The 122,380-nt window shown below is 45.3% G+C and overlaps 4 protein-coding genes across 7 annotated transcripts; 1 reads left to right on the top strand and 3 right to left on the bottom strand.

Moving 5' to 3' along the window:
- Window positions 1-28,729: 28,729 nt before the first annotated feature.
- On the bottom strand, window positions 28,730-31,362 carry LOC136580574 (rho-related GTP-binding protein RhoU-like). The gene is made up of 3 exons (XM_066581229.1): window positions 30,987-31,362; window positions 30,390-30,448; window positions 28,730-30,017 (listed from the first exon to the last, which is right to left on the bottom strand). The coding sequence occupies exons 1-3, from the start codon at window positions 31,204-31,206 to the stop codon at window positions 29,565-29,567; spliced, it is 732 nt and encodes a 243-aa protein (XP_066437326.1). The 5' UTR covers window positions 31,207-31,362; the 3' UTR covers window positions 28,730-29,564.
- A 13,041-nt stretch (window positions 31,363-44,403) lies between these two features.
- Window positions 44,404-76,139, bottom strand: MIA (MIA SH3 domain containing). 3 transcript variants are annotated; one of them, XM_066581227.1, is made up of 5 exons: window positions 76,087-76,139; window positions 57,099-57,193; window positions 54,048-54,181; window positions 53,862-53,972; window positions 44,404-44,597 (listed from the first exon to the last, which is right to left on the bottom strand). In XM_066581227.1, the coding sequence occupies exons 2-5, from the start codon at window positions 57,130-57,132 to the stop codon at window positions 44,574-44,576; spliced, it is 303 nt and encodes a 100-aa protein (XP_066437324.1). In that variant the 5' UTR covers window positions 57,133-57,193; window positions 76,087-76,139; the 3' UTR covers window positions 44,404-44,573. The 3 variants fall into 3 exon arrangements, with proteins under 3 accessions (XP_066437324.1, XP_066437325.1, XP_066437322.1); XM_066581228.1 differs by lacking the exon at window positions 76,087-76,139 and having other exon boundaries at window positions 57,099-57,549; XM_066581225.1 differs by lacking the exons at window positions 57,099-57,193; window positions 76,087-76,139 and adding an exon at window positions 56,737-56,879.
- Window positions 76,140-76,222: 83 nt separating this feature from the next.
- On the bottom strand, window positions 76,223-84,916 carry SNRPA (small nuclear ribonucleoprotein polypeptide A). 2 transcript variants are annotated; one of them, XM_066581224.1, is made up of 7 exons: window positions 84,831-84,916; window positions 81,326-81,409; window positions 80,065-80,237; window positions 79,626-79,799; window positions 79,359-79,538; window positions 77,503-77,591; window positions 76,223-76,630 (listed from the first exon to the last, which is right to left on the bottom strand). In XM_066581224.1, the coding sequence occupies exons 2-7, from the start codon at window positions 81,396-81,398 to the stop codon at window positions 76,471-76,473; spliced, it is 849 nt and encodes a 282-aa protein (XP_066437321.1). In that variant the 5' UTR covers window positions 81,399-81,409; window positions 84,831-84,916; the 3' UTR covers window positions 76,223-76,470. The 2 variants fall into 2 exon arrangements, with proteins under 2 accessions (XP_066437321.1, XP_066437320.1); XM_066581223.1 differs by having other exon boundaries at window positions 84,783-84,888.
- A 28-nt stretch (window positions 84,917-84,944) lies between these two features.
- On the top strand, window positions 84,945-117,515 carry ACTMAP (actin maturation protease). Its single transcript, XM_066581230.1, has 7 exons — window positions 84,945-85,005; window positions 91,417-91,626; window positions 94,828-94,896; window positions 99,897-100,021; window positions 101,722-101,851; window positions 113,645-113,715; window positions 117,130-117,515. Exons 2-7 carry the CDS (start codon window positions 91,433-91,435, stop codon window positions 117,435-117,437), a joined length of 897 nt encoding a protein of 298 aa, XP_066437327.1. The 5' UTR covers window positions 84,945-85,005; window positions 91,417-91,432; the 3' UTR covers window positions 117,438-117,515.
- The last annotated feature ends 4,865 nt before the right edge of the window (window positions 117,516-122,380 follow it).

The following is a 122,380-nucleotide window of genomic DNA, read 5'->3' as shown; positions in this document are numbered from 1 at the left end:
AATCATAGCACTTTCAGGCAATATGTATTGCTTGATGTGAAGGTTTTATTAACATATTTGAACAAAAGTGGTAGTAAAGCTATAGGCAAAGAACAGCAATTGTATATACAGCACTTTTGACAATGCAACACTTTACAGTACTGTGCAAAAGTTTCAGGTAGGTGTGGAAATAAACACTGCAAAGTAAGAACACTTTTGAAAATAGAAGTGTTAATAGTTTATTTTTGTCAATTAATAACATGCAAAGTGAATGAACAAAAGAGAAATCTAAATCCCATCAATATTTGGTGTGACCGTCCTTTGTCTTCAAAACAGCATCAGTTCTACTTACACTTCTACAAAGTCAGGGATATTATAGGATTATAGACAGATGTATGATTAACCAATTATACCAAACAGGTAATAACGATCATTATTTTCATATGTTGGTTGAAACACAGTCATTAACTGAAACAGAAACAGCTGTGTAGGAGGGTTACAAGAGGGTGACGGGCAGCCAAACTTTGCTACAAAGGTAAGGTTGTGGAAGACAGTTTCATGTCACAAGGTAGTTATCCTGTATCAGCAAGGTTTGTCCCAGGCAAAGATTTGAAAGCAGAATGGGATTTCAAGATGTGCTGTTCAAGATCTTTTAAAGACACACAAGGAAACAGTGGTTGATCAAGGAAACTTAGTACATCAGATGAAAGATACATCATGCTTACTTCCCTTTTAAATCCAGCAGTGCCATCAGCCCACAACTGGCAGGAACCAGTGGGACCCAGGTACACCCATCTACTGTCAGAGAAGTCTGGCCAGAAGTGGTCTTCATGGAGGAATTGCAGCAAAAAAGCTATACCTTTGACATAGAAACAAAGTCAAGCAACTCAACTATTGACAAACCCATAGGAACCGGAGTGCAGAAAAATGACAGCAGGTGCTCCAGACTGATGAATCAAAATGTGAAGTATTTGGTAAGAGGTCACAGTCTGTTCACTAAAGGGCTGGAGCACAGTACAATAATGAGTGTCTGCAGACAGCAGTGAAGCACAGTGGAGAGCGGTACAATAATGACTGTCTGCAGGCAGCAGTGAAGCACGGTGGAGAGCAGTACAATAATGAGTGTCTGCAGGCAGCAGTGAAGCACGGTGGAGAGCAGTACAATAATCAGTGTCTGCAGGCAGCAGTGAAGCACAGTGAAGAGCAGTACAATAATCAGTGTCTGCAGGCAGCAGTAAAGCACGGTGGAGAGCAGTACAATAATGAGTGTCTGCAGGCAGCAGTGAAGCACGGTGGAGAGCTGTACAATAATGAGTGTCTGCAGGCAGCAGTGAAGCATGGTGGAGAGCAGTACAATAATGAGTGTCTGCAGGCAGCAGTGAAGCACAGTGAAGAGCAGTACAATAATGAGTGTCTGCAGGCAGCAGTGAAGCATGATGGAGAGCAGTACAATAATGAGTATCTGCAGGCAGCAGTAAAGCATGGTGGAGAGAGGTACAATAATAAGTGTCTGCAGGCAGCAGTGAAGCATAGTGGAGAGCGATACAATAATGAGTGTCTGCAGGTAGCAGTGAATCATGGTGGAGGTTCCTTGCAAATTTGGGGCTGCATTACAGCAAATGGAGTTGAGGATTTGGTCAGGATAAATAGTGTCCTCAATGCTGAGGCACACAGACAGATACTTATCCATCATGCAATACTATCAGGGAGGCATCTGATTGGCTACAATTAATCCCAAACATCCAGCCAATGTTATTAAGAACAATCTTCAGTGTAAAGAAGTACAGGGAGTCCTGGAAGTGATGATTTGTCCCCACAGAGCCCTGATCTCAACATCATCCAGTCTGTCTGGGATTACATGAAGAGACAAAAGGATTTGAGGAAGTCTGCATTCACAGAAGATCTGTGGTTAGTTCTTCAAGATGTTTTGATCTTCACTGCTGAGTTACTTCAGAAACTGTGTGTAAGTATACCTAGAAGAATTGTTGCTGTTTTAAAGACAAAGGGTGGTCACACCAAATATTGATGTGTTAGATTTCTCTTTTGTTCATTCATTTTGTATTTTGTTAATTGACAAAAATAAACTATTTACACTTATTACGAACATTTCAGCATTTTTTTCACACCTGTCTAAAAGTTTTTCAGAGTTCTGTAAGGCCGGTCTCACACGACCGAGCTTGAATTGCGCGGACGATACATGATATTCCAAATCCATTCAAACAATAGAACATTAGCATGTCCATTTACATGAATGGACAGCGATTACAATTTCCGCTTGCGGAAATAAAATTGCAGCATCTTCTATTTTAGTGCAGATTCCCCAGGGATGGCTTCCAATAAAGTCAATGGAAACCATGTGACCAGCGGACCACCAAAATTGACTTTGTAGATAGGTCTTGAATATCCGCATCATTGCCTAGCAACAGCGTGGGGGAAAAAAAGATTTTAAAAAAAATTTGTACTCCGCATGTACCGATGGCGGTTCGCTGCAACCATTCACAATACAGATGAAGATGAAAGTAGGCAGGTGCACAGGTTCACCGGCCGCGGTCAGGGTCGGATTCCACTGCGGGCTACTGCATGCGGAATCCGACTCGGTCATGTGCAGCTGGCCTAAGTCAGGTATTTTGATTTCACTCAACCTTACTCAAGTTGTCACAATGGGGCTGCAGAGTTGAAGGTGCTGTAGAAGCCGCTTGTAGTCTTTTTGACTAGAGGGCTTAGAGACATTGGGAACACTAGTTAATATATATATATATTCCTTTCTCTCTGTACCTGTTCTGTATACTGCACTGTGATCGCAGTATAACACTAATGCACTTCTGTTCTGTGTACACAGCTCTTGTACAAACTTTCTCTGCTTCTGCCACCCATTCCACTCCATACCCCACCTCCGTGTTTCTCACATGCACAATGCTTATGAAAATGTTTGTTTATATGAGCCGCTTTCCATCAGTATCTTGTACCCATTACATCGACGCATGGTTCTGTTTATACAGGGCGTCTCTGTATAGCCTGCTTTGTGATCATACAAACAGCCGCACACTCCATCACGTGCCCCTCGCTTCTCGTCACCTTTTCACCCTTCTATAATAATCCAAGAAATCAAAGCTCTGCATTTAGCAGCTTCCTTTATTCTGAATGTACCTTTCTCGGACCACCCAGAATTGTCCTTCCGGGCAGGTATATTTAGTAGCACATTGTCTAACTGCACCCAGCTGGATTAAGGTGCCTAGCTGACATGTGCACCAACTTCGCAGGGATGACAAGCCCTTCACATGACTTGGACCAAGCGCACTCTATACTGCAATATTACATGAAGCAAACCAGTTTCTTCAAGTTGGCTTCTGTCCAATGTACACACAATAAATCCTCAGCCTATCGATGACCTCCCCAACTCAGAGTGCAGAGAAAAGCTAAGGACAATCACATCCCCAGCCAGCTACCAATTGTTGAACGGAAACCAGAGCAGTATAGATGAGGTCTTTATAGAAAATGGGCAACTTAATATCTGTCCCGCTTGTGTTACTCATCAATCATTCTTAAACTGGTCATACAAAATAAACTGGTTTTACTGAAAATAGCTGTCAGCTGGATGCAATCTTTTGGTCAAAAGACATCTTCCCTGATTCTTTACAGGGGTAGGATAAGTGGCAAATGAGTGCATGTGGTGCTGTTTATGTCATGGAGAAAGACTGGTTAAAATCCCACCTCCACTATCCTACCAAAAGTATTTGGACACCCCTTTTAGTAGAATGGATTATGTCCTATTAGCATTCATGTGTCCTGAACCATGCTACATGAGATACAGACCCTTGGAGGTGTCAGCCATACTTTGTGTCAGGAACAGCACGCTATTTGCTATATGGGCTGTGCCGCTGCACACAAGCCATCCATCATGAAGAGCAATGTATCAGCCCTTCTACAATGGTGCAAGGAGTGTTGTCATTGGACAGTTGAGCAATAGAAGAATGTTCTATGGAGTGGCAAATCACACTACTCCATTTTCAAATTAGATGGATATACATGGATGCGGAGGAATCTTTTTTGTGCCAACAGTTAGGTACGGTGGAGGTTCCATTATGGTCTGGGGATGTTTTATGTGGCATGGTCTCAGTCCATTGAACCATAAACATGGAGATGTACCTTGATATTCTAGATAATTATGTGCTGCCAACAGTGTGGTAATACCCTGGGAATGGTCAGCAATACTTCGAACAATACCACATACCTTGTCACAAGTTGAATGCTGTTTTACGTTGGTTTGAGGATATGGATTCCATGATTAGACAGGCTGCACAGAGTCCCGACCTGAACCTACTGAACATCTTTGGGATGAACTTGAAATATGAACAGCGTCCATCTACTTTGAGAGAACTCGCCAGATGTTTGCAGGATGAATGGCGAGAAACACCAGATGAAGTGTATCTGATGGCATTAGAGCCAAAGGAGCCCCACTAAGTATTAACATATGTAAGGAAAAACAAATTTTGATTCTTGCTCAGGTGTCCAATTAATTTTGGTAGGATAGTGTATCTGAACATATGGACACATTGGAGTAGTCAGACTGTTCCCACAAAGGATAAGCTTTTCAACCGAAATTAGATTTGTTGGGATAGAAGGGCTTCTTCGACAGATATATAATGTGCATAGTCAACTTTAGTTTCTTGAAACAAATATCTGCTTTTATCAGGTCACCTAGCTACTGTGACTATTTTTGGTTTAGTGACTACTTGTGATCACATAATAGGAATGAACAATAGCAGGAACATGCATAAAGGGGAACGTGTCCCATAGCAAAAATGGAGCATTCATCTGGTGTTAGTTAACATCACTTCATACCTCGCCAGCCTGGACCAGAGGAATTCACGCTTCTTTGCCCCAATCTCCTATTCATGATCACTGGGTTGATTCACCTCACATTATACGTCCTACACGGGTTCTCACCACCAATTAAAATAATTAATGTAGTCAACCAGTGCTGGATGCCCTATCTCCCAACCGATACCCCAAAGCAGCCACTTGGACTGCCTCTATGGCATGTATGACTTTCGTCAACAGATATGATTGATGACCAAAAGAACACTTTCCTACAAGTAGCTGCTGGGAAACCAACTTTACAGCTGCAGATGAGATCAAAGAAGAGATAAACCCTCCAGATGATGAGTAGCAATTCTTACTGTTTGAAGATTTGAAAGTTCGTGAATTAATGAAAGTTAGAATGTAGTCATAGACTCTGATGGTCTCAAGATGCCTCATATACATTGTAAACAGCACTAATAAATAACTCCATCCATAGGGAATGTTGGGAATGCTCACATATAAAGTAGGGAGGAAGTAAAGCATCAACTGTGGGTATAGTTTAGAGCAGCTGTACAAAGTGGTCAACAGAACATTCATATTTTTCAGAAGTTAAATGGCACCTGGCAGCAGAACAGACGTTTTTTAGGGCAAAAACCCCGGTGTATGCGCAACTACACTCGCTGCAATGGAGCGTAGTTGCGCATGAATTCTAGCCATTATCAACTTTATTGCCCACAGGACCTAGATCACTCTCAGTCTGCCCCTATTGGGTGCATTACATACAGTGTGTAAAAGTTTTAGGCAGGAGTGAAAAAATGCTGCAAAGTAAGAATGCTTTTAAAAATAGAAGTGATAATATTTTTTTGGTAACTTAAGAACATGCAAAGTGGATGAACAAAAGAGAAATCTAAGTTAATATTTGGCGCACCACCCTTTAGCTTCAAAACAACATCAATTCTTCTAGGTACACTTGCACAGTTTTTGAAAGAACTTGGCAGAGAGGGTTTTTTTTTTTCAAACATCTTGTAGAACTAAGCACAGATCATCTGTAGATTTAGCTTGCTCAAATCCTTCTGTCTCCATGTAATCCCAGACAGACTGGATGATGATGAGATTAGGGCTCTGTGGGACCATATCATCACTTCCAGGACTCCATGTTCTTCTTTAAGCTAAAGATAGTTATTAGTGACGTTGGCTGTATATTGGGGTTGTTGGCAGAGGTGTAACTTGAAGCTTCTGGGCCCCAATGCAAAATTTGTAACAGGGCCCCCAACTTTAATGCTTTATTTATAATACTGGGCTCCTTATATGGAGAAGAAAGGCCTTATGGGCCCCCTAAGGCTCCTGGGCCCGGGTGCAACCGCATTCTCTGCATCCCCTATAGTTATGCCCCTGGTTGTTGGGCTGCTGCAGAATACATTTAGAGACAGATACCTTCTATTTTGGAAAAACATTCTTACTTTGCAGCAAGTTTTTCCACACCTGCCAACAACTTTTAAATAGTACTGCAGTTTCCTTAAAATGCCATTCTGGGACAAAAAATGGTGTAAATATTTTAGCATATATAGAAGCTCATCACTGCTCTGTGATCCCTTCTTGGACATGAAATGGGCAACCTTGTCAAAGGAAGCCTTATTAAATTGAATATACAGAAATCACATACAAGATGTAGTTATACTTGGCTTTAAAAGGTTAAACATATTGGCAAGTATTATATGCTTTCTTGGTTATAGTCTGTGGAACAAAGGGTAAAAAAATATATGCTTAGTGCTTTACATCATAGAAAAAGGTCTCGCGGGTATTATCATAGAAGAATTGTGTCCAAGTGCTGGAGAGGACCTTGTACTCTTCACATTACATATGAGTCACACAGGAGGTTGTTGTTGGATCCTGCCCACGTGAACAATGATGAAGTAGGAAAGTTCCGTGACTATGACACAGTTCACCTGATGTTTGCTTTCTAAGTGTGCTTAGATCAGAACAACTATTGTATTCATCCCTCAGATCCGGTCACCCCCCAGACATGGAAAAGAAGTAAAGGTTCATTTACATGCATAGATGATTGCTCAAAAGTCATCAGAAACTGACAGTAAAGGGCTAATCAGCCCATTAGAAGAAAACTAGCTTCATTTGCATGTATTTAGAGAACAGCGGGTGGCCTGTTCTCTAAATACATCACTATTGTTTTGCTGCAGCGCATCAGCTGAAACAATGTTATCAGCAATTATCACTCAAAAGATGGCTTTTTAGCGAATTTTGAGCGATAATTGTTGCGTATTAAAGGGCCTTAGCAGACACATCTTGTATATCTTTCTATACAACTGCTCAATCCTTGATGCTTCTGAGCCCCAAAATGTGCAAAATTGCTTCCCATCATCCATGTGCCGCGTATAATACTGGTGTTTTCTTTTTTTTTAATAAAAAATAAACTTTAATTAACCAGAACATCAGTCATATTATTTTGCTCCATAGGAGGGCCCTTGTATTTAAATGTTACATAATAACATACTGTTTTGTCCTCTTATAGCTAGCAACAGTCCATAAATGTTCACGTAATCTGGCATAATCGGCCAATGCATATATATCGCTTCTAAAACTCCCTTCCTTTGCAGCAGCAAGGCACACGATGATATGGGCCTCTATTCATTACACCTGTTATCAGCCTCACACGAATGCAGCACAATATGTTACACAAAGCCACACGCTCGACCCTTTTCACGTCTTTTTTACCATGGTCTCCCCTTCCTTTGGAACACATATACTACATGGCTGTCAGTGCTTCATCATTGTGTCACATATGACTCTTGATATGCAGTGCTGCTATCTACATCATGTTCCTTGCTGCACCATTACAACCATATTAAACATAACATATAACATCTTACACATTTAACATTGCATTATAGACGTTTAACATTACATCATCCTATCATTTAACTGCGCAAGTCCTTGCATTAAACTATGGCACCTTAACTCAACTCCACTAACTAGTGTCAAGTCCTTCCCATAAAGGTCCATGTCCCCAACACTGGCCACGGATTTACACAATAAAGTCCTGGGGAAATTATCACATTTCCTGCATCTGTTTCGACGAGCATCGGCCTCTGCTGGTCTGGTTATTCTTTGAACCAGATGCCTTGGTGTTCGGCAATAGCTGGCAGGAAGCCTCCCTCTGCTCCCATGTGCTGTGGGGTCCTTCTCACCAGTTAGCTGACTGGTCCTCCATTCAGCTGTCTCTTCAGCCCCCGGGTCTTCAGGGCCCTTTTAGTCTCTGGCAGTCTCAGTCCTAGCATCACTCCAGCATGGGAAAACTGTCTTCTGCACTGTCCCCTAGGCATGCTCTCCGCCACTATAACTGAAGACCTCTCTTTGCTATGTCCTTCTAGCCAATTTTAATAGTGCAGTCTGTAACTTAAATCTAGATGTAGTTATCTGGATCAGGGTTAGAGTCCCTTTGTTGTAACTGATGCTGATTGGTAGCATGGTCAGGGAAGCCAGCGGTCGGTACACGGAAAGGGAAATTTTCTTTAGAGGGAGCAGATATATGGAAGAGCTGGTTTAAAGGCAGAGGGCTCAATAAACATGCAAGAAGGAAGGGACAGAACCAGGTTTATATGGGGTATGCAATCGGTGCAGGGTGGAGCTAATCAGGAGCTGGGTTGCAGAAGCAATGAACTGGGCAATGTTAAGCAGGGGAGCTATCCAGCAGGCTGAACAGCTCACTAGGGAGAGACACTGTCTGGTGCATGGGAGTTCCGAGGTTTGAACCCTGACATAAAGCTTGACAACTGGCTGGGAGCACAATAATCAAGCAAGAGAGGTAAGTACAGGGCCAGGCTTAAATAGGAAGTCCAATTAGGAACAGGGTGGAGCTAATTAGGAACTGTGTTGCAGGAATAAGGAACTGGGACACAATTCAGCAGGGAAGATGTCCAACAGGCTTGATAACTCAACAGGTAGAGCTGCCTGTAACACAAGAGCTCCCTGGATTTGAGCCCATTCTGTCAGGGCTCAAACCCAGGAGTGGTTAAAAGGGAAGATTTAGCATGGGCAGGATCCGATGGAGCAGTTCAGCCCCTGATAAGCAAGAGGGGGGCAGGGCACTGCTCACCCCTCTTGCAGCTAAGTGTTAATACTGGTGTTTTCTATGACATAGAGGAATCTTTGGGCCCCTACTGGTGTAAAGAGGTAGAAAACGCCTCCTTATATCTTACAGCAGTACATTTTATTTGCGTCTCGACATGCGATTTACAGGTGCAAATGGGTAAAACAACATTGTGAGGCAGAGGTACATGTAGGCCGTGTTAAGGACGGCTGGAATTTTACAGTAGGACTGCCATACTGGCAGGCAAATGTATTAAGAAAAGGCATTAAAGGGGTATTCCAGAGACTGGATGTTTTTTCCAAGTTTTTACCCATCCACTACTTGAGTGAAAACTGATTTTGGGTTTTGGGTATCCGACTACTGGGAACCCCACCGATGCTGAGAGCAGTCATCCTACTCACTTTTGGGTGGCTTCTCTCACCCGCAATGACGCCATTCAATGGGCAGCTGGCCACGTATGTGCGACCACCGCTCCATTCATTTCAATGTAGCTGATGGAAATAGGTAAGCATTCTGTACTTGGCTTTCTTCCAGCAGTCCCCTTAAAAATGAACCAATACACAACCACCGCTCTATTCAATCTTCTCTTCACTGAGGGGACTACAGTGAGGAGGATGAGGAAAACAAGACCCATGTTCCCAGGATTGATGGGAGCCCTAGCGGTTGGACCTCCACCAATCTATCAGTTTTCACCCATCCAGTGGCTGGATAAAGGCTTAAAATAATGCTCCTGTCTCCAGAATACCCTTTTAAGATGCTAGGTCATGCTGCCCCCCATGTTTCAAGGGTGATATATATAGGTCTTGTCCTTGCATAGGCACAGCAGTGGAGAGACAGAAAGGCACAGAGCATACTGCAGGTAGTCCAAAGACATTATGGGATACGCCCTGGGGAGTGTCAGTCCATGAGGACAGAGCTGTGTCCAGTTCTAGCCGGAGAAATAACGCCTGGAGAATAAGTGAGCCATACGGTGACAGAGTTGGGAATTGAGCTAAGGGTGCTAGGCAGAGGCCCAAATGAATCCAGTAGCCGAAAGTGTCACAGCCATTTGTAATATGCAGCACTGGCAATTAGAGGCTGCATTATTGAGTTTTTGTGCAGTTTTTCAAAAATAAAAGAATGTTCCAGCATGGACTCTAAGTGGTCACACTTCCCAAATGTGACAACCTGAGCACCGGACAGGGATCTGCCAGATCACATTACATTAGCAACAGAGCTTAGGTGCAAGGATGCAACTGCTACCTCTGTACCCCCTAGAGCTGTGCACCAGACTATGCTTGTCCATGTATATGGTCTAGCTTAGAATGAGTGGGGCTTGGTCAACATGTTGCCCATTGCGCTATCATGGAGTGGTGTAGGAGGATGACACTGGGGCATATGCTTCTATTTAACATGTTCCTATCACAAAGTGCACATGCTAAAGAGGTCTCCTTGTGACTGCTATTAGAATGGTGTGGCCCCATTTCTCACTTAAAATTAAAAGTGGTCTGCCCGTAAAGTTAAAAGGTAATTTGGAAACAGAATATGGGGCAGCAGTGACTTTTATTAAGGAACCCACGAATGCCACGAACAGTAAGCTGTAACTGAATGTTTGCACACTCCTGCTACTCCATACTGCATACCGACAAGAGATATGATACCAAGCCCACAACATGGATTACTTCCATGAGAATTGCTAACCAGCCTCAACACTCCGGGGGTTTCCCAATGGAAGGTAAAATCTCCAGTGAAAACCCCATATGGTCCCAGGCTGAGTCTTGGGAACCTCTACCCTTTGCTCCAGCTTCTCTACACACATTAGACTAAAATTGACGATAATGGAGGATTTCATCTAAAAGATCGATCGTCAAGTGAAATGTAACAACAAATGATCATTTCAGCGGACTGATCACAGACGTGAAAAGAAAATTTTAATCCGCTAGTTGGACAAAAGATCTTTTGTCTATTATCGGGTGTCATTTAACTGATATCACCAGTCAGAAGGACTGTGACGGTCAATATGGATTAAAATGTGTACGGCTACATCTGTGTAATGATCACTCACTAGATAATCGTTTGTTCAACAGTTGTTCAACCATCAACCTACTTTTATTTAAGCGCTGCGGAATATGTTGGCGCTATATAAATAAAGATCTTCTTCTATATGGCCACCTTTAGGCAGTGTTCTCCACAAGCATAGCAGTGTTAGCAAACAATGTTCAACTGGCCCCTTGGTAAAATCACCCTTCAGTCCTATTGTGAGTAGACAGTGTGAAGGCAAAATGGTGTATCGTGGGGAAACATAGGATCAATAGGTAAAAATTCAACTTGTTGGATCATTGTTTCTCATGATGGTAGATGCCCCAATGCAACCAGACAGTCCCCATAAACATTAACTTGGCAGATCACTTTGACAAGGTGACCATACAACATGAGCACTCCACCACAAATGGATCAGATGTACCGGCATGGTTTTCTATCGTGCGAGCATTATAAGCCACCAGCAAACCACTTACCTTTTGCTATAGAGCCTCCTCTATACATCTCTGGTTGCATGGAAGTACCTAGTTCATTCTTTGGGCTGGTATAGGCACATTGCCCTCCTTAGTCACATATGTGTTGTGACCCTCAGGGGAAACCTATAAGCTATATATAGCAGGGCTCCTCAATTATAGCATTATATGCTGACACAGCTTCCTAAAGCCCCTCCAGCACATGGTCTATTCGAGAGGGTCCTCAGTGCTTTGTTTGCTCAGTTCCCTGTGTCTGCAGGATGTTATTGTGATGGGGGCATGACCAAGGAAACTAGCAGAGACCCTCACCGCCCCCTGGAGGGGTCATTTACAGACCCTCTTTTGATAAGCACTGATGTTTCTTGCACTCTTGCCCTGCTTAGGTCAATGTAATGTGACAAGTCACGTTAACTCCTCTTGATGACCAGATCACACACAGGTTCCCGTAATAATAGCCATATCATGAGATTTGTGGAACTTCCTGCATTGGTCAATGGAAAGAGCAGCCGGTCATTAAACAGTAAACAGAATTGAATGATCTCATCTCATTGCCACATTCGCAGTTCTCAATATATTTCACAACTCCGCTCTCCCTGCAGATCCCAAGAGTTCTGTTCCTCTTAGTCTAATGTATTTCCATGGCTCAGACCGGTTCCTATTGAGTTAATGTGTTACCAGTGCAAAGAGGACTTAGTCATTTATTCTTCGTAGCTAATTTCTTGGGAATTCAACCTGCTTGGACAATAGGGCAAAGATATTCTGAGCCCCATTCGAGCATTAGGGCAGTGCCTGATGGCTAGAGGGTGTCACTGCCCTTAGGTCAGATAAAGCAGGGCCTGAAAAGAAAAGCAATGCGGTGCATAGTAAGGAGCCCAGGTCACTCTCAGTCCACCCTTGGCCCCAGAGAGAATAGCGATTGACATAAGGGAATTGATTTTCCTTTTTGGACTTTGCGTTTCCTTTGCTGGCTCAGTCGGTTTACGTCCCTCTATAGGCAAGAGGTCACGGGAAGAGGACGTTTGAACCTGACATCAAGGGAGATTATAGAGAGAACAGGTCAATGATATGGAGATGAACCCCTAAGTTTAAAAACAACATCAACTTCCTTTCTCCGTATTACAGACTGGTGAACAGGTATGGATCCGAGTTGTTGCCTCCATTGAAAACTATGTAGAGAATGAATATATTATCGGACAGTCTGCTTTTCCAAAAATGTAATAAACGAGAATGCTGAAAAAGTGCACCTCAGCTGAGGTCTGAAGTTGGGAAAAAATGAAGATCCAACAGGATCGATATTTCCGCACTAAGCCTACGTTCACAAAGACATTCCGCAGCAAATCCAAGGTGCAAAATACGCTGCTATAATTGACATGCAAATCCGCACCGCCGGTTGATTTCTGCACAGATTTGGTGTAATTATTTCCACAGCATATGGGTGGGATTCAAAAACTCTCATCCCCTTTGCTGCTACTAAAAATGCTGCTGAATTTCTGTGGGGAAAGTTGAGACAGAAAATTCGTGCCAAATCTGCCTCGTGCGAACATGACTTTATTAGGCCATCTTCATACACAGCGTAAATGATGCAGTGCTGTGGAAATTTCGCAGCATTTACAGTACAAGGTATGTGGAGGAGATTTTCAAAATCTTCTGCACATCAATGGGAAAATTTTTGCAATAAATCCACAGCATCTTTGAAAAATGCTGCAGAGTCTAAATCTGCAGAAAGCCTCCACCTCCATAGAAGTAACAGCCACATTTGGTTCAAATGACTGAGAAAAAATCAGAATGCAGACATCTTTTTTGCAACACTTAATGTAATTTCTTTAAACAAGCAGTCTTGTGCAGAAAACAGATGTCTAAATAATCTCCCTTTTTGCCGAGGGACAATTTAGTAGCTATTAAAGGACAGGACTTAAAAAAGTTTTCCAGGACTGGAAAAAAATTTCCCAGGCTCAGAATTTCTCCAGTGGCTCTCTGTCCAACGAGGCGGCAGCCACAGTGCAAGCTGCTCAGAAACTGGAAGAAGCAGACTGGCAGTCACATGCTGTTCATTATGCATGTGACCTCTTAGCCATTCACAGGCTTCAATGATGATTCTTCCATTTTGGCATGGGGAGTTTTCTTCTATGTCCTTTAAAGTAGTTTTTCAATTCTCAACTGTTGGGTCTTTTCACAAATCAGACCAATCATTGGCTGGGAGGCAGCTTGCTGCAGCAAGAACCTTTTCCCAATACTCTGCATTAAAGGTGTTTTCCAGCACTTACCTATTGATAACGTAAGGTGCACCATCCTAGATCCCAGCTGATCAGCCGATTGGAGGAGGTCCTGAACAGCGGACCTTGCCTATAATCCATTGACCTATCCTGAGGATAGTTTAATAGTTGAAAACTGGAAAACCCCTTTAATGCAAACAGAGATTTAGGAGAAGGTTACTGCTGCAGCAAGCTGCCTCCTAGCCAGAGATTAGATTGATCTGTGAGAAGACCCATTTTCAAATATCCTTTTAAATAATTTTCAGATCTTAAAACTTGACTATGCTCTGGAGGTCAATATTCTCAGTAGGAACCGTGTAATGCTATATATTTCTTCTACAAAGGCGCTATAAGGATACTCTTGATGTCAGGCTCCCCCATGGATTCAATATAATTCATGGAAATCCTAGTGGCAGGACACCTTGTGATCGACTAAAGGCCTATTTAGATGGGACGAATCTCGGGCAAACGATGCCTGATACTCGTCCCCGCACATACTCGTTTTGGTGCTGCTGCACGGGAGCTAGTATCGCTAGCTCACAGCTGGGGGGCTGGAGGAGATTTCTCTCCTCGCGCTCCCCCGACCCTCTCCAACAACTTAACATAGCGGCTGTTCAGTACTTTTATGCTGCATAACTAATGGATGATGAGCTGATTGCTCAGTGTAAATAGCAGCCGTTCAGTACTGAGTGGGCGCTATGTTTTGTCAATGGAAAGGGGCGGGGAGAGCGAGGAGAGAAATCTCCTGCAGTCTCCCTGCCCCCCTACTGGCCACTCTGTAAGCGAGCAAGCGATACTAGCTCCCGTGCAACTGCAATGCAGGGGCGAGTTTCAGACATCGTTAGCCCGACATTCGTTACGTCTAAATGGGCCTTTACTTTCTGGGGTCCTATCAAACAAGAAATTGTCCGAAGAGGAGATGCTCTTTAAATCTAATATTTTGAATGGAGCTATCATTAAAGACTTCTAATATATAATGCTTCACCACCTTAGTAGTATATTAGTATAAGCCGTATAGTGCGTGCAGTCTCTGTGGGGACGTGACCCAAAATCACTGTAACTACATGTTGTCTCTATGGGAATACAACCCCACATCACCGTAACTGGTTATGACGTAAGGACATGCAGAGAGATTTTTTTTTGCTGACGTCGGCGGCACTTATAGCATTCCGTGTGTCCATCTGGATGATTGATGATAATCCGTATATTCGTTCAGAGCGGCTGGACTGTGTTCAAACTTGTCATAGCACCAGCTCAGAGAAATGCTATGTTTATACAGCGTACAGTTGTTTCTCACCTTCACATCTCTTTAAGTCATTGGGCATTACTGTTAGCACTATACTTATCTGTCAGGCCGTATACATGCAGATGTCTTACTTAAGGCCCTTGTACATGGAACAATTATTGTCCAAAACATTGTTCAAATGGGTGAAAGTGAACGATAATTGTTCGGTCTAAATGCGAGCCAACGACCAAGCGACAAAAATTAGTCATTCACTTCTCGTTCGTCGTTCAGTTTCTGCAGGCTCGTTCACTTATCATTTGGTCTAAACTGGAAGTCTATAACAAATCTCTAAGGGCCCTTTTACACGGGCAGAACATTTGCCTGTGCAGCAAGCACTGATTGGCAAGGAGCGTATCTGTCAGCACTTGTGCTTTATATTATTACTAATGACACTACAGATGATCAGCTGTTTGGGGATGAATGATCGTTAATACCGTCCCCGGGGAAATGTGCAGCCAACCAACAGGAGTTCTCATGCTTGTATAAATGAGTTGACCAGCCAACAAAAGGGACATCGTACATAAGCTGATCATTGGAACATTTACACTGCCCGATAATCGTGAAAATAAACTTTTGGACGAACATCATTTCCTGATCTTTGGTTGCTGTAATGGCTCATTTACACGCAAAGACAATCTTTCAAACGATTGAAAGTGTGACAGTCTAGTAATCGTTTTGCATAAAGTACAAATGGGCACTAATGTCCATTAGCAGTTTATTACCTTCATTTACATGTAAATGAGCCTCCAGCCGCGGTTTGCAAATCCCAGCATGTGGTCTGGATTTTGCACTCAGCTGCATTGCAGGCTGTCAGCTGACTACAATGTAATCAGCTGCTCCCGTGGAGAACACAGCATAGGCTCCCTGCTATTTCTCTCTGGCTGAATGATGGATTTTAAGCTCGCCTAAAAGTCATCATTCAGCCGAAGAGTGAAAGATGGAAGTGTTTACATACAATGATTATCGCTCAAAAGCTATTGTTTAAACAAATTTTGAATGATAATCGTTGTGTGTAAATGGAGTTAAAGAGGCCCTTGAGCATGCCAGCATTCATCTAGAACAGTGATGGCGAACCTTTAAGAGACCGAGTGCCCAAACTGCAACCCAAAATCCTCTTATTTATAGCAAAGTGCCAACATGTCAGGAGGCGGGGCTTATCACGACATGATTTTACCTCCATCGTTATAAAAAGGACAGGGCTGTTTCAAAATAGACAGAGTGCAGATTTTGACTGCTTTTTGGATGCAGAAATTGCCACAGAAATTTCTGCGGAGGACATTCTGCAGTATTTCCACCACGTGTAAATATACCCCAGTAGTAATGTGGCCCCCGCAGGGGCGGCCCCAGTGGTAATAGCGACTCCCCACGGCAGCCCCAGCGTTAATAGTGACCCCCACAGCGGCCCCAGTGGTAATAATGTCCCCCAAACTGCAGCCCCAGCGGTAATAGTGACAATAGTGACACTTCCCCCGACGGCCCAAGCGGTAATAGTGACCTCTCTGGCAGCCCCAGTGGTAATAGTGACCCCCCCCCACAGTGCCACCCAGTGGTAATAGTGACCCCCCCCCCACAGCGGCCCCAGTAGTAATAGTGACCCCCCCCACAGTGGCCCCAGTAGTAATAGTGACCCCCCCACAGTGGCCCCAGTAGTAATAGTGACCCCCCACAGTAGCCCCAGTAGTAAAAGTGACCCCCCCACAGTGGCTCCAGTAGTAATAGTGACCCCCACAGTGGCCCCAGTAGTAATAGTGACCCCCCCCACAGTGGCCCCAGTAGTAATAGTGACCCCCCCACAGTAGCCCCAGTAGTGAACGTGACCCCCCACAGTGGCTCCAGTAGTAATAGTGACCCCCACAGTGGCCCCAGTAGTAATAGTGACCCCCACAGTGGCCCTAGTAGTAATAGTGACCCCCCACAGTGGCCCCAGTAGTAATAGTGACCCCCACAGTGGCCACAGTGGTAATAGAGACCCTCCACAGTGGCCCCAGTGGTAATAATGTCCCCCACACGGCAGCCCCAGTGGTAATAGTGACACTAGTGACACTTCCCCCGGCGGCCCAAGCGGTAATAGTGACCCCCCTGGCAGCCCCAGTGGTAATAGTGGCCCCCCCCCCACAGTGCCACCCAGTGGTAATAGTGACCCCCCCACAGTGGCCCCAGTAGTAATGGTGACCCCCCCCCACAGTGGCCCCAGTAGTAATAGTGACCCCCCCACAGTGGCCCCAGTAGTAATAGTGACCCCCACAGTAGCCCCAGTAGTAAAAGTGACCCCCCCCCCCACAGTGGCTCCAGTAGTAATAGTGACCCCCAAGTGGCCCCAGTAGTAATAGTGACCCCCCCCCCACAGTGGCCTCAGTAGTAATAGTGACCCCCCCACAGTAGCCCCAGTAGTAAAAGTGACCCCCCCCCACAGTGGCTCCAGTAGTAATAGTGACCCCCACAGTGGCCTCAGTAGTAATAGTGACCCCCACAGTGGCCCCAGTAGTAATAGTGACCCCCCACAGTGGCCCCAGTAGTAATAGTGACCCCCCACAGTGGCCTCAGTAGTAATAGTGCCCCCCACAGTGGCCCCAGTAGTAATAGTGACCCCCCCCCACAGTGGCCTCAGTAGTAATAGTGACCCCCCACAGTAGCCCCAGTAGTAAAAGTGACCCCCCCACAGTGGCCTCAGTAGTAATAGTGACCCCACAGTGGCCCTAGTAGTAATAGTGACCCCCACAGTGGCCCTAGTAGTAGTAGTGACCCCCACAGTGGCCCCAGTAGTAATAGTGACCCCCCCCCCCACAGTGGCCCCAGTAGTAATAGTGACCCCCCACAGTAGCCCCAGTAGTAAAAGTGACCCCCCCACAGTGGCTCCAGTAGTAATAGTGACCCCCACAGTGGCCTCAGTAGTAATAGTGACCCCCACAGTGGCCCTAGTAGTAATAGTGACCCCCCACAGTGGCCCCAGTAGTAATAGTGACCCCCACAGTGGCCACAGTGGTAATAGAGACCCTCCACAGTGGCCCCAGTAGTAATAGTGACCCCCACAGTGGCCCCAGTAGTAATAGTGACCCCCCACAGTGGCCCCAGTAGTAATAGTGACCCCCCCCACAGTGGCCTCAGTAGTAATAGTGCCCCCCACAGTGGCCCTAGTAGTAATAGTGACCCCCACAGTGGCCCTAGTAATAATGCTATCATTACTGGGGCCGATATTGGGGACACTATTACTAATAGTATCCCCTATATTAGCCCCAGTAGTAATAGCGCCCTCCCCCCGAGACCCATATACTTACCCCCTCCTCCTCTGCTCGGCGCTGCTGCTGGCGCAGATCCCGGGTGCTCACTGTGATGTCAGTTTGTGCTGCCTGACGCCTCCTCCCCTACTCTCGCAGAACCAAGTAGGAGACGTCAGGGGAGGGGGGAGGAGGATCCCAGCTGCACACTGACGTCACAGTGTGCACCGGGATCAGCGCCGCTAGCAGCGCAGCTGAGTGAATACCGGCAGGGGAGCCGCGGCCCCTGCCGGTATTCACTAACCAGGTGAGCGGCCGACGGCGGCGTGAGCCAGCAGGGAGGGCTCTGCGTGCCAGCTCTGGCACGCGTGCAATAGGTTTGCTACCACTGATCTAGAAGGTCCTTTGTTTTCTGTTGTCCAGTAACAGAAAACTATGAGCAAAGTCAGAGTTGTACCCACTTTTATTCTGGCAATCAGCGCAGGTTCAAGATTTTACCAATGTGGTTTTCTCTTCTTACATCTATCTGAGGGCTTATTCAGACGACCATATTTATGTCAGTATTTCAGAAAGTAAAAAAGTCGCACATAAAATGCTTCATCCAATTTATCATTATCTGATAAAGCAACTTTTCACAATAGTTCATCACAATCACTAAAAGTGCTTTTAGACGGAATGTGTATAGTTAAAAATATTCTGCAAACGAGTGAAGATGAGCGACAAATCGTTCGGTCTAAACATGAGGCAATGACTGAATGACGAACGAGAATTGTTCGCTTTTCGTTCGTCGTTCATTTTATGCTGGCATAAAAATCATCGTTGGCTCGTTCACTTGTCGTTCGGTTTAACCAGCGCTCATTCAGTTCCTCTCATTTGTTTATACGGGGAGTGAATGATTCTCATTTGAATGAGCCAATGATGCATGGCAGAGCCTCGTGTGGTGCAGAGTGTAAGCTCTCGCCTACAACCTGAATTCGCATGATTCAATCCCTGCATGATTCAGGTAGCTGGCTCAAGGTTGACTCAGCCTTCCATCCTTCCAAGGTCAGTAAAATGAGAACCCAGCTTGGTGGGGGGTAATAATTACCTGAAAGTGCTGCGGAATAGTTGGCGCTATACAAATAACAAGATTTATTTATCTGCCGGTCTAAACAGGCTGCACGAGTGTGAAAGAGTTAGTGGTGATGTCACTCGCTCGTTCAAACAAGAATCGGCACGTCTAAAAGGAACCTTACTCATTAATGTCCTGGAGGTTGGGATCTGGGGTGTTCTTTAACCCCCTAGTGATTATGGCCTGTTTTGGCCATGAGGACACATTGATTCTTTTGGGATTTTCATCTCCACTTTTCAAAAGCCATGGCTTTTTCATACTTCCCTGGACATACGCGGGCTTGTTTTTTGCCTGACGAGCTGTAGTTCTTATTGATACCATTTTCTGGGTACATATAATGTATTGTATAACTTTTATTACATTTTTTGCAGGGCAGAGAGAAAAAATGCCTCAATTGTGCCATTGTTTTTTTACAGCGTTAGGGTGGATTCAGATGACCGTATATCGACTCGGTTTTCACGCCGAGCCGATATACGGTGTCCTTGTCTACGGGGGGGAGGATGGAAGAGCCAGGAGCAGGAACTGAGCTCCTGCCCCCTCTCCGCCCCTTGCCACTATTTGCAATAGGGGTGCGAGATGGGGGCGGAGCTAAGTCCTAGCACTTAGCTCCGCCCCTGTCCCGCCCCTCCCATTGCAAATAGTGGCGAGGGGCAGGGAAGGGGCGGGAGCTCAGTTCCTGCTCCTGGCTCTTCCATCCTCCTCCCCCCTGCAGACAAGGACACCGTATATCGGCTCGGCGTGAAAACCGAGCCGATATACGGTCGTCTGTATCCACCCTCAATCAACAGCGTAAATAACATTATATTTTTTTTTCTGCAGGTTCATACGATTAGGACAACACCAAAATTACACTTTTTTAGGTTTTTCCGCCTTTGCACATTAAAAACCTTTTTTGGAAAATATTTTTCTTTGCATCGCTGTATTCAAAGTCCCATAACTTTTTTATTTTTGCATCAATGGAGCTCGGTGAGGGCTTATTTTTGCTGTAGTTTTTATTGGTACTATTTTGGAATGCATACAGCTTTTTTGATCACTTTTATTAGCTTTTTGGGGAAACGAAGTGAACAAGATAAGCATTTTGGCAATTTTTTAATGGGGTAATTTTACGTTTTTTGCCTTACTGTCACGTTTGTGCTCCTGGGACTTTTGGTTTCCTGAGTTGGTTCTGTGGGTTTCCAGGATCACACTGCTGCAGGTGTGGGTGATCTGGCTGGCTGATGGTGGGGAGTTCTCCAGTCAGCCAATCACCACCGGTATGATGCATATAAATACCAGCCCCTCTGACTAGAGGGTGCTGGTCATTTACGGTACTCCTTTTGCTATTTTCCTCTGAGTCCTGCCTAGAACTCTCGTGTTGCAGCATGCATGAGGTTCTGAGTGGGATTCCCTGTTTCTGGTGTGAACAGTGACGTGTTCAGGGTGTATGTCCCTTGTCTGCTTGTGCATGTAAAAGGTGTCTTGTTCAGCGTATATGTTGTATCGCATCTATGGTGAGCCAGGCCCCTAGATCCCAACATGGGATCATCCTTATTGGAACAATTGCCCTGCTTGAAGGCAGGACTACTGGGGTAAGTTGTCTTGTTAGAGTTGGAACACGCAAGACAACGAGGACCCTTGTTGTTAGCTTAAGTATCTTGGCCAAAATACTAATACCTCGTACATACTTTAAGGCTGCCTGTCCACGGGCGTTGCGGTATCCCACGGCGGATCTCCCCTGCAGGAGCTGGCAAACGGATCTCTACTGTCGGCCTATCTGACAGATAGGCTGACTGCTGAGAATCGTGGCAATTCGCAGCATGCTACGGATTGCCGGCAGTGAGTGGAGAATCGCAATGATTCTCCGCTCGTGGACGGGGGCTGCGCTTTCCATAGCAACGCTATGGAAAGCGTACATTGCGTTCCCCGCGGCTGGATTATTGCCGCGGGGAGCGCAATTCAATAATGTCCGTGGACAGACAGCCTAACTGTTCCATCTGCTTATGCATGTTGGTATTCTAGGTAAATGTTTTGGTGTTGCATCTGTACTGCAATGCATTATTGCTAGTGCTCCTATGCCAGGGCAGACCCAGACACCAGGAAATGGTGTCTGTTTGCCATAGCAACCCATTTGCCCTACACGATGATATCTTTGCGGGCCGGTGACAAGACAGAGAGAGTGTGCTTTCTTTGTGAACCCTTCACATGCCGCGATCAACAATGTAAGCCGTTAACAGCAGGGATCAGTGTTCTCACCTATTCCTGCTGTTGCAGCCAGAAGCTGGCTTTCAGCCCAGCCAGCTGCCACTGTAGATAGTATGGTCTCAGCTTCTGAGTCTGTTCCATGCACAGGACATAGGTGTATGTCATGTTGTGGCATGTACCAGCCAACCAGCATGTAAACGTATGTCATAAAGCGCTAAGTTTGTTGCTGGGTTGGAAGCTATTGATGGGCTATCATCAGGATAGGTAATCAATAGTAGATCCCATTCATTCCAGTAGGAACTTTGCCTGCAATACCACACCTGGCCACTGCAGTGGTAATGGACCTGTCTACTTCCTGCAGAAATCACCTTATTGTGGGTATTGCACTGGCCCAAAGAGCAGCTGATTGAACAGAATTCTGGGTGACGGACCCCTGCTGATCTACTATTGGTGGCTTATTGTGCAGATAGAGATGTCTACAAGAAATGCCCCTATAAATGTGAGTCACCTGCAGATGCCTCCATACAGTGCCTGCCACAAATGCCCCCATACATTACCTCCTGATGCCTCTGACATTCTTTACCAACATACATTTGGAGGGTGTGGATGCACAATGTAACTTACAGCAATTGAAGCTTCACAAAAGCTGAGTATCTCCTGTATATAAGCCAACTTGTACTTTTAACTTTTAGAGGCTCTTCAAGTGTTAAACACTGCCGCAGGGTAATGGAATAATAATAATTCAACTTCTTGTCACTTCTGGTTAACAAAAAAAAAGCAATGATTCCAGAACATGCGCTCGCTGCCGCTCACTTGGCAGGATGTATCCTCTTGCAGATAAGCAGCTGTTTTGCAGTGAGCTCATGCAGTTCTGCAGTGGTTGGTGACTGGTGGAGAGATCCAAGGACACATCTCCATTGTCTCTACTAACACGTCCTCCCAACCCCTTCTTGCAGAGATATGCTGGCACACGACGGCTTTGGAAGTTTAGGGATGGGTTCAGGATGTGCGTCATAATATTTTGTTTCCCAAATACAGTTTGTCACAATGCTACCAGTCTTGCATACATTCCGTAGAATCCCATGATGGGACATGAGCATGGATTATACATTCTGGAAAAAGTTGCTGAGCTAGCGGATGAGTATTTTAACTTTTTGTTTCACAATGTCTTTCCAGTAGGATGCAGAATACTAATAGGATGATCCTGATCTTACAGCTCTGTGTGGCCATAGATACCTCTTCCACACCAATGGAGGTGAGAGACCTGCCCATCTTCAGACCAGTGGAATTAGGCTGGGTGTTGGACATCCGACCATGTACATCATTGTACACAGAGGGTACTTGGGATCCAGCATAGGCCGAGGAGGAGCATTTGTGCCTGCTTCTTACCCGCGTCTTGGGCAAGGGGCACTTCCGTTAGCTCAGTTTCTCGTCGCACATATCTCCGAAAGGATTCAGGACACTGTCCTCTTTCGGAGTAGAATGCCCTATCACGATATCCCTGGGATGTTCCATGATGTAACATATCAAGACATTGGTCCCACTTCAGAATGTTTATTCAACCAGAAAACGTGTAGGCTTGCCATCACCCAATGCTGGATCTCAGAAGCTGAGAGCACATGGTCGGTATCCGGAGGCAGCCTTACTTCTTTTACTTGCAGCAGGTTCGGCCCAGAACTGCGGTACTTGCTTTCAGTGATAAACGTGCAAATTCAGCAAAGCCCTGTCCAGCAATCGGCACGGCCCTGTGCCACTCTTTTCTTTTCAGTTGTAGTTTATTTTGCCATTCAGGTAGCCACTCGGAACCCAGACTTGCTCTACATATGGTGCCCAACAAACACTAACCACACCCAAAAGGACCCTTTAGAGACCTCTTATTCCCGGCTACTCTTGCGTGAGTTGACCCTGCACTTCACACCAACTGGAATCCAGCAGCCTGGGCATAAAACATAAAAACAATTACAACATAAACATAAGAGAAGGTTAATACACACATGTATGGAGATGGGCTCTGTTCACTTTGGATTTTGTTGGTATCCCAGCTTACAAATCTCCACCAATCTTATCTCTTGATATGTCTCCATGCCATACCACAATATAACAGTCTTGGAACTAGAGATGAGCGAACGTGCTCGGCCACGCCCCTTTTTCGCCCGAATACCGCGATTTCCGAGTACTTCCGTACTCGGGCGAAAAAATTTGGGGGGCGCCGTGGCGGCACGGGGGGTAGCAGTGGGGAGTGGGGGGGAGAGGGAGAGAGAGAGGGCTCCCCCCTGTTCCCCGCTGCTACCCCCTGCACCGCCACACCTCTCCCCGCCCCCCGAATCTTTTCACCCGAGTACTGAAGTACTCGAAAATGGCGGTACTCGGGCGCGTAAGTACTCGAAACGATTACGTTCGCTCATCTCTACTTGGAACATAAGTCCTATGTTAAAAGTTACCATTAATTCGCATATATTAAGCAGTGCAGAAGTCCAAATGTCTGAAATTCGGTCAAAGGTTGTAGTTAGACCTCTAGACGTTCTTTTTCCCTGGGCAAAGACTCAATTTGCCCCTAGCCCTGTATTTAAATACCTTTTCCAAGCAATGTAGCATTCTGGTGCCTTCTACCCTACTGGCACCCAGCAGACGCAACCTAACGCGGGTGACCAGCTCCTCTGTAATTACAGATGAAGAGAAGGAGAGGAGCCATAGCACTGCTTCAGAGAAGGACCCGGGAGTAGACACAAAAGCCTTTATTGGATAACGCGTTTTAGTGTCGAATTGACTCCGAAATGCATTATCCTATAAAGGCTTTTGTATTGACTCCCGGGTTCTTCCCTCCAGCAGTGCCATGGCTCCTCTTTCCCTTTTTCCTTCCTCTGCCACATACGACACCAGTATTAGTATGTGGGGACCTTGTTACCAATTTTATATTAGGGAAAAGGAACTTCAATTTAGGTCTCTGCCCTTCCTTAGCTATATCCTGCCTTGCCCTATACCTGCAGCAACCACCGGCTCGCCAGCAGGGCATAGATCCTTAATAACTGAGGTATCCTGCTGTATCCTGTTATCTTTTAAAGGTCAGTTTCCCACGAGTGCATGACCCAGGGAGGCCAGAATAACCTCCGCTGTAACCACCCCACCCAATAAAGACTCAACTCCTTCTTTGCCTAAAGTGGCTACAGCACCCAATTTATTTACAAACTGTACATAAAAAACATGAACCCTGCCCCCCGCCGGACCAACAGGCTCAGGCGCAGCACAAGCCACCCAAGGGGTAGCCACTACTACCGTGACTTATAGCCGGAGGGAGTCTACTGCTACCCCCTTACCAGTCAAGTCACTTGCACCAGATGCCATGAAATCAACACCACAGAGGGAGTCTTAGCAGGTAAGACCATGCCCACCCAGCTCCCCCCCCCCCCCCCCCCGCCTCCTCCACACACAATTTCCACCGACTCAAAGGACCCCCACCCGCCAAGCTGCCATGACAAAACATTCCCCAACTCTCGGGTGGGCAGGACTCACTTGTGTCCCAGCTAAAGATGGCACTGCCTCGACCCCCCCCCCCCCTGCCTTAAATAACCCCCTGACTCTTTCCCTGTCCTCCAATCCCCACTGCCACCCCCTTATTTCCAGAAACTTCCCCACTATTCCCTAACAATTAACTCTTTACTCCCTGAATTCCCCCCGGTAATCTCCCCCCACCTCCCTGTGTCATGATGGGCTTTCACTTAAAGGAGGCCCGTGTCCCCTCCACTACAGCCCTATCCTTTATGGGGGCATTTATGCAGGTGTAATATAGATGAGTGTCCTGCTGATTCCGGGTCTAGTGACCCAAACTCAGTCCACCATAGATCCCTAATAATCCTTTTAATGAGTTTGGGTCAGTAAACCTGTACTCCGGCCCCGGACACTCCATATTACGAGCGCAAAAACACGTCTCTAATACACTTATGTGAAACTGACCTAATAGTAATCCTGTTTTATATTAAATTCTAGTAACTGTTTCTATATCATCTGTGCTAACACATTAGAACACTACTAAGTTGTTAAAGTTGCTGGAAACAGCTGAGTTCTCTTTTCTTGGGAAGTCCCTGACTTTTTCTCCTTATCGCAGGCGGTTCATTTCATTCTCAAAGTTGGCAATAAACGGGGGAGGGGAAGTATCGAGTTTCTCTTGTCAAACTTTATCAACTTCGTCATCCTCTTATCTTATGCGCTTTCATTAAATAGTCTTGGCAGCTGACAACTGCATTTTACCTGAAGGAGGACGCCCTTGTATTAGATAATGCCCTGTGCATATGGATGCAATACAGGTGGATTTCCGCTCTCATGGCCCCTTTGAGAAGGCGAACTGGAAAAAAAGGTCGCTGTCCGCTGCACTGTAATTAAAAGATTTCTCAAGATCAAACCTTCTATTCTACTTGTGTAAGAAGGACGTCTAATAACAGCCCATATTTCCTTACCAAAACGATCGTTTTCCTGTGCGGCCCCCTGTTTTCTTGCTATAAATAGATCTACTAATTAAGAATTAGAGGAATACATTAACTCGCTGGCCTTCTATTAATGATGTCATTGTCCGTCTCCATGGTGAGGCGCCTAATCCCCGCAAAAATACATCCGAGCAGAGACGGCAATGCTATATATAGTCTTAGTCTTGTTATCGGTCAATTAATTTTGCTTCGCCGGGACAGGTACAACACAGACAGTGCTATACTAAGACATGCACAGAACCAACTCTGCTATATCATGTGCAGGCGACACATTTACAGCATTGACTCTGCTACACAGCTGTGACCTGGATATACACACAGCAACTCTGCTGCAGCAACATATGGCGACATAGAAGTGGTCTAAACCGCTACATGATGACATATAGTGTGTAGATAAATGCAATGTCAGCCTTACTACATTATGGGATTTTCCATATGGCAGTAGTCTAGGGGCTCATTCATATAACTGTTGGGGTTTCTCTTTGTGGGGCTAGGAAAATTGAACCACCTGGCTGAATGGATCAGTCTTCTGACCAAATTAAATGATGCCGAACAGACGCCATTGAAGAGGGTTCATTCGGGTTCTGTTATGCTGTGCAGCATAATCTGAGATGAAATAGTATAGCATCTTGGATTTTAATGGAGTTCGGCAATGGAGCCACTAAGGGCGATGTAAACAAGCTCTTCTACATACTGCATGTTCATATGTAGAGTAGACTCTGCTACACCTTGATATTGAGACACAACAGAGGATCTAAGAATCGGCACCCAGTTCAAAAATTCTAAGTCTGGGACTAATTTACAGGAGTTTTCCAGTAGTGTAACATTGATGACCTATCCTGAGGCTTGGCTGGGGTCCGACGCCCGGCACCACCGTCGATCAGATGATGTAAAGGAAGACTCACAACTCCGTCTGCTGTGTAGTGGCCTGGAATGGTACTGCAGCTCTCTCCCATTGAAATCGTTTGGCCAACAACTATTGAAGGTGTATGGGCAGCTTTAGGGTGCAATCACATTTATTGTCAACTTTGACATGGATCCGCAGCAGATTTCACCTGTTCAATTGAAGGGCTAAAGTCTGCTGTGGATTTGCATCAAAATCCGTTCCAATGGTGCAGAATTTGGTGTGAATCTAAATCAATTCTGCTGCATGAACGTACCCATAGACTGTGTGCAGACTGTGTCTGTCTATGCTCAGCCTTCCTCTCCTCTGGTTCCATTTGAATAGCCAAAAATGGTATTCAAAAAGAACCACTGACTTTAATTAGACAAACTGTGACCAAGAGTGCACATTTTGGTCTTCATCTGACCCAGTGTCCGTTTTTCTTGGAAGACAGTGCACACACACACAACTACTCCATGACATGTATACTCCTGTTTCCATGCACAAACCACAGCATTCATAATATACACCTAGCTAAGAACCAATGCTGACATATGTAGCTATACCTACACTGCAGGTAGAACATGGGCACTCTTGCACCATCTCAGATATAGGTTGGTCTATACAATAAACTAACCCTAAGGAACTGAACTTTATAGTGAGTAGCTGTGAGGCCAGATTCAGACTAGTGTATTGTAATACGGACGTGCTATAGATGACATTACATGGTATGTCAACAGCATTTCATCATTGTTTGCCTGCGTATTGACTGTTATTGGTTTTATTTTTTACTGAGTAGATACAGATGTGTATTTGTTTAATAGAAAATAATACCAATGGATGCAAAAAAAAAAAAAAAAGTTCATGCTGTGTTTTTAAAATATGTCCACAAAAAATACAGCCATGCGATTAGATACTGAACGTAGATTTATATTAGCTCTGTATTAAAGGGGTTTTCCAGTGAAATACTATTGATGACATATCAGGATTGGTCATCAATAGTTCATCAGCCGGGGTCAGTCGCAGTTACAAGTGCTGGCCATTACACGGAGGTCGGCGTGGAGGCTTCTGCTCCGACCTCTGTATATTTGGAGTGGAGCCTCTGTATATTTGGAGCAGAAGTCTCCACACTGACCTGCCATGTAGTGGCTGGCGCTTGTAACTACAGGCATGGCTCCCATTGAAATCAACGAGGGCCGTGCCTGCAGTTACAAGAACCGGCCACTACATAGAGGTCGGCGCTGAGACTTCCGTTGCTTCAGCTCCAATCTCTGTGTATTTGTGGAGCTGACAGCATGCGCCTGCTCAGCTGATCGGTCGGGGTCCTGAGCGGCGGACCCCGGCTGGTCAACTATTGATGACTATCCTCATGATAGGTCATCAGTAGTATTTCCCTGGAAAACCCCTTTAGGGTCTGCAAAACACGGACCAAATACAGAGCTAAAATACGCTTATCATCAGGCAATATGAAAGTTTATATGGTCATGTGAGACATTTGTGCAATTGTTTATTTTAGAATATTCACAAAACTTTGATAAAATACTGATTAAACATAAAATACACTGAAGCCAGCCTTGTGCGGAGTCCTCACATCACTTTTATATCCTCTGGGGGGAGTCATTAAATGCAAGGCAATACTTGGAATAAAATAGTCGCCGGGTTGCGATTTAGTTGGATTGCGGCATTAATTAACTTGGTAAATGTCACACTAATGTTAATGAATATGAAAGGCCCCGTGCAGCGATTGGGTTATAAAATATCACATCTAATATGTCTTGGTTTGTTAAATGAACACTAAAACTAAAGTCCATCCTGATTCAATTTGCCATAGTGTTGAAAGCAATCTATTGCCCTCTTGCTTTCTCTAATGCCCCGGTCCATCCCTTATTGTCAATGGATTGGAACAACGAGACCATCTATTGTATTGAGTAAAAACCAGACAATATAACATAAGAAAAGTGATTTTATTTGCCAACAGAATCGCATGAAAAGAGACTTTGCGTCCCAAACAAATGCTTGTCAAGCGTTATCACTGAGACCGATACAGGACGAGTTGACATGTTATGGCTATCAGCACTGGTATTAGTAAAAATGATTTTACTACCGTCAGGCTTGAGTAATTAGTGGCACCCAGATGTACCGGAACTACATGTCTCAGCATGGGGCCATGTAGTTAGAGAACAGCTGGAAGCCCGGAGTTACATAAGCCCATTTGATACTAGATAACATATCCCAGTGAATGTAAATCTGCTGTTTGAAGAAGCAGTCCAGGTCATGGCTCACTCGCAGACACGGATGTCCATGCTAATACATAGTATTACAATGTCCATATGTTACACGCTTCCTAGAACAGAAGCTAGATTGAGGTTTTAGCCGCCACTGTAAGGCAGCAAATCTAAAGCAATCATTATATTAATTCAATATAGGCACCATCCCGGTCCCCAGTATTCATTCTGACACATTCCAGCCTGGAACATGTATCCAGTGTAAACATAGGTGCAAATTGGATGTATCCCTTTAAGAAGAGGTGTCAGAATCTCGTTATGTAGGTTAATCTGCCGCCAACGTCTCCAGGAGCCTGCTGATTCAGTCCGTTCCAGGCCCCATGACGAGTCTTTGAACTCTGCATGCACCTGGAATTTGGGCATGGTAGTCCGGAACCATGAACTTTCATAGTCACCTTTCACAGCTAGACGTCAAGTTCTTGCTCCGAGTGCAAGCTCTTTGGATAAGGCACTTGGCTTTTACTTGTTGGTCCCTTGTTGCAACAAATAAGAGTCTTAAACGCACACATATTTTTTCCACCAAGCCTTAGAGAGAGTCTTCATCTTGCTAGCTGTAGCAGCCATTTTCCTCTCCCTTTGGTTTCTAAGGTCGGCGTACCGGAGGCCGGATAGGATGGCCGTATCGAAGACTTCTTTTAGGTTTTTCTGAGTAAGAGCGGAGCATTCAACGTAGGCAATCGCCCCAATTTTTTCAGCTAGGGCTTTGGCAGAGGAAGGGGGCACAGGTTTCTCCCGATACCTTGCCAATTGGATTAAGACTTTGACATCCTCTCGAAGGTCACACTGCGTGCCCACCAGAATAAGCGGCACATGGGGGCAGTGTGTTTGTATCTCCGAAATCCATTTCTCTGATATATTCTGAAAAGATGATGGGCTCACGACACTAAAACACAGGATGACCACATCGGTTTTGGGGTAGCAGAAGTGGCGCAGCTTGTCAAATTCATCCTGAAGAGGTAAAGAATATAGGTTTTATATTTGTGTATCCAGAAAAACACGCCATACAAATTGCTGGAGATGGAACTACAGGACTAATGTAAGGCAATAGAGGCAATATAGAAAGCAACATATAATGAATAACCCTAGTAGACATCAAGTCTGGTCCTACAGTGGCTTATGCTGGAGTGGGGGCTAGCGTGTCTGTCTCTCCCACTGCAAGGTGCTACATACAAATGTAGGCAAAGGAGGACATGGAATCTGCAGGGTGACACAGATGTCAGATATGGCGTCTCTACGTCCCTACGGAGATAAATCGTAGCACACACACAGGAAGGAGTCATGCAACATGAAGCCTGGCCAACAATGGAGCTGAGGACTTACCTGCCCTGCAGTGTCACAGAGCTGCAGCTTGACAGGCGTGTTCGATACTTGCACCAGAGCTGCGAAAGAAAAAAGAAAATCTAGATTTAACCATTTGCGTACAATCCTATATTTTTATGGGGTTTAATGGGGACAAGGGATAAAGGTGGCACAGATGGGACATGACCTATTGCTATGATCCCTTGATGAGCAGATGCCAGAACTCAAGGAAGCATTGTAAAAAGCAGGATGACACGGAGCAAATACAAGCAGTAAAATGTGACGTTATTCTGAGTTCTAGAAGATCTGGCCCAAACCAGATACTGAAAAATATCAGCCCTTAAGCCTTGCACGTTCCTAAATGACGAACTAGCAAGAATCCCCCACAGAAGCGTCCTAGCATATCCTAATACCGGCTCCCTTTCACGAATGCCCTGGAAACCCTGTATAATCAGCTTTAAGTTGACGTGCAAAGAATACAAGCCGATCTGAACATATGGAGACGAGGGATAATAGGAAGGAAAGGACCTTCTCGTAGATTGTAGATGAGAAAACCTAAATTATTTTCCAGGTTAATTCCAAGACTAAGTAACATAATATTTGCAGAAGTAATCCTACCTGAGAAGTCATCAAAGGCGGTTGGGATGTATCGGGTTGGGTAACCATTGGTAGTGTAGCTGACCAGAAGGCTGGTCTTCCCTACCGCCCCATCTCCTAGTAGGACGCATTTGAGGTTCCTTTCTTGACCTCTGGTGGATGGCAGAGGTTTAGGCTTGTGCGGCGGCACAGGGGGTGCAAAGTGGGAAGTGTATTCCATGGACATCTCTTGGGGTGGCATTATCCTCTGGTCTCGGAGTGTCCACCTTGCCAGGTTTCTACAGGTATACTGTTTCAGGAAAGGAGAAATGACTTTTTAAAATCAAGTTTCTCCTCCCTCTTTGTGCGAGACACCCCCTTCACTCTTGGGAACTCTGCAGGCTGGGAACAGGAGAAGGAGGAGTTGCAGACAGTCTGGGATAATCAATGTGGAGAGATGAGGAGGACTAATGTGGTGGGGGAGGTGGAACGAAGGGGAGGAGGGAGAGGATTGTGGGTGGAATAGAAGATCTGAGCTTCTCATGGAAGAGTTTTGCATAGAATTGAGAAGAGCAATTTTGCCTTGCAAAGTTCCCATCATGTAGCCTCTGTTCCCTATAATCTCAGAGATCTGGGGAAAGGAAGAGTTAAAGTTTTCTCCTTTGCAAAATCTCCACCCTGAAGAGTTTGCAGTTCAGATCCTGTACAAGCGACTTTTAGAAGTCCTCCACTTAACCCTCTCCTTCCCAGGCCTTGAAGAATAATAGAAAGCGATGAGTGAGGGATATCGTGCTCCTATCCCGAGCTTACCCTGTAATATACCTACTTAATACTATAATCCCGCTTTGCGGAGCTTACATTCTTATGCAGGGAGCATTAAGACGTATAATATCTTCAAAGTGCACCGGAATCCTGCGGAGTTTCAAGTCACCGTCACATTTTGGATCAGTACTACTGGCATGGAGATCAAACTATAAACTGAATTATTAGTAGTGTTAAAGAGTACATAGCACACCTGCAGGGCTGTATAGGGAGAAGCCCACACTTGTCCGGCTGTTCTACTTAAGTCACTGCAAGAGTTGGATCGCCGTAGGGCTCACTCTGCAGATGATGTCATGGCGTGCCCTATATTACCAGCCTCACCGCTTTGATATAAGCCAACATCAGAGGTGTAGCTTAAAGTTCCTGAGAACTGGTGCCAAAGCTTTAGGTCTCACTCACACGGGTGTTTTGTTACTGCGTATTACATGCAACTAAAAGCCTATTGATTTTTATTGGGCCACGCATATAAGAAAGGCAACGTGTCCTATTTTGATGCGCATTACGCACCCATATAGGCTATGGGAATTTAACATACACAGCAAATACACATGTTACATGCGTATTTGCTGTGTAGTACATATTAGGCCGGGTTCACATGGACGGACCGGATTCCGCATGCAGGAGGCCCGCAGCGGATTCCGACTGAGAGCCTGGCAGGCGACCCTGTTAATTGCGTATAGGCTGAGGGTCAGATGGCCTCCATTTACATCAACGGAGGTCGTCCACGCGGATTCTGCAACAGAATAGAGCATGCTACGATTTTACTTCCGCTTGCAGAATCCGCAATTCGTAGCGGCGAGTGTGAACGAAAATGCCGTCCTTGCAATGCCCGTGTTTAACCGTGGACAGCAATCATGGAATCCACAATACGAATCCGCCTGTGTGAGACCGGCCTAACTGGCATTGACATCCCGTACCATTGTATCTGATGATTTTATGATGTAAAGCTTCCATATACATTCTAAATATTATCATCATAAGGCCTTATGCACATGACCGCATTTTTGGTCTGTGTGCTTTCCGGGTTTACAACAGACTAGATTTGGACAGCAGAAAGGTCCATAATCGCCTACGATGTGATTCGCACATGCGCAGCGCGCTAGAAAAAACAGCAGCTTATCCTATTCTCATCTATTTTCATGACTATGCCAAACAATAGTAAAGCATAGCTCTCAGCCTTTGAACAATGAAAAGAGGAGAAATTCTTGCAAGGCGTGGCAAATGTGTTTCTGTTAGGACACGCCATTTAGTGTCCGGTTCACATTTATAATGCCCAATATGCTCCCACTGAGGAATAATGCCACCACATGCCGCCTCCATCAGTAATAAAGCGCCCACATGAGCCACTCAGTAGTAATGCCCCCTCATGCCCCTGCTCAGTAATTATGCACTCACATACACTCTTTAGAAATAATGCTCCCACATGCACCCCTCAATAATAATGTCCCTGCATGCCCCTGCTTAGCAATAATGTCTCCACATGCCCCCCCCCCCTCAGTAATAATGCCCCCACATGCACTCTTCAGCAGTAATGCCCCTGCATACCCCACCTCAGTAATAATCACCCCCTTGAATAATAATGTCCCCCTTTTGCAGTAAAAATTTTTTTTTAAACTACCTATACTCACCTATTTCACTCCCTATACCACTCCGATCCAAACCATTTACTTCTATGTAGCGTGATCATGTGATCACTGCAGCCTCAGCGTTGGTATGGTCTGGGATTGGCCATAAGGATCGTGTTTTGTCTACAGGGCATGTCTCCTCCCTCAGTGGATGGCAGAACAGCCCCTAAAATCTGGGTCTTTCCCACCTATTCCAGGAAATTTGAGAGACACAATTAGGATGATTTCACATGGGCAAGAAAATCGTGCGATTTTCACCTGATGCGAGAGTCAGTAAAAAAGCAGAATATGAAACCAATGATTTACAATGGTTTCCTTCCCATCTGCGATGTTTTCACTGATGCGATATTGAGAGAACGAAAAATCGCGGCATGCTCTATCATTCTGCAATGTTCGATTTTTTTATCTCCTATGTTTCCCTATAGAGCCTCCTTTTTATTGCATCGCAATGCAACAAACTTGCGTTGTGATACGTTTTTAACATTAGAAAGCCCTATTGACTTTCGTGTTAAAAAAAGGTGCAATTTTCTCACGTAATTTTAGGGCAGGCGGCAGCGATGCGAGATTATTCTAAAAAAGCATCGCTGGCGCTCAAAAATCACAAGAACAAAGATGCAATTTTGCCGTGATTTTCTCACTGCAAAATCGCGATCACCCTTGTGAAACTAGCCTTAAGTATTTTGCGAACATCAGGCGACATGTGTGTGCTATCCGATGGTTTTGTGCCCGATTGTGCAGATAGCACACAGGCACGGCCATGTGATGCAAAAGCTTTACTTGGACCCAGCAGCTACCTGGCATCATATATGCTGTAGAGCTTCCATATACATTCTCAAAATGATCTATATCTATGCAGAGAGTAACATGAAGCTCCCCAGTGCAAAATGTGTCCAAGGTCTTCCCGATATCCAGTGGACAATGATCCTTTGATTACCAAATGTCTGTTCACAGCAATCAGCAACATGTGGAAGATCCATCAGGCCTTGTTCTCTTGATCCCCTCCATAGAAGTTAACCTCATAGGTGTGAATTGTGACGCTCTACTCCCCAAAGCCCCTGCATCTGTCCCCACTAACCACACAGAGCCAGCAGCTGTTTACCCTGCAGCCCACCGAACACGTCCTTCTCCAAACATCCACCCTGGATCCAACGTCCAGAGATATCTGCTGCCTGTTACTGTTTATATTAGCAGATTGCTGGATTATGGCGTGATGATGTCTTATGGCGACAGTACTACCAGTCACCTGATGACTCTACTCTAGAGACTACAATCATCCACCTTTATCCCCTAACATTAATAATCAGCCTGGTGCAATGTGACCATCCATGTGCAGTCATGATTTTCATCTAAGTGAGATGTAGGACCTAAAGGTGATTACTAGCAATATCTTCCAGCCCGCATGTCTGCCTGGTTCTTCTCATACCTGTATAACACTTGCACAACATTTCACTCCTTATCTGCTGTGGAACTACTCTTCCCAGCATGCAGCAGGAGACGTTCCCAAGAAAACCTCTGGTGCAATGTGTCAGTAAATTCGAAGATCTGGAAGACATGTATCTGCTGCCTCCTTGTGGGAATAACGTTAAATTACATTACCATGTTAGATATTTTCTGGTAGTGCTGATCTCTCATCTCTCCCAACTTTCAAACAACATAAAGAGGGACAAATCCCAAGGCACGTATAGTGCATAGCAGCACTTTAATTTGCGTTTTGCAAGATCTTTTTTTTACATCGAGTAATGGTCTTTAGTGCCATCACAGTAATAATAAAGTCAGATAGGAGCTCTTCAAAGTGATAGTGATTTCAGTGCAGTTACCTCCAATTATCATAGGTGACGTCTTCTCTGATTGGAGTTGTCCGTTTTCATTTTTCTTCTCTATCTGGGCCCAGATCACTATGGTGACTTCTTCTAGCCATGACTCATCTCTTCATATTTTCCCCATCTTGCCACTATTACAAATGAACCTCAGTAACCTTCCCCCATAGTACTAGCGCCCTCTGTGGCCCCGCTTAATTACAGTGCCCCCTCTATGGTCTCACTTTAGTTACAGTGCCCCATAGAATCAAAGAATCATAGAATGGTAGAGTTGGAAGGGGCCTCCAGGGTCATCTGGTACAACCCCCTGCTCAATGCAGGATCCACTAAATCATCCCAGACAGATATCTGTCCAGCTTTTGTTTGAACATTTCAATTGAAGGAGAACTCACCACCTCCCGTGGTAACCTGTTCCACTCATTGATCCCCTCATTGTCAGAAAGTTTTTTCTAATATCTAATTTGTGTCTCCTCCCTTTCAGTTTCATCCCATTGCTTCTAGTCTTTCCTTGTGCAAATGAGAATAGGGGTGATCCCTCTGCGCTGTGACAGCCTTCAGATAGTTGTAGATGGCTATTCAGTCTCCTCTCAGCCTTCTTTTTTGCAAGCTAAACATTCCCAGATCCTTTAACCGTTCCTCATAGGACATGATTTGCAGACCGTTCACCATCTTGGTAACTCTTCTCTGAACTTGCTCCAGTTTGTCTATCTCTTTTTAAAAGTGGGGTGCTCAGAACTGGACACAGTATTACAGATGAAGTCTGACTAAGGAAGAGTAGATGGGGATAATTACCTCACGTGATCTAGACTCTATGCTTCTCTTAATACATCCCAGAATTGTGTTTGCCTTTTTGGCTGCTGCATCACATTGTTGACTCATGTACAGTCTATGAGTCTATTAGTATACCCAAGTCTTTTTCACATGTGCTGCTGCTTAGTCCAATTCCTCCCATTTTGTATGTGCTTTTTTCATTTTTCTCGCCCAGATGTAGTACTTTGCATTTCTCCTTGTTAAATACCATTCTGTCAGTTGCCGCCCACTGTTCAAGCTTTTCTAGATCTTTTTGAATACTTTCTCTCTCCTAGTGTTAGCTATTCCTCCTAGCTTTGTGTCATCAGCAAATTTGATCAGTTCCCATCAATTCCCTTCTCCAGATCATTTATAAAAATGTTGAACAACACTGGACCTAGTACAGAGCCTTGTGGTACCCCACTTGATACATTCTTCCACTTGGATGTGCAGCCATATAGGACCACTCTTTGAGTACGATCACTCAGCCACTTGTGAATCCACCTAACAGTTGCCTGTTTGGTCATTTTTTCAATAAGTATAGTATGTAATACTTTGTCAAATGCTTTACTACGGTCAAGAAAAACTATATTCACCACATTTCCCTGATCAGCCCAGTCAGTGATACTGATAAGTCTGGCATGACTTGTTTGTTACAAACCCATGTTGGCTCTGGTTAATTACTCCATTTTCATCCAAGTACTTGCATACATGTTGTTTAATAATTTGTTCAAAGATCTTTCCCGGTATAGAAGTCAGGCTCACAGGCCTGTAGTTTCCTGGATCCACCTTCTTCCCTTTTTTGAAGATAGGGACAACATTTGCCCTTTTCCAATCTTCTGGGACTCCTCCTGTTCTCCAGGAATTTTCAAAAATTATGGCGAGTGGTTCAGCAATTACCTATGCTGCTTCCTTTAGTATCCTAGGATGTAATTCATCTGGACTTTGAGACTTAAATTCATTTAAGTTAACTAAATGTTCCCTCACCATCTCTCTGCTTACAGATAGCCTGCATTCTTTTATTCCCCCAATACCACAGGGAAGATCAGTTGATGTTCCATCTACTTTCTGGGAGAAAACAGATACAAAATAAGAATTTAAAAGTTCGGCCTTCTCAACATCATTCTTAACCAATTCACTATTTTCATCTTGTAAGCATCCTATAGCATCTTTGACTTTTCTTTTGCTTTTGACATACCCCCAAAATCCTTTTTTATTGCTTTTGGCCTCTGTTGCCAGTCTCAATTCATTATTAGCTTTAGCTTTTCTGACACTTGTCCTACAGTTTCTGCAGATCACAATATATTCTTCTTTAGATATTCCCCCTCTTTCCATTTAAAGAACATATTTTTCTTTGCTTTTAACATGTGTGCAAGTTCTGTGTTCATCCATCCTGGTTTCTTTAAATGCTTCCCATTTTTCCTTCTTTTAGGGATTGTTAATGATTGTGCTTTGAGAATCTCATTTCGCAATATTCCCCTACTTTCTTGGGCCTTTCTGTCCTTAAGAACATCCAGCCATTGGATTCTTCCTACCCTCTTTCTGAGTTCATTGAAATCTGCCTTTCTGAAATCCAACCTTGAGGTCTGAGTTTTCTCAGGTCTTCCTCCCCTTTTATCCAAAATTCAAGGATAGCATGATCACTGCCTCTTAAGGACCTAGCCACCCTTACGTCCTCAACCATTCCCTCCCTGTTGGTAAGAATTAGGTCCAAGATAGCAGATCCCCTTGTTTTCTATTCGACCTTTTGGAAGATAAAGTTGTCAGCAAGAGCGGATAAGAATTTGTTGGATCCATTACTTTTACCTGAGAGAGATTCCCAACAAATGTCTGGATGGGTAAAATCTCCCATGATCACTATGTTGTGCTTTTTGGAGAGCTTGGCTATCTGATGTAGAAAGAGTTCATCAATATCTTCTGCTTGTCCAGGTGGCCTATAGTAAATGCCTACAATGGGGTCCTTTCTGTTGTTCTCTCCTTGTATTCTTACCCAAACAGTTTCTACAGAACTCCCATGCTCTAAAGCTTGAATCTTTGTGGAGATGAATATTTTCCTAACATACAAAGCAATACCCCCTCCCCTTTTTTTTGGTCTGTTTCTTATGAATAAGTTGTATCCTTCAAGCCTTGTATTCCAATCATGTGTGTCATTCCACCAAGTTTCCGTGATGCCTATGACATCATATTTCTCTTCCTGTGTTAGGAGCTCCAATTCTCCTTGTTTGTTTCCCATGCTCTGTGCATTTGTATAAAAACATTTTAGTTTGTGATCTGTGTCTCTTGCTCCTCTACTTTCCTTCTGCATTTCTTGTCTCTGCTCTTGCTTTCCACTTCTAATAGCTAGGGTCTCAGATGTATTAATTAGCTGTATATTTTACCTGGCTTTTCACTTTCCTTCCCATATTGTTTTAGTTTAAAGCTCTCCTAATGAGTGAAGCAAGGCGCCCACCAAAAATGTGCTTACCTTTTTTTTTAAGGTGCAACCCATCTCTAGCAAGCAGTCCATCATATAGGTAATTCACTCCATGGTCTATGAATCCAAATCTTTGCTGACGGCACCATCGACGTAGCCAGTTGTTCAACTCTACAATCCTGTTCCATCTTCTTGCATTCCATGGCCATCCACAGGGAGGATGGATGAGAAGACCACCTGTGCTCCTAGGTTCTTCACCTTTTTTCCAAGGTCTTCAAAGTCTCTGCCGATAGTTGCAGGGTCCTTTTTTGCAGTGTCATTTGTCCCTACATGTATTAGTAGGAATAGGTGGTGTTCTGCTGGACTGAAGAGTCTTGACAGCCTATCAAACAAATCTTTGATTTGTGCACCTGGAAGACAGCACACCTCTCGTGAGGTGTCAGGTCTGCAGACAGCAGCCTCTGTTCCTCTCAACAGGGAATCCCCTACAACCACCACTCTCTTCTTCTTCGCAACAGCAGTTCCTTTTCTCCATTCAAGAGGACTCTGTGCACTTCCTACACAGCTCTTGGTGGGTAGAGTAATTTCTTGCTGTACCTCTTTTTTTTCTCTGCTCTGTTCTTTGCTGGTAGAGTCATTTCTTGCTGTACCTCTTTCTCCTTTTGCTCAGGAACCAGTACCAGCCCCCCCTGCGTGAAAACCTCGTACCAGTTTCCAAGCAGTCTGGGTGCTGGCTGACTCATAATCTTCCTGCTTCTTTGGGTCACATGCTTCCATTCCTTTGCTTCTGCAGGGACACTGGACATTTCTTTTCCTTCAACATTTTGAAGATTGTCTTCTACTCTGTCAAGGAAATCCTCATGTTCCTTAATACGTTTCAATGTAGCTATTCTCTCCTGATGACTGTGCACCTCTTTTCCTCCAGTAGAGACACAAGTTTACATTTCTGGCAGGTGAAAATTAGCTTTTCCTCTGGTAGGTCTGTAAACATATAGCATACGTTGTAGCTCACCAAATGGCTCCTCTCCTTTTCTATGTTGTCAGTTTATGTCCACTTCCAAACTTCTAAAGGTCAGGAATTGTAGTGAAGATATATAACTGGTAAAATACCACTAAGTGTACAATCTACAGCCCCACTTAGGAAACATATACTGTATATATTGTATTGCCCAGCCATGTGTGATTGTAGTTGTGATTAGTAGCCTAGCATATGCAACTTTAGCAAGTCGATCAACGCTCATTAGTTTTAGATTAGCATTCAAGCAATTGTTCATACATACCAGTTTAACCCTTTCCAATCCACTGTCTGACGTCTAAAGACATTCTGATTGAAGGCTGTACAGCACCGCAATCGGTAGACGTCCATGAGGGTACTCTTTCTGTAGATTACTTGCTGCTCTGTTGTCGGGGGCCTCTCCGGCATGTCACATACTGCAGTACTGGCACTAGCCAGCAGATGGCGCCATTGTATAATGGCAGAAAGAGAAAGCCCCCTAGGAAACTGAATCCAAAATTGGATTGCAAAGGGTTAATAGTTTGTCAGCAGCACATCTCTGTGCACACAAGGGGATATGCCACCGACATACAATTAGATTAATGCCTGTATAACAGATGCGATGCACAGCAAATGAGCGTTTTATCGCTTATAGTTCAATCAGTGAGAATATTTACATTGGGCAATATAAACCCTTTGCAATCCAATTTTAGATTCAGGGTTTCCTAGGGGAACTTCTCTTTCTGTAATTATACAATGGTGCTATCTGTTGGCTAGAGCCACTACTGCAGTATGTGACATGCCAAAGAGGCCCCGCCAACTGAGCGGGCGTCAATATACAGTAAGAATACCCTGCTGGACGTCTTCCGACATCGGAGCTGTACAGGCTTCAATCAGAATGTTGGAAGAAGTCAGACAGTGGATTGGAAAGTATTAAAGAGGTGTGTGCCAGGCAGAAGCTGTGTAGGAACTACAGCTCAGTCCAATTCACTTAAACAGCTTAGATCCAAGTCATTCTTTAAGATTGGAGAGGCGAGGTGCAGAGAAAATGCCAAAAGCTCCTCTAGCCCCTTCCTTCTGGTTATCATTTAGAGTCCCTGTGGTTGAATTCCCCAATGATTAGCAACTAACGGCATATCCCACAGATATGCCGTGGCTCTTTATGACAGAAATACCACTTTAGCAGGTTGTTTAGGGTTAGAAAAACATGGCTGTTTCTTCCAAGCACAGCACCACCCTTGTCCATAGAGATGTGCGTGGTATTACAGCTCAGCTCTATTAAGGTGAATGAGAGCTGAGCTGCAATGCCAGACATAACCTACAGACAAGGGTAGCGCTGTGTTTGGAAGAAAGCATGTTTTTCTAACAATGGAAAACCCTTTTAAGTATTTGGGCACCTTAATTAACCACACTGGAGACAGCATAATGAGTACAGAACTGGGGAAATAATAAGGCCCAATGTCCATGGGCAAATCAGAATTTTTTAATCCGTGCGGGTGACCCGCATGCGTGATCCACGCCCATAAAGATGCATTGGACACCCGCAGGTAATTAAATACCTGCAGATGTCATTTTTCCCAGACGCACAGATCACACATGCGGGAAAACACCCGCAGCATGCTCCATCTTCGCGCAGGTCTCTTGCGGCTTCCGTTAAAGCCTATGGGAGCCATCCGGTCAGTTGTCATTGTGCTATACCGCGGGAACGCAGGAAGCCGGCATTGAAAAAAAAAGGATTTACACGGCGCATGCGCGGCACGCTGCCAGCGTGCTGAGCACATCCGCTGGGCCGAAGAAAGAAGATCTGGCCCCGACAGAGGGCAGATCCGCAGGGTCTGGACAGAGGATTTTCTGGCCTCATGTCTGCGGGAAAGGAGGGACCCGCTGCGAGATTCTGCCATTCCTGCCATGTAATGGGCTGTAATTGCATTTAGTTGTATATATCATCTTTAATTATGACTTTAGGTAGGTGTCCATTAACATTCACTACAGAATTTAAGTTTCAGAAGTAGCTATAAGTCATAGGAGCAGAATGGTGGCTCAGTGGTTAACACTGTTTCTTTGCAGTGCTGGAGTCCTGGGTTCAAAACCCACCAAGGACAATATCTGCATGTAGTTTGTATGTTTTTCCGTGTTTACATGGGCCTCCACCTCCCCCGCCACACAACAAAAAAAAAACAATATGAATGTGAGCCCCCATGAGGACATCAAGTGATATACAGCAGTGGCATAAGTAGGTAGTATATAAATCTGTAAAATAAAGCCTACAAAAAAGTAATACGTGTTTTAGTCTCCGGATGTGTGTAGCACAATCAAGATCTCAATAATATTCAGTGAAAATTGATAGGAAGCAAAAAATCACTTGGTGACCAATCAGAGGCAGCACTCAGGTATTGAATAACAGCTGAGAGCTGCCTCTGATTGGTCACAGTGCTCAGCCAATCAGAGGGAGCCCTTTCAGCATGCAGGGATTTTAAATCTCCGCCTACTGAAAGCACTTCAGAGCAGTGCAGGGAGAAGACCCAGCTGGATGCGCCTGAGCACTGGCGGCTGCGGAGAGGTGAGTATATATATTTTTTCTTTTTTTCACATTTTAGGGATGATTTTTCAGGAGAAGGCTTATATTTAAAGCCCTTCCCCGAAAATCACTGCAGGGCTTGCCGGCATCCCATTGCTTTCAATGGAGCTGACTGTAGCGCTGCCTCCATTGAATTCAATGGGAGAACATCGCGCTCCAGTGCTACAGCTGTCACAGCTGTGCCAGAGGATCGCAATCTTCTCTATATGTGAATGAGGCCACCACTGCTCCTGTCGGCCCCATTGACCAAAGGTGAAACCACAGCATCCAGGGGTTTCATATTCAAGGAATCCCCTGCTGCAGCTGTCACAGCCGCAGCAGGGGATAGCGGGCAGCACACTTTATGTGCGCATAAACGCTGCCAGGTGTGTTTTTTTCAGAGTGAAGCCCGCTTCGATCACTCGATTTTTGTTACGCATGCGTTTTTGCGCACATGAATATGCACATAAAACACCCGTCTGACTGAGCCCTTAGTTTGCTCAACAATATTCGCTGCCTGTACTATTGTATGAGTAAAGTTTAGTTTCTTCCAAAGCATATGGTCGTCACAGAGATATGCTTGTCCTGCATTGCTATATTTTGTCTTGCAGCTCTCACCACAAGGAAAATGTCAGGCTGGCCACGGCTTCCCCTGGCAAAATCAGCTGTTTGCTAGGGTTGCTGAGAGTGGAACTCAGGGTGATCAGCTGATTGTCCCAAGCCCCATATTCTCTAAAGGGTTATGCATCTTGGTATAACCCCTTTTAAGAGATTGTATCTAAGGCCCAATGTCCACGTGCGGATTTTATTTATAAAATCCGCGCGTGGCCCCCACATGGGAGATCCGTGCGTCTTGCTGCCCATAGGGATGCATTAGCATCCGCTGGGCAGCTAAAAGCATGCGGATGGGATTTCTTCTCGGCGTGCGGGTCGCACACATGGGAAGAAATCGCAGCATGCTCCATTTTCCTGCGAATGTGCCGCATGGACGACTCCCATGACTTCCATTGAAGCCTATGGAAGCCGTCCTTATCCGTGGCACAGCCACAGCTGTTTTTGTGCTGTTCCGCGAATACACGGGAGAGCAGCAGATTTAAAAAAAAACAAGAGGTGTGCTTGGCGCATGCACGTGGCACGCTGCCGATGTGCCAAGCACATCCACCGGCCAGAAGAAAGGAGATCCCCTCAGCGTGCGAAGAGGGTAAGAAAATGTATTTTCCCTCTCCATGGCTGCAGGCATGCACAGATTTCACTGCAGGATTCAGCAGTGGAATCCGTGCATGCAAGTGGACATGAGGCCTAAGGACTAGAAAAAAAGGTTTCCTGATTTTCCAGATATAGCGCCACATTAGTCCATGGGCTGTGTTTGGTATTTCAGTTCAGCTCCATTCACTTGAATGAGAGGGGATGTGTTGCAATACCAGACACAGCTCGCGGACAGACGTGGCTCTGATTCTGGAAAAACAGCAGATCTTTTTTTTTAGAACCTGAGACAAACCACTTTTAATGTCTACATTTCGTCTCCATGTGGACATACGTATATACAATATTATACCCAATATCCTGATGTTCCAAGATACATTATATCATATCCATGTTCCTGTAAGTTTGGCATTCAATGTCCTTACTAGAAGAACTTTACGTAATGTGGATTTAGCAATTAGTTCCTACCCTACGAGTGCACGGTGAGACAAGTGTTAGCAGCAATCTAAACCAGTAGAGTTGTACACATTATCGAAGCACCTGAAAACTCCACAAAACATCCTGATTAGAGATGAGCGAGCACGCTCGGATAAAGCAGTTACTCAAGCAAGCTTCCTCTTCTCGAGCAACTGCATTCTCGTCGAAGCAGGCTCAGGGGGGCGGAGATCTCTCCCCCCCCCCCCCCTGCTCACCCTCGCCGCCCCCCCCCCCTCCCCCCCCCCCCCCCGAGCCTGCTCGGACGAGAATACAGTTACTCGAGAAGAGGAAGCTCGCTCGAGTAACTGCCTTATCCGAGCGTGCTTGCTCATCTCTAATCCTGATCTGAGCTATTGTCCCTGGTTCTGAATTTATATAGACATTACATGGAAAGGTCTGAACTTATAAATTTCATGGTTCACAATTACCGGTGGAGTAAGACACAGAAAGCGCTCTATGCCGTGTTACTGCAGTGCAAGGAGGCCATATACCATTCTTACATGGGGCCCTCTGTCCTTTGTGTCCGTCATTGGAAGAAAGACAGAAGGGGTAGAGTGAAAAGCAAAATACTCAAACTTTCTTTGTCTTGAAGCCACTTGCGGCTGAAGATGATTGTGGCGGTTTGAGGCCCCATTTCAACTTTTGCAAAAGGGTTACATGGTTACTTATGGAAACAATATCCGTCATGTAGGCTATACTGATGTCCACATTTAGGGAATCAGAAAATGACAAGGTTTATATAAGAAAGCAGATTTATGGCTAAACAGATAAGTTCTACATGACTTGTATAAGCATTCATTGTACATAGCGTTGTGTAAGCTGACAGAAAGCCATAAGCATTAGGTCTTGTTTTATTGCTCCGCTGCTTTTGTGCTGATGATATGTGAGGACACCAGGCTCCACAATATGGTGTCACATGAGGTCGGAGGTGGTCAGTGACACATGAAATCCCATTGCTGAAACAGAAGAAAAGGCAAAATGTAAGCAGTGCTGGACTGAGGTCATTTCAGTCCCTATCAGGTCCACCCTAAATCCAGACCCTGTACCCATCCCCAGAAAAAAAATGGCCGTGGCATTCTAGCAAGCGCTGTGTCCCAATGGCTTTATGTGGACAATGCTATGAGCAATGGCGACAGGACATTGCAGTACCATTGATATCTTAATTAGCTTTGGTTGGAGATACAGATATCTCTGAATGAACCTAAAGAGATGATGTAGTCACCAAATCTCAAAGCCTCTTCCCTTCTAGCCAACAACAATTTCTGTCTCAATGGGATAAGAAAACATTCTAAGTATTCTTTAAAGAGGTATTCCCATCTTAGACATTGATGGTATAGCTGCAGGATATGCCATCAATGTCTGAATCTATCCTAAAAACAGCCTGACCTGTCCTGGCTTACCTCTGTTGCCTGAAATTGCTGCAATTATGGCAACAGACGAAGTACCTTTTCTACGTTATTTTGGTAACTCTAATTAAAGTGAATGGAATTTACGGAAATGGCATCGCACAGCCTGTAGTAGACTGGGGTCCCAGTAGAATTCATTCTAGGGGCCCATTGAACAGTTAAGTGCAAATATTACCTGTCTGAGATGCTGTCCCCTGCATAGCCGTATGTAGCACAATAGGTGTACAATGCTCAGTTCATGTGGGGGCTGGGGGACCACTCCTGGCTCAGCGCCCACCAGGGGATTCACCTGTTTCCCTCTGGGCCTGTCCAAGCCTAAGCACCACCAGTTAGTCTGTTTCTGTAATCCCGGTCACCGATGGCTACCAGATTCAGACAGCTATTCTCATCTAAAATACCTTGGCAAAAGTAGAATGGCTAGTTGGCACCCAGCGCATATACTGTACCCTGGAAGAGAGGCCTTATTGTATTCCAATCTTTGCACTCCCTAAAGCTATGCCACTGAGAATAATATAATATAGATTGGTGCTACCACTATATACTCCATTGAGTTTCCCTGGGGGGTTATCATAAAGGTTTTTAACTTGAGCTACCAAGCTGATAGCTGACGAAAGACCCAGCATGACGTTCACCTAACCAGAATCTATTATGTACATCAGTGTTTCCCAACACCAGTCCTCAGGGACCCCCAACAGGTCATGTTTTCAAGATAGCCTATAGTAAGACCACCTGTGGCAATGTCTGGGGCACTGACAATAATTATATCACCTGTGCAATACTGAGGAAATCCTAAAAACATGACCTGTTGGGGGTCCGTGAGGACTGGAGTTGGGAAACACTGATGTACATCTGTGATAGACATGATAATTATTTAGTATAAAATGTCTATCAATATTTGTATATAACCCAAATGTATTTTGCTATTGTAATGACTTTCAGCTCTGAGGAGTTCAAAGGACACACACAATCTAATCATAGTATTTGCTCTAAATACATCGAAGTTGCTCAACCAGTTTCTAAGAAGTTAAAGGGCCATAGTGTCGTGTATATCCTGTGTGTTTACCTAGGCCCCCTTCCACTCTTCAAACACAAGCTAGTTAAACACATCTTGTCAACTACACAGAATTCCTTAAGGTTGTCTGCATGCTAAAGAATACAAAGTCCATACTATGGCGGACGTGAGAGAGGGTGGGCAGAGAGGTGGGCAGAGAGGTGGGGGATTCTGTATGATCCGACAAATGAGAATCCTATATGTTACTGATGTAACCTGTTGCACGCCCATTGTGTGTCTGTACAATAAAAGGCCCTGTCTGGCTGTTTCTGGACGGAGAGCCATTTTTAACATGAGATTCATACCTTGTGTTTGACTTGGTCAGTGTGCGCATACTGCTTCCACACAATTTGGAAAGCGACAAAATACCCCAAAGCCTGCTGGAGAAAACCGTAATCCAGCACAATTGGAGTCCCTGGGTGAGCGAGTGGATCTGTGAGGTCACAGCCTGGAACGTACAGAGATCGGCAGATGGCACGCAGAACTCAGGGGCCCGAAAATCTACAGAACACGGTAAGATTGCTTTATCTACCTGTGTCAAAGCTGGGTTCTGACTGCTTTTCTGCCTGTTCCTGAGCCAGACTGGACCTTCACTGAAAGACAGGTAATAACTCTAGTTCTGTCCACTCGGGAAAATCACCACGTTACCTGTCTAGGGGTATTTTGTACGCTGTGTATGCTGTTATGTCTGAGACGGTTAAAAATTGTGTATACAAGACCAAGAGATAAATTCTGTGAGGGTTAATGTGTCGGGAGGGCGGACTCGGCTGTTTAAGTCTGAGGGAACACGCCAGTGACACGTGCTCCTAGGTAAAACTAGTGTGAGGTTAGGAAGATTTATGATACGTATACTTAACTTTATGATTGAGCGTGTTATGTTCTCATATGTGGAAAGGTATATACGTATGAAGTATAGTCGTGCTTTGTGACGGCTGATTTCTCCAGAATATTATTGAGGTTTTGGTCATTGAAAATAATCGTCAGTCTCTGTGTATAGCTAAATGTCCTGTCTAAGACGTGTACAGGAAGTGCTCTTCGGGATTGCTAGTAGACCTTGGGTTGATATAAAGGTAGATGAGATATATACCTTGGGTTGATATAAAGGTGGATGAGATATATATATACCTTGAGCCGTTGTGGGTATTCTCCAGTAATCCCGTCTGTCTGGTATTATAGAAAGAATGTGCAGTGTTTATTGTTGGGGGGAGGGCTGCTGATAAGAGTGAACTGAAAGCTTTTTCCAATTAACCCTTTCTGTTTACTTTGTCGTTCCCTGTGTTTTGTAGAATTAATGTGCATTGTAATCTGAGTGGGAAAGAGGTTATATGGGAAGGATTTGAAGAAAGCAGATTTTACAAGAGAAACAGTACTGTGTGCAGAAACTTCGAATAGGCTAGAATAAGCAGGTAGCATAGAGTTGAGCAAAGTGAGCAAGGCCAAAGGTCAGAGAGCTTGTCATCTGGTTGCTGAAGGCAGCAGAGTTTACTGAACATGTAGAAATGTTATACAAAGAGAAGGACCAGGAAAAGTTGCAGAAAGAAATGTTAGGTCATGGACAGGTAAGATAGGTTGTAGAAAGTTTTCAGAAGATGAGCAGGAAGCCTAGCAGAAAGAAATGTGTTTTTAGATTGCTAGAAGGAGGTATAATGTAGTTAAGAGATTGAAGAGGGGAAAGCATGTAGGGGGGTATGTGTATTGCTTATGAACAATGTAATGTCTTTGTGTTGACTGCGGCCCCTCCCTGTAATGGCGGCCGTGCTTGCAATGTTTACAATCCAACATAGTGTGACTCTGCAGTAAATGTAGTGAGGCCTGCCCCCACCCTGAAGTTACTTCCCCCCATGTGCTCACTTTCAGGGTGTGTGATGTTACTTCCGGTCCCTCCCCATCCGGGACAGGACCTGGCCCCGCCCCTTCCTCCTCCAGCAGCCATCTTGCCTCACCTGGAAGTGCTGCTACTCAGCAGCCATTTTGCCTCACCTGGGAGTGCTGCTGCCCCTGGCCCCGCCCGTTCCTCCGGCAGCCATTTTGCCTCACTTGGGAGATTTGTAGCCCCGCCCCTTTCTGCCTCTGGCGGCCATTTTGCTGCATTTGGGAAGCCTATATTTCCCAATGCCACTGTATCCAGTGCTAACATCATGATTGTCTGAAGTAAGGTTTTGTTTGACCAGACTTTGTTACGCTCCAAGATGTGGCCACTTTGGATGTGTGATAAGTTCAGGGAAACAAACCTTTGTGGAGATGCAGCTTGGGACATAGTAGATGACTAAGCTGGTTTATAGCGCATGGAAGATTGGAGTTGATGCATGGGGGGCAGAGGCCGGGAATACATGACAGGGGACGCTCTCTCATGTTCCCAGGGGCTCTGTTTTCCACTGCCCGCTTCTCCAATGGATGCTCAGACAGATGATGTTATGGAAGGCTCCTACAGATGAAATAATTTCCCTATAGTCACCCAGCAAACTTTTTCATGCAATTTGGTGAAGTAATTTAACTTTTTATGTGAAGAAAGAGGTATTGAATTGCCCAGAGTAGGATGTTAATTCATCCGTATTCTTTAGTTTTTCTTTAAGTCTTTTGTATATTCTAGTGTCAGTCTACACTGAAGCTATAATTATATTCTGACAGGAGAGTAAAAGCTAAACGCTGGCCATACCCTGAAATACTATTACACTGGGTGACGTAAAATTTGAATTGTGTGGCGCCCCCTTGTGTTAAAAAATGCTAACTGCGACCTGAAATAAAAAAAATTTTTTTTAAGGAGATTTTCGCTCAGACTTCGCTGCATACAATGTCACCTTGACCTACAAAGTGCTTGTTTTTGTGCCTCTTGGTTTACTAGTTTGAACGCAATGACTCTTTTTCCATTGAGTATTGCGGTTCAAAAGGGGGGAGGCATAGGTGATCTGGGTCATAGATGATCTAGGTGTTGTAGATCAGCTATTGGGTTTGAAAAAAATAAATAAATAAATGATTTTGTGCTACAAGATTCTGAGCCATGTGAAATAGAACATCAGCACGATTATTTAGTACTAATTCAGTAAGAAACTGCAGGTATGCAAACAGTTACCAGAACCCCTGTTGATAATGCATATGTTGAGCTTTTTGCAGATGGTACCAGGGTGAGGATTGATGACTCCACATCGGATATGCAGTGGTCACACAACAAGATGTCCTAGAAGCAGAAGCTCTGCCTCCGCATGTCACAGTACAATAAGCGGAATGGAAGGCCCTCACTGAGGCGTGTAGAGTGGCGAGAGGTAAGACCGGCAATCCTTTACACTGACTCCTGGTATGCATTTGGCATAGCTCATGATTACGGCCCAATATGGAAGGCCAGACAGTTTTTTACCTTAGCAGGACAACCAATTGAGAATGGTGCAACGGTACAGAGTCGCATGGAGGCCCTACTTCTACCTGACAAAGTTGAGAGTTCGCACCGATTCCTACACTGGAGAGGCGAGAGACGACACCCTCGCTGACAGCGCAGCAAAGGCAGCGGCCCTCAAGCCGTGGAAGAAAGAAGAAAGATACTGACAGCATGAGTCAGTGGTAAAAAACTTTGGACATTGACAAAAATTTGGACTTTGATATGCTAAAGACTTTTACAGTTACAAGCCAGCAAGGAAGGAAAGAATAAATGGACTAATATGGGAGCAGCAGAAACAGGACAGCGTGTGGTGAACAGTCAACAGCACTTGCCCACCACAGTTCCTGTATCCCATGATGGCCCAGCTGATGGACGGAAAGACCCACCTAGTAAAGCAGTAATGACGACGACGCTTGAAAGAGGTTGGGCGACTTCTGGGTTCTCTGTAGCTGCTGCATCATTTGTACGGTTTAGCATGATCTATGCCATAGGTGAGTCAGGGCAGAAGTAAATTTGCCACATCACACTTGCCGGGACCACTCTACCCATTTCAGGGATTGCAAATTGACTACGTTCAGCTCCCACTTGTTGGGAAGTATGACTACGTGCTTGTTGTTGTTGATGTCTTTGCAGGTTGGAGGCCGACCCTGTTACCAAGGTAAACAAGTAGGTAACCGCAAAGAAGCTCATGAACGAGGTAAACTGTGAATATGGGGTACCAGAGGTGATTCAGAGTCAGACAGAGGTATAAACTTCGCAGGTGAATGTAACATGTCATGTCTGCTCTGGGTGTATCCCAGGCCTTTTACATACTCTACCATCTTTAGAGTAATGGAAAGGTGGAGAGACGTAGTGGCACGCTAAAAAGTAAGATACTTTAAAATGACGCCACTTTGGAAAGACTGTCCTCCAATAGCCTTATACAGTGTTAGATATGAACCCAGGGGGGATTATACATTGTCTCCCTACGAGATTGTTTGGGCTAGCCCCAAGACTAGGTCGTTACTATCCTCAGTAGTTACAATTACAATCTGATGTGTTGACTGAGTATGTGATTTCCGTTGTTAAAGAACTAACCAAAGCCTATGCACAGGTGTTCTCTTCCAGACTCAGAGGCAGACACTGGGACACATATCTTGCAGCCTGGGGATTGGGTGTGCATCAAGAAGTTCCCCAGGAAGCACCCTCCTGAGCCCCGATTTGATGGCCCCTACCAGGTGCTTCTGACTACTGCCACAGCTGTGAAACTAGCCGAAAGACTTACATGGATCAACGCTTCATACTGTAAGAAAGCTTCAGATCCGGGAGACCAGTCTTAGTTGTGCCAAAGACGTTACTCTGGTTAGGGCTAGTGAGAGGAAGGTAGCAACTGGAATCCTTAGTCGGAAGAATATGGGGGTATGGTTACCTTCTAGTATAACTCGTCCAATGCTCAAGTAGCTGCATATTCCTTCGACTATTGTTCTGTGGTTCCGTGTCTAGGCACAAGATCCCACCGCAGGCCAGATTTAGCTCAGTCCAGCTGGTTATATGACTTATATACCCGGGGAATACAATATGTTTGCGCCACTGATAACGTCTGGGGAGAAGACTGCCGTTATTGGGGATTAGTGGGATGGAACGCAGGAACAGACTAGTCCTATAAACCGCGAAGTGCCTTAAATAAGAAAAATAGGAGCGGGAAATCCCTAATTAGTCGTATAACCCTCCTTGAGAATAATAAGGACAGCAGGTATTGGAAGGCTGAACTTAGTATGTTGCTTGGTTTTAATGCGGTTTTTACATTAACCATGGGAGATCCAAGCCCGGGGGACGGGGAGACTTATAGTCTGGGGACATACCGGTACGGGAGGATAGATCCCTTAGGGAAGTTTAAAATAAGGGGTATGGTAGATGCAGCCGAATGGAAGCCTTCACTTAGTCCCGTGCCCATAATTAACCCCCTCCACCGTAAAATAAAGACCTTGACGAACATGAGGATCATAGCCGACCCTACCTTTGAGGACACCTTGACAGTAGCGACTGGCTACTCTGACCAGAATCTCTGGTTGGAGTTGATGAGGTACAATGCTAACAGGAGCAACAAGTCTAACTGTTGCGTGTGCGGTAGTGCCCGACTACACTCGGGGATGGTCCCCCTAAATCTCCCTGTAGATGCTGAAGAGTGGTTTATTAGTCTCTTCACGAACATTTCCGCTAATTTCACTGTCCGTGAGAAATGGAAGAAGGAATACTCTATAACTACTTAAGTGTTTTGCACCGGAGAGAGTATTACTGACTACCCTGGAAACTACACCTGCCAGGCAAATAGGCAGGGTGGAGGGAGATTTTTGGGGAACTCGCCAACGGGTATTGCTCCTCCTACAGTATGATAGGAGGGGAACAGATGCAGAATCAGGTCCAGTCCTTAGGAGACGTTTACTGGCTTTGTGGAGACATGAGGTAGAGGACTCGCCTGGAGGGTAATTGGACAGGGGAGTGTGCCTTAGTAAAGCCCTTATGCTCCTCCACATCCTGTCAGACACCAACGTTTCCCTTGTTTGAAAAAGATGAAGAGCCAGTTCCGATAATGCCAACCACATGCGCTACCAAAGAAAAAGGAGAAATGTACTAGTACTGTGCCTGCCCCGATCTCCTAAGATGGATTGTCAGTGGAATTCCCATTTGCCTAGGGATAGTGCAGAAGACCTTAGGTTCCGGCGAGGGCACACCCTGTGGGGTGTTAACTTGTACAGATAGAGGGTATGGATGCCCGGAAATGAGCCCAGGGAATCCATGGCCTCCCTCTGAGGTAAGGTAGGGATCCCCCCCCTCCTAGGAGTAGGGACTTACGGGCAGTGGGAAAACCCTGACGCAAGGGTGAGGCGACTTGGACGTGTTCACCATTAGGACTATCTCCAGGAGGGACATTGGTGTGGGTGAAGATTAGGGAGTCCCACGCCGTGCGTACCTGTGCACGCTACTAGTATTGTAACATTATACTAGAGCGAGAAGAGAGACCCCTGGTGGTAGTTTTGATCTACACGTGTACATTGACGTCATGGGATAGCCAAGGGGGGTACCTGACAAGTTTTAAAAATTAGAGACCAAGTTAAAACTAGATTCGAGTCCACTTTCCTGATCATTAGGGTAAATAAATGTTGACTGGATTAATTATGTTTATTATAATTAGCAGTGGTTTATAAATTATACTAGAGACGCCTTATAGGGACTAGTCGACCAATAGGACCTACCTCGACTATGACTTTTTTAAAAATAGAATGGCCTTAGAGACGACTTTAGCTAAAAAGGGGAGTGTCTGAAAGATGATAGGGGAGACTTGTCATACCTACATCCTAGACGACACGTGACCCGCGGGTAAAGACGCACTTGCCATTAAGAAGCTGACCGCACTAGCTAAAAAGAGCTAACTTTTGGGACCAGCACTCGCCTTGGATGAGCGGGTGGTAAAGGATCCTGGCACAGACGGGCGTCGCTGTTGTATGTGAACTGATGGTTACCTTTTCTGTTCTAGTCCGCTGTGTTATCCCCTGTGTCAGAGAGACCTGTGAAACTGATGCTGGAAAAGCCGCTCCCATCATGAGTTTGCTGGATGCATCCCCAGAAGGAGTGGACAAGTCCTACACCCCCTTGAAGACCCTAAAACGAACCTTCAACGCGCTCCAGTTATAGGCTCATGCGCAGAAAACTGTGAAAATTAGATAGAGAATTAGAGGATAGACATTTTAAGGGGGGATTGTGATAGACATGATAATTATTTAGTATAAAATGTCTATCAATATTTGTATATAACCCAAATGTATTTTGCTATTGTAATGACTTTCAGCTCTGAGGAGTTCAAAGGACACACACAATCTAATCATAGTATTTGCTCTAAATACATCGAAGTTGCTCAACCAGTTTCTAAGAAGTTAAAGGGCCATAGTGTCGTGTATATCCTGTGTGTTTACCTAGGCCCCCTTCCACTCTTCAAACACAAGCTAGTTAAACACATCTTGTCAACTACACAGAATTCCTTAAGGTTGTCTGCATGCTAAAGAATACAAAGTCCATACTATGGCGGACGTGAGAGAGGGTGGGCAGAGAGGTGGGCAGAGAGGTGGGGGATTCTGTATGATCCGACAAATGAGAATCCTATATGTTACTGATGTAACCTGTTGCACGCCCATTGTGTGTCTGTACAATAAAAGGCCCTGTCTGGCTGTTTCTGGACGGAGAGCCATTTTTAACATGAGATTCATACCTTGTGTTTGACTTGGTCAGTGTGCGCATACTGCTTCCACACAATTTGGAAAGCGACAAAATACCCCAAAGCCTGCTGGAGAAAACCGTAATCCAGCACACATCACCTTACAATAATAGTATATCTTATTCATGGTGACAATATACTTACATCTGTTCTGACTTCCACTTTTCCAGGCATTAAATAGTGTTCTTCTTGAACAATTGAACTTGGAAAGTACCCCAGCTTCGTTGTGTACTCCCCATATTCATCCCCTTGCACCTATTGAGTAACAGAACACAACACATCATATATGTTTCTATTAATAATCAGTTACACAATCGCATTTGTACTTACACTTCCGAGCCAAAACAGCCTCCCACGGCCCTTTAACTTGGAGAAAATATACAGAGTTTGTCCACGCCTGACGGGGATGAAGCGACAATCAGGGGGGGTATAGTCTGATTGCGCCACTGCCATGGAAATGGGATCTGCCAAGTGGAAAAAGGTGTAAAACAACATTGAACTCCATGTATAGAATAATGGGGTCTTGTTACTCATAAGAACCAATCACATAAATGTTCCATATGTGGGGGTGCCTCCAATGAGGAGTGTAAGAGTAAGAGCTGAACTTCAGCTCCAGGGCTCATTATCATTTAGCTATGTCACTGCCAACCTGTCATTAGTTAAGGTATCTTTACCCAGGATGACTATTGGCTGAATAATCGCTCGAAAACTAATTCAAACGATAGTCGCTCATTGTAAGCAAGGGTGACCAGCGATAAATTGCTAGTCGTTTCATTTTAGCAAACAAAAAAAAATGTCACTAGTTGATCAAAAGTCGTCCATATTTGAACAACGACAACTTTGCATGGAGACCCTCTATAAACGATATCTCAGCAAACAACTAATGAACAACTGTCATTCGAACACTTCAATGATTTTTCTGAGCGACTATCTGAATAAGTGTAAAGGTACCTTCAGTTAACAGTGAGGGGAATCTGTAATTGGAGGTTGACCTTTAGGATAGTAGCAGAGACCATGAGATCTGATGGGGCGGTTTCAGACCTCTGCCAAAGTCATAGATATTACTGTGGACCGCTAGAGCAAACATTCACTCCAGGAATACAGAATGCCTGGAAATTGCAAATGGTTTCTAGTTTACTTCTGGCTTAGACTGTAACATGGGTAGGCAATATACTCTGAACACAATGGTGACCAGAGACTGTGACGCAGCCTGGCTTCTGAGACCTGTAAACTGCCCGCTGTAGGTGTATGGTGAGCACCGCTGTCTACTTAGGCAGATGCCTCAACAAAGCATGAAATAGTTCACATTATGCTGAGCACAAACTGGGACCTGTCCCTCAATGAGATTACTGGAAGTCAGAGGACAAGCCTCACCTCCATGTGTAATTATTTTATTTAAAAAATTGCAAAAACTCATTCCCAATCCATCAAAATGCATGAGTTATCAATGGGGGGCACAACACTACTGCCCGATGCAAATGAGGCCTTAGTAATGATTTCCATGGGACAGTTCTGGTTAATGGACCAACAAGATACAATGTATCCAGTAAGCGTTCTGGTCCTAATGCTGGGATTACGTTATGGGATGGGGTGTCCTGGTTTGTGTCAATATTTTTCATTATCCTGAGTGGAATGAATATTCTATTGTGAAATTTGTGGCTGTACAAAGATGGATCTCATGCACACATAGAAGTACACTCATCTACCAAAAGTAATTGGACACCTGAGCAAAAATCAAAATTAGTATTTATTTCCATATGTTAATACTTAGTGGGGCTTCTTTGGTCCTAATGACATTGGATATTCTCTATGGCATACTTTTTACTAATGTCTTGTCTGATACACTTCAGCTGGTATTTCCCTCCATTCATCCTGTAAATGTATGGTGAGTTCTCTCAAAGAAGATGCATATTGTTCATATTCCCTGACCAGATATTCCAGTTTGTCCCAAAGATGTTCATTAGGGTTCAGGACAGGACTCTGTGCAGCCAATCCAATCGTGGAACATTCAAATCCTCAGACCAATGTAAAACAGTGTTGGATCTGTGACAAGGAACATTGCCTTGTTGGAAGTATTGCTGACAATTCTTGGAATATTACCCCATTGTTGGCAACCATTACTGTCTAGAATATCAAGGTATACCTCAATGTTCATGATTCTTGTCACTAGAACCAACAGACTGAGACCATGCCATGTAAAACATCCTCAGACCATAATGGAACATCTGCCCTACTTAACTGTTGGCACAACACACTCAGGTAAAAAGCGTACTCTAGGCCTCCTCCACACCCAGGTACGTCCATCTGATTTGAAGATGGAGTGGTGCGATTCGTCACTCCTAGAACAATTTTCCATTACTCAATTACCCAATGAGGACACTCCTTGCCCCATTGTAGACGGGCTAATACATTGTGCTCCATGATGGACGGCTTGTGTGCAGCACCAGAACTCATATATCCAATAGCATGCAGTTCCCATCACAAGCCATGGCTGACACCTCCAAGGGTCTGCATATTGTGTAGCATGGTTCAGGACACGTATCATGTAATAAGACACAATCCATTCTACTGATACGGGGGTCCAAATACTGTTGGTAGGAAAGTATACATGGATTACCAAGGTAAGATCTTCCCACTATTGGGAAGCAGCAGCCATTGTTGGTTCTAGAGAAGTTCTGTCCCCATATATCACTACCCACAATGGCACTTATTCTAGTAATAACACAATACCCAAAGCTTGTGCAGCTTATGCAACAGCCCAAATATATTTTGGTGACTTTTTAGCGAATAGCAAATCCAAATAATTATTAATAAAAAAATCTGAGATTCTCTAATAAATCATTATTTAGAAAACGCCTGAGATCTCCTGGAATGTCACGTTAATGCTACAGTATTACAGTCTGTAACTAAGAGATGAATGTTCTGTTTCAGTACAGATTTTCATTTTTTAACAATATTTAAATCTCCCCAGACATTGCATGCCAAGTAGTATAACCCTCATCAGTTTGGGAGTACTTACGACTACACTCCTCATCCGCACAGAGTTTCCTATCTGCAAGTTTGGGCATTATCCGGTTTCCACCAACCATCATACAGAAGAATAGCCCCAGCAGTGAGCGATACATGACTGCACTGCTCTGCTGCCTCCAGACACTGGATATCCAGCAGTACAGCCGCAGGACTATCAGCCAGGGCTCAGTAACCTGCTTCACGTTACCTCCCCATTGCTTTTTTTCAGTTTACACCAGTTGGGGGGGATCCTGCATAATAAAAAGGATCTTTTGCTCATTACATCTGACATCTCTGTGTGAGCTTGAGGAAGGCACAACAGTGCCGAAACATCGCATTCATTTGTAATGGGGTAATAAAACGCTTTTATACCTTCATACATCCGTTTATGCTGCCAGTTCATCATTCATATGGACATCTCTGTGTGAGCCAGCGCCGATCAGCCTGCATTTTGTATTCCTCTATGCCTTAAAAGAAATAACCATAGATGTGAAATACAGACTGATAGGATAATGAAAAATTGGATTGTTATACATTGACATTTTGCTGTAATTGGATGCTATAGGCAACAAGGCCATGTTTCTATCAGTTCTGATAAAGTAGGACCATAATATTACCATGTTTTGCCCTGGAAATGTGTAGAGATGATACAATCTGGACTGTATTTGCCACTAGGTATCCAGGTCCAGTGGCTAGGGTGTCCAGTTATAGGGGTGACCACAGAATTTTTACATTTTTATTTTTTCACACTTTCACCCCCTGCTTTTTGCTGGTTTAGCAAGAGGGGCCTTGTGCAACACTGAGAAACGGAAGAAGATCGGCTTCTCCTTCCTACTCTCTGCTGCCCAGAACGAATGCTTCATTGACTGCTTCTTCACCAATCAGAGATATGTATAGAAGGCTAGGGGAATGCAGCACCAAGCAGAAGACCATCATACCCGGCACCAGTCTGTCCCCAGATAATGTAAAGCGCCTGCTATGCAAATTAGTAAACAATCAACCAAAGGTAACTTTTAGGCGAATGTTGGAGCCAGCCAGGGCAATGTCCACTAGTCCTTAAAGTGGGAAGATAACTAAGCAGAAGCCTTTAAGGTCAGAACACACACCAGTGGCCTAGTACCTTCATATAATTTAACCCCTTGACAACTCAGTAACATATGTAAGTCATGTAGTCAGCAGGGGGCTTGTATAAAATTAGAAGATAATGACTGCTGTCTTTCTAATCTGATACAAGATAATGGTTTGTCTTTTCCAATGTGAACAAGTTCATGGATGTCTGTTTGCATCATCACGCTATTCCTCTCTCTTCCGGCCATCATTTTCTGCTGACTTAGCTTTCTTTAACAGATTGTTTCCATCTCTTTATATCTTTTATGCTGATGCTGAAAAAAAACATAAAAAAAAGAAACAAACCTCCGCTTTATCCTGATGATCGTGCAAAATTGTCCCCATGACTCAGCCCCCTCCTACACCAGGCATTATGGAAGTAATGATGGAGATGGATTGTGCTTTTCTCATGAGACATCACTAATATAAAACACATCTAGTCCGTCTTGCTGCACATTATTCCCCAAACCGACCACCAAGATAGTCTATACAAGTACACTTTCTTAGTATTACCTAACAAATTACATATTAGGGATGGAGAAGGAGTGGAAAGCAGCCATTTAAAGGTAACCATTTACCAAAAGGAGGCCCCCTTAAATTACAGACACATGAGGCTATCTTCAGTTGCCAATGCAGACCTGGCATCAAATCTTGGACAAAATTTCTGCCCACATGCCACTGTCTTAGTCTACATTCAAACTCTCACAATGTGGCCACGTTATAGAGCCCAAATAACTGTGAGGTCTGCAACAATTTGTTGAGGTTACCTACACATGGACAATCCCGATATCACGCTCCCCAACGTGCGTTTTCACGCCTATGCGAGGCGGTTTTCTGGTAAAACCTCCTCCCATCACTTCAGTAAAGTTGCAATCCTCTGGTGCGGCTTTCAGGTATGTTAGAGTATCGGCAAGTGTTTCCCATTGTTTTAAGTAAGAAACCTCACACACTGTCCAATGTTTTACTGTCCCATTGAAAATAGGCGATGCGTACTGAGGAGCGGAAAGATAAGACATGTAGATTTGTGAGTCTTGCAATGCACTAATCTCACACGAGGTTCTCGACTAAGTGAAACGCGACAAAGAGACATTTTGTGGGCTTTGAAATTAGGAGCATGCTCCATTTTTTCCTCCAAAGAAATTTACATCAAGAAAAAAAACACTGACTTTTTTTTATCCATGAGCAGCTGCAAGCTGAATACAATCTAATCAGCGCTCCCATGGAGAACACAGCACTATGGACAGCAGACACAGCATGCGGTCTGTGTTATCTTCTCTCCGACTGACCGATGGATTTTATGCTCACCTAAAAAATCATTGTTCAGCCGAAGAGTAAAGATGGGAGAATTCACACACAATGATTATCGCTCAAACGATGGCTTTTGAGTGATATTTGTTGCACATAAATGGGCCTTAAGTTACAAAGAGCAGTCGCAAACAATAGGCAGGGCAGAAGGCTTATTTAGTTTATGCAGAATGATCGCCAATGTCCATTAGCAGTTTATTACCTTCATTTGCATGTAAAAGAGCCTCCAGCAGGTGTTTGCAAATCCCAGCATGTGGTCTAGACTTTAGGTGCATTTAGATACAAAGATGTTCACTCAAAAGATGGCTTTTTCAGTGATCATTTTTGCATAAACTACTACCTGGTAGACTGCTTTTGAGCAATTATTGTGTCTAAATGGGCCTTTTGCACATAAGTGCGTTTTCTTCGAATGCTGCAGGCTGTCAGTTGCTCCCACAGAGAACACAGCGTGTGGTCACCATCATCTTTCTTCAGCTGAAAGATGAAGTTTATGCTCCCCTAAAAATCATCTTTCAGCCATAGTTTGAACAAATTTTGAGCGATAATCATCATTATAATCGTGGTGTGTAAATTGGGCTTTAGTCAGGGAGGTGGAAGTTACGGATATCCTATTGAAGATAGAAAGGCTCCTGCTGCAGCCCGTTGTCGCATATCTTTATGCAAGAGTGCAGGTGAGCATACTAGCTAATCTGTGGCAGCACAGACCGATTTCTTGGTTTGACATCCTCCTTGCATCTAGTCAATGAGTTGTTTTCATCTAAAGAATCCCCGTACACTGGATGTTTCACCCTCAGTCACCCCTGCACAAGAAAATCCAAGGCAGCAGGCAGTGAAATCCCAGGCCATCTAATACTGATGATCAGAGCTTGTTGTTGTCATTCGGATCGCTGGATTGTCCCATCTAATGTGGATTCACAGTGAGCCTGATCAATGGAAAGTGTCATGTGATTTTATGCTGCACTCCGGGGTCTCCGGTCTTACTTCCATCCAAGGAAGCTCCAATCACAAGAAGGGCTATTGTCTCTAGTAAAAGGGTCATTTAGGGTATAGATCCCTATAATGCTGCAGGTTTGGGCAGGACACATCGGTAATACTGGGGCAAAAATGTGCTCATGCGAAAGAGACCTCACAGAGATCATTATCAGAAAGCATAACTACTAAGATGTGTCAAGAAAAAGTTACTGCAGTGAGTGGATTTCACTATGTAATGTACAACACAAGCGATAGATATCAGGGTATATTCACAGATTTATAGAACTTTTTGCATCTGCCCCATTCTTCTGGTTGGGAATTGCAGAAATAAAAAATGTATGTACTGCAGCAACAACCCACTCAAATACCTGGAATAGATTTTCAGTTGCAGAAGTTCTGCCATGTAAAGGGTAGTTTGACACAGGCGATCACAATATCGCTGCAAGAAAAATAGCATCTCACGCAATGATGGTCAGCACTGATTTGTCGCAAAAACATTGCTGCCACTTACAATTTTCTCACAAGACAGACAATAGGACTTTTTAGTGTTAAAAACGCATCGACTTAAAAAAAAAAAAAAAAGGGAGTGAATTTCTTCCTGACAGCAGACATGGAGGTTGCACCTTGACCTTGTAGGGACAGGAAGCAAGAGACTTCAAAAGGCTCCTCCTGCCTCCCATTCACCAGTGTCTTCTAAATTACTTACATGGACATGTCGTGGTTAACCAAGGAAGATTTTTAGTGCTCCGAGACAAAAATAACGTGGTTAGTTCCATTTGAACATAAACAATAAGAGGGTAGCTTACTCGGATTTAAACAAAGGAAATATGCACAAATTTACAAATTATAAATAGCTGAGGTCACGGGTTTTCGGGACTGGCGTAACGTCGCGATGACTCTGGAGGACAGACCTTGTCTTACTAGCGTCTGTTCCTCAATATCCAGACCGCGAGGTTCAGTCTCTCTAAGTTGGGGCTCAGAACTGGGCCCTGCGCTAGAAGATCCTTCCTGGATGGAAGGCGGATTGGCTCCGTGATGGCGAGTTTTAGGAGTACCGGAAACCATGCCCTTTTTTCCCCAGTGTGGAGCGATTCGGATCAGCGTGATGTTGCTCTGCTGGACCTTCTGAAGAACTCTCGGGATCAGGGGTATGGGGGGAAAGGCATATGCCAGACTGAAATCCAAACTCTGGGAATAGGCATCTAAGCCCTCGTCCCTGTCCCTCGGATCTAGGGAACAGTAGGCGGGGCATTTTGAGTTTTTGCTGCTCGCGAACAGGTCCACCTGTGGACTGCCCCAGGTTTCTGTAATAAGACGAAACTCCTCTTGATTCAGGGACCATTCCCCGGGGTCCAGGCGTCTTCGACTGAGGAAGTCGGCTGTCTGGTTCTGGGACCCTTTGAGATGGACCACTGTCAGGGATTGTACCCTGGTCTCGGCCCATCGGAAGATCCGGGCTGTTAGTTTCAGCAGGTGAAAGTTTCTGGTGCCCCCTGGTGGCGAATAAGTGAAACGGCGGTCACATTATCAGAGAAGATTTTTACCTGTCTCTTCTTTAGGATATCCTGAGTTCTGTGAAGCGCTTCCCAGATGGCCCTAAGTTCTCTGAAATTCGATGTCTGGGCACGCAGTGTCGACCCCCACTCGCCCTGGAGCAGGCGCTGCCCCACTTGTGCTCCCCAGCCAGACTGGCTTGCATCGGTTACTACAGAGATGAAGGGCTCTGCCACCCATGGGGACTCAGTTTCTAGGATGTCGGTTGACCGCCACCAGGGGAGGGACCTTAAAGGGGTTGTCTCGCGGTGAAAGCGATTTTTTTTTTTTTTTAAATGGACCCCTGCATTATGCCCTGTGAAAAAGAACCATGTGTTAGTTTTTAAAAAACACATTGCACTTACCTGCATCAGCGTTCTGCAGCTTCATTTCTTCTTTTAAAGATGGCGCCGCTGGTCTTCTCCCACGGTGCACCGCGGGTCTTCCCATGGTGCACCGTGGAGTTTCTTCTTCTGTCTTCCGCGTTCCACTGCCGATACAGCCACCTCATTGGCTAATCGGCACCACGTGACAGAGGCGGAGCTTCGACGACGACGCGCAGACCAGCTCTCCGGCGCGCGCGGCTCCATTCACCAGGCAGAAGACCGCACAGCGCAAGCGCGTCTAAAAACGCCAGAAGACAGCGAAATTAGACGGAGCCATGGAGACGGGGACGCTAGCAAGGGAGCAGATAAGTGAATAACTTCTGTATGGCTCATATTTAATGCACGATGTATATTACAAAGTGCATTAATATGGCCATACAGAAGTGTATAACCCCAATTGCTGCCGCGAGACAACCCCTTTAAGACAGATGACATGGGCATTCTCCTATCCAGAGAGATGGGTGTCCCATCCCAGTTACCCAGGATGGCTCTCTGTAGCGTTCTAGAGTGTGCCTGGGCCCAAGGGATAATGCCAATACAGGAGGTCATGAGGCCCAGGAGCCTCATTGCGTCCCTGATTGCTATTTGCTTCTTCTGGCCGCCCTCCTGTGCTGCCAGTCTAAGACTTTCCTGTCTGGGTGGAGGCAAAGACAAGGTCTGCGACACTGAGTCTATCTGCACCCCCAGGAAGGTTTTCCGTGTCTCGGGGAGAAGACTAGACTTGGGGAAGTTAACTATCCACCCCAATCTCTGAAACAGAGAGATGACTCTGCTAGTATTGTCTCTGAGGATCTTGGATGAGGAGGCAATCACCAGGAAGTCGTCCAGGATGATATTTATACCTGCTACATGGAGATGCGCCACCATTTCTGCCACTATTTTAGAGAATATTCTGGGTGCCGTAGAAATGCCAAAGGGTAGGCACTGGAATTGAAAATGGCGTACCCGGCTCCCTATTCTGATGGCGAACCTCAGGTATTTGTGGTGCTCTGGCAGGACTGGGACGTGGTAGTATGCGTCCTTTAGATCGACGGTACTCAAAGTCCCCCCTTTCGATCAGAGTTACCGCTGACCTGACGGTTTCCATTTTAAACCTTTTGTAGGTAATAAATTTATTCAGGCCCTTCAGATTAAGAATCATCCGGAAACTGCCGTTTGGCTTTCTTATCAGAAATAGAGGCGAGTAGAATCCCTGGCCTTGCTCTACTGTGGGGACCCGAACTACCACCCCCATTTGCAGCAGCTTAGAGATGTCCTGCAAGGCAGGGGATTGTGTGGGGGTGACTCTGAAGAAATTGGGGGGCTGGGTGAAGAATTCTATTCTGTACCCCTGGGCTATGAGCTGCAGGACCCACGGGTTATCTGTAATCTCCTGCCATTCTTGGGAAAAGTTCAATAGTCTGCCCCCCACCTGGTACTCTTCTATAGGGGTAGGGGTTGTATTTATCTTACCCCTGCCTCCTTTGGGGTAGGACCAGTGCCCCGTCTTTCCTTTGCCTCGGTATGGCTTGAAGGATGACTGACGTTTGTGGGGAATTCCCGTTCTTGCTTGGTCCGGGAAACTGTGGGTCTTGTCGGTAGCTCTTTTTAGGATCTCCTCCAAATCCGCGCCAAAAATGTGCTGGCCATGAAAGGGGATGTTACACAATCTTCCTTTGGAGGCCGTATCTGCCTTCCACGTTTTCAGCCAGACTGCCCGTCTGGCCATGTTGGACAATGCGGTGTTTCTGGCCGCCAGCCTCATGGATTCGGCAGATGCGTCTGCCAGGAAGCCTGTTGCCGATCTTAGTAAAGGCATGCATTCCAGTAACGCATCTCTGGGGGCCTTCTGTTTATTCTGGTCGTCGAGTTCCCCTAACCAGAGGAACATTGACCTCGCCACAGAAGTTGCTGCAATATTGGACTCCAGCTTATAGGCTGTTGTTTGCCAGGCCCGTTTCATCAAGGCGTCGACCCTGTTGTCCATCGGGTCTTTAAGATGCGAGGAGTCCTCAAATGGCAGGGCTGTCTTTTTGGCCATTCTGGCCACTTGTGCGCCCACCCTGGGGACCTCCTCGTAGACGCTCACATCTTCCTCCGCAAAGCGGAGTCTCTCTTTATACTCGCGAGACAAGTAGAGATGTTTGTCCGCGGAAGCCCATTCATGCATGATTACTTTTTTCAGGGTATCATTAACTGGAAACACGATGCGGTTCCTTGGCCTGAGTCCGCCGAACATGTCGTCCTGTACGGATCTTGGCTCGAACACATCCTCTACCTTCATTGTATCCCTGACGGCTTTGATCAGGTCATCCAGGTCCCCAGATGAGAAAGATACGGATTACTTACCGGTAGTCCCATTTCCAGGAGTCATCACGACGGCCCCATTTACATATGGAGGTTGCCCTCTGACCCAGGTAGGGACAGGAAGAGTTTAAAAGCACCTCCCTTTCCACCCATGCTTCAGTGACTTACAAATTATTACGGTGGACAATGTTTACTAAACCAAATTTTACCTTCATTCGGTCATATTTACATTGAAAGAACATTAATTATTCTATAAGGGAGGGAACTATGGGCCGTCGTGATGACTCCTGGAAATGGGACTATAGGGAAGTAATCCGTATCTTTCCAGGTCGTCATCCCGACGGCCCCATTTACATATGGAGTATACCAAATTATACGTGGCTTTAGGGCGGGACCACTGCCTGAAGGACTTTTCGTCCGTAGCCCAGGTCTTTGTCCGACTGGACGTTAACCCTAAAATCTATATATATAAAATTGAATGTATGTCTGTCTGCGTGTCTGTTTGTCCTTTATGCGCTACTACACCATTCATCCGATCGCCATGAAACTTTGGGAAGTTGTTAAGTACACTCCTGGGAAGATTATAGGCATAGTACAAATATCCTACGATAAATGGCGCGCGAGCGTCGTCGAAAGTTACGCCCCCCCCCCACGTAGATCGAATAAGTAAGCCACCTGCTATTGTGATGTCATCACTGATGTCATCACTGATGTCATCAACATCGGACGCCCTTGAACATGCCCCAACATGTTCTATAAAGCTGCATTGTGATGTCATTAAGGCTCTATTATGACACGTACAGCTTGGAACCACTAGAGCACGCCAGCCAATTACCATTGGAGTTGGAAGGGGGTAAACAAGTACTAGGATATCTTCCTAAGAAGCCACAGCAGCCGGATAAATTGTATGTTCCACCCAACGGCTATTTTATTCAGCCCGCAAGGGGGAAGCAGCGGCCTACAAAATCTAATTCGATAGATAGATAGATAGATAGATAGATAGATAGATAGATAGATAGATAGATAGATAGATAGATAGATAGATAGATAGATAGATAGATAGATAGATAGATAGATAGATAGATAGATAGATAGATAGATAGATAGATAGATAGATAGATAGATAGATAGATAGATAGATAGATAGATAGATAGATAGATAGATAGATAGATAGATAGATAGATAGATAGATAGATAGATAGATAGATAGATAGATAGATAGATAGATAGATAGATAGATAGATAGATAGATAGATAGATAGATAGATAGATAGATAGATAGATAGATAGATAGATAGATAGATAGATAGATAGATAGATAGATAGATAGATAGATAGATAGATAGATAGATAGATAGATAGATAGATAGATAGATAGATAGATAGATAGATAGATAGATAGATAGATAGATAGATAGATAGATAGATAGATAGATAGATAGATAGATAGATAGATAGATAGATAGATAGATAGATAGATAGATAGATAGATAGATAGATAGATAGATAGATAGATAGATAGATAGATAGATAGATAGATAGATAGATAGATAGATAGATAGATAGATAGATAGATAGATAGATAGATAGATAGATAGATAGATAGATAGATAGATAGATAGATAGATAGATAGATAGATAGATAGATAGATAGATAGATAGATAGATAGATAGATAGATAGATAGATAGATAGATAGATAGATAGATAGATAGATAGATAGATAGATAGATAGATAGATAGATAGATAGATAGACTGTATGCAATAACCCAGATAGATAGATAGATAGATAGACTGTATGCAATGACACGTACAGCTTGAAACCATAAATACTAGATCACGCCAGCCATTTACAGTCAGTCTCCATTGGAGTTGGAAGTGGGCAAACATGTACTAGGCCAGTGATGGCGAACCTTTTAGGGACCGAGTGCCCAAACTACAAATGTATCGCAAAGTGCCAACACGTCAGGGGGTGGGGCTTATCACAACGTATGATTTTACCCCCGTCGTTCTAAAAAGGACAAGGCTGTTTCAGAATAGACCGGGTGCCGATTCTGACTGCTTTTTGGACGCGGAAATACTGCAGAATGTCCTCAGCGGAGATTTCTGTGGAAAATTCTGCAGCATTTCCGCATCTAAAAAGCAGTCAAAATCTGCACCCGGTCTATTCTGAAAGAGCCCTGCCCATTTCTGCCACATGTACACATACCCCAGCGGTAATAGTGACACCTTCACCCCAGCGATAATAGTGACATCCCACAGCAGTAATAATAGTGACACTCCCCCCATTAGTAATAAGAGTGACATACCCCAGCAGTCCCCCAGCAGTAATAATGCCCGCTCCCCCCCCCCCCCCCCCAGCGGTTCCCCCAGCAGTCACAATGCCACCCCCAGCTGTCCGCCAGCAATAATAATGCCCCCCTCCCCCCAAGCGGTTCCCCCAGCAGTCATAATGGCTCCCCCCCAGCGGTTCTCCTGGCAGTCATCATGCCCCCCTTCCCCCACAGAGATTTTCTTGGCAGTCACCATGCCCCCCCTCCCCCCAACGATTCTCCCAGCAGTCATGCCTCCGCTCCCCCCCAGCGATTCTCCCAGCAGTCAGAATGTCTCCCATCCCCCCCCCCAGCAATTCTCCCAGCAGTAAGAATGTCTCCCATCCCCCCCAGCGATTCTCCCAGCAGTCAGAATGTCTCCCCCTCCCCCCCCAGCAATTCTCCCAGCAGTAAGAATGTCTTCCCCCCCCCCCAGCGATTCTCACACAACGGCTATTTTATTCAGCCTGGAAGGGGGAAGCAGCGGCCTACAAAACCTCAGTGGTCGCTGCTGCCGTCATCTAGATATAAAAAAAACGAATGTATGTATGTATGTCTGTCTTCGCAGCAACGCGCGACGGGTACGCTAGTGTCTAATAAACGTATGTTGCTAGACTAGGTGGCTGCTTTGCAATTTGCTCGGCAGACGCCTGGCCTTTTTCTGCCCAAGAGGAGGAGAGAGAGCGTGTGGAGTGGGCTCAAATTGTTTCCCCGGGGGATCGAAGCCCCTGGCTTTATATGCCTCTTGGATGTCAGTCTTGATCCACCTCGCAATGGTGCCCTTAGATGCCGTCTTTCCTTTTTCCGGCCCGAAATTGGAAAAAGAGGTTATTTTTGCGAAAAGAGCAGGTAGCCTCTAAATACACTAGAACGGCTCTCCTAACATCTAGGCTATGAAAATCTCGTTCTTTTCCATTGCGGGGATTTTGACAGAAGGAGGGCAGAGTGATTGTCTGCTCCCTATGAATTTTTGGCACTACCTTCGGTGGGAAGGCTGGGTCCGGTTTAAAGGTAATTCTGTCATCTTGTATTATCATGTATGGTTCAATACAGTATAACACTTGTATTTCCCCTATTCTCCGAGCCGAAGTTATAGCGACTAAAAGGGTAACTTTTAGCGTGAGTAGTCTCAGGGAGAGTTGGGAGAGGGGTTCAAAGGGGGGGGTTGGCAAGACTATTTAGGACTAAGTTTAGGTCTTAGGTAGGGAAGGTTTCTCTAATAAAGGGTCGAAGTCTTTCTGCCCCTTTGAGAAACCTACGCACCCCACGGTGTTCTGCTAAGGGGAAGTCCAAGTAGGATCCTAGTGCTGCTGTATGAACCTTAAGGGTTCTTGGGCTAAGGCCTTCTTCTAGGCCTGCCTGTAAAATTCCCAGATTGCGGCTATGTCAATCCCTGGGATTTCCCCTGGATCTATTTTGCAGAAGTCTGTGACCTTCCTCCGTATCCTATCATAGATGGCTGTCGTGATAGGTTTACAGCTTTTTGTCGGGCTATTATGGGAGAGTCCCTTCCCACGCAATATCATGCTTTCAGCATCCATGCTGTTAGATTCAATTTTCCGACCCCCGGGTATGTTAGCGGGCCCTGGAGTAGGAGATCATCCACTACTGGTAGTAGAGGTGGACCCCGAATAGTCAAGGCTTTTAGTAGGGGATACCAGGGCCTTTTGTCCCACATAGGGGCAACCAGTATGACTGACACCTGGCTGGTCTGGATTTTCCTGAGGATTTGAGGGATCAGTGGGAAAAGGGGGAAAGGCGTATGCTAGGTCCATGTCCCAGCTTTGGGACAGGGCATCTATCCCGGGCGGGTTGGCTCTTGGATTCAGAGAGTAAAAGTCCCGGCATTTTGAATTTTCCCTCGAGGCGAACAGGTCTATCTGCGGTTCTCCCCATCGGCAACTTAGTTGGTCGAAGACTCGCTGGTTCAGCCCCCATTCTCCTGGAAGGATGCTCTTGTCTGCTCAGGAAGTTGGCAACAATGCTTGTGGACCCTTTTAGATGGATTGCTGAGAGAAAAAAGACAGCACGTTGGACTCCGCCTAGCGGAGTATTTTTATCGCCAGTTGTTGCAGGTGTGGGTGTCGCGTTCCCCCTTGGTGGCGAACAAACGACAGAGCTGTCCTTTTATCAGTCAGAATTTTGATATGCCTTCCTCTTACAGGGGTTTCTGCTGCCTGAAGGGCCTCCTAGATTGCCCTTAATTCTCTGTAACTTGATGAGTGCTTAGCTACTTTGGAGTCCTAGATTCTCTGTAGATTTAGGTCGGCTACTTGCGCTCCCCATCCTGTTTTGCTAGCATTTGTTGTGATGGGTATAGTAGGTTCTTGCGACCAGGAGGTACCTTTGCTTAGGTTCCTCTGTGAGGTCCACCAGCGTAGGGACTTTTTGATTTGGACGGACAGGCTCACCTCCTTATCCAGGGAGGTCTGCCGTCTGTCCCACCTGGCAAGAATGAACCCTTGTAGTTGTCGAGTATGGGCTTGTGCCCATGGTACTATCTGTATGCAGGCTGTTTAGGATGCCGAGCACATTCATTGTTTCTCTGATAGAAACCGTCGTAGCCTGACAGAGGGAGGTTACTCTTTGGATGAGGTCTTCCTCCTAGATGATGGAAGCCGAGATTCCTGGATGTGGGAGTCTAATAATACACCCAGGTATACCTTCTGTGTACCATGGCTCAGTTTGGTCCTCTGATCATTGACTATCCACCCTAAGCTGTTTAGGGTAGACAAGACCATAGATAAGGACTATACGTATAGACCTCTGTCCTCGACACAGACAAGAAGTCATCCAGATATGGGAATATACGGATTTGGTTCCGTCTGAAATAGGCTACCATCTCTATTATCTTTGTGAACACCCGAGTAGCAGTGGAGATTCCGAATGGAAGGGCCATACACTAATAATGTTGGATCCTGTCACCCTCCCGCCGAGCGAATCTCAAGTACTTGTGATGGACTGCAGTTATTGGGACGTGACAGTATGCATCTTTGGGATGCATAGTGCACTTTACAGTATTCCGGTCTATTAGTGAGACGATAGACCTCACTGTTTCCATCTTAAAAAAAAAAAAATTTTTTTTATATGAAATAAATTTATTTAGGGCCTTAAGGTTAAAGATAGTCCTAATGGAACCGTTTGGTTTTTGATTAGAAATAAGGGAGAATAGAATCCCTCACCCCTTTCATAATCAGGGACTTGTGCAATGACCCCTAAGTCCTTGAGTTCGTGTACACTTTTTATGAGGTTCCCTTGTTCTTGTAGGGACCCAGGGGAGGTTATGAGGAATCTCCTAGGGGGTAGAGAGTGGAAGTCAATTCGGTACCCTGCTTCAATTATTCGGAGTACCCAGGGTTTAGATGTTATCCCCTGCCCCTGACTTAGATAGCGTGCTAATCTACCCCATTTGTTCAGGAGAGGGTTGAGCTTCCTTAACCCGACCTCCCTGGGGGTACGACCATCTTCCAGTCTTCCCTTTAACTTCGGGAGGTGGCTGGCGCCTCGGAAAGGATGGTTTCCTGTAAGGCTCTGTGTCGCTTGCTCTGTCGCTGACTTTCTCCAGGATCTTGTCCAGGACGGGCCCAACATGTATTCCCCTTAGAGGGGGGATGGCGCAGGGCTTTTTTTTTTATGTCACATCTGCGGCCCATGTCTTCAGCCATAATGTGCATCATATCTTACTGTCTCCGCTGATGCATCGGTCAGAAAGACGGTAGCCATTTTTAGGAGGGGAAGACAACCGGCTAACTCCTCTCTAGAGGCCCGATCTATGATAGAGGCTTCCAGCCTATTTATCCATAGGACCATCGATCTGGCCACAGAAGTCGAGGCTATGTTCTTATCCATTGCATCAGACAGTTGTGAGGTATCTTCAGGGGCCAAGAGGGTTTTCTTGGCCACCTTGATACCGCTATTCTTTTCTCAGGCTTCTGCCATTCATCGGCAATTACCCGTTGTAGGGTCTAGTTGACCGGGAACATGGTCTTTCTCCTTGACCGGAGGCCGCCGAGCGTTTCATCTTGGTTTTATGGAACGCTTCACGAATTTGCGTGTGCGTCTGTATCGTTCCAATTTTAGTATGTGTGCTGCCGAAGCGAGCACTGTCCTAGGCGGGTGATCCTCTTCTATCTGCATTGTCTACCTCACCGCCTTGATGAGGTGCGCAATGTCATTTGAGGAGAAATAATACTTTTTCTCATCCTCTAAAAGTACTGGCGGGTCCTCTAGCTCTCCTTCAGACAGGAGCTGCAGGGATTCCCGGAAATTGGGCTCGCCAATTCGGTTTGTCTTGGCCTTTTAGGGACCCGTGACGGACCTTGCTGAGCCTGGGGAAGGGACGCCATAGAGGCCTGCCCTGATCCTACAGCGGATGCCTCTGCTAGTATCTTTCCTGTGCATTCCTCGCATAGGCTTTTTTTTTCCTTTGGGGTCCGCCTTACTCTTTGGACTCTAACCCATACCACAATGGGGGAGAGGGGAGAGAAAAAGGGGAACATATATGCATCCAATCCAGTACAGCGTTAATTTGCATTCCGTTTTTTGGCATATAGCCTACTCACGGCTTGTAGGGTATCTGTTTCTCCCTCTCGTGCTGAGCTGTCGCGGGTAGACATGCTGTTTGGCACTTCTAGTCAGTCAGCAGGATATCTCCATGGAGTAGAGCCTGCTTTAGATAGGAGAAATTTTGAATTTGGCGCCATTTCCGGGTTCTCGCCGGTAGCCACGCCCCCTACATCGAGCGCGTGACGTCACCACGCCGGATGACGTCACCGCTATGCGAGCCGAGGATCCGGGAGGCCGCCGCTGCTGTTCCTCTGGCCGGAGCATGCGGACCGCGCGAGGGAGACCTGCGCTGCTGAGGCAACTTACTACTCAGTCGGCGCCGCAGGTCGGGGATGCAGGGACTCGTGAGTGTGCGGCCCCGACCTCTACCCCTCCAGGGGGAAATCGCACAGCGTGCGGTAAGTTTTCTTCTGGTAAGTTTTCTTTCTTCTCCTGCAGCTCTGGAGCTGCTCCTCTGTCCCACCGTAGGGACAGGAAGATACTGAAGCATGGGTGGAAAGGGAGGTGCTTTTAAACTCTTCCTGTCCCTACCTGGGTCAGAGGGCAACCTCCATATGTAAATGGGGCCGTCGGGATGACGACCTGGAAATAGTACTTTTTATTCTCATCCCTGGTGTCAAGGGGACGGTCCAAGAGTTCGCCAGCTGACAGGTCGACCAGGGATAGCTCAGAATCTGAGCTAGTCAGCGGTATGTGTCTCGCTCTTTTAGTGGTCCTTCTTTCCCGCTGGGCTGAGGGGAGACTGGAGATTGATGCCCGGACCTCCTCCCTGACTAGGGATCTAATATCATCCCTGAATGCGGCCTGTTCATCCGTAAGGATCTTGGAGGTACAGTCCTGGCATAGCGGTTTTTTATACGCCTCGTCTAGTTTTTTTAAGGCACAGGGCGCATTTCCTGTATTTTTTCTTAAGGTCTTTAAACCAGGTGGATTCCCTGTCCTGCGAAAGACACATGCATGCACATAAGGGAACCCCCCACACAATGCTAAATCCCTGAGCATAACATCCCTGCAGCAAGTCACACTTACGGTTTGCAGGGCTTCCATCTCCGATTCCTTTGTAGTCATACTTGCTAGAAAGCGTAGACAGGACCAGGCAGACAGCGTAATCCTTCTCTGAAGGTGTGCTGTCAGTGGAAGCTTGCCGGGGGGTCTCCATTTTTAAATCTCCCACTGTTCCAGGTCAGCTGACGGCGTCTGACGTCACCACTTCACATCATTAGCTCCGCCCCCCGACATTGCGCACGGCCGCGCCGGCATGCCTGGAGGAGAGGCATCTGAGCCTATGGCCCGCCGCTCTCCCCGGTTGAGAACGCTGCATGGAAGCCCGTGGAAGAAGCAGGAGGGGACTCTGGGATCTCTGGTCCACCACGCCGATGCATTTGCGGTGGTGATCTCCCGGGCAGTCAGACCTGTGGCCCGCCGTGCCCCCGGACAGCGCTGACTCTCCAGAGGGGAGAGGGGAAGCAGCCCTGTGGACCGTCAACCCCGCTGTCAGCCAGATTCCTACTGGAAGGAAGGTGAGGGGAAGCGGCCCTGTGGACCGTCAATCCCGGCTGTTATCCTGTGGCTCCCTGGAGGGAGCTCCTCTTGCATGTCCCTGTAGGGACAGGAAGCACTGGTGAATGGGGGGCAGGAGGAGCCTTTTGAAGTCTCTTGCTTCCTGTCCCTACAAGGTCAAGGTGCAACCTCCATGTCTGCCGTCAGGATGACGCCACGAAAAAATTAAATTAAACCGTGCAAGTTTCTTTCAGTATGATACGACAAAACAAAGGCTCAATAGGGAAACATGGGTGATAAAAAGAGCAAAGACGCAGAAAGATAGGACATGGATTTTCTCTTTTCAAGCAACATCACATTAGTGAGAACAGCGCAAATGTGAAGGAAGCCATTGAAATGCATGGGTTTCATGATTCTGCGTCTTCACACGCTCTCACATCAGAGCTCACTGTTGGGCAGCTTCAGACAAGTGTATGCGCAATTGCACACATTTTCAATGCAACATTTGTACAGTGAATCTGAAGATTGTGTGTATTAACCCCTTAGCGACCGGGCCATAGTGTTTTTACGTCCTGCAGCTGCAGGACGTGTATAGAGGGAGATAGCGCCGCTATCTCCCTCCATACAGCGCGGGCGTCAGCTGTTTATTACAGCTGACACCCGCGGGCAATAGCCGCGCTCGGCCGTTCGCGGCTATTAACCCTTTAAATGCCGCTGTCAATTCTGACAGCGGCATTTAAATCCCCCGAACTGCAGGAGCGATCAAAGCATCGCATGTTAAAATCCCCCAGGGGGACTTCAAAGTAAAGTAAAAAAAAAAAAAAAAAAAAAAAACCAATAAAGTTTTTTAAATTGTAAAAAAAAAAAAAAAAAGTTTAAATCACCCCCCTTTTGCCATATCTATTAAAAAATCTATATCCTAATAAAAATATGTATTTGATATCCCCGCATCCGTAAAAGTCCGATCTATCAAAGTAGTGCATTATTTTTTCTGCAGGTGAACGTCGTCTGAAAAAAAAAAAAAAAAAAAAAAAGAAATGCCAGAAATGCATTTTTTTAGTTACCCTGTCTCCCAGAAAAAAAATGCAATAAAAAGCGATCAAAAAGTCTTCCATATGTATTCCAAATTGATACTATCGGAAACTACAGGACATCCCGCAAAAAAAATGAGCCCTTGCTCAACTACGTCGGCGAAAAAAAAAAAAAAAAAAAAAAAAAAAGTTATCACGAGCACAAAAATGACTGCAGAAAATTGAAAAAATGTAATATCTTAAAAAAAAAAAAAAAAACACAAGTACTACAGCAAAAACAATACTATATAAGTTTGGTATCGTAGTAATTGTACTGACCCATAGAATAAAAATATCAGGTCGTTTTTGTTGGTTTGTGCGTCGTAGAAACAGGAAAAAGATGGTGGAATGTCGTTTTTTTTTCTTTTCTCTCCGCTAAGAATTTTAAAAAAGTTTTTCAGTACATTATATGGTACAATAAATAGTGCCATTGAAAAATACAACTCGTCCCGCAAAAAACAAGCCCTCATACAGCGACGTCGATGGATAAATAAAGGAGCTACGATTTTTTAAAAGTAAGTAGGAAAAAACAAAAATGGAAAAAAGCAAAAAAGCCTGGTCACTAAGGGGTTAAAACGTGATACTTTTTCGCGCACTAAGGGCCATGTTCATATGGACGCGGGACACCCCCCTCACCGGGATTTAAAAGGCTATTTAAAAATTGAATGAGGTCCAGAGGTGTTTGTTTAGGGAATTGTGTAGTGTATTTTATATTGCACACCTCTCACAGTTTTATGGGGACCCTTGTTGAGCACAAGAATAGAGCAAGTCCTATTTTTTTTTTTTTTTTTTTTAAACACGCAAAAAGAAAGGAGATGGATTCTACTCTCTGCTTATTGAGTGCAAATATGAATGTGTGAAGCCACCGTTATATGGCTAACTAGTTTATACAAAAAAAAAAAAAAAAAAGGCAAAACGTTATTCTGTATTTTTCAACAGACTATTTCCTTAGGTTTTATGCAATGCTTGGAAAGGAATCTAAACCCCACCCCTCCCCCCCTAAGGGGAAGGAAGGGACTATTCTGATATAAGCAATGAATCACTGAACCCATATCCAGCAAGTTGACATGAAAGTAGGATTATTCTCCTCCTCCAGGCGAGGTTGCAGTATGTGGAGGTGCTATAATACATTTATACTTGTGATCCTAGCAGAGCTGTGACCCGCCTCCTCCACAGACCTGGCTCGTCGTACACAACCATCTGAATGCACAAAGTGCCCACTGTACCTCTCCATCAATGGGAGACTTGTGCAGTCGGAGAATATCCTGATCTTGTGTGTCACATCTGACCTTACAGTCTGCTGGGTGGTAGGGCTTTTTATGTTAGGACCAAAGCAATTTAACACGGGCAATTCTAAACTGTATATATGTTGTAATTAACCTGTTAAAGGACCACCCAATGTGAATGTACAGCAGGTTGTTATGGGTAGCATATGGTGAGGGTTGGGGAGCTGAGCCAGCTCCATAGGTGCCAGCCGTTTAACAGCTAACACCCACCGGCAGTAGTCAGAACTATCTTAATCACTGCAGTTAACCGTTTAAATGCCGCTGGCAAAGTTGACAACACATCTAAGCAGCCAGCTGAGCTGGTCCCTTCAGTGCACCATCACCCTTCCCCTCTCACAATTGCTTGGTGCTGATGGGTTCACCTGGCAACCCATAGCCTAGGGAAGGATCCCAGGTATTGCAATCTATTAGACTCTGCCACAGAGCGAGCTTAAGAGCGGTATTACTTAGACTACAAGTTATCCCCCATCAGCTGCCGAGACTCCCACCAATCTCAACAGGTGTCCTGTGTCAGTCTTCCTCACTGCACCCCCGACAGTTAGGAGGAGACTGAATAAAATGCAAACACACTAATGCTCTATTCACTTTCAATGAGACCGTGGAGACAGGAGTGGCGAGAGCTCAGCTAGATACATCAGTCCCATTGAAACTAACGAGAGCACCGACTGCACATTCTTGGCCAGCACTCCATTCATTTGAATGTCACAGCAGGGAAAGTGACAGGCATGCAGCAAGTACGCAATGACATTGTAGTTTCTGTGCGTGGCAATCGTTGGCCATCTTGGCATGTATGCACACATAAGCGCCAAGATAAAACATGCTGTGACCTTTATTGCATGTGTATTTCGCACAATATGTGTAGGCTGCAACATAGAAGACTATGGCAGATTGGTACAGCATATTCCACACAAAACCCACGTGCAGAATACACTAACAATGCGTTTGTGTGCAGGAGCCCTAAGGAGTACATCAAGCTTATGTTGCCTTAATGTTTTATCTTTTAGTGTTTTGCATGTTTTATAATGCAGTAAAGTACCTTTTATATCAGGTGTTCAGATACGCAGTTTTCCATCCAGACTCCGATGTTACATATGGGGGACTTACCATGCAAGTACGTTTAGGTTTAACACGTCATTCTGCATTCCAATAGAATAATTTCAGGACAGAAGGCGTATAGAAAAACAAGAACTTTATTGACAAGCTCCAGGTACAATGTCTGGCAGTCAGACTCTGGGTGCAATGCTTTCGACAGATGCATAAAAAAAAAGTATCCGTGCCATACTCACCAACATAATACGCTGGATGAGAAGTCAACTAGAATTTAAAAAAAGGCTAATCCGTATTGCTACGACCCAACTAAAACCAGTCAGTTTTACCAGATCAGACTGAAGCTTGCGTTCCACCTATACCCAGTGCACTATTACTTCTTTGCAAATGAGATCTTCATGGAGTTGCTCTGGGTAATCTTGAATCCTTGTAGAGACTCTCGGGCAGCACCAGCCTGCACTTCATTGTCAAATTCCACAAATGCTATATCGTGGCGTCCAGGGACCAGACGGACTTCTTTGAAGCCAGGGAACCTAAGAGAAAACATTTGAGTTAGTATACAAAAGGAACGAGTGCTGCAGAAATCAAGTAAGGACAACTCCAAGAAGCATCAGGACTCCAAGGACCAGGTCAGAGACAAACAAGAGTGTCTTCAGGAATCCAACTACTAGAACAAAGTCTAAAGCTGGTCATAGAATTAAAGCCTTTTTTTTGGGGGGGGGGGGGGGGGAAACACAATCAGTTTTTCTCTTCTACACAACCTCCATATGTTTTTTGCGTATCTACTGATTTGAATGGGTGACTGTCAGACTTTAAGCAGTAATTTGTTTTTCCCTTTATATTGGGACAAAATAAAAAAAGTTGCTAAAATAATAGAACGATCAGCCAAGCAATCGTCCATTAACCAGAGGATAATCTCAGCAGGAAACATAAGCATAGTAATATTCACTTGTCCCCTCTCGTCTTCACTTCTAGGTGCATATTCTGATGGTCATGTGACCACTGCAGCTAATCAGCTCTGCTGCAGGGATCACATGACTGTTACAATATGCGCCTAGAAGACCAGCGGGGAACTGGCCATCAAAATAGCAGCTAGTGGAGCATTACATTTATGTTATTAGTGATTTTACCAATATGGCAAGTGATCAGAGGTTTTAGCAGTTCATGACATGCACTTATAGTTTTCAACATGGTCAGCCAAACGTTTTCCCAACAGGACAGATCAGGTCTTTGGCAGACTATGGTTGTCCATTGAGGACAGTCGTTCCAATCATCTTTTGAAGCGATGGATACCCAAAGTGGGCAAAATTGGCCATTTCAAGCGATGATTATCTTCTGTATGGCCACCTTTATTGTACAATGTGACAATTCTCTGTAACTCCAGGAGATAGTAAGAGGTACTCACTGGTTGAACAACATTGATAGCATCAGCTCATTCGTTTCTTCAGGAAGGTTGGTCAGGAACAAGATATGGTTTGGTGGATTTTCAGATATCTGAGGAACAAGATATAATGTAATTGTTAGAATGTAATAGCAAAAAATATGATACAGAGGGTCACAAAAAAGAGACCATACAGGGAAGACATTTAAAAAAGGGGAATGCATTTCCTTAAGACTGTCACCATAAAAAAAAAATAAAAACAGTTATGGAAAATGTTTCACCATTTTCTGATTGCAGATTTTGTTTTCCGGCTGTATGTACATGACTATGGGGTGCAGCCAGCTTGCCTGACCTGCAGAGATGTGCTTTACAGCAGCCTCATAGGCCATTCACACAATGGACAGAAGCGGACCCATTAACTTCTGTAGAAAACCGCCTCTGTATCAAGATCACTTTGCAGGAACATTGAGAAGGAGCTGTGACCATCACCTATTGTGAAAGGTGGATCCGGTGTCATCTGTATATAGATGCCAGTTTATATTGCAATCCTGCCTGCAAGTATAATGAGATGATTGCTGAAAGGTTCTCCAAGAGGAAAAGGTCAGACTATTAGGCTCTGCAGTCAGTGAGAAAACTGCAGGATATATGGACTAAATTTATTTATTGTTTTAGATTGCAAAAAGTTAAAAAAAAATATAAATAAAATTCTTTAAAATAATTTAAGATGAAAGCTTGATTTATACAATAAAGGGAATGCGTCATCAGAAAATGACCTAAAGAGGTTGTCTCTTGAAGGAATGCAGTATTTAAGCCCCATCAATGAATTACTACACCACTGCAGGGAAAATGCACAGGTCTGGCAGTGCCAGAGAGGCTTTCCATTCTGGCTCAGAGAGTGGTCCTAGAGGGGATTTCCTACCATAGTAAAGGCCCATTTACACTGGATGAGTGTCAAGCAAATGATGCCTGACATTTGTCCACGTGTCTACTCGCTCCCATGGGGTTACACAGGAGCGAGTATCACTGGCTGGCTCGCTCACAGAGTGGCCAGCAGGGAGTCGTGGCGGCTGGAGGAGAGTTCTGTCCCCACAGTCCCCCTCCAATTACTGTAAGCAGCGGCCATTCAGCACTGAACAGCTGCTGTTTACACTGAATGATCGTTCAGGATTTTAAGCTGCCTAAACGATAAACGTTCAGTGTAAACAGCTGTTTAAATAGGCCTGATCTGCCATTACTTAGCGTCCTTTTACATGGAACAATTATCGTTTCAAAAAAAGAAAGACGTTTCGTTAGATTGTGCGGACCTAAACAATTGTTCAGTGTAAACACGGCCAACAACTAATAATTCACTTCTTGTTCATTTTATGCAGACATAAAAATCATTGTTTAGTTAGTCTGCAAGTAGTTGTAGGTAAAAAAAACGATTGTTCAGTTATTCCCATTCACTGGCAGAGTCCCCTGAAGGGCCAACAATAAAATGAACAAAAGAAAGATGAAGTTAAACGATTATCTGTGTGCGCTGACTGCATTTTAAAGTAAATGACTCATTTACCCATTCCTCCCTCCGTGTACAAGGACCCTGACCCTTACTAATCTTTAGAATCATGCAACACAAGTGATGCTCTTCACTTGAATGGGGCTCTGTTGCAATGACCAGCACATTGGGTGGCCAGAAGCACTGCCAAGAGGGAGAAGAGCCAAAAGGGACCTTTGCTTCCTTGTTCAATTGCAACATTACAGCATGTCCTAGCACTATGCCAGGCTAGTGTTTTTTGGGATTACACCTGTAGTAGTAAGTCACAATATAGGTAGCACAAAATCTAATTACAACATGTACAGAATGAATTAAAACAGCAAAATACAAGTCTTAGTCTATTTACCTGTTGCATAGGTGCCATTTGTCCTGGCATCATCTGTCCATGAGGCATGCCACCAGGAGGCATTTGTCCTGGAGCAATTCCTGGTGGTGGCATCATGCCAGGATGGTGCATGTATGGTGACTGTCCAGCCATATGCATCATCCGAGGTGCTTGGTTCATTCCAGGGATGTTTTGCATTCCCTAAACAAAACAAAAAAAAAAATCATAAAAAAGAAAAATCCAGGATAGAGAAGCTACAATCAAAGATATCAATAACAGACAACGTACTGGAATCTGCCCTGGTAAACCTGGAACCACAGGACCACCTGGAACAGCTTTCTTGGCAACTGCAGCATCTTGTCCCTTGACTTTCCTCTTCTCCTGCCGCTTTCGGTCTCTCTCTACGAAGGTACCTTTCATTTTAGCTATGATGTCCGAGTCAGACTTTGCATATTGTATCCTCTGAAAGAAAAGACAAACACGGATTTACTTGAATTTCTCAAAGAACGTTACAGCATTTCGGTAGAATAATGCTTTATTCAGTCAGGTGTATTTTAGGTCTGCGCCTTTAACGAACAGCACACAGACTCATTACAGGCTATACAACTATCTGGATGAGGCCTTATACAGGGGAACGACATCTAAGCTGCCATAACAGAAATGGCCTGTGAGCAAACATGGCAGCGGGGAGAGGAATACAAGTTCCTTAATAAGATGTAATACTAACCATCGGCTTATCATAGAAGGGGAAACCTTGCATTGACCTCAGGGCATTTGTTGCACTGCTAACTTCCTTAAAGATGACAAATGCCTGTCCTCTCATCTTCAGACTGCGAGACACCAAGATGTCAAGGATCTGCCCAAACTGGGAGAAAATGGCATACAGAGATTTCTTCAGCTCTGCAGGAAAGATGATAAAACACAGTAATGTCAGACTGAGCAGCAGGTTTAACGAAACTTGTAGGCCAGAAATCAAATCTTGTGCCCTCTGCCTGTACTCTGGTCCCAGCCAGCAGCTGTCATGAGCCACCTGGGAACTTATAGGCTGGGTTCACACAGGGTGGATTCCCGTCGGAAATCTCGCGGTTTGGCCGCAGCAAAAAACGCGAGATTTCCGCAGGGAGAACTGCCGCAGAAAAAGCCATGGCGGCTTTAAAGCGGCCCGGCCGCTCGCTTTTTCGCTGCGGCCGGCGCTCCCATAGAGGAGAGCGCGGCCGCAGCGGAATGAAAAAAAGAATGGACGTTGTATATTCTGAAACCGCGGCTGCGGCCGCCACGGTTCCAGCCTGACTTACCGCAGCGGATTGGCCGTCCCGTGTGGACGAGATTTCTGAGAAATCTCGTCCACATGGCTGGCTAATCCCGAGATTAGCAGCCGTGGGCAGATTTGTCGCGGCAAATCCGCCCTGTGTGAACCCAGCCATACAGTAAGTGACTCACTATATACTGGAGCAGGCAGTATTGTGTTTCTAAGGGTCTTCAATGCAGGGCGGTCTAAAGCAAACAATGTGCGACTTCAATCTGTGCCTTAGGGTCCATTTAAATTAAAAAATAAATAAAATTTCATCATTTGAATGAGCAAATTAAGTCAGAGTTCACCTGTGCAGCCCGTTTATACAGGCGGATACAACATTGGCTCGTTCAAACAAGAAATCGTTCAGGTGTTCACATTTGTTGTAAGTGAATAAGAAGGACTGAACGACGGCTGTTTAAACTGAATGATAAGTGAATGAGCCAACGTTGGATAAAACGGACGAACGCAAAGTGAACGATTATCGTTAGTGGGTTTTTTTCTTACCATCGCCTGGTAAAATGCCAGATGACAGAATGGAAACCAAGTGGACCCCATTACAGTCAAAGATGTCTCTTTGGCACTGATCGGTTCTCTCAAAAACATATCTATTTGGCCAGAGGGCTCACCTTTTCTGCTCCCATAACAGAATTTCCTAGTGCAGGTAGGAAGGTAATCTCAGCATTTAGATACTCACCATCTTTCTTTATCTTCTCATTGAGGTTGTTGATGTAGATAGTGTTGTTGGGTCGGATCTCCTGGATGGACATTTCACAAGAGGCTTAACAAAAAAAAAAAAAAAAAAAGACAGTCAAATAAAATATAATATATCTCAGCACGTTATAAGAATTTCCCATGCGAATCCTGCTGGTGGTTGCAAAAGGGTGATTTTTTACCCCAAGGCCAGCTTCACGCAGACCAATTCTTACAGTGGAATCTGTGGTCAGCATCTGCATAGAGGATCCCCAGCAAGTAGCATGCTTTGAAGAGGTATGAAAAAAAAACAACAAAACACACTTTCTCACTCACAGAAAGGTAGGGGGGGGACAAAAAAAAAAAAAAAAAAAATCACAGCATGCTCTATTTTTCTGTAGACTCCGTGCGGACAGCGTCCATTGAAGTCAATGGGGGCCGTCCTACCCGCAGCCCATCTGCAATTGCACATAACCAAGGTGAGCCTCTAGGTCAACCCACAGTACAGAAAGGGCAAGTAAGTGGGGTCACAGCTGCACTGCGCTGTGGGAACCCGCATGCGGAATCCAGCTCTGCCATGTGCAGTCGGCCTTTGATTTGTTTGTTTTTTCGTTGGAATTGTACAGATAACGGTCACATTGAAGATAAAAATAAATCTGAAATGAAGGGCATTTTAACAGGGGTAGACGGTTAAATCCCGATAAGTCATGAATATTGGTCCCCTGGAAAATCCCTTCAAGATTCTGTAACCTCTTCTTATTTCAAGCTAGTGCACATGGAGGATTTCAGTACATATATCCAAACGAGTGATGTAGCCCTGCGCCGGGGGCTCAGTCTACAGTGGGAGGAGGCAGGAGGAGAGGGTGGAGCTGCTCATGAGAACGGCAGCACGGTTAGGCTAGTTTCACTCGGGCAAGTGCAATATATTGGGCTGTGAAATTCAGCTGATATCGCTCTCCCAAGGTGCGATTTCCCTGCGGATGTGGGCTGCTTTTGTATCAAGACTGTCTTGACTTCACTTTGGGGAGCTTTTCCCGTTGTTTTCAATAGGAAACCACGCATTGCACTTGTGTGCCCCTTGTGCCGACCACACTGAAAACAAGGGGTGATGCGAGGGCACTGCCCAAAGATGGGACATGCTGCAGTTTTTCCCGGTGCAATGCAGGGAAAAGAAAACTGCTCGCATGTATGACCCCCAATTCATAAGATATGCATCTCACAACTCACAAATATCACCGGCCTTAATGCAGGCTTTTGAGGTTCATCTTGAAGTTTTCAAGAAGGTATGAATGAGGGAGAAAGGTGGTGTGTGGGGGGGGGGGGGGGGGGTGTTAAATCATTTGGGGGGTAGTAAGTGCCAGAACATGGTGCTGCATGAAAGAAATTCTGGAGACAACTAAGTAGCAGACTAGAAGAGTAGCACAAGGGGGGTCTTGTGAGGATTGGTAGCAGGGATTATAGAGGTGTACGGGGTGGGGGGGTGTAATCAGGATATTAGGGCAGAGATGTATGGAGGGGCAGGTTGTATATGGGAGATATTGGGTTGGGTGGATGGTCTTTTAGGTCATTTATACTTTTCTGACCTGTATTTTCTGCACAGTGGGCAAGGGTCTGACAGAACTAACAGGGGGGGGGGGGGGGGGGGGCCGATATGATCCCCGACCTGCGCCGCCTCCATTCACTCAGCGATGATCACTGCTGTGTAAAAGCCCAAGGAGGACTACGGCTGGGGCGAACTGTCGGGTATCAGCCCCAGGTAGAAGGGCTCTCAGGGTCTGCTTACCCACAGCAGTAAATCTGGGGGAAGAAGCGAATATTACCGCTACCTTACAACAGCGCCAGTTTACACACCCAGATAGCAGTACGTTTTTCCTCATTTCGCCTGTACAGTTATTGGTCCATCGGGGGAGTTACGGCCCTTTTACACGGGGCGACTTGTTGGGCAACAGATTGTAACAGCGCAGGAACCGTTGATAATCCCTAGCTGATCACAGGCAGAGCGGCCGGGGAGCGGTCCAGCCGCCATCCATAGTAAGCGGGGCGTCGCTCATTAGTGTATGACTGCCTGTTATACAGAAACTGGATGAGAAGCAAATGACTTCTCGTTAGTCGCTCAGTTGCTGCAGCGTTATAAGTGTTCGGATTCTCACTGGATCCCAACAGTCATTCCGTGTAAAAGCAGCTGGAAGGGGTTTTCCAGTGAAATATTATTGATGACCCATCATCAGGATAGCTCAACAGTGCATCAGCCAGGGTCCACCCCCTGGGACCCCCACCGATCAGCGACTGATGACCTATCCGGATGATGGGTCAATCATATTTCACTGGAAAACCCCTTTAATAACCCCCCCCCCCCCCCCCCCCCCTGCAGACAACTGATCACTTTAAAACAAAAAAAAAAAAAAAGACTGAATGATTTTTACCACTGAGCTAAATAAGCCAAATAAACAGAATCATTGCTGAGCGCAATTATTACTCGTGGACAGGGGGGCTGCGCTCTCCAGAGCAACACTATGGAAAGCGTGCATTGCGCTCCCCGCAGCCGGATTATCGTTGCGGGGAACGCAATTCAAAAATGCCCGTGGAAAGCAGCCTTAGTCCATGTAAAAGGATCCTTGGGGCTCCTTCCCACGGACGGATTTCTGCCGCGTTGCCCGCAGCCATTAGGATCTATTGAACCTATCAACTCAATGCTCACAGTGAGGAATTCCACACCGTGAAATCACCCACGGCATGCTTTATTTGCCGCGGGTGTACGCGCGGACGGCTTCCATTGCAGTCAATGGAAGCCCGTCCGTCACACTATCTTCCGCTGTAGCACAGCGAAAGATAGCGTGAAACCGCTTCCCCGCCAGCAAGTATTGGGGTCTCTGGGGGAGCGCCGTGACGGGCTCCGCCACGGAATTCCAGGCCGGAGCCAGTCACGGCCGTGTGCCGCCGGCCTTAGATAGGAACCAACAGAGGGGAGCGCTGCAGGAGTCACATATTTAGGAGGTGGCAGTAGCCAATACAAAATACTTGCCATGATGCCTGCAGAGTTGTGAATGCAGCTCTGAAGCACAAGGCAATTTGTAACACAAGGTTACTAGAAAGAGAATATAATATATTACACACACACACACACACACACACACACACACACACACACACACACACACACACACTTAAGTTGCCAAATACTGCATCATTCTGACTCCCATTCCGGGTAAAAGACTCAAGTGGGAGTCAAAATAACGACTAAAAGGTTATTTTCTCGGTCCAGTGCCGGTCTGTATACTGGCGGGAAGGGTGTGCGGATCCCGGCTACTTGCGGTATCTGAGGGACCCATCTGGGCGGCCATATACTCATTCATGAGCGCCACAAAACTCTAGAGACGACAGGGGCGAACATGGCTGAGACCGGAGCCCTCCCCTGTGCAAGCGCTGCTCGCCTCACCCGCCAAACCGGCGGCCAACCTTACCTGTATGCACCCGCGCTCAGAAGAGTCACGCTACCAACTACTACTAACCCGCTCCTAGGCCGCAGACCAGGCCTCACTGCTATAGCAACCAGCGCCGCGTAGCCACGCCCCCGCTGTGAGCTTCTGACTGGTTAGCACATTACGCTTCCTACGTGTCCTCGCCTTCTACGTACGTCACGTGATAGAAGTCAACCAATGGAATTCTACGAAGAGTGAGCCGACGGTAACTATTGTTTCATGTGTTCATCTGTTTGCTTTTTTTAGCATATTACAGTAGGATAATTGTAGCGGGTTGTGCAGTGCGGCGCTCGGTGCCCGTGGGGTGTGTGCATGTGTGGACACTGAAAGGTACTTGTGGGTTAGCCGGCAGCACTTTACATTAATTTCACAAATGTTTCATCAATACATGTGCGTAAAAAACACTATTAATTTCCTGTACTCTTTCTTTTTCTCCAAACCCCGGCAATAGCCTACATATATGTTAAAGTAGTGACCGATAACCCACAAGTACCAACAATAATCCTGCAGCAGTCCCCCTAATAACCAATCAGATTTCAGCTTGCATTTCCTAACCTTCCCTAGAAAAGTGAAAGCTCTAACATGATTGGTTGCTATTAGCAACCGCCACGTTTTATCGTGCAGTGGTGCTGAACAGGAGCCCCTGTGCAGCCGGAAATCAGTAATCCTGGAGATTCTGGCCAGTCACTTTACAGCTGCTACTGAGTGGGGGATGATCAGTAAAGGAATGGAGGAGCAGTTGTCCATAGCAACCAATCTAGTTGCAGCTATCATTTAACCCCTTAAAGGGGTTTTCTCAGACTTAAAGGGGTATTCCCACCTCAGCATTTCCTGGTCGAGATGAGAAACCTGCAGCTGGTTTCCTAATCAACTCGCCGGATATCACTGGAAAGTAAAGGCAGCAGTCTTATGCGATTTTTGGAATTCCTATTGAACTGACTGGGTGTCACGGAAACAGCGTAGCACAGTGCGCTCTGCAGTTTTCTCAACACGGATGCTATAGAAACAGTGTGGCGCTCCGTGCTACGCTTCTACCTTAATAACCAATCACTTTGATGGGAGTTATGGAAGCGGCTGCCACCTTCGCTATTTCTGTAACACCCGGCCACTGCTTTCTCATCTCAGCCAGGAAGTGCTGAGATAGGAATACCCCTTTAAGGAGAACCTGTCACATCCAATGAGTACCATAAACTAAGCTACGGTCCTCATAGGACGGGATATGGAGTCCTGGGGTGTACGTTTTATACTTACCTGGCTCCCCTGGTCGGCGCTCAGTCCGAGAACACGACTCTTCACTCAAGAGCGCACGCACTCCCATAGATCGCATGCATCCTTCGGATAGTTCACCAGTATTAGATCAGTGGGATCGGCACCCTCCGATGATCAGCTGTTTAAAGTGACCCCAGTACTGTAATGGGTGCTGCCTCCTCTTTTGCAGCCGGTGATGTCACATTTATTAGTCACATGGTGTTTCTGCATTCAAGTGAATAGGATTGAGCTGCAATACCAGACACGGCCACTCTACAATGTTCAGCACTGCGCCTGGTATACAATGAAGATGGTTCAGCATTCGCCCAACCAGCGCAGCCCCTTCAAATAGCTGATCAGTGGGGTTGCTGGGAGTTGAAATCAATGGGCGTGTGTAAATGCGCATTACATACTTGACATATGTATTTTTTGTGTGCATGTAAGTACGCCTTAACCGTAGCTGTTCCATTGAGAATTAATGTAAGGCCATGTTAGGCTGCATTCACACAGGGTTTGGATGCGGTAAAAACTAGACCAAAAACTACATTGGCAAAATCCAGTCTGTTTTTGCAGTGGTTTATCCACAGTTGCCGGGCTTTTTTTACCGCAAACACAGCAAAAATTAATGTCGTTTTGCTGATGTGATTTTTTTTACCGCATCAAAACGGCCTTGTGTGAATACAGCAACACACATGATGTTCTTCAGAAGAGAGCAAAGTACCTACTAGCATTCCAATAAGGCAGCATGCACAGGACAAGCCCGTGTACCCAGAGCCTCCCTATAGACTCATCATCATGACCGTAGGCAGTCCATATGCTGCAGAATGGGGCCACAACGAGGCTCCATATTCTCCCCATCACATAATGCTCTTAGGTGCACATACTTCTGGAATATGGCATGAATTGGACTTTGTATTACAGATTCAGCGGCCCTGAAGAATCAGTTTAATAGTCCAAATATTACTGAGGATCCTTCTAAAATGTAACCTTTATTAAAGTAAATTCTAAACAGAAAGCGCCAATTGATATCCCCCCCAAATAACAAAAAACACGAACAGAAATAAGCATAAAAGTAGAAGGGTTATTCATAAAGGCACTGATTAATGGTCAGCAATACATTAGTACTTCCCGATGGTAAGGTAGTCCCCTGGTGCAAGCACTGGAGTCATGACTGATGCCTTTCTTGTCAGGGTGGTTTGTCATTGCCTTCCACAGTCATCTTTTACAAGCTAGGCACTCATTTTACCAACCTCAGAGGGATGGAGCTTTGAGCCGGCTACTTGAATCAAGTAGGGATTGAACCCACAACCTTCAGGTGATGAGCAAGAGCTTAGGACTCCATTTCTGCTGCCGTAACACCCTGCACCACACAAGAGCCTCCCAATAGTAGGTTCAAATTAAAAAATGTCAAAAAGAAAAATCAGTAATCAAACTTGATCACAAAGCATGTAGCGGGATGATGATCACTTTCTCAAACCACTTATATGCATCCAGTTGGACCCTTAAGTTAAGGATATGCCTAATATCAGGAAATAAGGAATATCTGAGAGAACCCCCAGAGGGATAGCAAATAGAGATGGTAAGTGGATATACTGGATGAATAACAAAATAGATTCATCAGGAGAAATCCCATCAAACCGATAAATCAGAGAAAATACAAGATGAAAAAAAAGCCCTGAAAGTTTGGATTGTAAACTGGCAGCCATGATGGAGGTGCATGCACTGAGGGCGCCAGACGTCCACCTTATTAAGCCTGCCAAAGATACCGCCAACAAAAGGGGCTTGGTTCCCTTAACCAATCACAATGGCTTTAACAGTCCAGCAATACCCACAGATATGCTCTCAACAAGGGAAAGTGAGAGACGTTGAATCGGCGCCACCCTCTACAGAGACTCTGTCTCAGACCGATGATGCAAGATAATCTCGCCCAAGTTCTGGTGACGTGTGTCTAAAAGATCGCGCATACGCTTATATCACCACAGAAAACGTAGAAGATCAACAAAGTATCTAGCCGCCAGCATCCCAAGTGACACATAATGCATGCGTAAAGCCGACAGTTCTAGAACTGTGGAGATCAGAGACTGAAGGCAAGAAGAAGTGGGGCGCAGATATCTCTAATACATCCAGTAGAAGCTGAAACCAAAAATGGCAACAGCACGAAAAATAAATTTACTATCAGAGGTATACATACCTATAATCAATACTCTACCCACATTAAATAATGCAAGGTGCTTGGTATATCATTTGATCAAATTACATTGGCCCATCTACCAACGTCCAGGTGACCAAGCTCAGATGGGTCCTAACTAGAGATGAGCGAGCATGCTCGGTAAGGCGATATATTCGTCCCTGAAGATTCAGGGGGGGCCGCAGAGGGGATCAGGAGGGAGAGAAAGAGGGATCTCTCTCACTCTCTTCCTCGCCGCCTTCGCCCCCCCCCCCCCCCCCCCGAATCTTCAGGGACGAGCCAGCAGGTACTTGAAAAAGGGGATGCTCTCTCGAGTATATCGCCTTACCGAGTATGCTCGCTCATCTATAGTCCTAACGCTAATACCAGGTGGTTTTATTCTTTATCGCTAATACAGTCGACACTTTTGGATGCAGCATATATGCCCAGTAACCACCAATAACCACCAGTTATAGATCTCATTTAGAGCACACAAGGGTGTAGTCAAGGGCAAGAGGAAGTGAATATTATCTCCCTCATTCACAAGAAAGTCTTGGTTGATGATTAACCTCTGCACCATCTACATATGGGAAATAAGAAAAAGGTAGTCACAGGAAAGGGTAGAGGAACGCTGTTCATCCGCCCTTTAGGTTGACAACTCTTCAATCTGTGGATCCACCTAGTTTCTTTCCGCAGGAGTCTAATATTCACATCCCCCCGTCTCTCACTGGTATGTATTTTCGCAACCCCCTTGAATCTAAGAAGTAAGGGATTATTTGCATGATGCGATATTATATGAAGGGCAACAGGAGTCGGTTCTTCTCTCAGGATATTGCCAACAGGCGCCAGAATTCATCTCCTAAACTCTATTGTGGTTTTGCCTACATAATTGATAGCTCGGTAAGGCTGCCTTCACACTGAGGTTTGTGCGTTGTGGGATGCACAAATCTTGCACAAATATGAACTCCATTCTTTTGAATCATGGGTCATACGCATGAGCGATGTTTTCCTGCATAGAACCACGATGTGACGCGATGCAGGAAACACATTGCAGCATGTTCTATCATGATGTGTGATCTTGCACCATTGTTTTCAATAGAGCTGATGGCAGCAGCGCCGACCCCGTTGAAAGCAATGTGAGAACTCTGCGATCCTCTGCCGTGGCTGTGACAGCCACAGTGGGGATTCCCTTCTTTCCCGGAGTGATATGAGGCTGTTTTCACATGAAAACATCTCGCATCCACGGGGCTTTTACATAGATGGTGAGGGCGATATTGGGCCGTGCTTCACGGCCCTATATCTCCTTCAACTGTGTAAAGTTGGCCTAATTGTTCTATGCCCTATGTATTCTTGACTTTCTCCACTGAATGGTGGAGCAATATTCATCTAATATACACTACCGTTCAAAAGTTTGGGGTCACCCAAACAATTTTGTGTTTTCCATAAAAAGTCACACTTCACCACCATGCGTTGTGAAATGAATAGAAAATAGAGTCAAGACATTGACAAGGTTAGAAATAATGATTTGTATTTGAAATAACATTGTTTTTACATCAAACTTTGCTTTTCTTCAAAGAATCCTCCTTTTGCAGCAATTACAGCATTGCACACCTTTGACATTCTAGCTGTTAATTTGTTGAGGTCAGCTTGAGAAATTGCACCCCACGCTTCTAGAAGCATCTCCCACAAGTTGGATTGGTTGGATGGGCACTTCTGGCGTACCATACGGTCAAGCTGCTCCCACAACAGCTCAATGGGGTTCAGATCTGGTGACTGCGCTGGCCACTCCATTACCGATAGAATACCAGCTGCCTGCTTCTGCTGTAAATAGTTCTTGCACAATTTGGAGGTGTGTTTAGGGTCATTGTCCTGTTGTAGGATGAAATTGGTTCCAATCAAGCGCTGTCCACTGGGTATGGCATGGCGTTGCAAAATGGAGTGATAGCCTTCCTTATTCAGAATCCCTTTTACCCTGTACAAATCTCCCACCTTACCAGCACCAAAGCAACCCCAGACCATCACATTACCTCCACCATGCTTAACAGATGGCGTCAGGCATTCTTCCAGCATCTTTTCATTTGTTCTGCGTCTCACAAACGTTCTTCTTTGTGTTCCAAACACCTCAAACTTGGATTCATCCGTCCACAACACTTTTTTCCAGTCTTCCTCTGTCCAATGTCTGTGTTCTTTTGCCCATCTTAATCTTTTTCTTTTATTGGCCAGTCTCAGATATGGCTTTTTCTTGCCACTCTGCCCTGAAGCCCAAAATCCCGCAGCCGCCTCTTCACTGTAGATGTTGACACTGGTGTTTTGCGGGTACTATTTAATGAAGATGCCAGTTGGGTACCTGTGAGGCGTCTGTTTCTCAAACTAGAGACTCTAATGTGCTTATCTTCTTGCTTAGTTGTGCAACGCGGCCTCCCACTTCTTTTTCTACTCTGGTTAGAGCCTGTTTGTGCTGTCCTCTGAAGGGAGTAGTACACACCGTTGTAGGAAATCTTCAATTTCTTAGCAATTTCTCGCATGGAATAGCCTTCATTTCTAAGAACAAGAATAGACTGTTGAGTTTCAGATGAAAGTTCTCTTTTTCTGGCCATTTTGAGCGTTTAATTGACCCCACAAATGTGATGCTCCAGAAACTCAATCTGCTCACAGGAAGGTCAGTTTTGTAGCTTCTGTAACGAGCTAGACTGTTTTCAGATGTGTGAACATGATTGCACAAGCGTTTTCTAATCATCAATTAGCCTTCTGAGCCAATGAGCAAACACATTGTACCATTAGAACACTGGAGTGATAGTTGCTGGAAATGGGCCTCTATTCACCTTTGTAGATTTTGCACAAAAAAACAGGCATTTGCAGCTAGAATAGTCATTTACCACATTAGCAATGTATAGAGTGCATTTGTTTAAAGTTAGGACTAGTTTAAAGTTATCTTCATTGAAAAGTACAGTGCTTTTCCTTCAAAAATAAGGACATTTCAATGTGACCCCAAACTTTTGAACGGTAGTGTATCTAGTGGAGCATTAACATTCATACAGTATATCCACTTAACATCCTTATTTAGCATCCCTGTAGGGATTCTCTCAGATATTCCTTATTCTCTGATATTAGGCATACCCTGTAATAATTCCAATTAAGGTGGTATATGCAGTTAAACTGAACCTTAGTCATTTCCATAATCAGCTCGTATTGTATTCCTAGTACCTCCATAGCACTCATGCCAGAGGAGGATGAAGGAGCCGCAGCACAAACTATTTGTGGACCTCCACTGCCACCGCCACCACCAGTGTTCTGCCCCCCTCCTCCAGTTCAGTCGAAAAGCAAGTTCTTTAAGACGGTTGCAGATAACAGTGACCCCTCTGTTGGAGGATGCGAGGAGTTGAAAAGGCTGATCGTGAATCAACAGGAAAGGTGAGTCTTCTAAGTTTTAATATTCCAGGACCCGCAGCTGTGATTCCTTACAAATGTTTGCTTCCAGTCATTCCAAGAAGGGATATGAAAGAGTTAAATGGGTTTTTCAAGATTAAAGTATTTTAACATATCCTTAGGATAGATCATGAATATCTTGGGTAAGGGGTGTCTGACTTCTGGCATCCCTGTGATCAGCTGTTTGAAGGAGCAGTAACACTCAAATGAGCACTGCAAACTCTTCTCTGGTCTGTGATATCGGGTTTTCCCCTCCTGTTCTGATATTGACTGTCGTGTGTACATGAGGAATAAGACTATATCTGACCATCACATGATTTGTATCCTGCATTTATTACCAGTTTCCCCTCTGCAGGTTGTAGATCTGATTCTCAGGCTTCCTTGGACTGGTGGGTGTAGACTAACTGCTATGATGTCTCCCATACACTACGCATAGAGAATAGGTGATCTTCCTTCCTTATCTCTCTGTAGCACACCATGAGAAGCAGCAGCAACACAGAGGACATTGTACAGCAGTATTGTGCAGTTTAGATGTGCATCCAGTACTGCAGTGAGATAAAACACTTATTAGATGCTGCAGCAGACGTCTATGTGTCTCTACCGCTGTCTCCCTCCAGCAACTCTTTCCTCCTCCCTCCTCTTTATAGATTTTTTATGGGCAGCATCTGTAACCTGATCTTGTTTGCCTGTGCTAGCAATTCCAGGAGAGACACCTTTATATGAGGAGAATAGAGGAAACTAATATAATAAGAGTAAGGGGTATTTGCAGAGCAAAGGCTGAATTCATATGGGACAACTTTCATTTGAACAGTCTCTGGAAATAGTCGCTAAAGTAAGTTATTAGCGGACAAATGACTGTTGTTTGTGTGCTTTTACACAGAATGATTTTCGTTCATGTTCATGGCCATTGAAGCGCACACCTCCCTGCATTGTATTGGGTAGTTGTTGAAAGACAAACAATTGCCCATTTACACCAAATGAAAATTAATCAACCAGCGATTATTTCTGGTTGAACTGAAACAAAGCGACTAACAACTAGTGAGTGAGTTATTGCTTGTCACCCTGCTAGTGACCGTTTACACATAGTAACATAGTACAGTATGTAAGGCTGAAAAAAGACCTGTCCGTCCAGTTCAGCCTATCCCCCACCCTCAATGTTGATCCAGAGGAAGACAAAAAAAACTACAATCAGGTAGAAGGCCATTTTCCTCATTTACAGGGAAGGGAGGGGGGGGGGGGAGGAACCTTCCTGACTCCAATCTGGTAAATCGAAACAACCCCTGGATCACCGACCCTTCTGAAGTTATCAGTTGTACAACATGTAATATTGTAACGCTCAAGAAAGGCATCCAGGTCCCTCTTAAACTCTTTTATTAACTTTGCCATCACCACGTCCTCAGGCAGAGGGTTCCACAGTCTCACTGCTCTTACAGTAAAGAACCCCCTTCTATATCTGTGTAGAAACCTTCTTTCCTCTAGACGTAGAGGATGCCCGCTTGTTACATCACAGTCCTGGGTATAAATAGATGATGGGAGAGATTTCTGTATTGACCCCTGATATATTTATACATAGTTATTAGGTCGCCCCACAGCAGTCTTTTTTTTTTAAACTAAATAATGCCAATTTTGATAACCTCTCTGGGTATTGTAGTCCACCCATTCTATTTATTACTTTAGTTGTCCGTCAACGAGCTCAAATTCTGATATGTCTTTGAGTACTGGAGCCCAAAACTGTACACAATATCCCATGTGTGGTCTGTCCAGTGACTTGTAAAGAGTAAGAACAATGTTCTCATCATGTGCCACAGACCTCTTTTGATGCACCCCATGATCCTATGTGCCTTGGCAGCAGCTGCCTGACACTGGTTGCTCCAGTTAAGCTTACAGTTAACTAAAACCCCCAAGTCCTTCTCCATGTTAGTGTTACCCAGTGGTTTCCCATTTAGTGTGTAATGGTGACATGTATTTTCTCTGTCCATTTGCATAACTTTACATTTATCAGTGTTAAACCTCATTTGCCGCTTTTCTGCCCAAGCCCTGATTTATCCAGATCCTCTTGTAACCGTCTTGCATCCTCTCTTGTGTTAATATCTTTACATAGATTTGTATCATCTGCAAATATTAATATTTTACTGCACAATCCCTCTACCAGGTCACTAATAAATACATTAAAAATAATAGGGCCCAAAACTGCCCCCTGTGGTACCCCACTAGTAATGGTGATTCATTCAGTACTGCCCCCTGTAATACCCCACTAGTAATGGTGACCCAATCAGAGTATGTACCATTTACTGCTTTACTAGGGCTTCTACCCACTAGCGTTTTTTTTTAACGCTGCGATATTGCTGCATTTTTTTTCAATGGGACTTTCTAATGTTAAAATCGCATCACACAAAAATCGCAAAAGCACAAACTTGTGATTTCTGTGCGATGCGATTTTCACATTAGAAAGTCCCATTGAAAAGAACGCAGCGATATTGCAGCGTTAAAACAAACACTAGTGGGTAAAAGCCCTTACTTACCCACTTCCACACATTCTTGCCCAGACCAGGCATTCTCATTTTATATACCAGCCTTTTATGCGGCACAGTATCAAACGCTTTGGAAAACCCCAGATACACAAGATCCAATGACTTTCCTCGGTCCAGTCTAGAACTTACCTCCTCGTAGAAGCTGATCAGGTTGGTTTGGCAGGAGCGATCGCTCATAAACCCGCTGATATGGAGTGTCACGGATCAACTGGTGCTCACATTCACTCAGTTGAGCGATCAGTACGACAGTTGTTCCGTGTAAATCCACCCTATGGTCCTTTCACACAGACCAATCGTCCTTGAATTTTATTTTATTATCATTTGTCGTTCCGTCGCTGACAGCGTTTACACCGAGCGATTATCGTTTTGATTTGCACAATATAGCGAGAATCTGAACCATAATCGCTCCATGTAGAAGGGCTCGTACTGTGTGCATCCTGTACACCAACAGGTAGCAGCGTGACGGAGGCCACAAGGACAAGCTTGTCCTCAGTTTCATCAATGGAGCCCTATGCACCATACGTAGGGCTCAAACGTGATGTGAACAGGGCGGACATGTTACTGGGCATGGCATGGGCTCTGGGGAGGTAGATGATGTGCTGTTCAGCTTTAGTTGGTGAATTGCATTAATCATATTGTTGTTTTTCTACTTCAGGTTCGGTGGAAATTTAAAATGGCTGCTGTATAACCAGCACATCCCATCCCTCATACAGGACGGTCCGCAGTAAGTATAAGAAAGTCACATTGAAATGATAGCAGTGCAAATGGATCACATGTAGAGATGAGTGAACTTACTCGTTTAGGGCGTTTTTGCACTCGAGCACCGCTTTTTCCGAGTAATCGACTACTCGGGCGAAAAGATTCGGGGAGCGCCAGGGGTGAGCGGGGGGTTGCAGAGGGGAGTGATGGGGGAGAGAGAGAGCTCCCCCTTGTTCCCCACTGCTGCCGCCACCCGGCGCCCCCCGAACCTTTTCATCCAAGTAGTCAGTTACTTGGAAAATGCGGTGCTCGAGTGCAAAAACACCCTAAACGTTGTACGTTCGCTCATCTCTAATAACATGTATTAAAGTGACCCTCCAGTTTTAGAACAAAATTCTGTCCCGGAGGGGTATATATTACCTGCAATTCTTCTCTGCTGTTCGTCTGATCCTCCAGTTCCAGGATCTTTTTTTGGCCATTCAAGATGGCCAACCCAATCTTCAGACTATCTGAATCCCAAACTGCATTGGTATTGCTAGACTACCAATGTACTATACCTACCTGCTCTTTAATTGGCCAGAGCTGCTCATGTGATCAGCATTGCTCAATCAGAGAGCAATGCATAGTTTGCCTTAAGGAGTTGGAAAATTGCTGCAGCCATCTTGGACAACCAAAACATAGGGCACAAAACCAACAGATCAGAGGGATGTCAGAAAAGAACAGTTGCAGGTAATATACCACCCTGCTCCTGCTGTTTTGGGATATCCAGATTTATTTGAATAAAGGACAATCATTGTGTAATGAAAAGTTCTTCAACTTTCTGGTAAACTTTGTGATTTAAAGTGACTCTCTGGGCCTGGACAAACAAAGATGGCTGCACCAGCTTCTCTGACTACCTGATGTACACTGTGCAGTAGTATGCAGCATTGGTCTAAGGGCCCTTTTACACTAAACTGTTATAATTGAGATTCTCTCTGGATCGCAGTAATCTGAACAATAAGGGCGCCCACCCACTGGCGATTTTTTTTCCCTGCGAAATTCGCAGCATTTTTTTTCTGCAGGGGTCTATGGGACTTGTAATGTTAAAATCGCGATCGCGCAAAATCGCAATTTACCGCGATTTGCGGTAAATTGCGATTTTGCGCGATCGCGATTTTAACATTACAAGTCCCATAGACCCCTGCAGAAAAAAAATGCTGCGAATTTCGCAGGGAAAAAAAAACGCCAGTGGGTGGGCGCCCTTACACTGTGCAAATAATTTTTGTAACTAATAAGCAGATAGGCGGCTTAAAGTAACTTTAGTGCGCTGAATTCAAATATGGTATCCGTTTTTTTTCTACCACGTAAGGTTTTCCAATTACGGGGAATAATGTAATCCTATTGCCGTTGTATTGTATTTTTTGGAAATCTGCAATTAATCCTTAAATGCTCGCCATTAACCCTGCTTAATGAAAAGAACAACAAAAGGGACTGTGCAACTATTTGGCAATCACTGTTACACACCGTGTGCTGAATGAACACTATAAGGGTGGGTTCAGATGAACGTATATCGGCTGGGTTTTCACGCTCAGCCGATATACGTCATCTCTCTCTGCAGGGGGGGGACCCTGGAAGAGCCAGGAGCAGTGCTCTGAGCTCCCGCCCCCTCTCTGCCTCCTCTCCACCTCCCTGCACTATTTGCAATGAGGAGAGGCGGGACGGGGCAGGGCTAATTTGCGTGACTTAGCCCCACCCCTGTCCCGCCTCCTTTCATTGCAAATAATGCAGAGGGGCGAAGAGGAGGCAGAGAGGGGGCGGGAGCTCAGTTCCTGCTCCTGGCTCTTCCATCCTCCCCCCCCCCCTGCAGATGAGGACATCGTATATCGTCTCGGCGCAAAAACCGAGCCAATATACTGTTGTCTGAATCCACCCTAAGGGTAGGTTTATGTAACATATAGGGTATGTTTCCACGTTGCATAAACACTGCTGATCATCCACCAGTAAGTTGTAATTAATGGACTGTGTTTTACAGGTCATTGGTTGGACTAAATAAAAGAATCAAAATCATAAAACAAAAATACAGGTTTGGTATCGCTGCGTCTGTAAAAAGTCTGATCTATCAAAGTAACGCATTATTTACCCCGCACGGTGAACGGTGGCCGAAAAAAAAATTAAGAACGCCAGAAAAATGCAATAAAAAGTGATCAAAAAGTCGTATGTATTCAAAAATACTACTGCAAACTACAGGACGTCCTGCAAGAAATGAACCTTTGCACAACTATGTGGACGGAAAAATTAAAAAGTTACTCTGCGCAGAAGATGGCGGCAGAAAATAATAAAACAAAATTTAAAGTAGTACAGCAAAAACAAAAACTACATAAGTTTGGTATTGTAGTAATCGTACTGACCCATAGAATAAAGTTATCATGTCACTTTTGTAGCACTTTGTGCGCTGAAAAACAAGATGCACCGAAAGATGGCAGAATTTTGTGTATTTTTTCATTTTACTCCACTTAGAACTTTTTAAAAGTTTTTCAGTACATTATATGGTACATTAAATAGCACCATTGAAAAAATACAACTCTTCTCGCAAAAAACAAGCCCTCATACAGCGACGTCAATGGATAAATAAAGGAGTTACAATCTTTTAAAACAAAAAAAAGCTTGGTAACTAAGGGGTTAAATATCTTGAAAATGAGACGTGCTGCTAGTATTCCGTGTTACCAGTGGAATCAGCAGGTTTTAATTTTACAGAAACAGATCAATTACTTTCTGTTACAAAATTTAAAAAAAAATTGTTGCACAGTGTTATCGTTCATTCTAAATACCTGCGCGATCTGAGCACCGAACAGCCATTCATCTGTCGCGCGGCTCATGCAAACATAAAAAAGTCAATTGACGATCTGCCCATGTAAACAGGTAGTCCTTCGTGTATGAACAACTAACTGCCTGTTTAATGTGAATGGCAGCGGATGGGGCGGAACAATCTCTGTCTGCTCCGCATCCACTCACTGAGCGATGATCGCTGAGACGGCTGTGCTTCTGCCCCGGCAGTTGTCCCATGTAAAAGGTCTACAAGACACTACACACTATTTTGAATGGCTAGTGCTGGCCAGTTACAGCATGTAGTGTCTTAGACTACCAATGCATAATAATGCACAGCGTACATCGGGTACTCGGAGAAGAGGTGCGGCCATCTTTGTTTATTCAGGTCTGAAGGGTTGCTTTAATTCCTCAGTATTTGCAATATCCAAAAAAACATTCTCGTTTACATCTAGAGGCAGAAATTCTGTGCTGACCCGGACTCAATGAGCCGTGCAGCGATGCTAGTTGGAGATGTTATGGCCTCTGCATGTGAACAGCAATGTTTTCATTCACTGGTAGAGGAGGAGGTCTTGAAAATAGTGAGAAATTGATAAAGTAAATAAAGTTTTATAACTTTTTAATTACACAATGAATGTTTTTTTTTTTTTACATAAGGGCTTATTTACACGAATGTATATCAGTCGGGGTTTCACGGCCGGCCGATATACGCTTCCATCTAAGCAGTCTCCTCTTCCCTCACCGGCTCTCTGCCTCCCTCCCCCACTTTGGCGTTTGCATTGGGAGGGGGTGGAGCTAAGCTCCGCTCTGTCCCGCCCACTCCCATTGCTGCTATGGACAAGGGGCAGGGAGGGGACGGGAACTTAGCCCTGCCCCCGTCCAGCCCACTCCCATTGCAAACTGCTCTGAGGGGAGGAGAGAGGCAGAGAGCCGATGAAGGGGGTAACTGCTCAGATGGAAGCGTATGTCGACCGGCCGTGAAAATGCCGATATACGGTTATGTAAATAAGCCCTAAAACTGTTAGATGGTTGAAAAACATTTAGTATTTGCCTCAGTAGCGCAGCAGGTCAGGAAGGACAGTCACTTTGGATGTCAATGTCAGTGTAAGGCTAGTCTCACACGACGGGGTTTGAATTGCAGAATCCATGATCGTCACCCGCACAGACGATCTGCGGTATTCCACAATCATTCAATAAATAGCATATTCGCATGTCCATTCACATGAGCGGATTCCACATGGATGGCTTCTATTGAAGTCAATGGAAGCCATCTGGCCCGCCACAATTAACATTGCAGATAGGCCTCCGGTACCCGCATCATCGCCTAACGATGAGGTGGGAAAGAGAAAGATTTTTAAAAATCTGTACTGTGCATGTCAGGTGACTGCTCGCCGCGGGCATCCACAATACAGGAATCTGACCCGTCCATGTCAGACCGGTCTAAGACATGGCAAGGAATGTATCTGTGACTTCAGACTACTTCTTCATCATCCAGTGCAGTAAGGGTGAAGCAGTAGTCTGAGATCGGCCCCCACACTGTACTCATGCCTGTACTTAGATGCCAGCACAGTCCGGTGACTTGAGCATGCAGCACAACTGGTGACATCACTCACCAATGTCTTCCCACTAAGAATGGAGTCACAGGTGAACAGAATACTCATTTTATCCAATTTTTTGAAGTTCAGGATACTTAAAGGTCACTTTTAGGCTAATTCCACGCAGGCGATTGTGATTTTGCCGCAAAAAAATTACGACTATATTGCATCTTTATTCACTGTGATTTGTGAGTGTCAGTGATGTCCTTTTTGGAGAATAATCTCGCCTCGCATCACTGCTGCCCGTGAGAGAATCGCACAATTTCTTAATCACAAAAGTCAATGAGACTTTGTAATGTTAAAATCGCCACACTCGTTTGTAGCATTGCGATGCAATAAAAAGAAGCCTCCATAGGAATACATGGGAGATTAAAAAAAAAATCGCACATCGCAGAAAGATAGAGTATGTCGCAATTTTTTTATGTCTCAACATCGCATCAGTGAAAACATTGCAGACGGGAAGGAAACCATTGAAAATCATTAGTTTCATAATATAGTTTGTGTCTACAATGTTAGTAGATTTATACACAGTATGTTATCTTGTAAGTGAGCTATTTGCATCCACCCAGATAACACCCCAAAATACGTATGTGTCCCGTTAATGAATTGTCATATACTGTCCTGGCAGGTGCGGTCTGGTTGCATTATGGATGGCAGGGGGATTACTGAGCAATAAGCAGTCGGTGACGCTCGACTACATTGTACAAGTGGCGACATCCAGGGGATACACCATCCACGGGGAGATGTTCTCAGGTGAGTGCTGCCCGTCTATATAGTAATACAGGGTCGGCCTCTTGGAGCCACTGTAGACTGAGTTCACAGCAGGCTTTCGTCTTTTATTTTTGTTCTGTCTTAACAGCAAAAAAACGTAAAAAAAGCTGATTTATTAAAATCCCCATTGATTTCATTGGGACTTATTTTGCTTCAATTTCCTTACATTCCATCTGGTTCCCAATTTTTTTTTTTCAACATAGAATAGACTGAGGTGCGGGACTGTCCAAAAAAGCAGGAACTGAACGGAGTGGAACTTTCCTTTTTTTTTTTTAAACATTGTACACAATGGGGGACAAACAAACAGGAACTATTCCAATGATATCAGCTTGGGCTTCCGTTTAACAGATCCTTTAAATCACACGGCACGAGTGCAGTTGTAGAACTAGAGCTAAAGTAGAAAAAATGTAAAAAAAAAAACCTATCCATTAAAAACTGACCATAACGGGTAATACAGAAGGGAATTTCTTCTTTAAGAAATCCTCTATATCATGATATTACGGGAATCTCTCTGTTTAGTGTTCGCACAGCGCTGCAGGGAACTCCTTCTTTGCCACTCCTGCTCGGACTGTCAGCTGTCATACGCTGGTCATAGCCCTCATATGTTCGCTGCTGGATCCCACCAATTTCAAAAGAACCCCCAACAATCTAATGTCTGCTGGGTCTACTTCATCTCCCGCCTGCAGGTTTCTTTAAGCCTCTTTAATCCAAAGGACATATATTTATGCCATGGGGGCACAGGGTATGTATGGACTGGGATCGGAAGCCAATCCCGCTCCATACAAGGTGGGTGCCAGCTGTCTTTGACAGCTGACACCCGCTTGCAACAGTCACGATCAGTGCTCACTCTTAATGCGACTATTAACCTTTTAAATGCTGCTGTGAATTCTGACAGCGGCATTTAAATCCCCCACTTGGCATTCAGGAGTTCTAAACAGCCCCCTCGCAATGAGACTGCAAGGTGCTGTTCAGTTGTCATGGCTGCTTAGGGCCTCCTGAAGGCTCCCAGGGCTGCCATGAATAAATTAGACTGCCTGTCATTATATGGTGTAATGCAATACTATGCAAGTTCAAGTTTCCTCAGGGGGCTAAAACAAAAGTAAAAACGAGTAAAAAAAATTAAAAAAAACTCCATTAAAACTTTAAAAAACCTTTTTCCATATTTAAAATAAAAAAACAAACAAAACATATTTGATATCATTGAGTTTATAAAAGTCTGATAAAAGCCAATGGAAAATGGTGCAAAAAAAAATATATATATATATGTATATATATATATATATATATGTGTGTGTGTATATATATATGTATGTATGTATACATATATATATGTATATGTGTGTGTGTGTGTGTGTGTGTATATATATATATATATGTATACATATTTTTTTTAAGTATTTTATTTTTTTAAGAATAGTGCAACAAAAACACAGAATAAATTTGGTATTGTTGTGACTTTACTGACTCACAGAATACAGTTCTCATATCATTTTTGTCGTAGTGCGTATGGCATAAAAACAACAGTCTCCTAAACCCTTTCATCTCTCTCCAAGCGCATGAATGGGTGTAAATAAGAAGGCGCCGTTCTCTGCTTTACTGGGCGATGAGGCTGTAGACGCACAATAACATTACTGTGTTGATGGATGTGGCAATAGTGGATTAAATCCTTCTTCCTACCCTAGCGGATAACATGTCCTACCTCGCTGAGGAAGTTTTTGGCTGCGACTGTGAACTCCTTACAGGAGGGATGGAAGGCGAGAACAGAGACAGAATACTGGGACAGGTGACAGCCGGGCTTCCTGTTCTCATCCCGTATCCTTTACCACAAGATGGTGTCAGCTGGGAAAGTTAACTTGGGTGATTCTAGACATTATTTCTATACTGTTATGGACTAATGAGTTACTCCTCCTCTACCCACATCTACTTGCCATTTCCTCTGAACAGCAGGATTGGCTGCGTACCTTTCCAGCCATGTCCCCTCTGATTCCTCCTATGGTTCATTTTACCTCGATTCCCCCCTCCCTGTTTGCCTGCCATTGCTCTGGTTACTTTTATAATCTATTGTAAAGTGGGCAGTCTCCACACCCTATGTCAATCATACATAATGTCATCTATTGACACTAGGCAGTGGCGACCACCATCGGGTGTACAGTGCTGTATGTCACCAGTGATGCACTGATATCTTGACATTGCATTGGGTCCGGCAGGTAGCGGGTACTGTGAAGAGGAGAAGCTGTCTGCAGCATAGAACGGCTTCTCCTCACAGTGCGCCACCAGGGACAGAGCTGCTGGGTACAAAGCCACTGAGACTTGGCAGTGGGTTATAACACTATCGTCGTAGGACAGAGCAGAAGAAGGGTAGTCAAAGGGTTAAAAATTAGTAATATAAAAAACATTTATTTAATGCAGTATTATAATGGCATCAGTTGTGTCTGCAGCTGCACTACTACTGCTATGCAGCTAGCTGAATATGAATTTCTCTAGCAACGTCTTCACCTTGTCACAAACCAAAGAAGAGTTTTCAAAGAAAAATGTACAGAATGGGCTAAGAAATCTTATTGCAAAAATGCTTAGAATCGCCTATTTTGTACATTTAGGGGAAAAAAAGGAAATAACGGTTACACTTTAATCCCTTGCTGCCAAAGGACATATGTTTTTGTCCTGGAAGGGTGGTACTTAATGCAACAGGGTGCAGCAAGCTGTGACTGATAGCCAGCCTGCAACAGTGGGCATTGATAAGAACAGCGATCATCGCTATTAACCCCTCACATGCTACAATCTACATAGATCGCGGCATGTGAAGGTTCACAGAAGGAGCACACTCCCTCTGTGACGTCATCGTCCCACTGCGATGTAATCGTGGAGAGCTGATCGGTTGCCATGGTAACTGGACACCAGATACTTGCGTCCAGGCATGCCATGGCCTATGATTGCTATTCTTAGCAATAGGGCATTGCAGTACAGAAGTATAGCAATGCATTTTCATAGTGATTGTAGCCATTATGGTTCAAGGTCCCTGCAGGGACATAATAAAAATGCAAAAGGTAAAAATAATAGAAAAAACTTTTTTGCACATTTTCCTGTTTGTATATAAAAAGATTTAAAGAAAAAAAAACCACATATGTGGTATCATCATATCCGTAATGAACTGTACAATGAATTGAAAACACTATTTATTTTGTACGGCAAAAAAACTGACAGAAAAAACCCTTATGCTTATTTTGTTCATTTTGCTTCTCAAAAAATGCAATAAAAGTGATCAAAAAAGCCATATGTGCCCCAAAATGGTACACATAAAAACTACAGGTTGCCCTGCAAAAAACAAGCCCTCACAAAGTTACGTCCACGGAAAATAAAACAGTTATGGGACTTCGAGTGCAACAATGTAAAAAAAAAACAATTTCCCAAAAACATGGGTTTTATTGTGCAAAAGTGGAAAATCCTAAAAAATAAGAATAATTTTAATATCACCGTAATCATACAGACCCGCAGAAAAAAATGTATCATGTGATTTATGCTGCATGAATAACGCTGTAGGAAAAAAGAAGAAACAATTGCAGAATTTATGTGTTTTTTCTCCCTGTCCTCTAAAAAATTTATAAAAAGTTTTACAATACATTATGCAGTACCAATAAAAACTACAGTTCGCCGCGCAAAAAAAGAAGGCCTTATACGGCTGTGTCGTTGTAAATATTAAAAAAGTTATAGCTTTTATGGTTCAAAATGTGTTTATTCGGTTTTTTTTTAACATTTATATAAAGCATGTATAGTAACAACAGGGTATTCTTAAATTGCAGTCAATAAACTATTTAACGCTTCTCTGCATTTGGTTCTTAAATTGTATCCAGTGTCGAACTCTTACTCGTATCTTATGAACCTTTTCTAACAGTCAACGTAAAATAACACGTTACATGTAAGTTGCTGTTTCCCTTCAGTAGGGACATAAACTGTAGAACAAAGGAAAGAAAAGTGACAAAAGGTAGAAAATTAGTGAAACTCGAGTTAGGGGGAAATGGAGGGGGACGGGGGGGGGAGGGGAACGACCTGCCTGCCTGGTCCTATATATCTCGCGTGCCTTGTTCATATTTTACTATGTTAGAGTGGCGAAACTCCGCGGGGGGGGGACTGAACCTGTCTGCACCCATTTGGTTACTTCCGCCGTCTCTCGCTGTGATGTCCAGGCTGTCCATACCGCTATGTGTTTGTTATGTCGCATTTTGTCTCTGGCGCATAGTTCCTCCAGGTAACCTATCCGGTCTATCGTTTCTAGCCACATTAATCTCGAGGGGGTTGACTGCATTTTCCATCTCCTCGGGATCACCTGCCGTGTCGCTAGTATAAAGAATTTTAGTAGCGATTTTTTGGACCTCGACAGGGCCCCAGGAAACATCGACAGCAGGGCCATCTCCGGTGTCATTTGGGTAGGTACCCCACTAATCCAGGCATATAAGGCTCCTATCTCCTGCCAAAGGGGACAGATCATTGGACACGACCACCACATATGAATGTATGTGCCCCTCTCTGATTGGCACCTCCAGCATGAATCCGGGTACTGGGGGTATATCCTGGCCAATCTCTCCGGCGTCCTGTACCATCTGGTTAGTATCTTATAATTCAATTCCTGGAACCTGCTGGATATGCTTAGTTTATGTGTGAGGATGTATGCCTTCCTCCAGTCCTCCTCCGAGGGTGGGCGGCCTAAATCCACCTCCCATTCCCTCTCTAGGGCTATCCCGCACCTCTGTGTGTCCAACCCAACCAAGAAATGGTAAAGGTTGGACGTGTTACCCTTTGCTGCTGAGTTCTGGGTGAATTGACACTCAAAGGGGGTGAGGTTTGCCCTCCACGCTTGGTCTCCTCTTAATGTTCTTACGTAGTGACATAGTTGGAGGTATTGGTACCATGCTCCGGTCACGGGTTCCCCTCCCCCCTGTATTTCCCTGAGTGCTTTAAGACCGTCTTCATTAAGCATGTCTCCCACCCTGGGGATGTCTGCACTCTGACCCTCTATCAGCCTATTGACCAATGTTGATCCTCTGAGGAATGTCGGAATGTCCTGGTTACCCACTAGTGGCGTCAGTGGGCCAGGCCTCCCGACCAATCCTAGCCCGGTGGCCCACCCCATCCACGCCGCGAAGATCCCCTCTATAAATGGGGATAGTCCAATACCCTTATATTTCCCGTTTCCAGGGATCCATATTAGGCCGGATATGTTATGTGGGACCGCGTCTTGTTCCATAATCACCCACCTTTTTTGGTTCCTGCCTCTAGTCAGCTCCAATATCCGTCGGGTTAGCGTAGCTCTGTAATATAACGCAATATTCGGTATCCCCATTCCTCCTCTCTCTTTAGGTCCTGTGAGGGCCCTCCAGTTTCGCCTGGGCCTCCCTGAGCCCCATACAAAGCGCATAACCATTCTTCTTACTTTGTTTAAGAAGTTCCCAGGGAGGGGTATTGGTAATGTCTGCAGGACATACAGTATCCTGGGGAGCACATTCATCTTTACTGAACTGATCCTACCAAACCATGTGAGGGGCGCTGCTTTCCATTTGTCCAAGTCTTTTTCTAGTTTTGTTATTAGTGGTTGATAGTTTCTTAGGAATAGTTCCTCTACTTTCTGTGTGATATTTATACCTAAGTATTTGATCCCTTCTTTTACCCATTTAAATGGAAAGGATGCCTGCAGGACTCTCTCCTCAGCTTCGGGGATAGTCACGTTTAATATTTCTGATTTGTTTAGATTTACCTTGAAATTTGAGAGTCGACCAAATTTCCGGAACTCTTCTAGTACACATGGGAGGGCCACGCTAGGACTCGACATGTATACTAGCAGGTCATCTGCATATAATGCAATTTTCTGTTCGTTTTGTGCTATCTGTACCCCTCTGATGCTCGCATTTGCCCTCAGGGCATTCGCCAGTGTCTCCATCACTAAAATATATAGCGAGGGGGACAATGGGCAGCCCTGTCTCGTGCCGTTCCTTATCTGTACCTGCTGTGATAGCCTGCCGTTTACTCGGATTCTCGCCGACGGGTTGTTATATAAAGCCATAATCCATCCCAAGAATCTTGAGCCTAAGCCGATCTGTTTTAACACCGCTTCCATAAATCTCCACTCTACTCTGTCAAACGCTTTTTCGGCATCTACCGACAGCAAGCACAGAGGATCTTTCAACTTAGCCGCCCTCGAGACCAGAGCTATCGTTCTTATGGTGTTGTCTCCTGCTTCCCTTCCCGGCACGAAACCCACCTGGTCCCCATGTATCAGTGCTGGGATATGGGATTGCAGGCGCCCAGCTATCAACTTAGCAAATAGTTTGACGTCAATGTTTAGTAAAGAGATCGGTCTGTAATTTCCACAGCACGTTGGGTCTTTGCCAGGTTTGGGGAGAACTGTGATGATCGCCTGCAGTGCCTGTGCCGGGAAGGGACATGTCCTGGAGATCTTATTAAAGGCTTCCAACATCAGAGGGGCCAGACGCTCCATACATATCTTATAAAATCGCGGCGTGAAGCCGTCGGGGCCAGGGCTCTTACCAATTTTTAGTGATATTATGGCTTCTTTCATCTCCTGGAGGGTAAAGTCCTCATCTAGTGCCTGTGCCTCATCGCTCGTGATGCGGGTGTATGTGTTTTCAACCACGTATGTATTCATATCCGCCCCTAGTCTTTCTTCAGTGTCCCCGGGTGTCTTCCTAATATTATATAATTCTTGATAGTACTTATGGAAACTCTCTAATATCTCTGTGCTACTGTGGACCTTCCCCTTCCCAGGTTTGTGTACCTCAAACACATACGTCTGGGGTGCTCTAGGGTTGAGTGCTCTGGCTAGGCCTTTACCGCTCTTATCTCCGAACTCGTAGTGCCACCCTTGTGACTTCTCTCTTTGGCACAGCGAGGTCTGATCCAAGATGCGCACTATTTTTATTCTGGTTGCCGAAATTTCTGCCGCCACACTATCTGTAGGTGTGTTTTTGTTGGTGGATTCTAACTTATCTAGTTGGGACAGGAGTCCTTCTAGTTTGGCGGTCCTCAGTTTTTTGAGACGCGCCCCATGGGAGATAAAGATTCCCCTGAGGACGCATTTGAGGGCCTCCCATTTCACGGGTGCCGACGTGTCATCTGTGTTATGGACTTCTAGGAATGTATCTATTGACTGTTGTATGTCCTGCAGACAGACCTCGTCTTCTAACAAGTTTTCGTTTAGTCGCCAGGAGGAGTACGTGTCTTGTGTGTGTCCCCGTGTTAGTGATCCCCAGACCGGAGCATGGTCCGACCAAATAAATGGGCCTATATTTGATGTGGGCTTTCTATCCAACAATTTGTGTGAAATGAACAGATAGTCCAATCTGTGGTAGCTATTATGGGCCAGAGAGTGGAAACTAAAGTCCTTCTCTCCTGGGTGTAATATCCTCCACAGATCCACTAGCTTGAGATTTGTTAATTCTGATCGAATTCTGTGTCGTGCTGGTGGGGAGATCCCCGACTTACCCCCGGAGGTGTCGCCAGCTGGGTCCATGGTTAGATTAAAGTCCCCGCCAAGGATGATAGAAGATCCACCTGCAAAAGTCGCCAGGGCCCCCAGTACTCGGATCCCAAAGCGTTTCTGGTCCTGGTTCGGGAAATAAGCATTTGCTAACGTTATGATTTCATTGTCTATTTGAATTTTAATGAAGATGTATCTCCCATTTTTGTCAGTTTCCACGGTTAACACTTTGTGGGGTAATCTTTTGTGGATCGCTATAGATGTACCACCTGCTTTTTTGTTTGGGTGCGGGCTGTGGTACCATGTCGTATAGTGGCGGTATTTACATTTAGGGATTTTTGTTTCCTGAAAATGGGTCTCCTGGAAGAAGACCACCATGGCTCCCTTGCGGTGGAGGTAATCCACGATCTGTCCCCTCTTGGCAGGTCCATTCAATCCCCTTGCATTGAAGGTACAAAAAGTGAGATTAGCCATCATCTGGTATTAGGTGAGCGGTATATTCTTGCGGTAGGTGGAAACGAGGCAGGCAGGTCAGGGTTGGGGAAGGGAAAGATAACGTGAGGTGTACGTAAAGATAAGGCATTGTCTTATTAGAGAAGGAGAGTTAAAGAAAAAGAAAAAGAGATGAGGTCCACGACGTGGGCCTTACGCAGTGTAGAGCAACTGCGTATGTAGTCAGGGAGAGCTATTGGTCACCAAGTACCAATATTCGCACTAAGTGCGATTGGTCGCCCTGTGTGAGGAGCGCGGTTGCACCAGCCAGAACAGACGTGGAGCCCCCGCGTCCCCCCCACAACACGACCCCCTACAGATTTCTACTACCCCCTCCGGGGGACTTTGGATGAAGGCTCTCGAGGCACCTTATAATAAACATTTAAATTAGAATCTTCAACTGTTTATATTGAGTTCCGTCTTTAGGTGAGTTGGGGTGATCTCCGACTCAGAATTTGTGCTAAGTGTTCCCCCCGCCCAAGGTCAGGCGAACTCTCGTTTACTCCCGCTGTTGCAATAGGGGTATAATCTTCACGCCGGCCCCCTGTGGAGGGTCTTATCCACGGGTCGCTCCACGGGTGGAAAGTTCCATTGAGATCTTTCAGTATGTAAGTCTCTGGTCACAGGGGCGCGGGGGTCATTTCGTTCCGGGTTGGAAAGAGTTCAGGTGTTCTGGGGGGTCAGGGTCGACCTCTCTCGTCGGGTTTTGGTACGCATGGTCTGCCACTGTTCTTGGGCCGTGGGAGCCACGATTGTCGGGGTCGAGGGCCAATCGGGCAACGCCACCATTGGTAATTGAAGTGTGCCCAGGAAGCTGGGCAGATCGCCGGCCGACCGGAACACCGCCGACTTCCCGTCTTTGTTAGCTGTCAGGGAGAAGGGGAACCCCCACCTGTATGGGATCCCCTTGGCTTTCAGAATTGACAGCAGTGGTTTCAGTGCTCCTCTCATTCTTAGCGTGTGACGGGCCAGGTCTTGTAGGATGATAATTGTTTTGCCTTGATAGTTTAGGTCTCCCCTCTCCCTGGCTTTCCTTAGGATCATATCTTTGTCTTTGAAAAAGTGGACTCTGCATATGACGTCCCTGGGTCTATTGGGGTCGTTGGCTCTAGGCCCCAGAGCCCTGTGTATGCGATCAATTTCAATGTGTTCTTCTGCTTTGCGATTCAGCAGTTGTTGAAAGAAGGACTGCGCCCACGCATCTAGGTGTTGACTCTCAACTTCTTCCGGGAGGCCCCTTATTCTCAGGTTGTTTCGCCTGTTCCTATTTTCCATATCATCCAAGTGCATGACGATGCTGGAAATTTGATCTGCCTGGGCTTGTATCGCCTGCCTGTGAGTCTCTAAAATGGCCACCGTGCCTTCTTGGTTCTCCTCTACTTGTAATATTCGGTGACCCAAGTGTTGTACGTCATGGTGTATATTTTCTAGTGCTTTTTTGTTTGACTCTTCTAATCTCTGGAAGAATTTATCTAGGTCATTTTTAGTAGGGATGTCCATAATTCGCCTCTTCCATGTCTCCTCTCTGATGTCAGTTAGGGGCCCTCCATCCTCCCTGCGCGTGGGGCTGCTGGTCGTGCTATATGGCTGTGGGAGGGGCCAGTGAGGGCTACTGCCCCCATCAGCTACTGGTGACTGCCTCATGTATTGTGGTGGGCTATGTGGCATGTTGGGGCTGCTGCATCGTTTACTCACTGCGCCCTCTGAGTCTCTGGGTTCGTCCTGCTGTGTCCTTTCCGCCTCTCTTGGCTGGGGGCTGTTCTCCGCTGCTTCTCTGCCTCTGCCGGGTGTCTCCAGGCTGTCAGCTGTCTCTCCCTGCCGTCCGGAGTGCTGTGCCGGCTCTGCTCCTTCCCTGCTCTCCCGCACCCTCTGCCTCGTGGGTGCCGGCGCCATCTTGCTCCCGCCGGCCGCCTCGCTCCCGCCGCCGAGAAATTGCTCCAGCGTGCTCCCTCTGCCCGCCGGGGTGCCGGACTGCGCACCCGCCGCCTTCTTCTTTCCCATGGTGTGTCGGGCGGTCACCTCTGGAAGCTCTACGGTGCCTCTGTGAGCTGCTATAGGTGAGGGACGCGGGAGCTCGCTCGATTAGCGACCTACTCCGGCATCAGCTGGCCACGCCTCTCAAGTTATAGCTTTTAAAAGTGGAAATGAAAATCCCCAAAAAAAAATCATCACGTCCTTATGGCAAAAAAAAAAAAGGCTGTGTCTTTAAAGGGGTTGTCTCGCGAAACCAAGTGGGTCTATACACTTCTGTATGGCCATATTAAAGGAGATGTCCCGCGCCGAAACGGGTTTTTTTTTTTTTAAACCCCCCCCCCGTTCGGCGCGAGACAACCCCGATGCAGGGGTTAAAAAAACCACCCGCACAGCGCTTACCTGAATCCCGGCGGTCCGGCGTCTTCATACTCACCTGCTGAAGATGGCCGCCGGGATCCTCTGTCTTCATGGACCGCAGGGCTTCTGTGCGGTCCATTGCCGATTCCAGCCTCCTGATTGGCTGGAATCGGCACGTGACGGGGCGGAGCTACACGGAGCTACACGGAGCCCCATAGAGAAGAGGAGAAGACCCGGACTGCGCAAGCGCGGCTAATTTTGCCATCGGAGGGCGAAAATTAGTCGGCACCATGGAGACGAGGACGCCAGCAACGGAGCAGGTAAGTATAAAACTTTTTATAACTTCTGTATGGCTCATAATTAATGCACAATGTACATTACAAAGTGCATTATTATGGCCATGCAGAAGTGTATAGACCCACTTGCTGCCTCGGGACAACCCCTTTAATGCACTTTGTAATATACATCGTGCATTAAATATGAGCCATACAGAAGTTATTCCACTTACCTGCTCCGTTGCTAGCGTCCTCATCTCCATGGTTCCGTCTAAATTCGCTGGCAGCTTGCTTTTTTAGACGTGCTTGCGCAGTCCGGTCTTCTCCTTTCAGCACGAGCCGCTTCAGTGTGCTCCCCGCTACAGCTCTTCTGCGCATGCGCAGATGAGCTGTCACTGCTCGGGAGCGCGCTGAAGCGGCCATTCTGTACCTTCCTCTGTTAGAGGAAGGTGCAAAGCCACCCAGCTGTCCGGAGAAGCCGTCCAGCTGTCCTGCCGTCCAGGTAAGTGATGGGCCGGGGGGGGGGGGCTGTCGTCGCTGTCGCTGCGATGGGGGGGGGGCTGCCGCTGCGATGGGGGGGGGCTGTCGCTAGGCCGGGGGGGGGCTGTCGCTAGGCCGGGGGGGCTGTCGCTGCGATTGGGGGGCTGTCGCTAGGCCGGGGGGGGTTGTCGCTGCGATGGGGGGGCTGTCGCTAGGCCGGGGGGGGGGGCTGTCGCTAGGCCGGGGGAACTAGCGCTGGGCCAGGGGGGTAAGTGATGGGTCGGGGGTGATGTTCAGTGACAGGTGAAGGCCCCGGAGCCCAGCGCTGGGCTCCGGGGCCTTCACCTTGGCTGAGGGTCTAGCGCTGGGGAGCCGGGAGCGTAGCGCTGGGGAGCCGGGGGCTAGCGCCGGTTACCTGCTGCCTGGCGGTGGGTGACTGGTCGGCGGCTGCGGGGCGTCTGGTCGGCGGCTGCGCGGCGTCTGGTCGGCGGCTGCAGGGCGTCCGGTTGCCATGGAGACACAGCTGGCAGCGTCTCGGGAGCACGCACGTCGGGCTGCAGCGAGCGACGGGGAAAGAGCCGGCGGCCATCTTGGGGAAACTTTTATAAGTTGCTGAAACGCTGGAACGGTAAGTACGAACCAGCTAGGAAAGTCATTTACAGGGGTAATTAGTAATGTATGTTTAATTAGGGGGACTGGGCAAAAAAAAAAATTAACTGCTTCCTCGAGACATCTCCTTTAAGGGTCAAAGAATGCAATTAATAATAGCTCAGGACCTGAAGGTTGCAAGTTCAATCCCCACAAGGTTCAGGTAGCCGGCTTAAGGTCTGTAAAATGAGTACCCAGCTTGCTGGGGGGTAATAAATAAATCACCTGAAAGCGCTGCTGAATAAGTTGGTGCTATACAAAAATAAGAAGATTTATTTTTTATATATATTTTTTTAAGTCAATATGGAAAATGGACTATTTATATCATTGCCTTCAGCTTGATGGCCACTAGGTGGCAGCAACAATGCATAAAGTAAATTGACATGTTAAAGCGGTATTCCTACTTTTGACATTATATGTGTCCAGTAGATGTGAGTCTGGGACCCGCAGCTATCCCCAGAACCAACTGCCACAACCAAGTAGAAAATAAATGGAAGGTGATAGTGCATGTAATACCCCTGACCCGCATTTAAGAAGTGGGACCCGCATGTATCAGAAATGTATGGTGTATCCTTTAGATAAGTTATAAATGTCTGAGCTGGTAATACCCACCAGAATCCACATGAAAACCATGTCAAAATCCACTCTATTACGAGCATGTGTATTTGTGTGCGCGTATGTGCGCACAAACCCACGCTTCTATTAGAACCATTGTTTTCCTATGGTGTGTTCACATGTCCGTGTTTTACATGCATACAAATTTGCACACCTGCAAAAGATAGGACATGCGTGCACAATAGGTCTGTGCTGCACGTAAATATTCCCCGCGGGGAGTCTCCTCATCAATGAACACTGTGAGAGCACTGTCACGGTGTTCAGTGACAAGGGAACTCCTCGCGGGGAGTAAAGAATTCCCTGCCATGGCTGTGACAGCTGTGGCAAAGGAACGCTGCTGCCAGCGGCCCTATAGAAAGGAATGGGCTGCAGGCAACCACTGCAGTAATTTTTGGTGAAGGGCTTTAAAAATAAGCTCTTCCCTGAAAAATCATCCCTAGCTTGTCCATCCATTAACTTTAATGAGTAGTTTTGGTGCGTAAAAACACAGCAAAATAGGGCATCCTATGATTTATTATCACAGATCGTCGGTCCATGGAAAAAATCACACGTGTAAATGTCTTCCTTCACTTTAATGACGTCTGTATTCTCCTTGTTATGATGGGCACATACTGAATAAAGAGAGAAGAAAGCTTTTATCTCTATGCATCCAAGCTCCTATCATTTAAATTCACTTTAATGGGTTTGAGTTCTGTCCAAGTTCTGTTATTTGCAAACTCGGACAGAAGTCTAGCGTTAAACTAGGCTGTATGAATAGACCCTACCTAGCACAGACTGCAGAGATTATACTCGTACATTTAAAGGGAGCCTGTCAGCAAGTTTTCCCACCCTGTATTAAATAGAGTTGAAGAGACTCAGATATTTCCCTCCAGGCCACACCAGGCAGCCCCTGTTCTCGGTTGGCGATGCATATTGATTTGCAGTCTTCGTTGTAATCCCTTCCGGAGAACCTCAGCTCTCCTTTATTTGCTGAGACTTCAGCGTACTGCGCATGCCGCTAAGGGATCGTTATTCCACAGTCATCTGATGCTAATGGAAAAGCTGATTCCTCTCAGCTTATTAGAATACAGCGCAGGAAAACTTCATAAGCGGATTGTAAAGGTACCGGAGACGTATTACAAAACCAAATAGTAGTAAGTGAATGTCATTAGCAGCGCTGTTTAAGGTTTACCCTGCATTGCATTGTAAAAAGTTGATTACAGGTTCCCATAAACCTGCTTTTGATATTGAATGTTATCAGAAATATTCGTGTATTTACGTATTTAATAGCATGTGCAGATATGATGAGGACTTCAATCATGAACCGTGCCAGAGAGATGGGCACCGGGCACACTGGGCAGTTATTTCAGGTAAGCACATTCACAGATTGCATGTTGCGGCAGGTTTTGGTTTTCGTTTAGTGGTCTGATTTATGCTAGGACTGCTTTGGATTTTCCTCTCAGCTTTCTCTAGCACTGGTGGAGTGTCTATGGGAGTGTTCTGCTACCTGTTTCACCTGCTTAGCAATTAGGGAGGGCTTTTATTCCTGTCTTGGCTATGGACTTGTGCTGATTATTCTCAGTCTCCATCTAATGGTTGTTGGAATCAGAGCTGGATCTAGGTCTCCTGTTTTTTTCCTGCTTGTCTGAAGCTACGTACTGTGGTTATTGATGGTAGTTGTATTCTTACTTAGTTGTTTACTTCTGTCCCAGATAGGGACAGTGAGTGACCGAGGATCATGGGTCAGGTGCATTCTTATCAGGACATGAAATACGCTATAGGCAGGTACGGTATCTTATCCTGAGTCATATAGGGAAGGTTCTTCTCTTCCTCTGTTATTCCACATATTATCTGTGGTGATTTAAGTTCTTTGATCCACTGTATATAGCCCAGGATCTGTTCGGGGGACCAGTTTCCGTACATCCTGGTTAGACGTGAAACTGTACACTACTTGGATGTTTTATAAGCTGCTAATTGTAAGGATCCGCCAAGCAAGACCTCCAAGATCACTAGAATAAAGGGGCTACAGAAGTAGTAAAGCACACTAGACTTGCAACAAAGCTTCATTTTCCTATATAGGATGCAAGGCTCCCAGGCAGGAACCCAACAGATTATGGGTATGCTAGAAGCTGAACCCCACAATCCACTTAATATATAAGGTGGCCCTTAGCTATAGGTCATTTTCCGAAAGTTAAAGGGGTTGTCTCGCGAAAGCAAGTGGGATTATGCACTTCTGTATGGCCATATTAGTGCACTTTGTAATATACATCGTGCATTAAATATCAGCCTCCTGATTGGCTGGAATCGGCACATGTGGCGGGGGCGGAGCTACATGATGACGCATACAAGGGGGCGGAGCCAGAACGCCGCTGCTGCCGAACCGAGCCGAAGGGAAAAGACCCATCTGCGCAAGCGCGTCTAATCGGGCGATTAAACGCTGAAGTTAGACGGCACCATGGCGACGGGGACGCTAGCAACGGAGCAGGTAAGTGAATAACTGCCGTATGGCTCATATTTAATGCACGATGTATATTACAAAGTGCATTAATATGGCCATACAGAAGTGTATAACCCCACTTGCTGCCGCGGGACAACCCCTTTAAACTTTTGCTGATCCCACCCCCTCATCCTGTTTCAATCTACAAAAAAACGGGCCGGGCAAAACTTCAGCTCAATCGGACAACTGCTAGGCGACCCTCAAACGCCTTGAAGTTGGAACATAGTATACGCATTCCGCAATAATTAATTCCATTCCAAAGCCCTATACTCTTCGCTATCTCCACCATTTTTTTTCCCAAAAGGTAATTTCAAAAAGTTCCAGAAATAACATGAAAAATGTAAAAAATATTAATTTTTTTTAAATAACGCATTCAACTTCAATAAGGCCCCCTGCACACGGGCGGAAATTCTGCAGCGGGATTTCCCGCAGAATTTCCACCCGTGCCCACCTGCATAGGATTGTATTAGATAATGCAATCCTAGGCAGACAGACGCGATTTGTCTGAGTAAAAACATGCGCGGAAAACAAATCGCGGCATGTCCTATTTCCTCTGCTAGACCCGCACAGAAATGTCAGTGGTGACGGGCCGACTCCTCTCTGTGCATGCATCGGCTGGCCGGCAGCTGGAACATAGCAGAGAGTGAAGATGCTGCGAGTGATTGAGCCACAGGGCGGTGGAGGGGCACGGGACCGCATCCCGCTGCGAAAATTCTCACAGTGGAATCCGACCCGGCCGTCTGCAGGTGGCCTAAGAGAAACCCATTTTTACAACATAATCTGAATGATCGAAAATTACTTTTTCCTAAGAGGATTTAGCAGCAAGTGAGTTTATTTTACGGCCTCCGGCAACGATCTGTAGGACAAGTTGTTTCTCAGCTTCATCTTCTGTGAGAATGTTCTTGTAATGCGTTTGACACCTCTTTCTGCAACGTCATTCACAACAACCGTCTTCTCAGGTTTTTCAATTCCTCTTTTGTAACCAGGATCCTCCTTCCATTAAGGGCCGTGATAAAGCCTGATGACGTTCCCTATGTATAACGCAGACCAAAGGTGCACAGCGTTCTACATACGGCGCCATGTTAAAAGGAACGCCGCCGTTAATAGCAATGTTACTTCTAACGCAGCAAAAGTACTTCATGGAGCGTTATTGTGCAAATCGTATAACGTAATTCATGCATAACATAATTTTATATTAAGGCAATTGTAGCATCGGCTTAACATAGCAATGCTAATTAAATTAATGAAAACTCTCATTACCTTCCATTAATAGTGCTTACAAGTGGTTATAAGTAAGATAACTAAAAACAAAAGGATCTTAAAAAAATGAATTTCCAGGCAAAAATTTAAAATCTTCATGATCGATGAGGGTCGCCTTGCAGTTGTCTGATTGAGCTAAAATTTGGCACAGATCATTTTTTTTGTTGATTGGAACAGGATGGGGGGTGGGGGGGCTAAACCTTTAGAAAGTTAAAAAATAAGGGCCAACCTAGTGTAGATTTGAATACACTGTGCTACCAAAAGTAGTTGGACACCTGAGCAAGAATCAAAAGTAGTACTTATTTCCATATGATAGTACTTAGTGGGGCTCCTTTGGCCCTAATGACATCATATACTCTGCATATCTTACTTTTAACTAACATCTGATATGCTTCAGCTGGTATTTCCCTCCATTCATCCTGTAAACGTATGTCGAGTTCTCTCAAAGAATATGGACACTGTTCATATTTCCTGGCCCAACGTTCGAGTTCATCCCAAAGATGTTGAAGTATGGCCGACCGTTCCCAGAGTATTATTGTTCATGTCAAAGTACACCTCTGTGTTTATGGTTCTTGTAACTACAACCAGCAGGGTGAGGCCATGCCACGTAAAACCTCTCCAGACCATAACGGAACCTCCGCCATACTTAACTGTTGGCACAAAACATTTAGGTAAAAGGTGTTCCCCAGGCTCCTCCACACCCAGGTATGTCCATCTGATTTGAAGCTGGAGTAGCGTGATTCCTCAACTATCCAATGGCGATGCTCCTGGCACCATTGTAGACGGGCTGATGCAGTGCACTTCATGAGGGACAGCTCATGTGTAGTGGCATAACCCAATAGCATGCAGTTCCCATCACAAACTATGGCTGACTCTTCCAAGGGTCTGCATCTTAAGTAGCATGGCTTAGGATATGTGACATCCTAATAAGACAATCTTTTCTATCTGTAGGGTTGTCCAAATACATTTGGTAGGAGAGTATATAGTACATATGATGCCCATTAACAATGTCATTCTTTATTCTCAGGGGCTCTTCTTGGAATGCAGAATGGCTCTTTTAACTCTGATCCCGAAATCCCAAGACTGTTCCAACCCCCATCCAGTCCCTCAGCCCTCAATACAGGCGACATAGAGCAAATCTACCTCATCGCAAAACAGGGCAAGAGCCTCCGATATCAGCTATGGGAATACGGATCATTGAGTCATAGTAATAATCAGCTCCTTCACCTGGACCCCAAGAGAACCTGTGACGGCAATGTCTATGTGGTTCCTGCAGGGGGCGTACAGGCTGGGCTGTGCGGTAAAGTTTTGCTTTTGAAACAATCGGAGCAATGAAAGTGGAAAAAGACTGAGAGCTCAACAGTGTTATTATTTTTAAGAGTATATCGAAGTAAAGTGAAATACTTCATATCACACGAGGTGAAGAGCGTTTTCTGTTCTACTGTAGGGAACAGGTCAATCTGTGGCCATTTATCAAATGACTATAAGGTCGTCCAGCATTCCCTGCGCCAGACCCCATAGAATGATGTTGATAAAGTGATTGCAAATATTTCCAGAATATGTAGACAGAGACGGCATCCATCCCGGTGTAAAATGATCATCCAGTCTTTAGATGGCCAGCGTCTGTCTGAGGCAAATATTCAAATGCTTTCTTTTTTAGGAAATATTACACTGAATGTCCCCTTTATTAGAGACACCCATCTAGCAGCACATTGGATCTTCTTTTGGCCTTGAGGACTGCAGTCGTTCATCATGGCGTCCATTCGCAGGTATCAGAGGACCCAGGGTGTGCCAAGAAAACTGTCCTCACACCAATACTCCACCTCTACCAGCCTGAACTGTAGACAGGAAGGGTTCATCATTTCATGCTGCTTGTGCCAAATTCTGACCTCCCATCAGCACGGTGGAACAGAGATCTGGATTCATCTGGCCAGGAGATGTTTTTCTACTGTCCAGTGATCCAATTTTTGCGCCCTTTTGCCCACTGGAGTCTCGCCTTTCTATTTCTTTTAGACTGGCTTCACATGACCGGATTTTTGCTGCGGAATCCACAATTGGCGTCTGCATGGAGGATCTGCAGCAAATACCTTTCAAAGGCATGTTATATAAACTCGCTTATTCCTTCACACTCGCTGAAACGAATTGTGATTTCCGTGAGTGTAGGAAAAATCGCAGCATGCTCATTTTGCTGTGGACTCCGGCTGGATGGCTTCCATTGAAGTCAATGTAAGCTGTCTGACCCGCAGCCCATCCACAACTGACATTGGATAGGCCGCCTAGTAACGGCGCAGGAAGAACAAATATTAAAAAAAAAATCTGTACTGCACATGACTGACGGCGAGCGTCGGCGGTCATCCGCAGTACAGCAAAGGCAGGTACGCTGGGTTGCCGGTCGGGTCAGAGTTGGAATCCGCTGTGGGAACCGGCATGCGGAATTCGGCTCTACAGTGTGAAGCTGACCTTGGACACAGTGCCACTCAAACTGGCCATCTACTGTTATAGCCCATCCGTGTTAGGCAGGTTTCACACGGGCAATAAAACTGTGCGAGATTTGTCCGTTGCGAGACGCACAAATATGAACCCCATTCATTTGAGTGGGTTCATACACATGAGCGAAGTTTCAGCACATGGCACCACGATGCTATGCGAAAAATAATTGCAGCATGTTCCATCGTTCTGTGATATCGCCCATTGTCCTCAATGGAGACAGCGGCAGCAGCAACCAATGGGAGAGCTTCGCGATCCTTTGTGACAGCAGCTGCAGGGGATTCCTTCATCCACGCGGGGAAACCCTTCAGGCGCGGCGGAGATGGAGGGATTCCCCATGGGGTTGATGGAATCCCCTGCCACTGCAGTCACAGTGTACGTTATATATTTATATTCTTTGTGTCCATCAAAATCCGTACAGGTGAAATACTGGTGGAAATTGGAAGCGTTCCACCCAGACGGAGAATTTATGAAACTTGGATCAAACTCTCTATGTAAAAGGTATTGAATAAGTAAAAACTGAATGAAGTATATTTATTAGTATGCAAATTATAGGGTGCTTTGTTATGCAAATTGCTATGTTGTTTTAGTTTATCTCATGAAGTGCTTTATGTAGGAAGCTCCTTTTTCTGGCCACAGATTGCCGGTGAGCAGGTATGCCACATGTTACAGTCTGAACTCCGTACATCTAAATGTCGGACATTGGGATGTTCCAAACAGAGGCATCATATCATGACATCTCCTGAAGGTCTGGCCGTAGCGCAATGTCAGTACAGAGTGGTTACTCAGTGGACCCAGGAAGGCTCCAGTACTTGCAGGCCTGGCACAGGTTCACGCAGAAGGACAATGCCATGTCAAGATCGCCAAATTGTGAGGATGGAGTCAGCCCTCGCACAATTGCAACTAGATTGCTTGAAAATGGGCTACATTCTTGGACCCCCATGCAGTGTGTTCCGTTAATCCGATTCCACTGCCAGCAACGACTAATCTGGTGTACTGCTAGACACAACTGGACACATGGGTGCAGAACAGTTGTGTTTAGTGACGAGTCACGATTCTGTCTGTGGCAAAGTATTAATCGGCAACATGTCGATCAGCATTTTGGAGAAAGGCCCCACCTTGCAGTCAATTCATAGCATCACACGGGTCCAACCCCTGGAGTGATAGTTTGTGGGGTAATCAGCTATGACAGTAGGGTGAAATAGGTAGTTGTTGCGGGCAAAATGACTGTCCAACATTATGTAGATAGAATGGTACAACCTGTTGTCATACCCTACATGAGCACCATCCAAAATGGTATCTTCCAACAGGATAATGCCCATTCACATACTGCAGCCATCACAAGACGCACCTTGCAAGGTGTTATGACCATGGACTGGCCCACATGGTCCCCAAATATATTCCAATAGTGCATTGCTGGGACGCCACAGGTAGATGCATTATGTCAGATGGTCACCAACCACAAACTATACAACAGCTGATTGTACAAGTAATGTAGGCATGGAGAGACCCCCAACAAGATATCCGGATACTTAGGCCAGGCTCACACAAATGGATTCGAATTGTGGATTCTACGATTGCCGTCTGCACGTAAAATCCGCAGTAAAACATTGAAAGGCATGTATTTTTGAATTTTCGTTCACACTTGCAGGTATGAATTGTGTATTCCGTGAGCAGAAGAAAAGACGCAGCATGCTCTATTTTCGGAAGGATTCCATGCGGATGGCCTCCATTGAAGTCAATAGATGTGAGTGTTTTGTCGCCAATACACAATTAACATTGTGTATGAGCCCCGGAAACGCTCGCAACTTCACAGAAAAATAGATAGAAAAGCCGTAACGCCAGCTGGAGGGGAAAAAGAGATCTTTTTTCCGCGCAGATGATACGCTGTGCACACACAAAAAATTGCTCGCATCCGCGTTTTTCTGCAACTATTTGCAATTACTTTCCGTGAATGATCGCAGGTCTTCTGCTTGGGGAAATCCGCATGTGGAACATGACCTGTTCGCGTGAGCCCAACCTACTGATTCAATGCCTGCAAGAATCCAAATGTGTTTCGGCGCTCATGGTGGGCACACATCTTACTGAAGCCTGAACCGAGCTGCTATAACCTCCCAATCATTCCAATTTGCTGCCATTTATTTTGGGTGTGACTCGGTGCATATCACCATGTTTTATGAAATTCTGTCTGGGAATAACACTTTCCATTATCACCAGTGTAATAAGGCCCATTTAGACACAACGATTATCACTCAAAACTTGCAGCTGTTTGCATATACAAAACAGCTGCTTTGTTCTCGGAGCTATCTCGTCGTATCCTGTTTTGTCTGCATTAACTCTTAAGTAGCTAATTAGCTACTTAGAATTATGCAAAGATGATCACTCAAAACTGTCATTTGAGCGAATTTTGAGTGATCATTCTGTGTAAATGGGCCTTTAGAAATACCTTATCTAGGAAGATTACCTGAATGGGATACAACTGTCTTCACTTATCAGGTGAAAGCAGGACTTTCATTCACTGACAGCAAGCAGGAAAGATTGTAGTTGTGTCCCTACATGAGGTCAGTGTAATGTGATCACACAGGATCTGCACCAAGCGAGAAGAGAGGAAGTGATGTTCTGAGTAACATACATGGGGTAGATGAGCAAGCTCTAGAACATACAGTAGGCAGTACAACGGTGAGATCACAGAGAAGATTTGTGCCAAAGGCCTCGTGTTCACGGGCATAGTTGAATTGCAGACGATCCACAGTTCAATATGCCCCATAGACAATCATTGGGCATCTGCAGGTAATGAAATATCTGTGGATGTCATTTTTTCCTGGGATGCGGATCGCACGTTTGGGAAACCAGAAGCAGCATACTTCATTTTCTGCAGATTCCCACACTGGACAGATTCCATTGAAGTCAATGGAAGCCGTCTGATCCATGGCACACCCGCACATATCAAAGGAGAGAGCAGCACACAGGAATCTTCAGTCTTGCTCTCTCTTTAGATATGTTACATTGCGGTATGGGTTTGTGAAGTCCAGTTCAATTTATGAGCGTGCGCTCCCACAGCTCCCCTGCATACAGGTTTTGCTGTGCTGCTGGCAATCTTTGCTTTTGCAGCTGACACTGCGTCTGGGCCACGGATCCACGGGAAAGCAGATTTAAAAAAAGCACACAGCAGGCGCACCTGGACGCATCCACTGTGCAGAAGAAAGAAGATCCGTCCGCGACAGAGAAGACCCGCACGGCAGCTGGACAGGTAAGAAAATGTCTTTTTAGTCCTCATGGCTGTGGGCACAGGTGGAGACCGCTGTGGGATTCCATACTTGGAAATCGTACGCGCCGTGGACATGAGGCCAAAAGCTGTGAACTGTGATGCGGATTTTCACCATAGAATTCACTCTGTATTGTAGTGAATGAATTCCGCTGTGAAAATCTGTAGCATTTTCACCACAAATAGAGCGCGCCGCGGGTGTAAAAGGATTGTTAAATCGTGTCCACTTACATTGTGCTACATGTTGCTGTTGAATTCTGGTGTGAAATCTGTAGGCAATCCACAATGTGTAAACTCACGATAAGGGCTTATTCACAGGAGCGTACATCGGCCGCTGTTTTTACGGTCGGCCGATATACGCTACCATCTGAGCTGTCTATCCCCTTCTCTTCCCCCCCCCCCCCCTCCGGCTGTTTGCAATGGGAGGGGGCGGAACTAAGCCCCCTCTCCGTCCCTTGTACGCAGCCAGAAATGGGGGGGGGGGCTTAGCTCTGCCCCACCCCCTCCCATTGCAAACAGCCAGAGG

Source organism: Eleutherodactylus coqui, chromosome 10 (assembly GCF_035609145.1).
Source record: "Eleutherodactylus coqui strain aEleCoq1 chromosome 10, aEleCoq1.hap1, whole genome shotgun sequence".
In the NCBI taxonomy this organism is placed as follows: Eukaryota; Metazoa; Chordata; class Amphibia; order Anura; family Eleutherodactylidae; genus Eleutherodactylus; species Eleutherodactylus coqui.
The sequence above is the reverse complement of the archived record's forward strand: the minus strand, read 5'-3'. Positions and strand labels throughout refer to the sequence as shown.

What these genes read in the sequence shown, in the direction of transcription:
- MIA (XM_066581225.1), bottom strand. Translation starts at nt 56,842, where the DNA reads ATGTATCGCTCACTGCTGGGGCTATTCTTCTGTATGATGGTTGGTGGA. An exon ending in GGCTGTTTTGGCTCGGAAGT is followed by an intron (nt 53,973 to 54,047) that starts GTAAGTACAAAT and finishes GTTACTCAATAG; the next exon opens with GTGCAAGGGGATGAATATGG. An exon ending in AAGTGGAAGTCAGAACAGAT is followed by an intron (nt 44,598 to 53,861) that starts GTAAGTATATTG and finishes CTTCTGTTTCAG; the next exon opens with CAATGGGATTTCATGTGTCA.
- SNRPA (XM_066581224.1), bottom strand. Translation starts at nt 81,398, where the DNA reads ATGTCCATCCAGGAGATCCGACCCAACAACACTATCTACATCAACAAC. An exon ending in TGAGAAGATAAAGAAAGATG is followed by an intron (nt 80,238 to 81,325) that starts GTGAGTATCTAA and finishes TCTTTCCTGCAG; the next exon opens with AGCTGAAGAAATCTCTGTAT. An exon ending in GTTTACCAGGGCAGATTCCA is followed by an intron (nt 79,539 to 79,625) that starts GTACGTTGTCTG and finishes TGTTTTGTTTAG; the next exon opens with GGAATGCAAAACATCCCTGG.
- ACTMAP (XM_066581230.1), top strand. Translation starts at nt 91,433, where the DNA reads ATGCCAGAGGAGGATGAAGGAGCCGCAGCACAAACTATTTGTGGACCT. An exon ending in ATCGTGAATCAACAGGAAAG is followed by an intron (nt 91,627 to 94,827) that starts GTGAGTCTTCTA and finishes TTTCTACTTCAG; the next exon opens with GTTCGGTGGAAATTTAAAAT. An exon ending in CCACGGGGAGATGTTCTCAG is followed by an intron (nt 100,022 to 101,721) that starts GTGAGTGCTGCC and finishes TTCCTACCCTAG; the next exon opens with CGGATAACATGTCCTACCTC.
- LOC136580574 (XM_066581229.1), bottom strand. Translation starts at nt 31,206, where the DNA reads ATGCCACCCCAAGAGATGTCCATGGAATACACTTCCCACTTTGCACCC. An exon ending in CGCCTTTGATGACTTCTCAG is followed by an intron (nt 30,449 to 30,986) that starts GTAGGATTACTT and finishes TTTCTTTCGCAG; the next exon opens with CTCTGGTGCAAGTATCGAAC. An exon ending in TCTGTGACACTGCAGGGCAG is followed by an intron (nt 30,018 to 30,389) that starts GTAAGTCCTCAG and finishes TTACCTCTTCAG; the next exon opens with GATGAATTTGACAAGCTGCG.